Genomic DNA, 144,179 nt, shown 5'->3' on the forward strand with positions numbered 1-144,179 from the left:
GTGTGTGTGTGTGTGTGTGTGTGTGTGTGCGTGCGCGATTCATCTTCCGCTTTCGATGTGCTCCTGGCTCCTCTCCTTCAGTGCTATGGATGTGCACAATATTTCCTATTTACATTGTATAAGGTCTTGGGCTCATTGGGAGTTCCAAATTGTATATGCTAGCTAGAGGGATCAACTTAATCCCATAGTAGAAAGGATTGTGGTATAAGTTTACAAGAAAGCCTGTATACAAAGAGGCTTCATTCTTGAGGATTCATTCTTGAGAGCTCTCTCTTGAGTGTTCACTTTATGGATCGCCTAGCCTTGAGCTTAATGCCCATGCTTAAAAGGCTAGTGCTAATCCATTGTAATGAGAGAAACATTTCTTAATCTAATATCTACTTTCTTCATTAGTCTTAATTCTTCTATATTCCATTATGTTATGAAGTAGTTTCACCTTCTTATTATTCTAGATTTGTGTCTGTGTGATGACTTCTTGCTTATTGACCACTCCTATCCTTCTATGAGCACTCGGTTTGCGACATTTAACATCTCTAATTAGGTTGATTAAGTTGGTTCTTAATCTTGAGATTAGTGTATATGCCCTATTGTTTGCTTGTGTAATGATGGGTTTAATAAAACTCAAGCACCATTCACCTGGTGTATGTAGCTTTTGATGAAGTACCTTGATTGGCATGTGGTGATTGGAGAGGCCAACACCAATGCAATTAGTGTGTGCTTTTTGGGAGTGTGCTTTGAGATTCTAGTCTATGGCAAGTCAGACTTTGGTGGGCTTAATGTGTGTAGGTGATGCTTGATTGATGATTATTGTGTGATTAGAGTTAGTGATTCATGGCTAATCTCAATTGCATTGGAAGAGCGTTCTCTTGAATCCTCTCATTTGATACATCCAATGATGCTCGTGCTTCCTTGCCCTAGCCGGGTTGCCGATCCTAGGATTAATAATGTTGTTGGTTTTGGGTTGATTAGGTTATGCTACGATAGCCCTAACAAGAATGCAAGATGAAATGATGTAGCTACTCCATGCATGCATTAAGGAAGCAATCCGTGTGAACTAATGACTAATAAGTAATCCAATCACTCCTTCCAACTATTCCGTACAACCTAGGGCATCACAAATCAATCAAGAGACACCACACAATGATTAAACACTCTATAGGATTAATCAAATTGATCAGGTACTTCAAATACACATGTAAAAGAAAAAGAGAGTGGAGAAGCATTGGTTCTATTCATGATCTCAACCATCATGCATAAGAGAGCATGTCAGACCAAACTAGAATTCCTTGATTTTTCTTGCTTACAATGGGTTGGAGAGAGTAGAAGACTGAGAATTAGTGAAGATTCCTATGTCAGAGGACACATCGAATGCACTCACTAAAAGTCTCTCCAACCCATTGTAAGCAAGAAAAATCAAGGAAATCTAGTTTGCTCTGACATGCTCTGTTATGCATGATGGTTGAGATCATGAATAGGATCAATGCTTCTCCACTCTCTCTTTTTCTACATGTGTATTTGAAGTACCTAATAAATCTTGATTAATCCTATAGAGTGTGTAATCATTGTGTGGTGTCTCTTGATTGATTTGTGATGCCTTAGGTTGTACGCAATAGTTGGAAGGAGTAATTGGATTACTTATTTAGTTATTAGTTCACACGCATTGCTTCCTTAGTGCAGGCTACATCATTTTATCTTGCATTCTTGTTGGGGGCTATCGTAGCATAACCTAATCAACCCAAGACCAACAAAATTATCAATCCTAGGATCGGCAACCCGGCTAGGACATGGAAGCACGAACATCATTGGATGCATCAAATGAGATAATTTAAGAGAACGCTCTTCCAATGCAATAGAGATTAGCCATGAATCACTAACTCTAATCACACAATAATCATCAATCAAGCGTCACCTACACACATTAAGCCCACCAAAGTCTGACTTGCCATAGACTAGAATCTCAAAGCACACTCTCAACAAGCACACACTAATTGCATTGGTGTTGGCCTCTCCAATCACCACATGCCAATCAAGGTACTTCATCAAAAGCTACACACACAAGGTGAATGGTGCTCGAGTTTCATTAAACCCATCCACACACAAGTAAACAATAGGGCATATACACTAATCACAAGATTAAGAACCAACTTAATCAACCTAATTAGAGATGTTAAATATCGCAAATTGAGTGCTCATAGAAGGATAGGAGTGGTCAATAAGCAAGAAGTCATCACACACACTCAAATCTAGAATAATGAGAAGGTGAAACTACTTCCTGACATAATGGAATATAGAAGAATTAAGAATAATGAAGAAAGTAGATATTAGATTAAGAAATTCTTCTCTAATTACAATGGATAAGCACTAGCCTTCTAAGCATGGGCATTAAGCTCAAGGCTAGGCCATCCATAAAGTGAACACTTAAGAGAGAGCTCTCAAGAATGGATACTTAATAATGAATCCTCAAGAATGAAGCCTCTTTGCATAAAGGCTTTCTTATAAAGGCTTGCACCACAATCCTTTCTACTATGGGATTAAGTTGAACCCTCTGGCTAGCATATACAATTTGGAACTCCCAATGAGCCCAAGACCTTATAAAATGTAAATAGGAAATATTGTGCACATCCATAGCACATCCTCGCTTGATGCATAATTGGTGTCGTATGTGGTGTTAGCCGTTGCTAACAATTTTGAAAGGATTATTGACCATTTGATAGTTTGAGCATTGCTCAAGTATGAGAAGGTAGGCATAGAATTCCAAGCAAGTTGCTCCAAAATTAGGTGCAATTGTGTTTCCAAGGTTGGAAACGTGCATCATTAGAGACCACCAATATACTGCTATGTGTAGATAGTTTCCACGTTCTAAGTTAGGATCAACTTTCAAGTTTCTTGAATTGACAATTTAGTCATTGGTGTGATTCTATACTATCATGGTTACACAACTTTCTTTTGGCATCATTGTTGGGGATGTGAAAGGAGAACAAGGCCTAGGATGATGCATGATTGCTTGCATTGTATGCTTCTTGGGTTGCACCTTCATTCATTAGATTAGGTTAGATGAGAGTTAAGGAATAAGCATGTTATTTGAGTTGTAGGAGGCTCATAAACCCAAAAAACCATTGCTATTGAGATTTTTTCCCATCGATTAGAATTAGGTTAAGTAGGATTTGTAGATAAAGTTTGCACTAGTTCAGTACATAGAAAATAGAGTACAAAAAATTATCCTTTCATCTTTTGGCACAATTTTTTTAAAAATGGCAAAAAACTAACTTTTTCTTGTTTTTGGCACCAACAAATCCAAAAAAAAGATGCTTACTTCCCTTCATCAACATTAGGATCAACCTTAGGGATTTTTTTGGACCTAAAGTGTGCTAGTGTGGTCTTTGGACCCTTGGGGACACATAGGTATGCTCAAAGCCTCATTTGGACAAGTGGTGTACAAAACGATCCGAGCAAAATCTAGGTCAAGTTTTTCCAATGATTTAGTACATTGAGGCCTTCAAGGTGGCCAACCTTGCAATTCCTTGCCAAAATACTTGATCTACACAAAACAATATGAGCTCATATTTTTTTGAGTAATTAGGGTTTTCTAATGAAGTTTTACTATGTAAATCCTTCTAGGATCGCCTCTCAAGGTTGCCACCTCCTGGTGGTGAGAGGATTGTTGGAATTAGGGTTGTAGAGAAACACACACAACTCTGGAGAAGACGAAGGAAGCTCAAGCACACAACTGAGAGTATCTTACTTAGTGTGAAATGGAAAGATAGATAGCCCTAGAGTGATGGGCGTGTATACAATGCACAGGGGATAAAACCTCCTAAAGAGGGAAAAAATGCCCCAGAGGTCCTAGTGTGCTCACACACATCACTACCACATGTATATGGTAATGCCCCCTGGAGTGATGCGATGAATGAGAGCTGGCACATGAGTAAAGGGAAGTGCCATGCCCTGAGGACATGATCATTCCACAAAGGGGAGTAAGCCCAACGCTTTGCGGAAAACAATGTGGAAATCTTTGAACTTCTCACGAGACAATGCCTTTGTGAAAAGATCTACAAGGTTGTCCTGTGTTGGCACATAAGCCAAGTTGATCTCTCTTGCTGAGAGCCTCTCCCTGACATAGTGGTAATGCACCTCAATGTGCTTTGTGCAAGTATGAAAAACTAGGTTCCTCGCAACTATCAATGCGCTCTGACTGTTAGTGTAGATAATGTTGGCAGTGTCCTGTTCAATACCCAAATCAGCCATAAGGCGTCTGAACCATACACACTCAATCATAGCTATGAACACTGCCCTGTACTCAGCCTCACAACTCAAAGTGGCCACAGTAGGTTGCTTCTTGCTCAACCATGATATACATGAACTGCCAAGCATGAAACAAAAACCACTTGTGGACACTCACATGTCAAAACAACCAGCCCAATCTGAGTCTAAAAAAGCATGTAAGTTTGGCGGAAATGATCCCCCCTTGGGATAAAACAAGCCAAGATGTAAAGTGCCACTAAGGTAGCAAAAAATCCTCTTGACAACTTGCCAATGCTTAGACCCTGGGCTATGCATCAATTTGATGACCTGTGTGACTGCAAACTAAATATCCGGCCTCGTGTTGCATACATAAATGAGACATCCAACATTAGTCTGGTAAAGAGTGACATCAGTAGGATCACCAGCGTCATGAAGACTCAATTTCAAACCTGTTTCCATTGGAGTGGCAATAGGTTTGCAATCCACAAGTCCAAACTTACATAGCAATGTCTCTATGTAACTTTTTTGACACAAGGCAATACCACCATCACATTGCTTAAACTGTATACCCAAGTAATGATGCAACAACCCCAAATCTTTCATATTGAAAGTAGCATTCAAATCAGCCTTAATTCAGCAATATGTCTCTAGTGATCAGCAAATCATCTACATAAAGAACCACAGTGAGAAGTACATCACCCTCACACTTTACATACAATGTGCTTTCTGTTGGACTGTTACGAAAGCCTCGTTTGACCAAATGAGTGTCAGCTTTTTCATACCAAGCATGAGGAGATTGTTTCAACCCATACAAAGACTTCTTACATCTACAGACTTTGTCCTCTTGTCCTTTCAAGACAAAACCGCGAGGCTGCGTTACATAAACTTCCTCAAATATGTCATCATTCGACAAAGCAGTAAGAATGTCTTATTGATGTACATCCCAACCAAAATGAGTTGCCAATGTACATAGAAAACGCACAAAATTCATACGACAAGTGGGAGCAAAAATTTCTTCATAATCTATGCCTTTTTGTTGCACATAGCCTTTTGCAACAAGTCGAGCCTTACGGCGATCAACCTCACCATCCGGCTTGCGTTTCAACTTGTAAACCCACTTTGTACCAATGGCCTTTTTGCCTGGAGGCAAATCACATAAAGTCCATATGCCATTTTCTATAAGTGCATCATATTTTGATTACATGGCAGTCATCCAATTTTTTGAATTTTGTGCTTCATCAAAAGAGAGAGGTTCTCAACATCATATAAGCTAGACACAGCCAAAGCATAACAATCTGATGCATAAGATGCATGGCGAGAGCCTGGATGAATACGACTAGACAAAGCTGCATTCAATTTACTGTCATGCAAAGTATGCACCAGCCATTTTGGCATACCTCTAGCCTGCTCATTTTCAGCCCTTTCCTCATCAAGTACATCATGTACATCTGCATCAGTACTAGGCTGATCTGTAACATTTTTGGAAACCCCATAGGCTGTACATTTACCTCATTGGAATTTACATTCGAACTTCCAGCACTAAAAAGAGGCAACAAAGAGTCATAAATGTCATGTGAGCTTACATTATTGTCTCTAGTACATGACAGCAAGGGCTGAACAGAATCTTCCACAAACACTACATACCATGAAACCAGAATACGCTTTGTTTGCGGATGATACAACCTGTAACCTTTTCTTTCAGCACTATAACCAACAAAAATACATTTGACAACCTTATCGTCCAATTTTCTGCGCTTTGTTTGTGGCACCAAAGCATATGCCAAACAACCAAAAACACGTATGTGCTCAATAGAAGGCTTTCTATCATGCCATGCTTCACAAGGAGTAATAGACTACAAAGCATATGCCAAACAACCAAAAACACGTATGTGCTCAATAGAAGGCTTTCTATCATGCCATGCTTCATAAGGAGTAATAAACTACAAAGCTTTCATAGGACACCTGCTTATTACATAAGTGGCACACATGATGGCCTCAAGCCAAAAAGAATGCGGCAAAGCTTGACTTTTGACCATACATCGTGCCATTTTCGTAAGTGACCTGTTTTTCCTCTCAGCAACAGCATTTTGATGAGGCGTATAAGGCACTGTACATTGGTGTTTTATCCCACGACTAGCCAGGAATGCATTGAATTCATGAGACATATACTCTCCCCCTCGATCGGAACAGAGGGTGCCCATAGTACATTTCGAGACATTTTCAGCCATAGCCAGAAATTGTTTGAAGCACATAAAAACTTTGAACTTTGCTTTAAGCGGAAATACCCATGCATGCCTGGAGTAATCATCAATGAAAGTCACAAAGTAAAGGTAATTCCCCAAGGACGGAGTTTGCATGGGCCCACAAACATCACTATACACAAGCTGCAACCTGCATGTGGCCCTAACTAAGCCATCCTTTGGAAACTTCAAATGCTGCATCTTATCCAAAATACAACCTTCACAAACATGTTTGACAGGTGCTTCAAGAGGCGGCAAAGAAGCAACCATATCACATTTTTGCAAACGCAACAAACTGACAAAATTCAGATGCCCAAAACGTGCATGCCACAATTTTGCATCTGAAACAGCCCTTGAATCTGCAACTGCATTTGCAAAATTTTGTCCACGCTTGTCATACAAAGTGAGCTTATACAGCCCACGGCACAAAAGGCCAATGCAACAATTTTATCACCAAAACTGAGATCATGAACTGTACATCTGTCATCCACAAATTTGCCTATAAGTCCAAGTCTAGCAAGTGCAGATACAAACAAAAGATTCTTCTTGATCCCAGGTACATAAAGTGCATCAACAAGTGTGAAAGAACTGTCATTTGCAGCAGTAAGCACAATCTTTCCAACTCCTTGAACAAGATAAGAGGCATTGTTGGCACAAGTGACTGAATTCCCATGAGGGACAGAATCGAGAGAGGTGAACAATTCACGATGTGAGGTAATGTGCTTTGTAGCACCACTATCGAAATACCACATATGTGAATCTGCAGCAACTGTCATGCATGCATCATGGATAGCAGGATTGTAAGTGCACTCTTCACTAAAAACCCATCCTTCATCAACATCAGAATCACAATCTCCTTTCAGAGAAGACAGAACAATGGCTGCATTTCTTAGCCTCTTTGGCCTTCAACTTAGGACACTGCTTGATCAAGTGATTATTAGCTTTACAATAATGGCAACACGTCTTCTTTTTGCCCTTATCACTGAAATTTTCGAACGAATTGCTGCCATCAGAAGCATTAGGAACATAATTTTTCCACTCGCAGCAGCAGAACCATAAGAAGTGGCTACATTGCTGTTACCACCCTTTCTTTGAGAAGCAATAAAAGCATGTTCAACTGCACGCTGCCTAGTCCTGTTTTTTCTGGAAAGTGACTCTTGCAACAGCAATGTGCATAATGCATCAAACTTGACAACTTCAGGATTTCCTTGGGTCATAAGTCTCCAAGTACTAGCAAAAGTCTGGTAAGAATCTGGTAAGACATCAAGAACAGTCTGCACAAGTGAACTGTCTAAAATGACTTCACCTGCAGAAATAAGTTGCTCATTGATATCCTTGACACCAACAAGGAAAGTTTCCATATCATCTTCCTCATGCATAATCTTCGATTCCAGCTCTTTACGTAGCAAAGCAATTTTTGCCTTATTACGGCTTGCATAAATACCAGCAAAAATATCCCAAACCTGTTTAGCAGATTTTGTTGAACGAATGTGAGGAGTAATGATGCGCTTCACAGACAACACAATCAACACATGAGATTGCGCATCCTTTACATCCCAACGAGCTTGTTCTGACGTAGGCAAAACAACTCTAATAGCAGCAATCCTTGCAACAAGACTTGCAACATCCTCAACATCGCCTACATCCTCAGAACCAGGACGCACATCAATGCCCTGCACAATATTCTAGATGCCCTTTGACACAAGAACGTGTTACATCATATAAGCCCACATAGGGTAATTGTCCCCATCCAACCTATCCTCAGCAGAGCAAACATCTTGAACACACCTGTGTTGTTGTCAGCCATGGTAAACGTTGCACCTGATGTGAAAACTGTCCGAAAAGAGGAGAAATGGAGCGGGAACAACACGTGCTATATAGCACAAACCGTAGAAGACTGTAAGGCACCTGTTATGCAAAAAACGGCATTGGAAAAAATTCTACACCAAACTAACGAAATTGCATGTGCAGACTTGTCTGTAGTGGAAACGGAGGCCGAAATGAGCCCGAATAAAAAATCTGAGCAGACTATGCTCTACAAGCTCTCCCGAAATATTTGTTGACCTACAAACGCTCGCCAAAGCTCACTGAAATCGAGAGCAGGCGTGTGCTGGAGCTGCTGGCGACTAAGCCCGGGACGACGCAACCTGCTCTGATATCAATTGTTGGAATTAGGGTTGGAGAGAAACACACACAGCTTGGAGAAGACGAAGGAAGCTCAAGGCACACAACTGAGAGTATATTACTTAGTGTGCAATGGAAAGATGGATAGCCCTAGAGTGATGGGCGTATATACAATGCACGGGGGAAAAAACCTCCTAAAGAGGGAAAAAATGCTTCAGCGGTCCTAGTGTGTTCACACAAATTACTACCGCATGTATATGGTAACAAGTATTGATGTGCACAAAATGATAATGAGATGTTATTGGTATTATTTGATTTGCTATTGGTCCACAAAACAATCTGAGCACCTAGTTGGAGCCCAAAATCATTTAAGGGCTCAACAAGTGCACTGGACCTCAAAGGACACTAACATGCATAATTGAGTACCCAGATTAAATATCTATCCACTTGAATCCTTACAAACTCAAAAACCTTCAAAGAAGATTTATACAAACACTCAAAAGCCTAGAAAGACTCACATAGTTGGGGCCAAGTGCAAGAAACAGGGAACGTGGGGATCCTTAAAGCACTTCACACAGTTAATGCTTTGGCACCACATTGGCTTCCAGATCTATTGTACCATCTCAAGCATCTAATCAAAGTAGTTGGGGTTGGACCTTCCAAGGACCCTCTACAAAGCCTCCCTAAAGAGGAAATTGTGTCTGATTCCAAGAGAACCACTTTGTGTGACACAATTTCAATGGCATCCACCGCCAAGACTCCTGATGCGAATAGGTACATTCGTTATGGACACATTTTTTATTCTCATACCAATGCCTTTGGAGCAAATATCTATACAATGGATGATAGGGCCCAAGCTCTAAGGATGGGGGAACGGATCAATCACTCCCTCCACCCTTGGTGGTAGTGGAAGATAACGGGGACCACCAAATTGAGTAGGGGAAAGGCACCATCTTTTTCAAAACTTGCTTTTCAGAAGCCATGGACTCGTGGGGGAAACTTTCCCACAATGATTGGCCAATTAAAAGTGGACCTCCACCAAGACGCACCAACCATTTTATCAACCCCAATGAGGCCTATGACCTAGACCAACACCATTGGCCCCTACGTGGGAGCCCAAAATGTTTAGCACTCTCATTGGCCAAGTTCCGACCAACGAAGAGCATGCCTAAGGTCACCCCTATGCCACTTCCTCCACCTCCACCTCCTTGACCACTAATTGGAGAAATGTCAGTGAGAAGAGTGTATGGTGAGTACCCCTACTATACTTTATATGAAGACGAGCTGAGTTGGGTCTACAATATGCACAATTGAAAACATGACTACCTACATGAGTGTAAGCTCGTTTTACACTCCACAAGATCATCAACAACACAATTTTTATAAAAAAATGGGGAGCCGAGTGCTTCAAGTTCATCCATCAGAACATTAAGGACCAGACTTGGGGTAGAGTGCAAGTTTCCCCAAAGAAAGTGAGTGGAGGAAGTGTTGAATGGCTTTACATTTGAGGAGCCAACACCCACAACCAAAGCATGAGACCCCCATTCTAGAGCTCAAGCATCAGGACCTTGGATTCTAAGAGGAGGCCTAGGATAGGGGCAAGAGGGCAAAAGAAACACCCACCAACTCGTTTTCTCCTTTTCCCATTTCAAACACATGATGCACAAAAAAAGACTAACCTTAAGCTAGCTCGTTCCTAACCAAATGTGCAGCGCAAATGAAAAACACAATTCACTATACGGCTCATCGCTCAAAGCAAAGAACGCAATGCACCCAAAAATACTAATAAAAATCCCAAACTAAACAAAAAGTACCTCGTAGTTCAAGGATCCGGAAGTGCAAAGATGAGGGCACCAAGTTCACACCACAAAACCCTGCAAGCATAAAGCCACAACGAAAACATTGTTTCACATTGAGCATTTTCAACGAGCGAGGGAGACCGAGAGAAAATGGATCGCCGCTTATCAAGAAAAGACTTCCACAATCATCAAAGGAGGATCACCGCAATCACAAACACTACCAATGGAGGTATGTGCCCTCTTTTACAATGTGTTTGTGAATGATACATCTATGCAAACATGGAAGGGAGATGGGAAGGAGGAGGGTTGGACATGCATTGTAGAGCATGAGAGAGAGAGAGAGAGATTTTACATCCAAGAACCACGCAACTATGGTGTATGTCTGAAGCAGAGCAAGAAGGCACTTTGTTTGAATAAAACCCGTGATTTTGCTCTCGGGATTCTCAAGTAAAGATGGGTAGGAGTAAAATCTATAACCGCGCTTGCAATTGCAAATATAGTTGCTATTGTAGCCAAGCAGTTAGCAATGCATATAGTTGTGCATTAAGCAGTGCATATAGCTACACAAGTAGTAGTGCATATAGCCGCATTCGTAACGTAGTTTTAGTAGTTTCAAATTCTAGAGAGCATCGATTTTGAAGTTTTTACGAATTTTTTGGCTCTAAAAATTGATTCCTAAGTTTTTTTGAATTGTCATGCGGATCCAGTCGAACGCATGGCGGATCCACCACCATGCGTTCGAGTGTCTGATTGGTTGGTGGAGAAGGTTTACTGACGTTATACTAGGTTGAAAGGGCAAATAGTGTGTTTGAGGTGTATTTATATGCAACATACACAAGAGTATGGCCTTTGGGATGGCCGTTCATGCTTGGACACTGATGGGGATGGGAGCAACGATGAGGAGCATGCCAATCATGACGATGTGGGAAACTCATTCTTGCACTACTCTGTGGTAGGGGCATCAAAGGCAGATTGAAATGCTCTGCCAAGAGTGTCATTAATTGCAACATCAAGCCATCGTGAGTGGTAGTGGTGGGGATATCCCTTTGCTTGAGGAGCAATCTATTGTTGACAACAATCCACCATTTCACCACGACAATGTGGAGGGTGGTATCATGGAGGAGTTTTTCAATGGCTTTTTCTTGACGAATCCATCCTTTATACAGGCTCTTGTTATATATGGCCCCAAAAACTATTAGTTCCCCTTGGGGTATGACTCTTATCCTGAAAGAGAAGTGTCTAAAAAAGCCTTTATTTTACTTTTGTTAGATTTACCACCACTAGTCACCATATACTCGGAAAAGTACAATCAGTCTTTTAAGTAAAAAAATTGATTTGATGTGTGAGGACCTAAATTTTATTAGCTCCCCAACAAGGAATATAGTCGAAGCTCCCCTTTTTTTCAAATAATGCAGAAATACTCATTAACAAAATATTCATCGAGTTCCTCTCTTCTCAGAGGCCTCCTTGATCAAAGACTTTTTTATTAAACATGTTATCATGTGTAGCAAACAAAAGTGGAATTTTGTGGAAGTGGCATCATAAATGAATTTCAAAAGTAGACCTCTTTACAACGAATCAGTTTGTTAAATAATGCATTTTCAAAACGATGACGACCATAATGTCACGAAGACCCAACATGTCACAAAAACCAATGCGACCAAGACTCAAGTAACCAAAAAAAATATCACAGAGATTCCAAGAGAATTTCACTCAAAATAGGGAGTCGTGACGAGTCAACCAAAGCTCTAAAGGCTATCCAAATAACTCCATACCATGACACCAAGGACCTCCCTATTGTAAAATTTAGGGGAGTACGAAGGGTTGTTCTCCCTTCTTTCTCTTGATCTTTATCCATGTCCTTCGCTTATCCAACATGTGCCTCCCCTTTCTTGTTGTTGTTGCAAGAACACTTCCCTTGTTACCACTTAGAAAGGAATGTCCCTTTACCACTTAGAAAGGGATGTCCCTTGTTCCCACAATGCATACAAAATCTATTTTTGTGGAGAAATGGCCTAGTTTTTCGGAATTGCAGCACTTCTTGAGTCCTTTATTTGATGGCAGTGTGATCTAGCTACTAATGCTCCTCCCTTGAAGGTTCATCTTTTTTCTTTCTGCAAGGGACTAATGGCATCTTAAACGGTTGGTGTTCTCCTTCTCCTCTCAAATGGTCATAATATGATCATAGCTTTTGGGCAAGGCATTGGCAAGCAATAGGTACTTGGTCATTGGAGTTGATTAGTTGATTGACAAAACTAGCAACATCTCCAGTTTTACATATAGTGAGTTCGTATAATTTTCTTTTTAGACTAGCTTTGAATTTTTTGACTCTAGCAAGTTTTTCTCTAGCCAACCATCATAATGACATACTCACACACCAATGAAATGCATGTGATTATCATGCAGAGAAGTTCTAATAATTCTTAAGGCTTCCCCATCTTTGGAGAAGAATTGAGTGATGACAAAAAAAGACAATGCCCTAGTTTGTGTAGCATCCAACTCTTGTTGTGGGGGTGCCTTTACTAATGACCACAAAGTTTTCTTCATGAGATACGCTGGAGTTTGGTTTACCATGTGTGGACACCAACGTATTTTAATTTTCTCTCGTTTATGCTAATGAAAGGTTCTTAATGATCCTTTTAGTGAGCTCTTTGAAAAATAATGCACGAGTGTCTATCTACACTCTCACGTGTCAATAATCATGTCATCCCTAAAGACTATGATGAATAACATACCTTGCAATCTTATTTTGTTGATTGTACTTCTTTGAGTTTAGTATGGCCGTGTGAAGCATCTGAGAGAATCTTGTTAAGATAAATTTGGACAATCTACACAAGGAGCATGGCTAATAGTCTCATTGTGACTTGTTCAGTGCCAAGTTGTATCCTTTGCCTATACTTGTCACTCATTAGACATCTTACAAATGATACATTTTAAGAGACCATACCTAAGGAAACAATCCAGAGGTACTTTGCCTTATGCATATTGAACATATTTAGAAATGAACAAAATCCAAGATAAAATCTCACAAAGAAAGCATGTCAATGACTTTTTGCATTATACTCTGCATGTGGCATATAGACTTGTTCTATAAGTGTGAGCCCTTTTCAAGTAACAACTTAGCACAAATATCACATGTACTTTTTTTTTTTGCATTATTACACATCCACGTTAAGAAAAGTGACTACATTTGCAATCGAAGAATCATTAATTGTGTCAAGTTGGATTTGTTAATGCAAATAAGGGGAAAAGATTGTCCTTTGAGTTTCTTTTGTTAGTGACCCTTGACTCGAAATGCTCTTTGCTCAACTTATGCTAACATCCCCTTGTTAGAGAGTGCATGGCTCCCCAAGACTTGAGTTGCCCACCTCCTTGATTAAAAATGGCAGGAAGTGCCCTTTTTGTTGACAACCAAGCGTGCATGAACCCTAGATTATGGACTCCACAAGATACACATTGAGGTTTGCTTGTACTTCATATTCGGGTTGTGGCCAAAAGAAATCCCACATTGACGTCCCTACACGTGGACCCAAATCCATTGTAGGATCAATTTAAGTTCGGTGCTATGCTTGCCCAATTATCAATAGTATATCCTTGCCCTCGGCTTCGAAACATGCAACCCAAGCAAACTACCTTTATTGAGATAACCAAGTATTGTAAAGCACAGCTTGGTAGAGTTTCCCACAAGCACACCCAATTTAAGCAAGATGGTTAGACATCTTAACCTTCTCTATTTTCAAGGGTTAATGGCTCTCAATGAAGCTCATGTATAAGTCTATAAACGAATTAGAGCAACCAAATGTACAAAAGGGGTTAGTTGCAAATAAAGAATGCACAAACCTAATGCAAGATGACTCTCATTGCAACTGCATTGATTAATCAAGGAGAAGCAAATTAGTTTAGTCAATAAGATTATTAAAAAAAGGTTTATAATACAAATCAAATGGTGAACTGAGGCCTCATTGCTTTAATGCAAGCCTAAATCTCTCCAAATCAATGTGCAAGGTGATGGCTTACTGGGTTCACCAAGATCTTACCCATAGAGAAGATGAAGAGGTTAGTAGAGGAGAGTGATTTACTAGAATGTTAAGCGAGAGGCTACCACCCATTCATACTCTAATACCACTTGTAAGGATCGAGGCTGATAGAACAAAAAGATATTCATAATAACAAATTCGGTATCGCACAGGAAATGATCATATCATAAACTAGAGTTGCATTATAATATAATGGATCCAAAAGAGGCTCCTTAAACAAGGACTCCTTAAAGACATAGTACATGTACAAAAAACCTCAAACTAGCTCAGGGGCTCAAAACCTGAAGATATGGATCACTGTTGAACTCATTTACATGTAGATAAACTGCCAACTAAGATTTGGCCTAACTGGACCTGGTTCGCGCAGGCTCATATGTAAAGTGAAGCTTACAGCTACAAGACATGGCATTTCCAACAACATTTAATACTAGATAGATAAAGCCATAAAAGAAACTTAAATATACTCGTAAACAGATTCTTTCACTTCTTGGTGGCTTTTGGTGACTCATCCCTAAATCACTGCACCAAGACTTTTTTTTTAATCAAAAATACAATATCCCAAGCTCTAGCTTATGCATTCTTTTCTATTTTACTTGCCCAATGAGGACATGCAAATCCAACTGAACACATTGCACTTCCTTCCAAGCTTGGATCAATTGGAATGTATGCACCTCCACTTGAGACACTCTTTAAGACCTTACCAATAAAGCTATTGCACCCGAGGATAGAATATGTCGTGTTATTCTAGGACTATGACCTGCGCCTTGACTCCAAGGCACTTAAGAGGATCAAAGGTAAACCATCGTGGGTACAACATTGTGTTAAAATAGTAAACAAAAGAGGATGATCTCACTAATGAAAGAAGAGAGACAATAACAAGAATTAATTAACCTTGAATAATCACATAGAACTCAATAAAAACAGAACAAACATGCATATCATAAGGGGCGTACACAGACTTGATTCCTAGTGTTGTGCTTTAGAGTGCACGTGCTGGGGTAACAAAAGAAGGGTTCCCGAGTTAATCTAAGCTGTCAAAACATGCTACTTTCAACAGTTGATGCACTTGAATTGCCTTGTGCCAATTGTTCAATAGCAATAGTGAAGTAGACCAAATCATTTCCCTAATTATTTGAGCGAGGCACAGCCAATCAGCATTGCATGTTTCATGTGGAGCTCGTTTACGTCCTGCGACTAGCAAAATGCTTCGGGCACCACAAGTTGTTGATTATCCTTACGGTGGAATCGATTGAGTAGCAGGCTCAACTTGCACCGCCGTGCATTTTGACAAAATTGCAGCTCTTTGGCACTCTTCAGAACTCTGAGCCACATCCAATTGAAGCAGACAAGAGGGTTTGCCCTTTTGCTATCGAAAAAACCTTCGGTGTTAAATTAGCTTGTTCCTGTAGAAAGTATTAGAACTGCATTTCGCTCAAGGAACTTGGCTTCCAAGGTCTATGACCACATTAAGTAACAAGCATTTTTGCATAGTTGTCACAAGCTTGTGAAACTGAAGATATTGTGACACGAACTCCAGGTCCCATCTAGAAACGATGGCCAGCATTTCAGAGATCTAGCCAGTCTAAAGCATCCGAATAAATGCAGATTTCCCCAAAAGAAAAAAAAAACATAAACAAATTACCGTGGAGCATATTGCAATCGTTAACATGTAACCTTCATACCTTGAGGCTGAAAAAACCAGTAGCACACATACCAAAATCATTGGAATAGAGACCATCAGAGCAAATAGTAGTAAGCCCAAGTACAAGACCGCATACTTACTCTTCTTTAAACCTACAGGTTTGGCAGCAAGAACTGCATGGGCAAAGGCAGCTATATTCTCTTGCAGGGCATTTTCAGTGAAGCTCATCTGCCACAAACAGAAATAGAGCAACTTACTAAAAGATGAAGCCAACTTGACTGCATGGACTGACAGTGCTAGTCATGAAAGCACCCTATACAAGGAGTCTCTTGAGTGAATCACAATTCAGTCTTGTGGTGCTTGTTCTTGAAAACATTCTAGATCGAGAGTTTCTTACATGAATCACAATTTAATCGAACTACAATTAAGAGTTTCTTAATACACAGGGCAAACAAAGCGAGAAATCCATATGAATCACACATGGCAGAAAGCCCATCATTTGATCTAAGCCATAATACGTGGTTTGAAACAGGCTGGCCCTGTTTCTGGCAAACAGAAACAGAAAGAAAATCGAACTTACCTTCCCAACTCCTGCATGTACAATTCCAGTTTTATCAGCTCGGAAGTCCACTCGACCTTGCTTCAGACTTTTCACAGCACTACCAACATTCTTTGTCACCGTACCCACCTATAGAAAGAACACTCACTACTTAGTGAAATAAACGTGGCCTACAAAGTATTTACACTCGCTCTTTTAGTAAAAGTTCATTAATAGCACAGTCGGTATAATAATAGAATAAGTTTAAAATGACCTCTTACTTTTGAGTCTTTAAACTTCTCCTATTATTATAATTCTCTCCATTGATGCATTTATGCTCGGCTTTATCATGGCTGCATTTGCCCTCCATCTCCAGAAAAATCCCAAAAACTCAGTACCACAGTAGCCATGGAGTCTCAAAATGTTTGTAAGATTGAAGGTTTCGAAACTACATTAAAGTCCGAAACGTCACCACAGAGTTTTTATAATAATCAACTACTGACAATATAGGAATAGACAAGTTTAAAGCTTATACAAAGAACTCTGACAAATTGTTATATAAAACAACATGAAGACATCACGTGGGCCATTTAAACGATGGAAGATGTAAATTATTCACATGAGGTTTGTAGGTATCCAAGGTTTAAAAAAACAAAAAAGTAAGAATTTATACACATATCTCCCTTCCCCTAAAAAGCCTGTTTTAGAGGCCAACAAAAAAGGCCACTTGAAGCTTCAACCAAATTATCATATATACAAGACCATGCACCTTGGACAGTTAAGAAGTGCCCATACTGGTAGGTGTATACGTTTGCATGAGTGCATGTGTGCGTGTATCCAGTACACAAATTGATACCCAGTTCTACAGCAATAATGAGGCAAACAGGGTGTCGTATCGATAATGTGCATGATGGAGTTGATGAAACCAGGTAGTAAGGAGCCCTAGAAGCCTGGAGTCATAGAAATAATTGCACCACCAGAGCTGAAAGAGCACTGAACACCAGTGGGAAAGCACAGCTCCCCTCTAGACAGTATTGGCCCCAAAATTGGCGTCTTCTGTGGAATTGTTTATTTACATTAATTGATAACAGCACTTGCATGCAATTACAAGAGCCCAATGACGACTTTCTTTCCCACACCCTGAAAACACTGATGAGAGGTTGATTAAGAAACGTTTGAGCTGCTCACAAGACTCCCCACTTCCTCTTTCTTGGTGTTTTACAAGGGGGGGGGGGGGGGGGGGGGGGGGGGTTGGATTGCTTGCAAAAGATGCTCTACAAAAGAGTTGGCCTAATCTTCATTTCATGTACCCTCGTATGGGCGCTTTAGTTTGATGCAATAACTACCTATTCTTTCTCCGAAATCCAAACAAAGATCTTGAACTGTACTATGGGAAAAAGAAGAAAGTTAAAAACTAGCACTTTAAATTGTAGAGAAGGCTAACCTTAGGATTTGGCATTAAACCTCGAGGACCTAAAATGCGAGCAACCTGCCAAAATGCATCAAAGACTGAGCTAGATCCTCCAATTTACATGGAAAACACAGACTTATTACCAACAAAAAGATCAAGGAAATCACAAAGTCGACCACTAAAAGGAAAGAGCAAGCTACTTAGTTCGGTTTTTGGACTAAAAGCCAGCCTTTTGTGTGACATAAAAGTGTATAACAAAAATCTCTTTATGACATTACAGAACTGGATACCTTACTAAGCTTTGGCATCATGGAAGGAGTAGCCACACACTTGTCAAAATCAAGCTTGCCACCACCTGAAGCATTTCTGTGCAAACGCGCAATCTTCCATCATGACAATTAAGAGAAAATCCTGTGACAGCTTTGGCAAAGGCCCGTCCATCCTGAAGCTCGTGAGTGAAACCACAACAAAGAAAGAAAGGCTTACTTTTCAGGATTATGTTGATGAGCTCTTCAGCTCCTACAACATCAGCCCCTGCAGACTTTGCCTCTTCTGCATCCTCATCTTCAGCAAACACAGCTACTCTCACAGTCTAAAACAACCAATATCAGACTTTTGCAGCATTTCTTATTGAGGGATGACTATCCAAAAAGTACTTTGAACCCACCTTCCCACTGCCATGTGGTAAAGTAGCAGCACCCCTAACCAGCTGCTCACAGAAAACACACCCTAAGGTTTAGAAAATAATATTTTAAACATTAGAAGGTATGATGAGTTCTATGGACTAATCTGGAAACAAAACCTGATCAGATCTCTTCGGATCAACACCCAACCGAATAGCAGCCTCTACAGTTTCGTCAAACTTGGCACTACGTTTTGACTGGATTACAACACAAACTTTATAAATCGTTTGTAGGTATTTTGAAGGACTAGTAAGCAAAGAGATATGAAAAAGTCTCTATAGTGTAGCTTGCAAACCTAGAAAGCACAAGACAACACACCACTCTCCAGTTGTAGACACAAACAAGACGAGTTAGGCCCCAGCCAAAGAAAATAAGGGTATGAGGACACCAAAGATGCCAGCTAATATAACGAATGAAAATTTGACTAGGCCTGCAATTATTTCAACCTCCTCCTAACAGGAAGAGTAATATAAATATCCCTTCAACTCAACAAATCTTTCAAGTCTCTGGTCAAAAGTATTTAAAAGAGAATACGAGAAGTAGGTGACAATAAGCTTTCAAAATTAAGGAGGTTCCAAGAAGCATAAAAGATTGACCAGAACCAATCGGGCCAGACACAGAAGTACTGGCTTTTGAGTGTTCTGGGCCCCCAGGAGCTATAAGTATGCAGTCTAAGTGCCAATTGATTATGCGACTGGGCTCACAAAGCAATTGTACACAAGTAATTGTTCACCTGATACTTAAAATAATTCCAGCGAGGGGCACCTGTGGAGGGACCAGTGCTTCTGAGAGGGGAACTCCATCCCTCTATCTCGTGTAACCTGTACTTTTCAAGATTTTTTCTTCTTGTTTCCGGTTCAGTTGGTGTTTCTCATGTATTCTCTCCCTCATCCGCATCGTCGACTGACATGGTATCAGAGCTTCATGATCTCTGATTGCAAAAGGAGAACCGCGCACGATGAATAAGAGTAGAAGAAGAGGTTTCGGCAGCATTTCTGGCTGCAACTTTTATAAAAAAAAAACTCGGTAGAATTTTCGTGGCGTTATGAGGTGCAGCCGACGATGGGATCACCATCGATACCTAGTCTCATGGGTGTTCTGAGACCAGGTGTCGATGGTGATCCCCCAGGATTGAGTGTTCTGGGCCCCCAGGAGCTATAAGTATGCAGTCTGAGTGCCACTTGATTATGCGACTGGGCTCACAAAGCAATCGTACACAAGTAATTGTTCACCTGATACTTAAAAGAATTCCAGCGAGGGGCACCTGTGGAGGGACCAGTGCTTCTGAGAAGGGAACTCCATCCCTCTTATCTCGAGTATTCAAGATTTTTTCTTCTTGTTTCCGGTTCAGTTGGTGTTTCTCATGTATTCTCTCCCTCATCCGCATCGTCGACTGACATGGTATCAAAGCTTCGTGATCTCTGATTGCAAAAGGAGAACCACGCACGATGAACAAGAGTAAAAGAAGAGGTTTCGGCAGCATTTCTGGCTCCAACTTTAACAAAAAAAACTCTTGGTAGCATTTTCATGGCGTTTTGAGGTGCAGCCGACAATGGGATCACCATCGACACCTAGTCGGCGTTCTGAGAACCGTTGCGGCTGGGTCGAGCAGTCATCCCTACAGCCCCACGACCTCATAAAATGTGGCATAATAAAAAATAAAATACATGCAGCTGAACTGCCCCGAAATGCCATGGAAGCTTGGGTGTACTGCCTTGGACAAGGCAAATGTTGGGTGGTACTGGGTTGTGCAATCAGAGGATATGCAGCTACTCTAAGTGTCTAGACATGCACGGCCTGCGCACAGGCTCACAAAGGTGCCAGAACACTTCCTAGGCTAACCTGAACCCTAAACTTGAGATAGCTTGTCCACAAGCACATACGGTCAGATGTTCACGTGACATCCCTTCCTTTTTAAAGTGAAGTACTGGTACCGAGCTGCATGGCTTCCTTGTAGTTGGCCAACAACCTCTGGATAATCTCTAAAAATTTCTTCATCAACCCACACTGCCTGTCACGAGGACGTGGCAGTTATTAACCATGTCACAGAGATGTGGCAACTGCTAACCTTGGTTGTTGGTTTCTTTCCAATGGGGTTTATTTTATTTGTTTAAGACCCTCTTCTTGAAGTAGCAAACGGTCAGACATTGTATGGCCAATGTGAACGGTAGATTCACCCGCAGACGGGAAGTGGTCGGCACTGGAATTCGTATGGTAAGAGGATGTCTAGGCTCAGAGCAAGATCATATAGGTCCCCCCGTCGCACTTAGCAAGTTGGTGGATACTAGGAAGTGAACTCAATTAAGGCGTAAAGTCAAGGTGGGACTACCAACAAAAAGTATCCGACAGTTGGGCCACATTGCATTTTTGGATGCGGTCCCAATGAGGATAGATGGTCAGAAGACCAGTGGGAGCCCAACGGAAGCATCTCCTAAAATTTAGGGAACTGCTATTTTGGGCCACGAAATGTGTTCGCGTCATTACCTTCGGTATGACTAGGGGAACACTTTACAACTCTGCCGCGAAGTCAACTGACGCACCAGTTGAGATATTTTTAGCAGGGAAAGCCCAAACTCGGAAACTCGGCGACGTGTCAACTTGTGAGCGATTCTGCCACTCTGGGAGGCAAAAACGAGCTGCATATCATCAAAGGGGGCGCCATTTTCAGCCACAGGCGGATTGCAACAGGTACAGAAGCTATGGAATGCTTACCTTGCCCTATATGCACAGTATGGTGACGGGAGTGATGCCCCGCACGCTACATACTGCTCTCTTTCTCCCCTACGTGCAGTTATGTGATGCCCCACAAGAGGGCTACTCATTTGACTGATGTACAGTTGTGTGGGTTCATGCTTTTGTGCTGAGGCAAGAGCCTCCTTGAGCAGGAACAGGGGTAGCTAACTGCTGCTCCAAAGCAGGCACTGGTGAGGGTCATAACCTCACCGTACAGGTGCAAAATCAGCGCTGTGTATGCGCTGTAATTTGACTGTTTTTCAGCCATACGGACGCCAGGATCATTGGGAATCGTGCCCCACTGGCAAAGGACAGTTACGGGACTGTTTGGGGCTGAAAACAGGGCAAAAACCAGTAAATACAGCGTGCTGAATTTACTGTTTTTGGACAGGAATCAGAGGGTATACGACAGTGCAAGCGAGTTCCAGCAGGGGAATTGGTTTCGCGCAAGTTTTGGGGCTGTTATGCTGCCGAAATTTGGCCAAATCAAATGGTATCTAGGTGGATACACGTGAAGGATTCCCAGGACCTTACCTTGTAATTTACCCTCCTAAAGAATAAAGAAATACCGAAAGGGGCGCCAATTTTGGGGCCTACAGGTTGTCGGCGTCTGCTCGGAGCATTCTAGCTTCCGAGCCGTGTGTGAGTTGAAGTGTTAACTCCCGTCGCAGGTTCTCTTTGCAAAGTGCTCTGTGTGTGTGTATAAAGTAAAGAATTTCGGGTGAAAGCCAACGCCTACCGCCCTACGGGCCGGTTACATGGTTCCATTGCCGGGATATCAATCACTTTTTCCTCAAAGAGTGAGCCTGGATTGTTCAGGGTAAAGACACACAGTGCAAGAACACGGGGATTACACTATGGCCGACAAGGGGAAGGGAATTATGGAAGAGGGTTCCTCTCCATAGGACAGGCAGGAGATTCCTATGGTTTTTGAGATTGGCGAGAGCTCACGGCCACGTCAGTCTGTACCTCCTGTCAACGTGAATGTCCCTCCAGTAGTACAGGGCTTTATGACAGGGCAACTTGAGGATGATGCGTTTAAGACTCAGTTAGTTGCCGCGGTGAATGTCTTTTCGCAGCTGGTGCAGAATCCGAGGTTTATGGAATTCTTGCAAGCGCCACCAGTGCAACAGCAAAATAGGCAACCTACGCCGCGTACGGAGCTTGTTGAAGCTCAAGCCCAGGTACTTCATGAGGCGCAGGAGGAAAGGGAACACTCGCATGTTGCGGAGTCGGGGGCTCCAAAGCAGGTTCCTCCCGTGCTTGAACAGGTGGCTAGAACGCCTATTCCACAGGTTATGCCAGTTCAGCCCGCCACCTTTCAGAGCCAGCATGCTGTCTTGAATGGACAGGGAGCTGGATACCAGGCTATGCACTCAATTTTTCCACCACCCACGGTACATCCTGGGTATTTCGGGGGTGGATCAGTGTTCCAAAGTATGGCTGGTTATGTGCCACAGGGTCATTTTGGCATGGCTGGTTTTTCTGGACAGCAACCAGATATCGCACCTCTGACGCAAAATGTGAATGGCCAACACGTGCCGATCATGCCTACTACAGTGCCCATGTTGCAGACCATCCCGTATGACAACGTGGGGGCACTAGAGAAGCCGAAGGCTTACAAAGAAGGTGGTGCAGCGGTAAAGTTCAGTACCTTCAGTGGTTTCGAGGACAAGACCAAGGCACTCACTTTCCTCCAGCAGTTTGATACAGCTTATGCAGGAGGGAATTTTACACAGGCCTCGAAGGTCAGGAAAGCTGCCACTTTCTTAAAGGACAATGCGCTTACATGGTGGACGACATTGTTAATGCAAGGACAGGCACCCGTCACTTGGGTTTACTTCAAGCAAATGTTTGCATCTGCTTGGCTATCAAATGAATTTGAAGCCGATGTCTTGACAGATTGGCACCAGCTTACGGCAGCTTCGTGCAAGAGCTTGCTGGAGTACAATAGGAGGTTTTGTAAAGCATTACTCTCAGTGACCTCCTACAGATTTGTGCCATTGACAGAGCAGATAGAGAAGTATTGTTGTGGGCTACCTAAAGGGCTTCGCGATTACTGTACAAAGAATAGAGTGGCTACCCTTACTCAGCTTATGGAAGTTGCGAACACTGGTCTTGCCCTGTTGAAAGGAGAGGACAGTGGATTTCCGAGCAATGATAAAGGAGGGCAGCAAAAGAAAAATTCAGCGAAGAAGCCCTTTGTGAAAACGGCTCCTGATGCGTCACAGGGGTCAGAACAGGCCACCAAAGACAAGAATTCAGCTGGGACTTCTGGAGCGCAGGCAAAGAAACAGAAAAGGAAGCCTTTTGTGCGCAAGTCGCTCGAGGAAAAGAAGGTCCTAATGGCTGAGAACAAATGCTTTATATGCGAGCAGCCTGGTCACTTTTCTATCAATTGTCCACAAAGGAAAAGGCCAGCTGACTCAGAGGATAAAGAAGACCAGAAAGGCAAGAAGCCTAAACCCACGGCAGGTTTAGTGCCAGACATGGTGGGTGACAGGCCCACCACAGATGCCAGTGAGTTATGCAGGGCATGGGGTAAAGTTAGGGATCAGACGGCACTCATCTTCTTTGATCCAGGTGCCAAAGCCAACTTTATCTCACCAGAGTTAGCTATGAAGCTCGGCATCAAAGCTAAAGAGATGGGGTACACCGCAGAGGCACGGTTGGCATGTCCTGGCCACTCAGAGTGTGTTACTCCCATCATTGGAAAACTGCGTCTGCATATTCAGTCGTATGTGGACACTGAAGAGTTTTACATCATGCCGCTGGAAGGTTGTGACGCCTTGTTGGGGATCCCGTGGATGTTCCGAGTGCATGGAGTCTTGGATGCCTACAACAAAAAGATCACTGTACAGCATAGGGGCAAAACTCACATCTTGGATGTAAAGCTTAAAGGAGAGTCAGTCCCTATTGTATCTGCTTCTGCTATCACTTCTGTAATAAAGAATCATCTTTCTGTGTACTTGATTTTTGCACGTGATGTCTCAGATAGGGATCAGTCAAATTTATCTGTGTTAGATAAAGAAAGGTCAACATTTTTGCAAAAGTTTAGTGATTGTTTTTCTGATTCATTACCGTCGCAATTACCGCCAGAGAGACCTGAGGACCGTCGGATAGATTTGGTGCCAGGGTGTAGCCCACCAAATAGACCTCCCTACAGGGTTAGTGCGGCGCAGCAGAAAGAGATTATGGGCCAGGCTGAGGAGTTATTAGAGAAGGGGCTGATTCAATTTTGCTCCCCAGTGCTCCTAGTGCAGAAGAAGGATGGCTCATGGCGCATGTGTATTGATTACCGTGCGTTGAATAAGAATACCATCAAGAATAGGTTCCCTATTCCTCGCATTGATGATATTCTCGATCGTTTAGAGGGTGCTGCAATTTTCAGCAGGATAGACCTGAAGAGTGGGTACCATCAGATTCGTATAAGCCCAGAGGATGTGCACAAGACTGCGTTTAGAACGACATTTGGTCTTTATGAGTTTCTAATGATGCCGTTTGGGCTAACAAATGCTCCTGCCACGTTCAACAGAATGATGGACCGGATTTTCCGCTCGCATCAACAGTTTGTTGGAACATTCTTCGATGACATGATTGTGTATTCGAAGAATGAAGAGGAGCATAGGCGTCACTTGACCATTGTGTTCGAAGAGCTGCGCAGTCACAGGTTACTTGTCAATCCTAAGAAAAGTGAATTCTTCCTTGAAGAGATCCACTTTCTGGGCCACATAGTCTCAAAGGATGGTGTTAGAATGGATCCCGCAAAGGTCGAAGCTATCAAGACATGGCCAGACTTGAAGACTGTGCACGATGTCAGAAGCTTCTTGGGATTGTGTTCCTACTATAGAAGGTTTATCAGAAATTTTGCAGAGATAGCATCGCCTCTTCACGCATTGCAAAAGATGAGGTCACTTTCAGATGGACCCAAAAAGAGATTTCAGCTTTTAGTCTCTTAAAGGAAAAGTTGACTTCAGATCCAGTTATTGTTTTGCCAGATCTCAGGAAGTCATTTGTGGTCCAATGTGACGCGTGTGGCAGTAGCATCGGAGCAGTGCTAATGCAAGATGGACGGGTAGTAGCCTATGAAAGCCGAATTTTGCAAGGGCCAGAGAGGACTATGCAAGTCTATGAGAAAGAGCTCTTGGCCGTGATTCATGCGCTTTCTAGCTGGAAGCACTACCTCTTAGGTGCTGATTTTGTTGTCCAAACAGATCATCAGACCTTGCGATACTTCTTGACACAGTCAAAGTTATCCGAAAAGCATATGCGATGGGCAAACATTCTTTCCATGTTCCACTTCCAGATTATGCATGTGGAAGGCAAGAAGAATGTTGTGGCTGATGCGTTATCAAGAAAGCCACAAATTTCAGCTGTGTCAATTCCTTATCATCATGAGTTAGATGACATGAAGGAACAGTATATTGCTGATGAAGATTTTGCAAGGATCTTTGAACAGTTACAAGAGGGGCAACATCACGAGCACTACCTCCTCAGAGATGGTTTTATGATGATGCATGGCAGACTTTGTGTCACTAGGCCACTGCGACATAAGGTCATGGAAGAGAGTCATGTCCCACCGTATGCAGGGCATCGTGGCATTGATGCAACAGTTAAAGCGGTAGAGACGTTCTTCTATTGGCCTACCTTGAGGAGAGATGTGGATGCCTTTGTGCGAGCATGCATAGTTTGCCAAAAGGTCAAGTTTGACAGGCAAAAGGCACCAGGGTTGTTACAACCACTGCCGATTCCGGATAAGCCATGGGAAAGCATTGCTATGGACTTTATCTTTGATCTTCCAAGGACACCAACAGGGAATGATGGTATATGGACCATTATCTGCAGGTTCAGCAAGCAGGCCCATTTTATCCCTGTCAGGAAGAAGATAAAATCTGATCAGATGGCACGCTTGTTCATGTACAATGTGTTTAAGTACCATGGTATGCCACAATCGATTATCAGTGATCGTGATCCTCGCATGACCAGTTTGTTCTGGAGAGGATTGTTTGAGAACATGGGTACTACGCTCAAGTTCTCCTCTTCGTTTCATCCACAAACTGATGGACAGTCAGAAGAGGCCAATTCTACTGTCTTAGATCTGCTGAAATGCTATGTGTCAGATAATAAGGGCAAGTGGGAACAATATTTGCCTATGCTTGAGTATGCGTACAATAATACGGTGCATTCGTCTACTGGCAAAGCACCTTTTGAAATTGTTGAAGGCGACAAAAAGGTTCCTCCCATTTTGCACACAAAGGACAAGATCTTTGAGGCAGATCGATATGTTGAGAACATGGATGAGATGTATAAGAAGATTAAAGTTGCCTTGGAGAAGACTCGGGCAAAACAGAAAAAGGCTGCTGATCATCACCGTCGTGAATTGCTACTATCACCTGGTGATTGGGTTCTTTTAAGGTTCCAAAAGGCAAGGTTAAAGAAGATGGGTAAGGAACGGCTGTTTCCTAAGCTCAACATGCGTTACTATGGGCCTTTCAAGTGCTTGACAAGATCAGCGATGTGGCTTACAGGCTGAAATTGCCTGATGCGTGGAAGATTCATAATGCGTTTCACGTGAGTCTTCTAAGACCCTTCGTGGGTGATGTGCCAGAAGATATGCCAGTTGAGGATCAGCCAGAAGTTGAGGAACTTGATGAGATCCTGGTACCTGAGCAAGTTTTGGCACATAAGGACAGAAAAGTTAAAGGACAAGTTGCAAGACGCTATTTGGTGAAGTTCAAGAACTATCCGCCTATGGATGCAAAGTGGATGGAAGAGCATGAACTGTCAGAGTCACCAAATGTATTGCAGCTTTACCTTGAAGCCTTTGGGTTACAGCCTACTTATGCCCCAACCCAACGTGTGCAAAGGAGGGGTAATGATAGAGCTAGTACATCGAATGTACACATGAGTTCAGTGCCATAGATAGAAATGGCAAAAGTATGAAGGCCTCATTAAGTCATTTGTATCTATGTATGTTACGACCTTTCTTGCGGATACATGCGATGATAAAAGAGTGTTGATAGCACAAGATCATCAGTGGCGTGTATTTATGGTATGCAATCGAGGACGTTTGCGATTTCAAGAGGGGGGTATGTCACGAGGACGTGGCAGTTATTAACCATGTCACAGAGATGTGGCAACTGCTAACCTTGGTTGTTGGTTTCTTTCCAATGGGGTTTATTTTATTTGTTTAAGACCCTCTTCTTGAAGTAGCAAACGGTCAGACATTGTATGGCCAATGTGAACGGTAGATTCACCCGCAGACGGGAAGTGGTCGGCACTGGAATTCGTATGGTAAGAGGATGTCTAGGCTCAGAGCAAGATCATATAGGTCCCCCCGTCGCACTTAGCAAGTTGGTGGATACTAGGAAGTGAACTCAATTAAGGCGTAAAGTCAAGGTGGGACTACCAACAAAAAGTATCCGACAGTTGGGCCACATTGCATTTTTGGATGCGGTCCCAATGAGGATAGATGGTCAGAAGACCAGTGGGAGCCCAACGGAAGCATCTCCTAAAATTTAGGGAACTGCTATTTTGGGCCACGAAATGTGTTCGCGTCATTACCTTCGGTATGACTAGGGGAACACTTTACAACTCTGCCGCGAAGTCAACTGACGCACCAGTTGAGATATTTTTAGCAGGGAAAGCCCAAACTCGGAAACTCGGCGACGTGTCAACTTGTGAGCGATTCTGCCACTCTGGGAGGCAAAAACGAGCTGCATATCATCAAAGGGGGCGCCATTTTCAGCCACAGGCGGATTGCAACAGGTACAGAAGCTATGGAATGCTTACCTTGCCCTATATGCACAGTATGGTGACGGGAGTGATGCCCCGCACGCTACATACTGCTCTCTTTCTCCCCTACGTGCAGTTATGTGATGCCCCACAAGAGGGCTACTCATTTGACTGATGTACAGTTGTGTGGGTTCATGCTTTTGTGCTGAGGCAAGAGCCTCCTTGAGCAGGAACAGGGGTAGCTAACTGCTGCTCCAAAGCAGGCACTGGTGAGGGTCATAACCTCACCGTACAGGTGCAAAATCAGCGCTGTGTATGCGCTGTAATTTGACTGTTTTTCAGCCATACGGACGCCAGGATCATTGGGAATCGTGCCCCACTGGCAAAGGACAGTTACGGGACTGTTTGGGGCTGAAAACAAGGCAAAAACCAGTAAATACAGCGTGCTGAATTTACTGTTTTTGGACAGGAATCAGAGGGTATACGACAGTGCAAGCGAGTTCCAGCAGGGGAATTGGTTTCGCGCAAGTTTTGGGGCTGTTATGCTGCCGAAATTTGGCCAAATCAAATGGTATCTAGGTGGATACACGTGAAGGATTCCCAGGACCTTACCTTGTAATTTACCCTCCTAAAGAATAAAGAAATACCGAAAGGGGCGCCAATTTTGGGGCCTACAGGTTGTCGGCGTCTGCTCGGAGCATTCTAGCTTCCGAGCCGTGTGTGAGTTGAAGTGTTAACTCCCGTCGCAGGTTCTCTTTGCAAAGTGCTCTGTGTGTGTGTATAAAGTAAAGAATTTCGGGTGAAAGCCAACGCCTACCGCCCTACGGGCCGGTTACACTGCCTCGTGGGTGCCTTGATCCTTGAATTGTCGCACTTGCTTCTTTGAGCCATGGTGAAACTGATGCAACAAGATCTGCTCCGGTTTCATGACTTCGGCTTCGTCGATGATCTCTGATTTTTCTTCCTCGGGAATGTCCTTAATAGGTGTATCCTAAACACTTTCAACCAAGAAACATGGAAAACGTTGTGCATTGACCATGAGTTAGGCAATTGCAATTTCATACAAACCTCATTGATCTTTTTAATGACAGGAAATAGACCATACTGGTACCGAGTAGCATGAAGCCTTGTAGTTGGCCAACAACTGTGGATAATCTCTGAAAAAATCTTCATCAACCCACACTGCCTCGTGGGTGCCTCGATCCTTGAACTTCAAAAAGTACTGTCGCACTTGCTTCTTTGAGTTATGGCGAAACAGATGCAACAAGATCTGCTTCGGTTCCATGACTTCGGCTTTGGCAATGATCTCTGATTCTTCTTCCTCGGAAATGTTCTTGGAGGTGTATCCTGAAACACTTTCAACCAAGAAACATGGAAAACATGGTGCATTGACCATGAGTTAGGCAATTGCAATTTCATAGATACCTCATGGATCTTTTTAATGACAGACAATAGACCATACATTCTGAAAGACAACTTAGGATACTTCTTTCCGACTTGCTTAAGACGTTGCTTCATGATTCTCAAATAGACCCAATTCCCTTCCTTGATAGTAATATCTTGACGATGCTTGTTAGCTTGTCGTGAGTAAGACTCCTGAGCCTTGCTTAGCCGAAGCTTTACACTCTCAGAAATCTCATCCAACGACTGACTTTCATCATTGGCATCAAGCATTTGACTGACCGAACGAGTCAAAAGTGACTTGAATGGACGGCCAAAAGCTGCCTCATACAGAATTCTACCAATGGCAGAGGAATAAGAGTCATTCAAAATTGCTTGGATCAATGGGAGATAGAGCTTCCAATGAGACTGTTGATCATGCACATATGACTTCAAAATATCAAAAGCCAACTGATTGTAAATTTTTGTTTGATCATCTGACTATGGATGAAAAGCAGATGAAAAATTTAACTTTGAGCCAAAATTTTCCAAGAAAGCGCACCAAAAATTTGACGTGAACTTCACATTCCTATCTGAAATGATTGACTTTGGCAAACCACAGAGGGGGTACCAATGCTTAATGAACAACCATGCTACATCTTGTGCACTGACCGTGGCCTTACAAGGAATCAACATACAAAATTTGCTAAAACGGTCAACAATTGTCAAACATTAAGTGTTCCTTGAATGCAAAATAGGTGAAAGGTTAGTCACAAAATCCATAAGAATGTCCTAAAATGGCCCGTCAGGAATAGGCAATGGTAGCAAGAGGCCTTGTTGCTTACCCCGAGCAGCTTTTACTTTTTGACAAATGGTGCATTGTGTGACATAACACAACACATCTTTTCGCATTTTAGGCCAATAAAAGAATCTTTCTATTTTTTTCAAAGTCGTGATCATTACCCTGTGCCCACCCGTGTGAGAGTCATGAGCATCGTGCAATATGGCTGTCCTGAGAGAGGGCAACACACATAGACAATGCCGAAAATACAACAAATCTTCGCGAATGAGATAGTTGTTGGGCCCTTGGGGAGTAGGAGTTGCAACCATTGCTTACCAAACTCGGAATCTTCATGTTGTCGAAAGAAACATCCTCAATAGAAACTGTGGATCTTGACTCTAGAGCCAGGATCTGTCCTTTGCGACTTAAAGCATCTGCAACAGGGTTAGCTTTACCAGATACATACTCAATCAAACCACCAAATTGCTCAAAAAATTGTGACCATCGTGCTTGGCGATCACTCCAATGTGCACTAGGCATAGACTGGAGCCACTTGAGGGCTTGATGATCTGTGCGAAACGTGAACTCTCTACCATACAGAAAATGCTTCTAATGCTTGAGAGAGTGAATGACAGACAGAAGTTCTTTGTCATAAACTGAATAATTCTTTTTGACACTATTTAACTTCCGATTGAGAATTGCAACTGGACGGCCATGCTGCTGAAGCACAGGACCTATGGCGACATTGCTCGCATCCGTCCATATCTCAAAGGGGTCGTCCCAAAAGGCAAAGATGAGACATGGAGCTTCTGTCACCGCAACCTTGAGAGCTAAAAAAACCTCAATGGCTGCTTCGAGCAAAACCACGTGCTGTCCGTGAGTTTTCACCCCTTTCAAAACATCTATCATGGGAGCGGCAATGCGGACAAAATTCTCTATGTGCGAACTATATGCTTGACATAAACCCAAAAAAGAACGCACATCATATGCAGTTTTGGGAAAATCCCAATAACAAACCTGTTCCATCTTTGTGGGATCAAGCTTAACACCTTCTACAGAAATGATATAACCCAGATAACTAACTTCAGTGAGAAAGAACTCTGATTTCTTAGCTACAATGTACAGTTGACACTCATCCAAACGGGCTAAAACCCTTTCTACATCCTTTTTATGTTGTGTCACGATGCAGAGAAAATGAGAATATCATCAAGAAAGATAAACACACACGTCAATCATATCGCCAAAACGGCCTACCATGAGACGATTGAATGTATCCACGGCACCTGTCAATCCAAAAGGCATAACCACATATTCCCATTGCCCTCGCTCTATGCGAAAGGCGGTCTTGTAGATATCGCCTTTGAATACCGTTACCTGATGGTATCCACTTTTGAGATCAACCTTGTTGAAAACCTTTGCCCCATTGAGCCTATCGAGGATATACTCAATGCGAGGCATCGGAAACTTGTCCTTGACGGTCATCTTGTTCAAAGCCCTGTAATCAACACACGAACGAGACGAACCATCCTTCTTGCGGACAAATAAAATAGGAGCAACAAAAGGACTTACACTAGGGCGTATGAATCCTCTTGCCACCAACTCCGTGAGTTGCCGCTCTAACTCTTCTTCTTGGGTCTTGTTCAAACAGTAGGGAGTCTTACTCACTGGCTGTGTCCCCTCCGTGAGTTTGATGCGATGGTCCTCCGGCCGCTCAGGAGGAAGACGCGGTGGAAGATCATCCTACAAAAAGAGGTGCTCATACTTCGTAAACAAACCTGAATATCTTTTTTGGGGGTTGCCTCTGAGTGACTGGAGAGACATAAATGAATGCCGCTTGTGCTCCTCATCATAATTCACGCTTTGCCTGCACATGAGAAATGAGAGATAATGAATGAAGACCCTCCTCACCACGAATGATCATGGGAGAGTCACTTTTGGCATTTAGAGTGAGCGTATTGTCTGCCCAATCAATGAGAGGATTATGCTCACGAAACCATCTCTGCCCAAAATCATATCACATCCCGAGAGAGGAGACACAACAAATCTTCTACGGAAGAAAGCTTGTTACACAGTGAATAACACATCAAGGCACTCTTGTGTAATGAGAGAGTCCATACCGGGAGCGAAGCCCGACACCTCGAGAGGAGCTGTTGGCTAACCTCCAGGTGGGCTCTCTCTACAAGAGAGTCACCAATCACATCATGCATACTGCTTGAATCAATCAATATGACAAAACGTTGACGCTTCACATGACATAACATTCAAAGAGTGTCACAAACTGCTAACGTGTCAAAGCATAAAGAATGAAACCAACCTACAGATGCCGGTTGAGGAGCCTAAACCCTAAGAAAAACAAGTAGCAGAAGAAGAAGTCCTACCAACTTATGGGGACCTCACCCGATGGCACCCCAAGTGACATAAAGAATTAAAATAAAGCCGTACCCGCACACACGCAAAAAATAAAATAAAATAAAATTAAAAAATGATGACGTGGCAGATTTCCGAAAATTGCGTTGGTGTGATGACGTAGCAAGCTGTACGGATTTTCGCGTTTTGTGCTGGCTGATGACGTGACAGGCTGTACGGATTTCCATAAATTACGCTGGAAGCATTTGGCATTGCTTTTGGACCAGAAGCTTTTGAGTTTTAAAGGCTTTTTACTGTAACTGCTTTTCCGGCCAAGGGCCTTTAAATATGAGGTTAGGGCTCATTCTCGGGCATGCTTCCTGGAGAAGGTGCAGAGTCTGGAGTACCGGCTTGCACAGTGTTGATGCAATATAAAGAAATACCGAAAGGGGCGCCAAGGTGTGGGGCCAATACTCTCTGGGGTGGAATTCCGCCACTCCGTGTCACGTGTGGTCTCTCTCTCTCTCTCAGTTCTGTATTTATTGAAGTGTTAAAAGTTGTTCAATCTGTTCTTTTCTATTGGTACGTGGTGCCCATCTTGCGACAGTGGTATCAGAGCATCGGGTGTGTGCTTTTCTGAAAGCATACCGGTCCTACAAAAGAGCAGACCGAGCTATTGGAATTTTATTTGAGAGATCTTCGCCCCCCCCACCCGGACCTATTAGCCTCTCAACCCGGACCTACTAGCCACTCCCACCCTTACTTCATCGCGCATCGGACACGCTCCTGTCTTAACCGCTATGTCTTACAGGGCATAAGCCATAAAGAACCCAAGACTTGGAATTCATGGGTTCAGCAAAATATTTGCAGTTTTTGCTCAACGAACTCCAGGAGGTTCTTTCGGGGCATCCTCAGCAGCATCTTCCAACGCTGCAAAGTTTTCAACAATTTTTGAACTACGTCTTACCCCCTCTGATGCCCTAGGTGGTACCTCCTCCTCCGGCATCAGAAAGTACGAGAGCTTCCAATGAGCAACCTTCTCAGCCGTCTTTTCCGATCGGGGGAGTTTTCAGGAATATAGTGCAACCATCTGACCCCGATCTAGTGCAACCGCCTTTGCCACCACCATTGCCCCCACCTCCACCACCACCATCGCCACCAGGCTACAATGGTTGGAGCCCATATGGATACCCTTATTATCCATACCCGAGATATGCGCCTAACCAACCCAAAGATTTCAAAGATGGCGGCACAATCAAATTTTTCACTTTTTCCGGGGTGAAAGATCGCAAGAAAGCATTGCAGTTTCTATAGCAATTCGACAACATCTATGCTTTGTGAAACTATACAGAAGAATCGAAGATTTCTCGAGCAGCGGGATTTCTTAAAGATAATGCTATACAATGGTGGAGTTTGATCGCGACACAACCGCATGCTCCAAGGACTTGGCAAGCTTTCAAGACAGTTTTTGCACGTAGTTACATGACTTCTATGTTTGAAGTACGGATTTTGGCAGGTGGGGCAACTTGAAAATGCTTGCCATCGAAATCATGGACGAATATAACCAAAGGTTTCTCGACGTGTACCTTCCGGTGTCTTTCTTTAGATCTGTTCCCTTGGAGGCCCAATGCGAGCGATACACCACTAGACTACCATCACCATTGCAGGAATATTGTCTATCCAAGCAAGTTTCTACCATGCAAGAACTTATGGACCATGCCGCAGTCGACTACAAACTGATGAAGGGAAAGCTAGAGTTTACCACAGAAGAATCTCCGACCACTAACCACAACTCTCGGCAACAACCAACAAATTCTCGAGCCTCGTGAAAGTCAACCACAAAGGCCTCGTTTGACACCTCAACAACGAGACACCTTACTACAAGAAGGCCGATGTTTTGGATGCTTTCAAACAGAACATAACTATTTTGGTTGTCCCCAACGCACTAACAGACCTGCGGAGCCGACTCCCGAGTCTACGGTTGACAGAAACCCAGGACCATCTCCAGCCAAACGAGCTAAACCGGCCATTGGATTAGTACCTGACATCTATGGCATACTCCTTGAGAGTACAAATGAATTGTGTCGAGCATATGGCAAAGTCAACGTTTTGAAAGCCCTAATTTTCTTTGACCCAGGAGCTACAAAGAACTTCATCCATCCACAACTCTTGAAGCAGATGGACTTTGATTATGATGCAGAGGGTGGAGAAATTGAAGTTGAGCTAGCCATAGGGCAAACTCAGAGAGTGGTACCACTCATTGGTGCTCTTCCAGTGACTATCCAAGATTATCATGGAAAAGCCGATTTCCACATTATGAAGTTGGGCAATTGTGACGTTCTATTAGGCATGCCTTGGCATGACAAGAATGATGCGACTCTCCAAGTTCAAAACCGAACCATCACCGTGATGCAAAAGGCAAGCCAGTCGTCCTCAAAGTTCAGTTGTCCGAGCAAAACCCTGAATAAACTCTCTAGTTGTTCTATAGTTAGATACTTTTGAACTTTGTTTGAGAAAGTATTGTTTGAAGCTTTGTTTGAAATTTGTTTGAAATGGATGGTATCTGTTTTGAACCTATCTTGGTGCCGATTTGAAATATTTAACTCTGGTTTTAATATTGATTTCAACAATTGGTGATTATACTCCCGGGTGGAGGGTGAGAAAAGATGTTTGAGAATGCTTGTTCATACTCATGGCCTGGACCCTTGTGGTTATTTGCGGGGAAGTATTGAATGATTGAAGAGTGTTGTTTTTACTCATGGGCCGGACCCTTGTGGTTATTTACCGGGGGAGTATTGTTGTTGTTACTTATGGCCCGGACCTGCATGGTTATTTACGGGTACAGTATTAAGAAGTCTGAGCATTGGCTACTCTCAGCACCTCCAAACGATGCAGGCTGCGGTCTGGGGGGCGTTTGGTTGTAAAAGGCCTCTATATCTCATGGCCCTGACCTTTTTAGGTTATTTGCAAGAGGAGTGATGAGGGAGTCGTTGAACAGCTCATGGCCCAGACCTAGATGGTTATTTGCGGGGGAAATGTTCATCGGCGGCTTTATGTTTCTATGTCTTGTAACATGCATATGTGAGCATTTGTGTTGCATTGTGATGTGCCAACCACTGAATATTCCTAATTGGATGAGATTGCTTGGGTATGTAATTTTAGTGCATCAAGACACCCGTGGAAGATCGGTGCGGTCTGGGTGTGATGGCTAATTTTACTACGCCAGAATATCAAGAGTTCCGATTTGGACGAAAGGAGAAGCTAATTCCTTGATCAAAAGAGCCGAAAGGAGAAGCTAATTCCTTAACAAAAAGAGCAAACTGATTGTCCCTCGGAATGACCCTCAGAAAATTTTTTAAGCTAACTTGAGTTGTTTTGCAGATATGCTGTAATCGCGGACGATCACTCTCTTTCAAGAACGGGAGATGTCACAAACTGCTGACGTGTTAAAGCCTAAAGAATGGAGCCAACTTACAGATGTCGGCCAAGGGGCCTAAACCCTAAGAAGAACAAGTAACAGAAGAAAAAGTCCTACCGACTTATGGAGTGTCATGTGACACATCCAACCCTATGTGTCCATGGACAAGCTACAGCATGAGCACGGTTCAGTCAGTCCAGTCAGTATAGATTAGAAGTGATCTGGCACTTTCGTGAGTCTATTCGTAGACCGTGCATGCCCAGTCACGTAGTGTAGATGCATATCCTCTGGTTGCACACACCATGATCATAAGCATTCCAATCAGAATCCTCCAGGGGAATTTTCCAGATATTTTTGACATTTTTCACTTATTATTTTTAAGTGACTTTTGTTGGAAATTAGGTAGGGCAAATTTTGCTAAGTTTGTATATAAGCAAACTAGAGCTAGCACTATTTGGCAGAAGAGGCAACAGGAGCTAACCTCAGCAGGCAACTTCTCAACAAGAATTTGGCGGTACTTACCTCCAAGCAAGAACCACCCCTAGCGTTTTGCATCAGCCTTGCCATCGCCACAAGACCCCAGTGCATAGCGTTTTTGCATCGACATCCTCGCTGGCAGAACCCAACAAGGCAGCGTTTTTGAAAACCTTCCTTGGCGTTTTTGAAAACACCTCAGCCTAGCGTTTTTGCATGTCCCAACGATTGCAGATTTGCAACATTTACCACCTCAGCCTGCGGCGTTTTTCACCAATGCAGTACTTGCAGATTCAGCCCTAAAGAAGTAGCAGATTCAGCCCGGGAAGCCCATCAGTTTTCAGCCTTAAGAAACCTCAGTTTTCAGGCCTAAACCTGCAGATTTTCAGCTACAAAGACCCACAGAAAACAGCCCCTGAATCAGCGTTTTTGGACTAGTCGCAGATTTCAACCCAAAGCGTTTTTGGACAGCAGTAGAGAGATTGCAGATTTCAGCCCTTAGGTCGACTTCGTCATCACCGTCGTCATCGCCGACATAGCCTAGAATTGCATCACTCACATGCATTCAGTTTGTACCAGTTTGTGCAATCATTAGTAGACCACTCTCGCCGACGAGAGTGGGGCCTTCGGAGGAGGGTTTTACGTCTTCTCTGGTGTCGTATCTCTCTTCTCTCTCTATCTCTCACTCTCATACACTTGCACGCACAGTGTCCATTCACTTTGTTTGTGATCATAGCACTCTCTCATTAAGAACGGAAGGATGTCCCTTCCATAAGAACAAAAGGAACCCTGAGCATAGTTCGGAGCACTCATCTTGAGCAAAGCACAAACATTCATTCCGCTGCACCTAACATCGAGACCCCGTTCGATGGGGCCCCAAGTCACATAAAGGATTAAAATAAAGCAAGACCCGCACAGACGCAAAAAAAAAAAAAAAAAGGATGACGTGGCAGATTTCCGAAAATTGCGTTGACGTGATGATGTGGCAGGCTGTACGGATTTCCCCGTTTTGCACTGGCTGATGAAGTGGCAGGCTGTACGGAATTCCGCAAATTACGCTAACAGCTTTTGGCATTGCTTTTTGAACCAGAAGCTTTTGAGTTTTAAAGGCCTTTTACTGTAACTGCTTTTCAGGCCAAAGGGCCTTTAAATATGAGGTTAGGGCTCATTCTCTAGCATGCTTCCTGGAAAAGGTGCAGAGTCTGGGGTACCGGCTTGTACAGTGTTGATGCAATATAAAGAAACACCGAAAGGGGCGCCAAGGTTTGGGGCCAATACTCTCTGCGGTGGAATTCCGCCACTCCGTGTCGCGTGTCGTCTCTCTCTCTCAGTTCTGTATTTATTGAAGTGTTAAAAGTTGTTCAGTCTGTTCTTTTCTATTGGCACGTGGTGCCCGTCTGGTGACAGAGATATTCATCAGTGTGTGTGTCAGAGACATGTGGAGAATCAGATTGGTTCACTAAAGTGCTTGTGGTAGTTGTCGGTGCTTTGGGTTCTTTAGGTGGTGCTGTCTTAGGACATGCTTTCTTTATATGATCCTTGACGTGACATTGATAACATCGACCTTCCTTTGCATAATGATTTGTTCTTCTGGCGTTATGTATCCTCCTATAATTCCTTGTGCAGCTTTTTCATCTAGGGTTAGCTTAGGTTTAGCAAGGATTTTAGCTTTACCCTTGGATTCATTTTGAGAGTTCTTTTCCAAAGGGTTAGAAGAAGATGGGCTAGAAAAGTTACCATTCTTACCATTCTTTACCTGTAAGGTGCAGCAGAGTGAGTGTACGAACTTTGCTCAAGATGAGTGCTCCGAATTGTGCTCAAGGTTTCTTTTTATTCTTATGGAAGGGAGAGCCTTCCGTTCTTAATGAGACAGTGCAATGGATACGAACAAAGTGAATGGACACTCTGCGTCAAAGTGTATGAGACTGAGAGATAGAGAGAGAAGAGAATACGACACCAGAGACATAAAACCCTCCTTCGAAGGCCCCACTCTCGTTGGCGAGAGTGGTCTACGATTGATTGCACAAAATGGTACAAAGTGGATGCATGTGACTAGTGCAAGTCCAGGCTAGGTCGAGGTCGACGACGGGGATGACGAGATCGACAATAAGGCTAAAAACTGATGCAAACTTACTCCTGTCCAAAAACGCTACTGGTTGAAACCTGATGCAAATCTCCTGCTGCCCCAAAAATACTAGTGGATGAAATGGCTGGAACCAAAAACGCTAATGTGGACTAATGTCTAATGGCTGAAATTCGTAGGTTTTAGGTTGTCAAACTGCTGAAATTTGTTGATGCTTGGCGATGCTGAAAACGCTATGCAAAGGGGGCGATTTGGGGATTCTGAAAACGCCAGGGCTAAGACTATATGGCGATGGGTGCTTGATGAAAAACGCCAAGGCTGGGAGGCTATGGCGGTGGGTACTGCTGAAAACGCTAGAGGATGGGATGTCTTGCTTGAAGGGAAAACGCCACAAAGGGGGGATCTAGCTGAGAAGTTGCCTGTTGACCAAGGTGCTCCTACTGCCTCTTTTGCCAGAAAGTGCTAACTCTGGTTTGCTTATATGTTAACTTACTCAATTTTCCCTACCTACTTTCCAACAAAAGTCACTTAAAATAATAAGTGAAAATTGTCAAAAATAGGAAAAAATAGGTCAAATACACTGGAAAATTCCCCTGAAGGATTCTGATGGATTCTGATGGGAATGCTTATGATCATGCTGTGTGCAACCAGAGGCTATGCATCTACACTAAGTGCCTAGGCATGCACGGTCTGCGAACACACTCACAAAAGAGCCAGAACACTTGCTAATCTGGACTGACTGGACTTACGGAACCCTTGTCGTGCTGTAGCTTGTCCACGGACACATAAGATTGGATGTGTCATGTGACATCCCCTCCTTTTCAAAGTGAGGTATTGGTACCGAACTGTATGGCGTCAAGGGAGATCGCCAATAGCATCCGGAATCCTGGAAGGGACTCTTCGTCGGCCCACTCTGATGTGTGGATCGTGCGGTACTTGAACTTCATAAAGGTCTGCAACGCTTGCTTCTTTGGGCCGCGCCGAAAGCGACTCAAAGTCTTTTGGGGCTCCTTCGATGCTTCAACTTCATTTGGAGTCATGCTTCATTCTCTTTCAAGAATCTCCATGGCCGAAAATTTTTGAAACCATTTCCAACACAAAACCATGAACATACTTATTCAATGTAAAGTGAGTGGAAAAAATCTTGTCTTCCTAAAAGACTGCATGCAATGTAGATGAACAAATACATAGAGTGCCAAACCGTTCACCACACACACGCAAACCATGAGATCGAATCTTTCTTTACGGATCTAAAGCGGCAATTCACAATGGAAATGCCCATGCTTGGTGCTCATACTTTCTTGTGTTCTTTCTACAAATGTGTCATGCCAAGGAAGAGACATGGAATGTGACTTCCTTGAATGTATACTTTTCAGCTTTTCATGGACAATCCGCATACATTCGTGCTCATTCATGAGTGAAACGTGCTATACGTACAATATGTCATGCCTAGGAAAAGGGATCACATAAAGACGCTGACGAAAATACACGAAACGATCACGAATGAAACACTCGAACAATATGTTCGTACTAATCATGCGAACACATAATACTTCCTGTGAGGGTGCTTTGGACCGAGGCTCGAGAGCCAAGATCGGTTCTTCCTGAAGGGGTGCTTTATACCTAGGCTCGAGAGCCAAGATCGGTTCTTCGTGATTGATTGAATCTACAATAAGTTTGCTTCCCTAGAGAAAGTATCAACGAAGACATCATCCTTGTGAACAATCACCTCGTGGTCATACAAATCATCATGCTCCTGAAAAATCACATCTTGATCATCATGCTTATCATTGTCATACAATTCTTCATGCTTGTCAGTGTCATTCAAATCATCATGCAAATCTTGTGTATCATGCTTTGGAGAAGAAGAGACTGAGAGAGTCTCCTTTTCCCGAATCTCTTGCATTTGTGCCTGCACTTGAGAGAAGAGTCGCAACAACTCTTGCATGTGTCACGCTTGCTCATGCTCACGCTCTATGGCTGCCTTTCCTTCTGCTTCTCTTTCTGCGTGTCTGCGATCCATTTCTGCCATTCTTTCTATTGTTCTTGCTTCGCGTTCAAACTTCCTGTCCATAAACATATGCTCCAACCCCTCCATAGAAATTAATGCAATCCTTGGAGTAGATAGGGAAGGGGGAGGATCGGAAAAACCTTCTGGTGGGGAAATTTTTTCTTCGCCTCTCTCATGCTCATTACCTCCAAGAAAAGTATCCAGTCCGCTTCGAGTGATGACCATCCAATGAAGTCTTGGGTTCTTGTGGGTTCTTGTGGACTTGGGTTCTTAAGTTCACGAGGAACTTGGGTTCTTGCAGATCTTGGGTTCTTAAGGTTCTAGAGGGTCTTGAGGTTTTTGAGGGTCTTCTTTCGCTTGCAATCTGTGTTCGAGAAGGATCTTCTCCTCACCCGAGTTCTGCTCTTTTCCGCGGGCGCACCCCTTGGCGGCCTTGCGCTCACACCAAGGTTGCTTTTTCCTACCAATGAGTGAAACCAATGAGTGAAAAGAGGCACAAGGGGAGACTCAACAAGGCCTTCTTTCTTGGGTTTCCTGTCACTCTTAAAAAAAACATGATTAGGAATCGACACGCCCACGTGAACTTGGGTTCGTGCGACCTCAACAAGCAAAAAAAAAATTGTGGTTCTTTTCTTGAGTGATCCAGAAAGCTGCCAAAGCTCTGATACCAATGTAAGGTGCAGCGGAGTGAGTGTATGAACTTTGCTCAAGATGAGTGCTCTGAATAGTGCTCAAGGTTTCTTTTTATTCTTATGGAAGGGAGAACCTTCCGTTCTTAATGAGAGAGTGCATTGGATACGAACAAAGTGAATGGACACTGTGCGTGAAAGTGTATGAGACTGAGAGATAGAGAGAGAAGAGAATACGACACCAGAGACGTTGTAAAACCCTCCTCCGAAGGCCCCACTCTCGTTGGCGAGAGTGGTCTACGATTGATTGCACAAAGTGGTACAAAGTGGATGCATGCGACTGATGCAAGTCTAGGCTAGGTCGAGGTCAACGATGGGGATGACGAGATCGACACTAAGGCTGAAAACTGATGCAAACTTACTGCTGTCCGAAAACGCTACTAGCTGAAATTTGATGCAAATCTCCTGCTGTCTCAAAAACGCTAATGGCTGAAAATGGCTGGAACCAAAAACGCTGATGTGGGCTGATGTCTGATGGCTGAAATTCGCTGGTTTTAGGTTGTCGAACGCTGCAATCTGCTGATGCTTGGCGATGCTGAAAACGCTATGCAAAGGGGGCGATTTGGGGATTCTGGAAAGGCCAGGGCTGAGACAGTATGGTGATGGGTGCTTGATGAAAAACGCCAAGGCTGGGAGGCTATGGCGGTGGGTACTGCTGAAAACGCTAGAGAATGGGATGTCTTGCTTGGAGGGAAAACGCCACCAAGGGGGGATCTTGCTGAGACGTTGCCTATTGAGCAAGGTGCTCCTGCTGCCTCTTTTGCCAATTAGTGCTAGCCTAGGTTTGCTTATATACAAACTTACTCAATTTGCCCTACCTACTTTTCAAGAAAAGTCACTTAAAATAATAAGTGAAAATTGTCAAAAATAGGGAAAATAGGTCAAATACACTGGAAAATTCCCCTGAAGGATTCTGATGGGAATGCTTATGATCATGTTGTGTGCAACCAGGGCATATGCATCTACACTAAGAGCCTGCGCATGCACGGTCTGCAAACAAACTCACAAAAGTGCCACAACACTTACTAATCTAGACTGACTGGACTGACGGAACCCTTGTCGTGCTGTAGCTTGTCCACGGACACATAGGGTTGGATGTGTCACGTGACATCACCATTCTATGGGTTCTGAGGAGTCTGAGAGGTATTGTGAGAAGACTTGTCCTCCTTATGATTTCCTTTGTTGTGCTCCATCTCCTGTGCGAGAGCAATCGCTACAGCCTTATTGAGATCTATTGGAGTCGAGTACTTCGACATCAAACTTGACATACTCGTCTAACCCGAAAAAGAATACCCCTTTGCGATCATCATCCGCTTTGCGTAATTGGGTGCCGAGCTGCAAAACACGGTTAGTAAGCTTTTGAGTTGAGATTTTGAGACTCTGCTTTTTGGGCAACCCTTGTAACAATTAAAAGGTCTTTTGGGCCTCATTACTCAGAGCATCTGGACGTAGAGTCTGAGTGTGAGTTCCCAGGGACTTCCTTGTACTTTGCACACAGATTAATATAAAAAGAAATACTAAAAGGGGCGCCAGTCTTTTGTTGGGTTAAAGGCCCAAATGGCCCCCTTTTGTGTATAGTTTTAAAGGTTATTAACCTTTGGCCAAGTTCACATTGAACTTGGCCACTAACTTTAAATTGGTTCTATACTTTTAATAAAGGGAATGTGAGTCAATTTACTCACTAACTCAATCTCCTCAATATCGTGTAGCGCTACCTCTCTCTCTCTACAACTTCGTTCTCTAGCGCTCCCCCTTTGCAGCACATTGCCTCCGCTCCAAGCCTCAAGGCCTGCACATCTACTCGTGCTCTATCACTTGCACACACTGCCGCTCGCTCATCAACTGGCATCAGAGCCAAATTAGGATTTACTCCCAAACCTGCAAACGCTGATTTTCAGGTAAAGAACTTTCACGCGAGATTTTGCAATTTCATCGCCAAAGGACCCGTCCCCGGACACTAGAGGGCTCCCGGCAAGTCAAATTGACCTAAAACAGGCTGAAATTAGGTCAAAATCAGCAAATTACAGGTTATGGCAGCAAAATACAGGTTTTGCAAATCATGTATTAAGGTGTGGGAACATCTTTGCTAGGTCCCTGCTACCCAAAAACAAAGAAATTGCCGAAAAATAGGTCCCAAAAGAGATGGTTTTAGCAAATTTCAGATTTAACAGGTTTTTGCAAGTGTATTTTTGATGCGTCTACATTGGGGAAAGTGCAAATTGATGCAATCTACGCACATTTGACAAGTTTTGGCTATGTATGACCATTTGTGGCTCATTTTTGTGCAATTTTATGCTACAAATTGTGGCTTTTGCTCATACATGCTTCTAAAGGCTGTGCATTAGCCTTATGTATGTTCTGTGAGGCTAAAAACAACTAAAATCGTTGTTTTTGAGCACAAATTCACTCGCTGAAATTTCTTGCGCATAAATTTCAGAAATTGTTTTTTGTGCCTAAATCGACCCATTTGGCCCCACATTGCTCTTGTGACCATAGGAGCTGTAGTGCACACTTCTGTGAGATTATACTCCGGTTTTTGTGCATTTTGCCCAAAAATTCAGTGTATTAGCCCTCTTATTCGTGCAACTATGGCCTCATCTTCTTCGGATGTGAAGAATCTCTTTCAGATTAGGAGGTTCGATGGAACAGGTTTCAAACTTTGAAAAGACAAGATCCAGGGAATCCTATTTCTTAAGGATTGTGAAGGGGCACTTGAACAAGTAAAGCCACAGAATATGACGGATGAACCATGGGTTAGCCTGAACAAGAGAGCAGTTACATACATTAAAATGGCCATGACCGATGAGAGAGTCATTGATTTGAAAGGTCTCACAAGTGCTTTTGATGTGTGGGAGAAGTTAAAGGGGATGTATGAGAATACAAGGCCTGTCAACCAAGTGCATTTCATGCGAAAACTTGTTGGCATGCAACTAGATGAGTCCAAGAGCGCTGCAGAGCACTTGTCGTTGTTCGCATGTACTTTGTCGCAGTTACAGGATTCAGGTTTGCCTCCTTTTGATGATAAGCTAAAAGCTATCTTCTTGCGGGTGAGGTATGTTCCGAGAGTTGTAGGGGAGGGGTCTGTCTTGGATAATAGGTCCGCAAAGGTAGAGCAACCGCTTAGAAGTGGTTGAAAATTAGCCCGGATGTGAGCGTATTCTGGGCATTCCAATGTCACATGTGCTTCATCTTCGGGAGCTTGCATTGTACATGATATGCATATCCGTTTAGAAGCATCAATTTTCAGCCAGCCCTCTGTTTCTATTTTGAGCATATGTGACCTTGTGCGCATCAAAGAGATGGCTCTTCGTGCCATGTGGGGCATGGGTGTTCGTATGTGGGCCTGGGCTTCCATTGGGTTTGTGCTATAGCCTTCCCAATACTTTGTGTTGACATGCTTGCAATAGTATTCAAATTTCGAGCGGTGTTGCATTGTCTTCCACTTGGTGTGGAGGCTATTTAGTAATGCAATTTCAAAATTCAGCATGTGTTCTCCCTCCTTGCCCTCCTCATATGTCTCTACATTCCATTTAGCGAACCATTTCTTAATGTCCTGAATGAGGCTCGATGACAGAAATTTGCTTTTTTTTGTCTTTTGCGGCGCACATCCTGTTTCCCAAGCAATGCGGGGGATTCGAGTAGTAGGCATCGCTTTGACCTTCATGATATACGTGTACATTTTTTGCAATGCTTTCATTTCTAGTGGTCTCTTGCCTGTCTCCAAAAGTAGCACGGAGTATGGTGTCGTCTTTTTGACCCCCATGTGTCGATATAGAAACTTTTTCTAAATTTTTTCAATTTCATTCCATGTTTGGGCTGAAATGCTTGCTCCCCAGATTTCCACTCCGTAGAGGATGGCTTGCACTACGCATGTCTCAAAAATGGTCGCTTTTATCTCCCATCTTTTTATGCTCCTTTGTGTGCACATGTTTTCAAATTGATAGTACTTGGCATGGCCGATGTCAATTCTATTATGTGCGGATTGTCCCCAAGCATAGTTGCACGGGATGTCAATCCCCAAGTACTTGAAACTGTCGACTTTCTCAATTTGTTTCCCTTGATACATGAGGGGGGCGTGGATATCCATCTTACGAGTCTTTACAATCATGAACTTTGTTTTGTCTACATTGATTGATAGACCCACATTTTCACAAAAAGCATGTAACGCATCGACCAATTTCTGTAGAGTTGTAATGTCATGGGCGAAAAGAGCCACATCGTCTGCATAGATGAGCATGAGAAGTGTAAGCATCCTGATGGTTGGTTCATCCCCTTCTAGTTGAGGGAGGAAGCTTTCTATTTGATCAATGCACAATCCAAAAAGAGTAGGGGAGAGAGGGCATCCTTGTTTGACCCCCATGTTGCTCGAGAAAGCTTTGGACAGCCCTTTGTGCGTTTTTAGTTGACATATGACTCTGTCATAGAGACGTGCTACCGCACTCCTGAGATGCATCGGTACTTTTATGCATTCCATCCTTTTCCATATACCCATTCTCGGGACCGTGTCAAAGGCTTTAGTGAAATCTACAAAGCAACAGTATAATGTTTTTCCCTTTAGCCGACTCTCTTCCATTAATACCCTGAGTGAAACAAGGTGATCAATGGTGCTATGTTTTGGTCGAAAACCTGCTTGTTCTTTTGCTCGTTTTCCATTTGTCTCTGCCCATGTGCTTATGCTTTGTTCTAAGATGCTTCCCAAAAGCTTTGCCATGCAAGATCCTACCATAATGGTACGGTAGTTGGTAAGCTGATTTACATCCCCTTTTCTGTAAAGTGCTTTGATCCAGTTCTTTTGCCAATCCTCGGGTAGCCCTTGAACAATGGCTTGGTTTAGCATTCTATGTATCCACTCTCTGGCTCTCATACCTGACCATTTAAGCATTTCTGAGTTGAAGTGTAGTATGTCCGGAGCTTTCCCATTTGCAAGTTTCTGTATGCCTTTTTTAACCGTTTCGGAATCAAACTGGTCTTGGGCATGGAGATCGGTTTGCATGTGTGGCATTTCTTCCACATTATTATGCACATATAGTTGTTCCACATACATGTACATGTCATCTGAGCTTATGTCCCCCATAATGTCATGTCTCCTTCCTTTTATTTTCAGCCATTCCTTTTTGGGATTTTTCTTGAAGTTGGCTATGGCTTGTGTCTCCGTGCGTAGCTCATAGTTTCTTCTTTTCCGCCTCTTGAGATTTGTGTCGTCTTTTGATAGAGTTTCCCATTCCGTGTTCGTTGCTGACAGTGCCCGCAATTGTTTTTTGACATACTTGCACTCTTCATCAAACCATGGGTTATGCTATGCGGTAGCCCTTTAACATGATTTCCTCGCCGATGCGTTTCTCCCATTGTTTGTTCCACGGCATCACATAGAGCTTGTTTGAAAATTGGCCATGTTTGTTCAATGTGTGATGGCATGGGTACATGAGCAAGTGCATTGTCTAGATGTTCTGCATACATTCTTTTCTTGTCCATTTGCATTTTGTATGTCCATGATCGGGCATGGGGCTGTTTTTGTGCTTTTTGGGTGGGAACTTGTAGCCATACCTGGATTGGGGTGTGGTCCGAATTGGGTGACCTCTTCCCAATTGTAAAATTACTTACAATATGGGATGCCTCATATGCAATCAATACATAATCATAACACTCATGCCTTTGTTGGCCGTGTAGCATGTGCATTCTCCCGATTTTTCAAACTTACTTGTTCCATTGACGGCGATTAGTTGTAAGGATGTCATCATACTGAGCAATGCAATACCTTGCGGGTTTGTAATGAGATCTTTCGAACATCTCTCCCATGTGGGATCTAGTATCTCATTATGTTCAAGCATTGGAGGTGTCATGAGATCCACCATTTGCATTTGCGCATGTGCTATGCGAGCATTCATGTCCCCAATAAGCATAATCATCCCTTCTTGTGCATAGGCATGGATATCGGCATACAGATCCTCGAAAGGGTAATTCTTCTCTACATTGAAGGCACCATAGAATGGTGACTCTCTATGGGGGATGTAGCACCCGGCAATGAACATAGGTTTAGGTTTTGTGTCAAACTTGATCCATATGTACCGGTTATGAGCATTTGTCTTGCAAATTGTGATCATTTTTCTGAGTTCCTCTCCGTATATCACTGCGACGAGTCCTTGTCCCCTCATTTTTGTACATGGCATCCGTAGGGAGTGTGTGACATATCCTTCAATGTGTGGTATTCTACATGCATCGTGTTCCCATGTTTCCAATAAAAAGAGAATATCGGCTTATGGTAGGACTTCCGTTAATCCTTCTCCTTTATGCCACGGGAAGCCTCTGCAATTCCAACTTGTCACATGTAGTTCCGTGAACCCATGGGTCTCGCATTGTCATTTTGTTTCCTCTTTTGCTTCCCCTTTCGTGTCCGCTTGGGCTGTTTTTTTGTTCATGCGAGCTTCGTATGCTTCACGTCTGGTCTTTTGTTGGTTCGGCGTTCGATCTTCACTGATGTATAGTGCGCTATCCTTTAAGTAGATGCGGGCATTTTCGAGGATAATAGCCCTCTTGCGGGCATCTAGAAGTGTGCATACGATTGCCCGATTTGCTTCTGGTTTCTTCTTGCCTACTCGATGTGCACCATATACCACCACATCCTGCATTCCGAAGTTAGCGGAGATCATTTCCGTGATGTCGGTGTTCAAGGTAATGACCTTCTCGTTGTCGGATTCGGGGATGCCTCGTATCACGATGTTCATTTTTCTTTTCTCTTGTTCGGTGTATTCTTTGTCATCCTCATTAGCATACATGTCTTTGTTCATTGAGGAAGTCTGAGGCATTGGTGTGTTTGTCAATGCATCTTTCCAAAAGTCCACATTTTCAGATACATTCATTTGCGCGATCTTTTCATCATGTGTGGCTAGCGTGTCTTGCATTGTAGCTGTGTGCTTATCAAGAGCACCCTCGAGCTCCTGCATCTTCTCCTCTTGGTGACGGACTCGTAGGTCTTGCATTTGGAGCTTGTGTTCCAATTCTTGGTTTTTTAGAGCTAGGTCTTTGATTTCATCGCTCTGCTTCATGATGGTGGTGTGCATGGAGGAGATGAGTCCCCATATGTCTCGTAATGAGCATGGTGGCGTATTCCCTTCCATGATGTCCGGTTTCGAGGGGGTTGTTTGCTGTATTGGTTTGGGTCCCATGGTGCGTGTAGGTGAGGACCTGACAGAGAGGCCGCTTCTGGAAATTCGCAGGTTCACAGTGTCATTCATGTGGCCATGGTGTGCTGACCTGCTTGGACTATACGTCCTCAATCATTGCAGTCCGCCATGTGTTCAAAGATGGGCGCGCTGCTGCACAGAGAGAGGGATTAAAGTCCTGTGGATGGTCCTACTGTGGTGTCGTGAGAACAGAGGGAGGCTGGGCTGCTGCTACAGTCCCGCAAGGGAGGCTGGGCTTGCTGCTAGAGAGAGAGAGAGAGACAGAGAGAGAGAGAGAGAGAGAGAGAGAGAGAGAGAGAGAGAGAGAGAGAGAGAGAGAGAGAAGCAGCGGGGGGGGGGGAGCGATAGGCGATAGAGTGAGGTGGGGGGTGGGGGGGGGGGGGGGGGAGGGAGGCAACTCTACCAACATGGTCAGAGGCAGGACAGAGAAGAAGAATGTCTATACACAAAGGAGTAAGAGTAAGAGTAAGAGTAAGGAAAGGGGAAATGCCAGCAAAGGCAAGGGTGATGTGACTTGCTATCAGTGTGGCAGGAAAGGTCACAAGAAACCCGATTGCAAGTACTACAAAGCCGAGTTAGAACGGAAAAGGAATGGCGGAGACAAAAAGAAAGAAAAGAAGGAAGCCAAGTCAAAAGCACAGGATAGCTCAAAGGACAAAGAGAAGGCCAATGTGGCTTCTAGTGTTGTGATTGAGGAGCTGTCAGATGTAGAGGACATCTTGTGTGCCACTTTGTCAGATGATGATGCTTATGACCTTGATGCCTCTCTTAATGTTCATACACAGGACATGCAGATCACCAAGAGTGATCTTATTCTTGGTGATCTTAGTGATGCTTTGTTGACTGTCAATGATGCATTATCCCAGACTTGGATAGTTGATTCCGGTGCGTCATTTCATGTGACCCCTATCAAGGATAGGGGTGATCTGCATGTCCTGTGCATGTTCATACACAAGACATGCAGATCACCAAGAGTGATCTTATTCTTGGTGATCTTATTGATGCTTTGTTGACTGTCGATGATGCATTATCCCAAACTTGGATAGTTGATTCCGGTGCTTCATTTCATGTGACCCCTATCAAGGAGTGTTTCTCTACTTTTGATGTAGGCAAGCATGGCCATGTATACCTTGGAAACAATCATGCAAGTTCCATTGAGGGTATTGGCACTGTGCATCTTTCCATAGATGGCACAAATGAGTTGTCTTCCATAATGTTAGATATGTGCCGGGAATCAAGAAGAGTCTGCTTTTTGTTGGTCAGATGGATATGCATGGTTACAGCATCTTGTTTGAGAGAGGATCATGGAAAATGATTAAAGGGTCAAGGCTGATTGTAAAGGGCACAAAGAAAGGGACACTTTACTGCATGCATGGAAAGGGCGTGTTGGGCAAGTTTATTGCATTGGCTGAAATTAACTCTCACATGGAGTTGTGGCACAAGAGGCTTGGCCATATGAGCCAAGAGGGCCTTTCTAAGCTTTGTACTTTGAACAAGCTTGATGCTAAAGGCACAAAGCTTGACTTTTGTAATGAATGTCAATATGGCAAGCAAGTAAAGCGTTCTTATTACTCCGGTGTCTCTCGTAAATCTTGTGTGCTTGATCTTCTACATTCTGATGTATGTAGCATGCCTACTAAGTCTATGGGAGGTGCATGCTATTTTGTCTCCTTTGTTGATGATCATTCTAGGATGCTTAAATCTAAGGATGAAGCTTGTAAGAAATTTCATGCATTTGTGACCACCCAAACAGGTAGAAAGCTAAAATGCTTACATACGGACAATGGGGGGGAGTTCACAAGTGCTGAATTTAACAAATTTTGTGAAAATTTGGGTATTAAGAGGAAGCTTACTGTGCCATACAGCCCCTATTCTAATGGTGTGGCTGAAAGATTCAATAGGACACTTTGTGAGAGGGTGAATGCATCTTGTCCACAGCTAATCTCTCTCATGGATTTTCGGGAGAAGCTTTGAAAATTGCAGTGCATATATGCAATCGATCCCCTCACATGTCTTTGAAAGGTGACATTCCTGAAGAGGTTTGGTCTGGCAAGCCTGCTTCATATGATCACATACGCATTTTTGGTTGCAAAGCTTTTGTGCATATTAGACCTGAGTTGAGATGCAAACTAGATGCCAAGTCCATTAAAGGCCACATGTTATGTCACGTGACACATCCCAACCCTATGTGTCCGTGGACAAGCTATACCACAGCAGGGTTCAGTCAATCCAGTCAAGTCTAGATTAGCAGTGATCTCGCACTTTTGTGAGTCTATTCGTAGACCGTTCATGCCCAGTCACTTAGCATAGATGCATATCCTCCGGTTGCACACCGCATAAGCATAAGCATTTCCATCATATTCCATCAGAATCAGTTTGGGGATTTTTTAAGTGACTTATCCCTTTTTCCCCTATTTTTGACATTTTCCACTTATTTATTAAGTGACTTTTGTTGGGTACTCACTATGGCAAATTGGATAAGTTAATATATAAGCAAACCCAAGTTAGCACTTTCTGGCACAAGAGGCAGCAGGAGCTTCCTGCTCAACAGGCAACTTCTCAGTAGTACCCCCCCAGCACCCCTAGCATTTTTGGATCTCCATCTTCGCGGGCATTTTCCAGCACTTGGCGCTTCAGTCATTGCCTTGATCGCCATCACCCTCAGCATCCTAGCCATTGCAGATTCCCAGCATCGCCATCAAGTCCCATTTGCTAGCGTTTTCCAAATCAGCCTTGCATCAGCATTTTGGATTTTCTATCCTAGATCAACACTAGCGTTTTTGCTAGCTTAGCCTTGCATCAGCGTTTTTGAGTTTCAGCCCTAATCTGCAGCAGATACACAACATTTTCAACCTATGGTACAGTAGCAGATCGGCCCCAGAATGGTTGCAAAAGTTCCCTCATTTTCAGCCATAAAAACGCAGTCAAAACAGTCATTTTCAGCAACCGAAACAGTCCCGAATTTCAGCAATTAGAAGATCTCCGATTTCAGCCATCAAGTCGTCGTCACCACCGTCGTCGTCATCGGCGTAGTCCAAGTTGCATCAATCCATTGCATACGCATTGTACACCTTTGTGCAATCAAAAGTAGACCACTCTCGCCGATGAGAGTGGGGCCTTCGGAGGAGGGTTTTACAAACTCTCAGGTGTCGTATCTCTCTCTCTCTCTCTCTCTCTCTCTCTCTCTCTCTCTCTCATACACTTGCACGCACAATATCCACTCACTTTGTTCATGATCATACCACTCTCCTCAAGACGGAAGGCTCTCTCCTTCCCTAAGAACTAAAGGGAACCTTGAGTAAATATAGATCACTAATCTTGAGAAAATACAACATTCATTCCGTTGCACCTTACATTGGTATCAGAGCTTTCGAAGTGTTCTGTACTACTCAAGGGAAGAACCACAAGAACCACAAGAATTTTTTTGCTTGTTGAGGTCACACGAACCCAAGTTCGCTTGGGCGTGTCAATTCCAAATCGTGTTTAGTTGAAGAGTGACAAGAATCCCAAGAAAGAAGGGCTTGTCCAGCCTCCCCTTGTGTCTCTTTTCACTCATTGAGAGCGGACCGTGCACTTAGCGGCCGGCCAATCGACGTGAGGCGGGAAAAAACAACCTTGGTGTGAGCGCAAGGCCGCCAAGGGGTGCGCCCGCAGAAAGGAGTAGAACTCAGGTGAAGAGAAGATCCTTCTCCAACGCGATTTGCAAGCGAAAGAAAACCTCAAGAACCTCAAGAACCCAAGACCCTCAAGAATCAAGAACCTCAAGAACCCAAGACCCTCAAGAATCAAGAACCTCAAGAACTCAAGACCCTCAAGAACCCAAGTTCCTCGCGAACTTAAGAACCCAAGATTATAGTGCATGGTCGTCACCCGAAGCGGAATGGATACTTCGCATAAAGGTGATGAGCATGAGAGAGGTGACGAAGACTCTTCCCCACCCGGAGATGATTCCTTCAACCCTCCCCCTTCGCCATCTACGCCACCAAGTGCACCAAACCCTATGGAGGCAATGGTCAAGCAGATGATGGCCATGATGGATAGACAAGAAGCAAATCGCCTTGCTCAGGAACGTGAGCGCGATGAAAGAAACGCAAGACTTTCCGCAAAACAAGAAGACAATCGCCTTGCTCAGGAACGTGAGCGCGATGAAAGAAACACAAAACTTGCCGCAAAACAAGAAGACAATCGCCTTGCTTTAGAATGCGAGCGCAACGAAGGCAAAGAACGGAAACAACTAAGAAAGGCGGAAGAGCCGGCAAGAAACGCGGCCTTAGAGGCCGATCGTACTGCTCATAGACTGGCTTTAAAGACCGAGCGTGCAGCTCAACGAGAGCTACGCACTCAAGAATTGCTTCGACAAACACTAGCCTCAAAGACCGAACCACCCAAAGATCGTGGGAGTTCATCAAGTGGCGTAAGCCACGATGCGGATTCCAACCATCCAATCACACAGAAAAGTTGACTTTCAGTAAGTATGACGATAAGATGGATGCTACGGTTATTCATTCTTAGTTGCATCAATTTAATGCTTATTTTGTGACAACTAAGAAGACAAGAAATAGCAAAGTTTTGATGGCAGCTATGTACCTTGCCGGTGATGCCATCAATTGGTACCACGCATGGCAAGAGACAGCTAGCCGCGCACCTAGAGGAGGCCGACGAATTCACGTCCCTTTCCTTCAATTGGGCTGATTTCCAAGACAAGCTCAAGGCGCGGTTTATGCCACCTCAGTACCTCGCACGATTGAAGGACGATTGGCGCTCTGTCAAGCAAAATGGTATGCCAGTCATGTCTTTTTCTAATCATGTTTTGCAGCTAGGCACTCAATTACGAAAATCGGATGATGAGCGCAAAGAGGCTTTTCTCTATGGATTGGAGGAGCATATCAAGTACGATGTCGAGGTTCTCGATCCAGTCGATCTCAACAAGGCGGTAGCGATTGCTCGCGCACAGGAGATGAAGCACAACAAGGGAAAGCCTAAGGAGAACAAGACTTCCACAAGTACCTCGCAGACTTCTCAGAACCCTCAGAACGGTAAGAACGGTAAGAACGGTAAGAATGGGAACTCTTCTAACCAATCTTCCAACAGTCTCTCAGAAAAGAATTCTTCCAATGACGGACAGTCCCGATTTGCAAGCGGCAGCACTGAATCATGAAGAGGCATGGCGAAGAGGCAAGCCTATGCAGGAAGGGGCAAGGCTGAGAGAGTGCGGCTGCTCGCGAAGGGACTTCCGCGTACAAAGAGTCATGGCAAAGGGTGTCACCGAAGAGGCAAGTCACCCACGGTTTTGTATGCTTGCTGTTTGTGTTGGACCGGCTGAGATTCACAGCAAAATTCGCAAAGGGGTGCACTTGGTGACTCTGAAGCCTTCACACCCGAGGAGAGACTCCAATACAACTTCACACATAATTGGTACTTATGTAGTTAGTATTAGGATAACAAATACCATGTTACCTGATACCATCGGGGAAGAGATTGAATTCCATCTTTCTTCTGCTTCCATACAACTCCGGGTAGGGGTAGAGTGTAGCGGCGAGGGTGAGAGGCTCACAACCTTCGGGTCCCGAAAAAAAATTGCTCTGATACCACTGTGAGGATTCTAGGTACTAATCCTTTATTAAGTACTTAAACTCATGATTAAGACTTAAGAAACTTAAACTGTACTCGAGACAAGACTTAGAAGACTCTGTGTTTGATTGATTGAATGTGTGATACAAGGACTCCTTATATAGGAGACGAAGAGACATAAATGAAAAGACACGTCTCTTGGTGAAGAGACACGACTTTAGACGTAAAGACACATCCTTTCGGCGAAGAGCTGCAACCATTGGGCGAAGAGTCGCACCCGTAGAGCGAAGGGGTGTGACCAGTCGTTGAAGGAGTGTGGCTTTTGGCGAAGAGACGTCCTTTGGGTGAAGGGGTGTGACCATCCAAGTGCAGGGGTCCTCCTTGGCATGGCACTTCGCGTATCTGCAATTAGGAGTAGATGTATTGCTGTTAACATAGTCACAATCATGACAAAGAGCGTCACACACAAGGCAGATCCTTTCACTGAGTGGGAGATGGCACAAGAGAATTCATCTATGGCCGATACTCTTTTGGAGGAGCTAGAGGAGGACTTCGAGCCTCAATGCGAGCCTCCCGAGCCCTCATATGTCGCTGACGACCTCGACTACGACAACGATATGGAGATTCAGCAGGCGAGTACTTCTTGAGTTTGATGATCATTGATCACTCGACTCTTGAGTCTACGACTCTACCTACTACATAGCCCTTTGTACTTTTTGTTATCCTTGAGGCCTCAGGCTTGTCTTAAGTCCTTTAGGCTTTTTGACTCTTGAGCCCTTGTGGCATGCACTTCTCATTTTGTATCCATCGATCATCGATGTTTTATTAGCACATTTCAGCCTATACGACTCCTGTTCTTTGGTCTATTTAGTGTAAATTTATGGTCAAAGTGATGCTCTATGTGTGTGGCATGTGTGTAGGTCAAAAAATGCCAAAAAAACTCTTTTTTTTTTGCCGTTCCGACCCCCGTCCCCGTTTCCTGACTTTTGTCGTCCCGTCCCGTCCCGTTCCCGACCCTGACCCTCCGTCCCATGTAACTATGCAGGCTACACGACCTCACACCACATCTCCTGTAGGGTGCAGCGAAAGTGAATGTTGATATTGCTCAAGATGAGTGCTCCGAACTGTGCGCAAGGGTTCCTTTGACCTACGGAAGGGAGAGAATGCAATGATCACTAACAAAGTGAATGCTATTGTGAATGTAAGTGCTGAGAGAGAGAGAGAGAGAGAGAGAGAGAGAGAGAGAGATACGACACTAGACGGTTCTCAAACCCTCCTCCAAGGGCCCCCCTCTCTATGGCGAGAGAGGTCTATGCTATAGATTGCACAAATCTGGTACAATGGTCTAGATGCAATGAACTTGCCGATGATGTCGACGACTATGAAGATGACGACGAGGACTGGCTGAAATCTGAAAATGAAAGGACTGATCTGCTGAATTTTGAAACGCTTGTTGAATTCTGCGACGCGGCGAGGAACTACTGTTGAGGTGGAGATCTGCAAGGCTAAAGCCTATCTGCAATTGCAAAGGGCTGAAAACTGAAAACGCTGATCTGGTCTACTGCTGCGGAATGCTGAAAACTGAAAACGCTGGTCTAATTCTGCAAGCTAGGAAACGCTAGGGATGACCTGCTGAATTGCAAAAATGCCTGGGCTGATCTGCTGGTGCAAAAGCGCTAGGTACTGAAGGTTGAAAACGTTGATGGTTTTCTGCCGGTCCTGTTGAGAAGACGCATTGCAAGTTGCCTGAGCTCCTTCTGCTACTTCTTCTGCTTCTACTAAGTGACCATTGTGTTTCTTTTATATTTCCTTAGCAATTTTCCCTACTTGCTTTTCCAACAAAAGGCCACTTATTGATAAATAAGTGAAAAATGAGTATTTTGGGGAAAAGGGTTCTATGCTCTGTAAAATGCTCATGATGGGGTACTGAATGCCATGCCGATGATTATGTTGCATGCAATCAGAGGATATGCAACTAATCTAAGTTTCTGGTCATGCAGGGCTTGCGCCACAGGCTCATAAGGGTGCCAGAACACTTCCTAAGCTGACCTGAACCACCCTAGACCTGAGATAGTTTGTCCACATGCACATAGGGTTAGATGTGCACGCGACATCCCCTCCTTTTTAAAGTGAGGTACTGGTACCGAGCTGTATGGCGTTGAGGGAGTGCGCCAACAACTCCTGGAATCCTGCGAAGAACTCTTCGCCGGCCTACTCTGATGCGTGGGTTGTGCAATACTTGAACTTCATGAAGGTCTGTAATGCTTACTTCTTTGAGCCGCGCCGAAAGCGACAAAAGTGATCTGTGGCGGCTTCAATGCTCCAACTGCGTCTATGGACGTGGGTTCACCTTCTTCAAGAATCTCCGAGGAGGAAAATTCTTGAAACTATTTCCAACATAAAACCATAAACATACCCACTCCATGTTAAGTAACTGGAAAAATACCATTCTTCCTACATGACTGTGCCTGCAATGCAGATGAACAAAGTGACGGAGTGCCAAACCGCTCACCAAATACATGCAAAAAGTGGGATCGAAACTTGACTTTTCAACCTAACGCTTCCGCATCGTCGACTTTGAGACGGTATGAGAGCGTCTTGGTGAAGCTCTGTGCTTGAAGGCCTTGGAGTGGAGGAGATCACCCGCTTGAGAAGAAGAACCCACTGTCGCCAGTCTTCAACCTTCCCATCTCTGCTATAGCGTTTTAAAACGCAGCCTAGAAGGCGACGCTCTACACTTCCCCCTCGCTCTTGGCGTTCTAAAGCGCAGCCAATAGCGGCGCCGTTTTTCCTCTCTATCGCAAGCGTTTTGAGACGCTGCGCCCAACAACGGCCTCCCTCCCCCCCCCCCCCCTCCTGCGCGTTTGGAAACGCTGTTGTGCAGCAGACGCACTTCCCCCTCTCCTGTCGACGGTGCCGTCTCTCTCTTCCTTGCGTTTTGAGACGCTAGGTCGGCAGCACACCAAGAGGTGCCAGTGAAATGAGTGTTTTGGAACGCTGCCGGGCAGCTTTGGCTAGGTTGGTCCCATCTAGCGACGGCATTTTAAAATGCTGTCTGCCGGCAGCCTTTGGAGAAAACTGTGATGCCCCCTTATTCCCCTTGCGTTTTAAAACACCCATTTGGTACCCTCCCCCCCTCAACCCTTTGCTTCATCTCTTAGAGTGCCAACTTGGCACTCTAGTGGTCAACCACTAGAGCGAGAGAAGCCTGAAGAGGCCGTTTTGAGCCACGAGGAGTGCCATTGGAGTCAGAATTGGCAAGGCAAAGTTTTGATCTGTGGAGCCTTGATTTGTTCAAGAGCTCTTACAAGGCAACGTTGAGGCGGATTACAGTGACTACGGAGCGGGTTGGGAAATTTTTATTGGCTTGGATGGAATTCTTAGCCATTGCTATGCACAGTTTATTGTGGAGCTTTGGATTTGTTCAAGGCCTACCACAGGGCAAACGTGTGGAGCGGATATCGTCAAGAGTTTCGGATGTTAGAGAGGGATAGTAGATTGTGCGGAGCCCATTGCGTGTGGAGTTCTCTTTGCGATGAACTTGAAGCGGTTTGGATCTTTTTAGGCGTAGTTTGTACGGCCATTTTTTGGACTGCGGGAAGGTATCTGTTTACCAGATTTTGCAACTTCAATATGTCCCTACCTTGCTCGCGGCGCGACGACATCGACCAAAGACAACCAAAAGCTATGGATAACGGATCGTCAACCATCCTTTTAGCATCCCATGCACCGGCACAGTTTTCAAGAAACTCGGAAATTTGTTTGGCTCGAGTTTGTGAAGTCAAAAGCAAATGGAGTAGTTCGCTAGAGGATAGTGGCAAAGTCAGTTGGACAAGGATGGCAGTACCAGTACTTAGTTAGCTGCCTCGGTAACCGAGAGGTACGATCATAGTCACGAATGTGATTCAACACTTTGTTTGGCTTGAGAGTTTGAAGCCAAAGGCAAAAGCAGGAACTCACAGATAGACAAGGACAAAGGCAAGCTGGACAGAGATTACGTAATAAAGATTTGACAGAGGAGATCGGCATGGCACTTGTGGCGGTGGCCTCAGTGGCCTCGACGTCAGATTTTAGTCAAATAATAGGTGTCATCACTAGCTTCAGCTAGAGAGGCTTGTGAGTGGCACAGAGGGGCAATGTCTGCTCCCTATAATTAATTTGGACCCTTGTGTTGGAGTTCAAGTTATTGGTGTTTGGACCTGTAGGTCGGTGTTAAATGCACATGCGTTTGGTAGGGAACCAATCAGATGTCTAAAACACTATGGATGGGCTAGCCAATTCATTGTTGTTTGTCAGATTTTGGACAGGATGTGTTTCAACAGTTCATTATCTTGGAGTTTTATATTTTGGACGTGATGTGTTCACAGTTACGTATGGGGATTATTGGACGTAGTGTGGTCTACAATTCAAAGTTTCTACAAAGGCAACCGATTCTCAAGATGGCATTACTTTTAGGTACAAAGTTGAGGAGAGCAACTCCACGTGTATCCAGTTGGTGGCCACTTTCTGGGGTGTCCATGGTAGCTTCTTCATCGACTTGGTCTCACTATTGATGTCCACTATGAGCTGCAAGAGGGTGTTAAAGTTTATGCATCTCAAGTGAATTGCCCAATGTGATCCCATTATTTAGTTTGGCTTTTAGGTATTTATTTTAATTATTTGTCAGAGTCTTGGGTAGGGCAATTTACTAAGCTTGCTATACAAGCAACCCCTTGGCTCCATTGTATATACATTCAATTATTCATTGCCAAGGTTGATTGGTTTAAGGGACTCTCTCTCTCTCTCTCTCTCTCTCTCTCTCTCTCTCTCTCTCTCTCTCTCTCTCTCTCTCTCTCTCTCTCTCTCTCTCTCTCTCTCTCTCTCTCTTGGTCTCTACGCTTCCGCATCATCGACTTTGATAGACTGATCGTATCTGCAATGAGGTTATCTTCACTAGAAAAATCATCATTCAAACCATCATCCTTGCGAACAATCACATCTCTATCATGCATGTCGTGCTTTGAAGAAGAAAGGACTGAGAGAGTCTACTCCTTACTTTTCTTTTTATGCTTCGTGTGTACATTAGAAATGAGAGGTAAAGAATGATACCCTCCTCACCACGAATGATAATGGGAGAGTCCCTTTCGGCATTTAGAGTGAGGGTATTGTTTGCCCTATCAATGAGAGGGTTATGTTCACGAAACCATCGAATGCCCAAAATCATATCGCATCATGAGAGAGGTGTTGCTAAATTGACTTTATTTGACAAAAAAATAATTCTAAATGAATTATTGAATTTATAAGTGAGAGGGTTTTCTCGCTTGGAACACAGGAAAAACAATTCTAAATGAATTATTGAAATATTAAGTGAGAGGGTTTTTCTCACTGGAGACACCTGGATTCCGAGTACAGAGTATTCCTAGTGTGTCATTCAGAGTAATGACGAGAGCACTGTGAAAGGGAATATCTGTAAGGCCATCAGGAACGGGTACTCCTGATGCGTCACATCGAATGGGTGACAGGGAGCATCGGGAAGAAGTATCCGACCATCCGAGAACGAACATCTCTGATGCGTCATAGGATGGGTGACATAGAGCATCGGAAAGGAGATTGTACCGTAAGTTCGGTAGGAAAGGACTAGGTGATGGGTATTCCGGATGCGTCACAAGATGGGTGACGGGTGCATCGGACAAAGGGGATATCCATAGTCGAGAGGAAATTCCGAACTGTGTTAGAATTGTGCACAAGGAAAAGCAAACACTAGAATGAAGCTGGGTTCAAAGGAAACTTTTCAGGAAAAACAGATGCTTTCTAAGAAAGCGGGATTGCTTTTCGGGAAAGCAGACGCTTTCTCGCGAGGAAGTCTATGTTTGCATTGCAACTGTGCATGTGATTGCATTCAGGGACGCCTGGGAAGTACTGTGAAAGCATTGTTTTTAACTTATAAGGTTTTATTGAGTTTTTGGGCAGATTTCTCTCCCTTTTTCTGGCAGAACAACGCAAAAAAAAAAAAGAAGAAAAAAAAAACCGAAAAATGGCTGCAATCTCTACGCAAGTAGCCAATGTCTGCTATCTTTGTGATGGCCAAGGAGCTATAAAAGCGTCACATGTCCTCACTCAGAGGCGAAGACCAGTTTTCGCAAGGAGGAGATGTTGCTGCAGATTTCAGCCGCAAAGAAGACGTTGCCGGTGATGCCCATGGCTGCCCCAAGTGTACGAGATGCCGCCAAGACCCAGTGCACGAGTTCCCTCGCGAAGAAGTGCCTACAAAGCGTGTTTCCATTGCGACAAGCTATTGTTTTTCTCTGTTTTCAGCTCATAAACGTCGTAGACAGGGCTGATTTACGAGAAGGAACCCGAGAACACACCTCGAAGAGAGGATTTTCTATGTAGAGATCTCTTCCGGGGAATTGCTTTTCGAGAACCGAGTTGCATTTTGAGCGTCGAGACTTTGAAGGTAACGATTTTGATGTCGTGAACTCTGAGTATTTGTTTGCCGGTGTACTTCCTCTTAGTGAGGGAGTAGGAGCAGAGGAAGGCATGAGCCTCTGCAGGTGAAAGCGCTCTGAGGAACTAGAGCCAGATCAGCCCAAGGGTTTTGTAGCCGTGTTTGGGAAGTAGATCCACAGATCCGAGCGTGGCAACTCTGGAGATGTGATCCAGAAGTGGAAATTCCCAAGGGAAGGACTTCGTGTCCAAGAAAGTAGAGTTATTCTGTAGGAAGAGGACTGTGGAAACCGAGTCGGAAGAGAGTTGCAGGGATGCTATACCCCGAGTCTGGAAGGTGAGATCCAGAGGCGAGAACCTTGGTTCTCGAGGATTTGGAATAAGGAACGGAAGTTCCTTGGAATATGGTTTTGCCCTAGGAATAGGAAGCCGAGGCTTCCGGGAACCATCAAGTCTTATTCTAGAACGAATGTGGTAATACGTTTGGTTCAGGTGCTTGTATAGACTTCTCCTTAGTAATAAAGATACTATTACGAGGGGGGACCAGCCCATCTTCTGGTCCCCAGTACTGTGTCGATCTTCTCACTCTCTCTCTCTCTCTCTATTTCTCTCTATATCCTTTGGCTTTAGTAATAAATGATAAATCCTATTTATCCGAATATATTTTATATTGCTATGCGCTCCCGTTTGTGACAAGAGGAGACATGACAAGAAGGAAGCTTGATGAACATTGAATAACACATCAAGGCACTCTTGCATAATGAGAGAGTCCATACCGGGAGCGAAGCCCGACACCTACGAGGAGTTGTCTGGCTAACCTCTAGGCGGGCTCTCTCTACAAGAGACTCACCAATCACATCATGCATACTGTGTGAATCAAACAATATGACAAAACGTGGACCCTTCACATGACCATAACATTTAAAGAGAGACTCATCAATGTGTGTGTCAGAAACATGTGGAGACTCAAGAGTGGTTTACTAAAGTGCTTGTGGTAGCTGTCGGTGCTTTGGGTTCTTTAGGTGGTGCTGCCTTAGGACAAGCCTTCTTTATATGACCCTTGACGTGACATTGGTAACATCGACCTTCCTTTGCATAAATGACTTGTTCTAACTTCTTCTGGCGTTATGTATCCTCCTATAATTCCTTGTGCAACTTTTATCTAGGGTGAGCTTAGGTTTAGCAGGTGTGTTAGCTTTACCCTTAAATACAGCTTTACCCTTAAATACATTTCGAGAGTTCTTTTCCGAAGGATTAAAGGAAGATGAGCTAGAAGAGTTACCATTCTTATCGTTTGCTATAAGAGTTTACCGTTCTTACCGTTTTGTGGGTTCTGAGGAGTTTGAGAGGTATTGTGAGAAGACTTGTTCTCCTTCGGCTTTCCTTTGTTGTGCTTCATCTTTTGTGTGAGAGCAATCGCTACTGCCTTGTTGAGATCTACGGGGTCGAGGACTTCGACATCGAACTTGATATACTTGTCCAACCCGAAAATAAAAGTCTCTTTACGGTTCGCATCCGATTTGCGTAATTGGGTGCCAAGCTACAAAACATGGTTAGAAAAGGACATAATTGGGGTAACATTTTGCTTGAGATTGTGCCAATCTTCCTTTAACCGTGCCAGGTACTGAGGTGTCTTGGAAGTCGGCCCAAGTGAAAGAAAGGGGCACGCCTTCCTCGGCTTCCTCTAGGTGCGCGGCCAACTGTGCCTCTTGCCACGCATGATACCAATTAATGGCATTGCCGGCAAGATACATGGCTGTCGTTAAAACTTTGCTATTCCCTGTTTTCTTAGTTGTCGCAAAGTAAGCATTAAATTGATGCAACCAAGAATGAATAACATTAGCATTCATCTTACCGTCATACTTACTGAACGTCAACTTCTCAGCGACTGGGTTGTTGAAATCGGCTTCTCGACTTGTGCTACCTGATGAATCACCCACGTCCTTGAGTGGCTCGGAGTTCGAGGTGAATACTTGTAGGACCAACTCTTGCATGCGTTGGTCTCTCTGCGCCTCACATTCTAATTCCATAGCCGCTCGCTTTTCTTCGGCTGCGATGCGTAGAGCTTCACGTGCTTGCTCGACCGCCAAGCGCGCTTCACTCTCGCCGACGAGAGTGGGGCCTTCGGAGGAGGGTTTTACGTCGTCTCTGGTGTCGTATCTCTCTTCTCTCTCTATCGCTCAGTCTCATACACTTGCACGCACAATGTCCATTCACTTTGTTTGTGATCATAGCACTCTCTCATTAAGAACAGAAGGCTCTCCCTTCCATAAGAACGAAAAGGAACCTTGAGCACAGTTCGGAGCACTCATCTTGAGCAAAGCGCAAACATTCATTCCGCTGCAGCTAACTTTGGTATCAGAGCTTTGACAGTGTTTTGTATAACTCAAGGAAAGAACCACGAGAATCACAAGAATTTTTTTTGCTTGTTGCGGTCGCACGAACCCAAGTTCACTTGGGCGTGTCGATTCCTTATCGTGTTTTTGAAGAGTGACAGGAATCCCAAGAAAGAAGGGCTTGTCCAGCCTCCCCTTGTGCCTCTTTTCACTCATTGAGAGCGGACCGTGCACTTAGCGGCCGGCCAATCGATGTGAGGTGGGAAAAAGCAACCTTGGTGTGAGCGCATGTCCGCCAAGGGTTGCGCCCGCGGAAAAGAGTAGAACTTGAGTGAAGAGAAGATCCTTCTCAAATGCGGTTTGCAAGTGAAAGAAAACCTCAAGAACCTCAAGACCCTCAAGAACCCAAGTTCCTCGCGAACTTAAGAACCCAAAACCACAAGAACCCACGACTTCAGAATGATCATCACTCGAAGCGGAATGGATACTTCGCTTCAAAGTGATGAGCATGAGAGAGGCGAAGAAGAATTTTCCCCACCAGGAGGTTTTTCCGACCCTCCCCCTTTCCTATCTACGCCAACGATTGCACTCACTCCTATGGAGGCTTTGGAGCAGATGTTTATTGAAAGGAGGTTAGAACGCGAAGCAAGAAATGCAAAAAGAAAAGTAGAAATGGATCGCAGACATGCAGAAATGGAACGCAGACACGCAGAAAGAAGAGCAGAAAGAGAAGCAGAAAGAGAAGAAGCAAGGAAGGAAGCCAAAGCAATACAAGAACAGAGCAATCGACAAAACAAAGAGTTTTGGCGACTCTATTCTCAAGTTCAGGCACAGATGCAAGAGATTTGGGGAAAGGAGACTCTCTCAGTCTCTTCTTCTCCAAAGCATGACACATAGGATTTGCATGATTATGAGAAGCATGATGAATTGAATGATAATGATGAGCATGATGATTTGATTGACAATGACAAGCATGATGATTTGCATGATCAAGATGTGATTTCTCATAAGCATGATGATTTGCATGATCAAGATGTGATTTCTCACAAGCATAATGAGTTGCATGAAGATGATGTTATTGTTCACAAGGATGATGTGTTAGTGGATGCTTTTTCTAGCGAAGCTAACCTCGTTGTAGATTCGATCAATCACGAAGAACCGATCTTGGCTTTCGAGTCGAGGATCAAAGAACCCCCATAGGACGATTCGATCATTCATGAAGAAGCGATCTTGGCTCTCGAGCCTAGTCCAAAGAACCCTCACAGGAAGTATTATGTGTTCGCATGATTGATACGCATGCATTGTTCGAGTGTTTCATTCGTGATCGTTTCCTGTATTTTAGTCAACGTCTTTATGTGATCCCTTTTATTAGGCATGACATATTGTACGTTGAGCACGTTTCACTCATGGATGAGCACGAATGTATACGGATTTTTCATGAAAATCTGAAAAGTATGTATGTAAGGAAGTCACATTCCATGTCTCTTCCTTGGCATGACACATTTGTAGAACGAGCACATGAAAGTATGAGCACCAAGCGCGGGCATTTCCATTGTGTTTTGCCACAGTTGATTGCTCTAGAACATAAGAGAAAGATTCGATCTCATTGTTTGCATGTGTTTGATGAACAGGTTATCACTCCGTCTCTATGTTAATCTACATTGCATACACAGTCTTTAGAGAAGACAAGATTTTTTCCATTCACTTTACATGGAATGGGTATGTTGATGTTTTTGTGTTGGAAGTGGTTTCAGGAGTTTTCAGTCTCGGAGATTCTTGAAGAACTAAGAAGCATGACTCTCGACAAAGTTGAAGCATTGAAGGAGCCACAAAAGACTTTGTGTCGCTTTCGGCGCGGCCCAAAGAAGCAAGCGTTGCAGACCTTTATGAAGTTCAAGTACCGCACGACCCACACATCAGAGTGGGCCGGCGAAGAGTCCCTTCCAGGATTCCGGATGCTATTGGCGATCTCCCTCGACGCCATACAGTTCGGTACCAATACCTCACTTTGAAAAGGAGGGGATGTCACGTGACACATCCAACCCTATGTGTCCGTGGACAAGCTACAACATAACAGGGTTCAGTCAGTCCAGTGAGTCTAGATTAGAAGTGATCTGGCACTTTTGTGAGTCTATTCATAGACCGTGCATGCCCAGTGACTTAGCATAGATGCATATCCTCTGGTTGCACACAACATGATCATCAGTATTTCCATCAGAATCCATTAGAATCAGTTAGGGAATTTTTCAAGCGCATTTAGCCTATTTTCCCTATTTTTGACATTTTTCACTTATTAATTTAAGTGACTTCCCAACAAAAGTAGGTAGGGCAATTTTGCTAAGTTTGTATATAAGCAAACCTAAGTTAGCACTAAATGGCAGAAGAGGCAGCAGGAGCTCCCCGCTCAACAGGCATCTTCTCAGGAAGAACCATCAAGACCTTCAAGCCTTGGCGATTTCCCTCTCCTTGGCGTTTTTCCTAGCCCTAGCGATTTTTGTTTCCAGCAGATTGCTAGCGCAAGCCGGCCTCACAGTCCCCTTGACCCTGGCGTTTCCAGGTTGCTACCATCGCCTGCTTTTCCCAGATTGCCTAGCGTTTTTGCTAACGATCCCCAAATCTGCCAGCGTTTTCATTTTCAGCCTGAAGTGAAGAAATTGCAGCAGCGTTTTCAGCCTTGGAAACAGCAGCAGATTCAGCCCCAGACATTGCAGAAGATCCCATTTTCAGCCCTCCAAAACGTAGCCAAAACAGCGTTTTTCAGCCATCCCGAAACAGATCCCCGTCGTCGTCGCCGGCATAGTCCCAAGTTGCATCAGTCCATTGCATCGTCATTGTACTAGTTTGTGCAATCATAAGCCACTCTCGCCGACGAGAGTGGGGTCTTCGGAGAAGGGTTTTACAACGGCTCTGGTGTCGTATCTCTCTTCTCTCTCTATCTCTCAATCTCATACACTTGCACGCACAGTGTCCATTGACTTTGTTTGTGATCATAGCACTCTCTCATTAAGAACGGAAGGCTCTCCCTTCCATAAGAACGAAAAGGAACCTTGAGCACGGTTCGGAGCACTCATCTTGAGCAAAGCGTAAACATTCATTCCGCTGCACCTAATAGCAATTGACCCGTCGGGCCTCCTCATCTGACTGACCTTGGCATGCGAATGCCGAGGTCCCACTGCCTCAAAGAAAGCACCAGTCACTCTGTCGCCCACGTGGGTTCATTGAGATGCCTGTCGGTGGAAAGCAAACTCATGTCGCCTCTCTTTTGTGCTAACAAGCTCCTGTCGAGCTTGTTGTAGCTGCTCCTCCAACCAAGGACTATTTGGATGCTGCTCCTGCATCCTCTGTAACGAAGCAATGCCTCGTCTGAGACGCTGCTCCTCTCTCGCTGCAGCCCGGCGAGCCAGAGACTCCTGGAGAAAGAAACAGCTAATCTGAGCTAGGCCTGAGGCCACTCTAGCCTCTACCTGCTCTCTAAGTGCTGAGTCCAACAAGACCCTCTCTGGGATGCGAAGCATCGTGCTCCCACTTCTCTGCCTGTTTGCCACTGTGAGGATCACTGGTGCATGGTCCGAGAAGGAAGTCCCTGCCAGAATGTCCACTGTTTCTCCCAAGTCACTGAAATGGTCACTAGTGTAGAAGCGATCTATTCGCGATCGATTCACTCCTCCCACTCTGCTGTTCGAACGAGAGAAGGCAAGGCTGTCTCGGGGCCTCACAAAACCTGAGTGCTGCCAAACATCCGAGACCCTCAGAGTCATACAAAACCTCTCCCAAGCTGCCAGCCTAACTCCATGCACAGTAGCATGGCTACCACCAATCCTGTCAGAAGGGTCCTCCAACATGTTGAAGTCCCCTCTTATGCACCAGTGTTTTGCCTGCGGCAGAGACTCAACTATCTGCGGTTCGAACGAGAGAAGGCAAGGCTGTCTCGGGGCCTCACAAAACCCGAGTGCTGCCAAACATCCGAGACCCTCAGAGTCATACAAAACCTCTCCCAAGCTGCCAGCCTAACTCCATGCACAGTAGCATGGCTACCACCAATCCTGTCAGAAGGGTCCTCCAACATGTTGAAGTCCCCTCTTATGCACCAGTGTTTTCCCTGCGGCAGAGACTCAACTATCTGTGACGAAAACTCTGATCGAGCACTCGCCACATTGGGCGCATAGATGTCAAGGAAGCCCACTAGGCAACCCTTAATCCACTGAGCCCTGCCTGACACAATAATCCCTCTGTCCACAATGGCTTGCTGCAAAGAGTCTGCAATAGTCATACATACCCCACCCTGGATGCCTCCAGGTCCAAAAGCAATTGACCAAAAAGTATCATATCGTCCACGCAAGAGCTAACCACAATGTCTAATGCGGCTCTCACACAGATGGTGCTCCTGAAGCATAAGGAGATCAATCTCTCCTCCCACAAGGCAGCGCTGAAGCTCCTGACACAGTCGGCCCTGTTGATGCTGAAACTGGGGCCCACCTAGTCCCTGCACGTTCCATGAGACGATCCTCATGGGGAGCGAGAGAGAACAGATGCTGCCGCAACAGCTAGACGGGCTATCTTCGAGGCTGGCTTGGATGGAGAGTAATCCGTATCCGAGCGTCCTCTAGATAGGCGTGACTGCAACGAGTGCGTAGCCCAAGCCCAAGCAGAGTGAGCCGTACGTAAAGCAACCTCCTCTGTCCAGGAGTCCTCATGAATGTATACATAGCATGGCAAGCATTGTGTATCGGCAAAGAAGTAAACCACAATGTGTCTACATCTTGCTGAATCAGGAGGTTTCACCGCAAACTTGGCCAATGGCCACAAAGTCTGAAGCATGTCTGTAACTCCTAGTTCTCCCATGTGGTGAGAGAACTCTAGGACCTACGTGTGCAACCATCCCAACACTGAGTCGAGAGTCCACTCAGTCTGGTCCCTGCCGCAAAGGGGAAAGGAGAAGCCAACTGCTGAGTCCAAGGCCTCTGTCCCCCTAGCTGCAAGGAACAGAACATGGACCCTGAAGCAGGCTGCCTCATGCTCTGTTGAGGGGTCGGCGAGAAAACGAGTGAAGTCGTAGTCGAAGAGGTCCCATCGGCGCCGGATGTCAATGCTCGTCAGACCACGAGGGATAGCTGCAAGGAGAGACGTCTGTACCTGTAGAGGTGGCCGCAAGAAAGGCTGTCCCTCTCTCGCCAAGCGACTCGTGGCAAAGGCGTTGCCAAGAGATCTCCTAGCAGTCGGAGAAGGCCCTGCCTCCCGGGTCGACTGTAAAACTGAAGCAGGAGGGGGGGGGGGGGGGGGGGGGGGGGGGGGGGGGGGGGGGGGGGGGGGGGGGGGGGGGGGGGGGGGGGAGAAGGAGCAGGGGGAGCGGTGGAGAAGAGGGGCGGGGGGAGCGGCAGAGGTAGAGGAGCGGGAGCAAAAGACGGGGGGGGGGGGGAGGATGAGGAAGAGGGGGGGAACTCTGGGGGGGGGGGGGGAGGGAGGGGCTGTCGAGGGTGAAGCTGGGGTGGGGGCTGGAGGAGGGACCTCATCCTGCTCAAGAGGACCAAATTGGTTCCCTGTGGGAACCCATTGCTGTTGAGTAGGCGCCTTAGGACCACTCTGAGTGCCAGGCTGTCGTTGTGGCCCCTGTCGTCGTCGACCACGGACCTGCTGCCATCCCTCCTCCGCTGGAGCCCAAAGCTTAGAGGGTGGCTCTGCATGAGTGTGCTGTGTCTCTGTCCGTGTCTGCTGGCCAGCCCTTGCAGGCTGGGGCTGAGGCTGTGGTGTAGGTCGAGTCCTCCTCCGTGGACAGGCCCTCGCTAGATGGCCTATCTGTCGACAAATGAAGCACTGGTTCGGGAGGCCCGAATACTCCACTCTGTCTAAACCAAACCCCACTCACCCGAGGCAGAAGAATAACCTTCTGGAGCGATGAGTGTCTCTGACCAAAACGCAAACTTAGGGAATGCCAGCCGCCTTGGCAGCTACTGAGGCTGCCGTGCGAGGTGTCTCCAGGACAGTCCCAATGGCTGAGCTGATCCTAGACAAAAGTGGTAAGTACTCCCTCCGCAAACCCGGAGAGCAGACGGAGATGGGGATGTCTGCCTCCTCTACTAGAACATCTGAAGCAGGGTCGAAACCATGTCTCCACTGTCGAAAGTGGGCTCGTGCTGCTCTGATGGTCAATGGACTCATTACGATGACTTTGGACGCCATCTCGGAGGTCTCAAACTCGATCTGATAGTAACCTCGTCCGAGTATCTGTACGTCCAAGATCTTGCCCACCTCTGCGAGAAGGCGGGCTTGGAGAAGGTCATGTAGCTCTCCTCTGCTAGGTCAAGTGCCAAGAATCTTGCAGATGACAGAAGTTGCCTACAAGCGCTCTACCTCTGCGGCTAGGCTCGCTTGCTCTGTCGGTGAAAGAGCAAGTCGAATGGTAGGCTCAATGGGGTCCGGCGAGGGGGCTTCGGACGAGTCCCTCTGTGGCTGAGCTGGAGCCTCCATCTGTGTCTACTGCTGTGGCGAAGAAGCGGACGGTGAAGAGGCTATTCAACCGAGCGCGCCGGGCACTGTCCAAAGAAACAGTGCTGCCAGAGCCAATTGCAGGAGTCTTCGGGAAAGAAGAAGATGGGGGGGGGGGGGGGGGGGGGGGGGGGGGGGAATGGCGGCGGGAGAGGGGGGCAGCGGGCAGGTACGCGCAGCAGATGGGTTGGTCTGCGCTACCGTGCCTAGGCGGGGGCGGGGGGGGGGGGGGGGGGGGGGGGGGGGGGGGGGACAGGGGGGCAGCGATGGCGTAGCGGGGGGGGGGGGCGTTCAGCAGTAGCGAGCAACGCCAGTTTTTTCTCATTGTTGCACAAAGTTTGAGGAAGATAGGTTGATTTGAAAACGATGATGGTTTCGTGCCGGTCTTGCTGAAAAGATGCACTGCAAATTGCCTGAGCTCCTTCTGCTTCTACTGAGTGACCACTGGGTTTCTTTTATATTTCCTTAGCAATTTGCCCTACTTACTTTTTCAACAAAAGTCACTTATCAATAAATAAGTGAAAAATGTGTATTTTGGGAAAAAGGGTTCTATGCTCTGTAAAATGCTCACGATGGGTATTGAATGCCATGCTGATGATTATGCTGTGTGAAATGAGAGGATATGCAACTAATTTAAGTGCGTGGACATGCACGGCCTGCGCATAGGCTCACAAGGGCGCCAGAACACTTCCTAAGTTGACCTGAACCCTAGACTTGAGATAGCTTGTCCACATGCGCATAGGGTTAGATGTGCACGTGACATCTCCAACGTTAGGGAGAAAAACTTAAAAGATGCACATCCTTACTCAGAAGAAATGTGAAGGGATCAACTCCAACGCGTCTCTTGGTGGAGTGATCATACAATGGCTTAATGACTAGGTTCCGAGGGGACTGGACTTGACAAGAGGGGGCATAGAAAATATCTTGACATAGGCAATGCACTAGGTTGCTGTAAAATGCAAATGGCTAAGCGAGGAACGACAAACTCGAGGCTATGCCATAATGTCATGAACATGATGTTTTTTCGACGAACATCCCTCCCGAGAGAAGCCTATACTTTATTCATTATTGCTGCTAATTGTAATCAGCTAATAGAAACAAAAACTACAGACCGAAAGTGATGACATAATGGAGATGTTGAGATGGATGTAATTACCACAAAAAGGCACCTCTACAAGTAACATTGCAGTAACTCACTTTTGGTTTTTTCTCCTTCTTAATTGGGCCTTCCTCTAACTTTGGTGCGAATCAACTTGGAAAGGGAGTTGGTCGTCGTTGAATTATGAGGCTGCTGGACCTCGTTGTGGTGAGCATTGGGCGTTGAGGGCATGGTTTGTATGGCAAAGCAATCTTGAAATCTAGGTTACGTAACATGCTGGCCATTGTGTTGTGAAGAGATTGCTTCGATTCCAATAATAGTAGTGACGTAAGAGGCATGTTGTTGATGGCGGAGAGAGGTGACGTTAGGAGTAGAGAAGCTCCTTGAGGAGGGCACGTGGAGCCGTGCCATGGACCTTGGGGTAGCATTAACATCATGGATAGCTGCAAACACGCTGCTGGCTAAGGATTTGAGCTTCATGCAAGGGCAAGAGTAGTAGGGCTCGTCATCATAGAGGCCACAAATAACCATCACTCAACTAAGGGAGCTTTTGCAAACAACACAGAATGCAAACACCAAACTAAATTGTAAGGGTCAAAGAAGCATAACTAAGTCAGCCGTCCAAGTTGAAGGAAAGAAGCGATGCTGGAAGGTTGGGCAGTATAAGAGCATTGCTATGGAGCTAACGAAAGTCGAAGTAGCAGGCCGATTGGGTGGACTTGCTAGCCGGGATCCAAATAGAGCTTCATGGCTCAATAAAGCAAGAAATGAAGCAAGAAAATCAAGAAATAAAAGAGAGCTTGCCCATCTCTTGACGTATATCTCACAAGAGAGAGAATGAGACTAAACCAAGAATACGTTCCTATCGTCGGGCACCTCCTTATATAACCAACTAGGGGGTACAAGTCCATATGGTGTAAGGTGCAACAGAATGAATGTTTGAACTTTGCTCAAGATGAGTGCTCCGAATTGTGCTCAAGGTTCCTTTTGTTCTTATGGAAGGGAGAGCCTTCCGTTCTTAATGAGAGAGTGCTATGATCACAAACAAAGTGAATGGACACTGTACGTGCAAGTGTACGAGACTGAGAGATAGAGAGAGAAGAATACAACACCAGAGACGTTGTAAAGCCCTCCTCCGAAGGCCCCACTCTCTCTGGCCAGAGCGGTCTACTATTGATTGCACAAATCTCTACAATGCTTGGACTTGCCGATGACGATGAGGACGACGACGAGACGGGGCTGAAATCTGAAATTGCTAAGGGCTGAAATCTACAAATCTTTATCTGCTGAATTCTGACTCTATGTCGATGACGATGACGATGTCAATGGCGATGATGAGACGACGACGCGCTGAAAACGCAGATTTCAGCATCTGCGTCCGGGCTGAAACTGCAAACTTCGATGGATCCCACCATGCGGCGAGGAACTGCTGCGGGAAGGTGAGATCTGCGAGGTTTGGGACTTGTTCTGCGAGTGCTAAAGGCTGAAAACTGAAAACGCTGGTCCTATGGCTGATTTTGTCTTGATGATCTGCAAAAACGCTAGGGTTGTTCTGCAAACCAAAAACGCTAGGGCTGATCTTGGTCCTGCTGTTGCCGGTGGTTCTGCAAATGCAAAACGCTAGGCTGATCTGCTGTGTCGTGTTGACGCCGGGCTGATCTGCTGTGCACAAATCGCCAAGGCTGGTCTTGTAGATGAAAAACGCTAGGGTTGTCCTGCTGATGCAGAAAACGCTAGGCCTCTTGGGTTCTACTGAGAAGTTGCCTGTTGAGCGAGTGCTCTTACTTCCTCTTTTGCCAGAAAGTGCTAGCGCTAGGTTTGCTTATATACAAACTTAGCAAAATTGCCCTACCTACTTTCCAACAAAGGTCACTTAAAAATAATAAGTGAAAAATGTCAAAAATAGGAAAAATAGGCTAAATGCACTGAAAAATTCCCCTGAAGGATTCTGATGGGAATGCTTATGATCATGCTGTCTGCAACCAGAGGATATGCATCTACACTAAGTGACTGGGCATGCATGGTCTACAAATAGACTGACAAAGTGCCAGATCACTTCTAAATCTAGACAGACTGGATTGACTGAACCCTTGTCGTGCTGTAGCTTGTCCACGGACACATAGGGTTGGATGTTATGGCGTCGAGGGAGATGGCCAATAGCATCCGGAATCTTGGAAGGGACCCTTCGCGGGTCCACTCTGATGCGTGGGTCGTGCGGTACTTGAACTTCATAAAGGTCTGCGATGCTTGCTTCTTTGGGCCGCGCCGAAAGCGACACAAAGTCTCCTGTGGCTCCTTCGATGCTTCAACTTCGTCGAGAGTCATGCTTCTTTCTTCTTCAAGAATCTCCATGGCTGAAAATTCCTGAAACCATTTCCAACACAAAACCATGAACATACCTATTCCATGCAAAGTGAGTGGAAAAAATCTTGTCTTCGTCAAAGACTGTGCATGCAATGTAGATGAACAAATAGACGGAATGCCAAACCGTTCACCACACACACGTAAACAATGAGATCGAATCTGTCTCTTCTGATCTAAAGCAATCAACTGTGGCAATTCACAACGGAAATGCCTATGCTTGGTGCTCATACTTTCATGTGCTCTTTCTACAAATGTGTCATGCCAAGGAAGAGACATGGAATGTGACTTCCTTACACACATACTTTTTAGCTTTTCATGAAAAATCCGCATACATTTGTGCTCATTCACGAGTGAAACGTGCTCAACGTACAATATGTCATGCCTAGGAAAGGGATCACATAAAGAACGCTGACTAAAATACAGGAAACGATCACGAATGAAACACTGGAACAATGCGTGCGTACTAATCATGCAAACACATAATACTTCCTGTGAGGGCTCTTTGGACCTAGGCTCGAGAGCCAAGATCGGTTCTTTCTGAGGGGGTTCTTTGGACCTAGGCTCGAGAGCCAAGATCGATCCTTCGTGATTGATCGAATCTGCAACGAGATTAGCTTCGCTAGAAAAAGCATCAACTAACTCATCATCCTTGTGAACAATCACGTCATCTTCATGCAAATCATCATGCTTGTGAGAAATCACATCTTGATCATCATGGAAATCATCATGCTTGTCATTGTCAACCAAATCCGCATGCAAATCATCACGCTCATCATTATCATGCAAATCATGTGTGTCGTGCTTTGGAGAAGAAGAGACTGAGAGAGTCTCCTTTTCTCGAATCTCTTGCATTTGTGCCTCAACTTGAGAATAGAGTCGCAAGAATTCTTTCATGTGTTGGTCGCTCTTTTCTTTGATGGCTTTGTTCTCCAGATCAAATTCTGCTTGTCTTGCTTTGTTCTCGCGATCCCATTTGGCTTGTCTTTCTTTGTCTTCCAAGTCGTACTTACGCTCTATGGCTGCCACGCTTTCTTCATATTCACGATCTATGGCTGGCATTTCTTCTTCGTGGGCCTTTCTTTTTGCTTCTCTTTCTTCGCGTTCTAGCTTTCTTTCCATAAACAACTGCCTCAACTCTTCCATAGGAGTTAGTGCCATCTTTGGCGTAGATGGGGAAAGGGGAGGGTCGGAAAAATCTCTTGGTGGGGAAAATTCTTCTTCGCCTCTCTCATGCTCATCACCTCCAAGCGAAGTATCCATTCCACTTTGAGTGATGACCATCTACTGAAGTCTTGGGTGCTTGTGGGTTCTTGTGGTCTTGGGTTCTTAAGTTCACGAGGAACTTGTGTTCTTGGGGGTCTTGGTTCTTGGGGTTCTTGAGGGTCTTGAGGTTCTTCTTTAGCTTGCAATCTGTGTTAGAGAAGGATCTTCTCTTCACCCGAGTTCTGCTCCACCCCTTGGCGGCCTTGCGCTCACACCAAGGTTGCTTTTTCCCACCTCACGTCGACTGGCCGACCGCTAAGTGCACGGTCTGCTCTTAATGAGTGAAAAGAGGCACCAGGGGAGGCTGGAAAAGCCCTTATTTCTTGGGTTTCTTGTCACTCTTCAAAAACACGATTAGGAATCTGTCACGTGACACATCCAACCCTATGTGTCCGTGGACAAGCTACAGCATGATTAGGGTTCAGTCAGTCTAGTCAGTCTAGATTAGCAGTGATCTGGCAGTTTTGTGCGTCTATTCGTAGACCGTGCATGCCCAGTCACTTAGCATAGATGCATATCCTCTGGTTGCACACAACATGATAATCAGTATTCCCTTCAGAATCCATCAGATTCAGTTAGGGGAATTTTCCAGTGCATTTAGCCTATTTTCCCTATTTTTGGTTATTTTTACTTATTATTTTTAAGTGACTTTCCAACAAAAGTAGGTAGGGCAATTTTGCTAAGTTAATACATAAGCAAACCCAAGTTAGCACTTTCTGGCAGAAGAGGCAGCAGGAGCTTCCCGCTCAACAGGCAACTTCTCAGCAGTACCCCCTCAGCACCCCTAGCGTTTTTGGATCCCCATCTTCGCCGGGCCTTTCCAGATCTCTGGCGTTCCCATCCATTGCAGGATCGCCATCCTCACTAGCATTACCTAGCGACTGCAGATCCCCATCATCGGCATCAAGTTCCAGTTTGCTAGCGTTTTTCCATTTCAGCCTATTAGCGTTTTTGGTCTCCGACAAGCCAGCGTTTTTGGCAAAGGACACATGCAGCCCAGCGTTAGTGTTTTTCAGCCCCTGCCGCATCAGAACCACAGCGTTTTCAGCCCTATGGTATAGTAGCAGATTTAGCCCATTGGTTGCAGAAGCCCCCCCCATTCTCAGCCCATAAAAACGCAGCCAAAACAGTCATTTTCAGCCACCGAAACAGTCCCGAAATTCAGCAGTAAGAAGATCTCAGATTTCAGCCCTAAGTCGACTTCATCATCACCGTCGTCATCGTCGACATAGCCTAGACTTGCATCAGTCTCATGCATACCATTTGTACCAGATTGTGCAATCATAAGTAGACCACTCTCGTCGACAAGAGTGGGGCCTTCGGAGGAGGGTTTTACAACGTCTCTGGTGTCGTATCTCTCTTCTCTCTCTATCTCTCAGTCTCATACACTTGCACGCACAGTGTCCATTCACTTTGTTTGTGATCATAGCACTTTCTCATTAAGAACGGAAGGCTCTACCTTCCATAAGAACAAAAGGAACCTTGAGCACAGTTCGGAGCACTCATCTTGAGCAAAGCGCAAACAATCATTCCACTGCACCTAACAGAATCGACACGCCCAAGAGAACTTGGGTTATGTGCGACCTCAAGAAGCAAAAATAAATTCTGTGGTTCTTGTGGTTCTTTCCTTGTGTGATACAGAACACTGCCAAAGCTTTGATACCAATGTTAGGTGCATCGGAATGAATGTTTGAACTTTGCTCAAGATGAGTGCTCCGAGCTGTGCTCAAGGTTCCTTTTGTTCTTATGGAAGGGAGAGCCTTCCGTTCTTAATGAGAGAGTGCTATGATCACAAACAAAGTGAATGGACACTGTACGTGCAAGTGTATGAGACTGAGAGATAGAGAGAGAAGAATATGACACCAGAAGTGTTGTAAAGCTCTCCTCCGAAGGCCCCACTCTCTATGGCCAGAGCGGTCTACTATTGATTGCACAAATCTCTACAATGGTTGGACTTGCCGACGATGTCGACGACGATGAGGACGACGACGACGACGACGACGAGACGGGGCTGAAATCTGAAACTGCTAAGGGCTGAAATCTGCAAATCTTTATCTGCTGAATTTTGACTTTATGTTGATGACGATGATGATGTCGATGGCGATGATGCGATGACGACGTGCTGAAAACGCAAATGCTGAAATCTGCGTTTTTCGGGCTGAAACCGCAAACTTCGATGGATCCCACCGTGCGGCGAGGAACTGCTGTGGGAAGGTGAGATCTGCGAGGTTCGGGACTTGTTTCGCGAGTGTTAAAGGCTGAAAACTGAAAACGCTGGTCCTATGGCTGATTCTGTCGTGTTGATATGCAAAAACGCTAGGGTTGTTCTGCAAACCAAAAACGCTAGGGCTGATCTTGGTCCTGCTGTCGCCGGTGGTTCTGCAAATGCAAAACGCTAGGCTGATCTGCTGTGTCGTGTTGACGCTGGGCTGATCTGCTGTGCAGAAATCACCAAGGCTGGTCTTGTAGATGGAAAACGCTAGGGTTGTCCTGCGATGCAGAAAACGCTAGGCCTCTTGGGTTCTACTGAGAAGTTGCCTGTTGAGCGAGTGCTCCTGCTACCTCTTCTGCCAGAAAGTGCTAGCTCTATGTTTTCTTATATACAAACTTAGCAAAATTGCCCTACCTACTTTCCAACAAAAGTCTCTTAAAAATAATAAGTGAAAAATGTCAAAAATAGGAAAAATAGGCTAAATGCACTGAAAAATTCCCTCGAAGGATTCTGATGGGAATGCTTATGATCATGCTGTGTGCAACCAGAAGATATGCATAGACAATAAGTGACTGGGCATGGATGGTCTACGAATAGACTCACAAAGTGCCAGATCACTTCTAAATCTAGATTGACTGGACTGACTGAACCCTTGTCGTGCTGTAGCTTGTCCACGGACACATAGGGTTGGATGTGTCACGTGACATATGGCCTCTTGCCAAGAACTATGATGTGTCCTCCCGCACTAAGTGGTTAGACACTACCTACACGACCACACTCTACAATATTTTGAAAAAGAATATGTGATAGTATTTAATCTTCGAGCTATTTGAAACCTCAAGATTCTTTAGTTCTTCGCCTTAAACGATTTAGCCTTGATCCCATGTCCTTGCATCATTAAAAGATATTTTTGGTAAGTTTGTCTATAAGAGGCTTATATTGACAAGACATTGTCGAGTCATTGCGTTCATGGAATGTGAGACTCTAGGTTCAAAATCGTTTCGCTACAAAGTATCGATTGGAGAGGAAGTCTTGTCAAAAAATAGAGGAGAGTTCAAAAAAATGACTAGAACTTGAGGAACTACTAAAGAAAAAGCCACCATGAGGCATGCTTGTCAAACTCTACGATGCAGAAGTGTAGAGACCAAGGGGAGAGAGAGAGAGAGAGAGAGAGAGAGAGAGAGAGAGAGAGAGTCTCTTGAACCAATCAACCTTGAGCCTTGGCAGTGAATAACTGATACAATGTACAAGGGGGCAAAGGGGTCACATATATACCCACCTCAGTAAATTGTTCTACCCAGACTTTGACATATAAGTAAAATTCATACCTAAAAGCCAAAATAAATAATGGGATCACTTTGGGCAGTTTACTTGAGATGCCAAAACTCTTAACACCCTCTTTGCAACTCATAGTGGACATAGTTAGTGAGACCAAGTTGATGAAGAAGCTCCATGGACACCCCAGTAGAGGATCCTCTGCTCTGGATACACCTCAGACTTGCTACCTGAAACCCGCCCGTAGAGCGGTAGACTTTAGCTTTCACCCTATCTTTACTGTAACAAACTTGGACACCCCAAGTCAAGATTTTACCGCGACGCTGTAGAGATTCACTTCAAAACACTTCACAAAATAATAAGCGAGTCGACATGGCCCGGCGTAGTTCCGTGCCAAGAGATATTGGCCTCAAAGGCTGGCGCCGCTTTCGGTATTTCTTTTATATTAATCTTTGAGCAAAGTACAATAGCCCGTGGGTGCTCGCTCTCAGACTCTGTGTCCAGATGCTCTGCAAAGTGAGTCCCCTTGGGTTCCTTTTATTCTTACCAAAGATGCCCCAAAAATAGAGCCCCAAAAGCAGCACTAAAAGATTCTAACTCAAAAGTAACTTCTCCCAAAAGGTGCCAGCCAAAAATAGCCAGTGCTAATTGCGGAAATCTGTACAGTCAGGCCACGTCGGCAGCCAACGCGTTTTGCGGCAGTCCGTACGGTTGTCAGCGCAAATCACGGCCGTCCGCAGCAGCCACGTCAGCAGATTCTTATGCTTTATTTTAAGCCTAGTGTCCCTTTTTGGCCGCTCGACAGTCGTCTATAAGTTGGAACAACTTTATAGTCATGCCACATCATCAGTTTGTGACATTTACACTGTTAAACTTTACGACACGAATATGCCTGTAACTGGAAATTACACTTTACGAATATACCTGTAACTGGAAATTACACTTCAAACAAAACACGGCTTGGCAGCTAGAGTGCTTCTAAGCAGACAGCGATACCCTGTTGGCCCCAAAGATTGGCGCCCCTTTCTGTATTTCTTTATTCTTATTACATTTGAGAAAAACCTGTTAACTTCTACAAGCTGTCCCACTTTTATCAGGCTGAATTTCCCCTACTCTAACCCAATTTCGGCAGCATAACCACATTAGAAGTTTCCACGGAATCGCAAGCAAACTGTGACTTTCCACATACTTCAGAGCATTTTACAAAACTTGGCGAGAAATTACAGCACGCGGAAATCTCTGTTTGTGGCCTCCAATTTGGAACAAGGTCCAAAACACCTTTTCGGTGATTCCTCCCGCTTGTAGGCATCAAAACCCCAAACCTGAAAAAAATTACAGCAAGCTGTAATTCCCTGTTTTGCGCTCTGATTCGCATGTCAAATCACTTTCGTGGGTAGCCCTCGAGCTCCCACACCTCTAGGGTCACTTGCCCTTTGAATTAGACAAGATTCGTTGCGGGAAATCCCTCCAAATTGTCCTGTGTAAGCACCCAAGGCTTTCTGGAGGATCCGCTGGCATTACCTTGCAGTTTAGGTGCGAAACCCTTAACCTACAAAAAAACACAGCGCATCATTTTGAGCGGAGCAAACACGTCTATGCGTGTCTCAGAAGCTCCCGCATGCAATGGGACATTTCCCCTTTGAATTGGACGAGTTTTCACGCTAGAAAACTCTCCGTTTTTGCAGTTCTTTGTGATTGAACTGTGCATACCCGTGGGGGATTAGCAATTCACTAATCCGGTTCCTGTACAGAAGGCTCTTGCCTCGGCAAACGTGCATAAAATCCCCAGAACTGTATATGGTGATCTGAGAAGCCCAATTGGAGGGGCATTACCATATGTGCAAAGGGGGAGAGAGATGCGCGAGAGCAATTCATCGTGTTGCATGAGACAAGGGAGAAGGCAAGCTTTCTATTAAAGCTGTGATCACCTGCACCCACTACTCACACACACTGTGGAGCACAATGATCAAAATCAACCTCCCTCTCAGTTTTTGGGCGGCCTCTTCTTGGGATGAGAGACTCTGGAGTGTGAGTTGATGTAACAAACTTGGACACCCCAAGTAAAGATTCTACCGTGACACAGCAAAGATTCACTTTAAAACAATTCACAAAAGACAACACGGCCCGACGTAGTTCCGTGCCCGGAGGTATTGGCCCCAAAGATTGGCGTCCCTTTCGGTTTTTCTTTTATATTAATTTGTGTGCAAAGTACAAGGAAGTCCCTGGAAACTCACTCTTAGACTTTGCATCCAGATGCTCTGAGTAATGAGGCCCAAAAGACCTTTTTATTGTTACAAGGGTTGCCCAAAAAGCGGAGCCCCAAAATCTCAACTCAAAAGCTTACTTACTCAAAAAGCAATTATCCCCAAAAGCTTTGCTCCAAAATCTACCAAAAATCAGTCAGCGTAAAGTAGCCAACGCAAATTGCGGAGATCGTACGGACTACCACGTCATCAGGCCAGCGCAAATGGCGGAGGTCCATACTGCCTGCCACGTCAGCCTGTCAGCGGGATTCGCGGTGGGATTTCCAGCTACTGCTACCACATCAGCAGGGGTTGTGTATATCCAAGAGCACTGCCACGTCACCAGTTTGTGACATACCCTCCTCTTGAAATAATTGTAATCGCCCTTGATTACACTTGCAAAACAAACAGAGGCCATAAACTGTCTTAGTAGACACTTATTGTTAGTACCGACGCACTGGACACAACACATCTAGCAGTTCTACAATTCGACGACCATATCACCGGATATCACTTCACATCACATGACCAATCGCATACAAATTCATTCCAAATCTCAGACCATGATTAATTGGCAACATGTTTAGTAATCGCATCTAGATCCAGTCGGGCTTGCGGATGTCCGATTAACTAATCCTTATGCAATCATGTCTATAGAGATTTATGAGACCGAAATGCTACAGTCATTTCGTCTTTCAGTTCCTGCACTCAAACAAGTCAAGTACAAATCAATCATTTTTATTTTAAGTTTCTGATACCATTGTAACAAACTTGGACACCCCAAGTCAAGATTCTACCGAGACACAACAGAGATTTTGTCACATGACACATCCAACCCTATGTGTCCGTGGACAAGCTACAACACGACCCGGGTTCAGTTAGTCTAGAATAGGAAGTGATCTGGCACTTTTGTGAGTATATTCGCAAACCGTGCATGACTAGTCACTTAGAGTAGATGCATATCCTTCGGTTGCAGACAACATGCCCATAAGCATTCCCATCAGAATCCATCAGGGGAATTTTCCAGTGCATTAAATCCATTTTCCCTATTTTTGACATTTTTCACTTATTTATTAAGTGACTTTTGTTGGAAAGTAGGTAGGGCAATTTTGCTAAGTTAACATTTAAGCAAACCAGAGTTAGCACTTTTTGGCAGAAGAGGCAGGAGGAGCACCTTGCTCAACAAGTAACTTCTTAGCAGGACACTCCCGAATAGCCTAGCGTTTTTGCTCCACAGCGGACTGGCTAGCGTTTTTGGACAAGGACTCAGATCAGCCTAGCGTTTTGCTTCTGCATCAGGTTGGCGACCTCAGACTCCGCAGATTTCCTAGCGTTTTTGCAGCAGGACAAGAAACAGCCCTAGTGTTTTTGGTTCGCAGAACAACCCTAGCGTTTTTGCAGATCATCGCGACAAAATCAGCCATAGGACCAGCGTTTTCAGTTTTCAGCCCTTAGACACAGCAGAACAACCCCCAAACCTTGCATATCTCACCTTCCCGCAACAGTTCCTCGCCGCACGGTGGGATCCATCGAAGTTTGCAGTTTCAGCCCGGAAAACGCAGATTTCAGCATCTGCGTTTTCAGCGCGTCGTCGTCGCATCGTCACCATCGACATCGTCATCGACATAGAGTCAGAATTCAGCAGATACAAGATTTGCAGATTTCAGCCCTTAGCGTTTTCAGATTTCAGCCTGTCTCGTCGTCGTCCTCATCGTCGTCGACAAGTCCAAGCATTGTAGAGATTTGTGCAATCATAAGTAGACCGCTCTCGCCATAGAGAGTGGGGCCTTCGGAGGAGGGTTTGAGCACAGTTCGGAGCACTCATCTTGAGCGAAGTTTAACATTCATTCCGCTGCACCTTACATTGGTATCAGAGCTTTGACAATGTTCTGTATCACTCAAGGAAAGAACCACAAGAACCACATAATTTTTTTTGCTTGTTGCGGTCGCACGAACCCAAGTTCACTTGGGCGTGTCGATTCCTAATCGCGTTTTTGAAGAGTGACAGGAATCCCAGGAAAGAAGGGCTTGTCCAGCCCCCCTTGTGCCTCTTTTCACTCATTGAGAGCGGACCGTACACTTAGTGGCCGGCCAATTGACATGAGGTGGGAAAAAGCAACCTTGGTGTGAGCACAAGGCCGCGAAGGGGTGCGCCCGTGGAAAAGAGCAGAACTCGGGTGAAGAGAGGATCCTTCTCTAACACAGATTGCAAGCAACAGAAGAACCTCAAGAACCTCAAGACCCTCAAGAACCCAAGAACCGAAGATCCACAAGAACCTAAGTTCCTCGTGAACTTCAGAACCCAATATCGCAATGTATGGTCATCACTCGAAGCGGAATGAATACTTAGCTTAGAGGTGATGAGCATGAGAGAGGTGACAGAGTTTTCCCCACTAGGAGGTTTTTCCGACCCTCCTCCCTCCCCATCTACACCACGAGTTGTACCAAATCCTATGGAGGCGATGGTGAAGTCGATGTTGAAGATGATGGCACAACAACAAGAAACGTATCGCGTTGCGATGGCACAACTAGAAAGAAAAGCAGAACAATAAGAAGCGACTCGCATTGCTTTGGAACGCGAGCGCGATGCACGAAAAGAAAGAAAAGCACAAAGAAAGGAGGAAGCCGAAGAAAGACGAGCGGCCTTGGAGGCCGATTGTGAGGTTCAAAGAGACCTCCGCACGCAAGAATTGGTTCGACAAGTTCTTGCCTCGAAGTCCGAACCAGCCAAAGATGTTGATAGTTTCTCAAGTGGCGCAAGCCGTGATTCGGACTCCAACAACCCAGTCACAGAGAAGATCCAGTTCAGTAAGTATGATGGTAAGATGGATGCTACGGTTATCCATTCTTGGTTGCATCAATTTAATGCTTATTTTGTGACAAATAAGAAGACAGAAAATAGCAAGGTTTGGACGGCAGCTATGTACCTTGTCGGCGATGCTATCAATTGGTACCATGCATGGCAAGAGGCAGAGTTAGCCGCGCACCTAGAGGAAGCCGACGAATTCACGCCCTTTCCTTCAATTGGGATGATTTCCAAGACAAGCTCAAGGCGCGGTTTATGTCACCTCAGGACCTCGCCCGATGAAGGACGATTGACACGCTCTCAAGCAAAATGGTATGCCAGTTATGTCTTTCTCTAATTGTGTTTTGCAGCTTGGCACTCAATTACGCAAGTCGGATGATGAGCGCAAAGAGGCATTCCTTTATGGATTGGACGAGTATATCAAGTATGATGTCAAGGTGCTCGATCCAATCGATCTCAACAAGGCGGTAGCGATTGCTCTCGCCCAGGAGATGGAGCACAAGGGAAAGCCTAAGGAGAACAAGACTTCGACAAGTACCTCTCATACTTCTCAGAACGGTAAGAATGGTAAGAACGGTAACTCTTCTAACCAATCTTCCAATAGTCTCTCAGAAAAGAACTCTCAAAGTGAACCTAAGGGTAAAGCTAACACAATTGCTAAACCTAAGCTCACTCCAGATGAAAAGGTAGCACAAGGAATTTTAGGAGGATACATCATGTCGGAAGAGCAAAGCACTTATTCTAAGGAAGGTCGTTGTTTTCATTGTCACATTAAGGGTCACAGAAAAAGAACATGTCCTAAGCTTGACTCTAATGAATCTAAAGAATCCACAGAACCCATTTCCTCTGTCAATGCAATAAATGAGAACACGAGTGTGTCTCAAGTTTCTCATGACCCTCCCATTGATGAGTGTCTTATTAAGTGTTATGGTCATATGACGGGATAGCGTTTTGTCATATTGTTTGACCCAGGTAGTATGCATGATGTGATCAGTCTCTCTTGTTGAGAGAGCCCGCCTAGAGGTTAGTCAAAAATCTTCTCTCGAGGTCTTTGGCTTCGCTCCTGGTATGGACCCTCATCACAAAAGAGTGCCTTGATGTGTTATTTACAGTTCAACAAGCTGCTTTCCGTAGAAATTTTTTTGTCTCTCCTCTCTCAGGATGTGATATGATTTTGGGCATTCGATGGTTTCCTGAGCATAACCCTCTCATTGATTGGGCGGAAAATACGTTCACTTTCAATGCCAAAAGTGACTCTCCCATTGTCATTCATGGAGAGCAAGTTGTTCATTCTCCATCTCTCATTTCTAATGTGCAGGCGAAGATTGAACGGATTCAAGAGAAGGAGACTCTCTCGATCTCGTCTTCTTCAAAGCATGATACACAGGATTTGCATTATGATAAGCATGATGATTTGAATGATAATGATGAGCATGATGATTTGGATGCCAATGAAAGGCATGATGATTTGCATGATCAAGATGTGATTTCTCACAAGCTTAAAGATTTGTATGATCAAGACGTGATTGTTCACAAGGATGATGGTTTTGTTAATGTTTTTTTAGCGAAGCTAACCTCGTTTCAGATTCGATTAATCACGAAGAATCGATCTTGACTTTTGAGTCGAGGTCCACGGCAAACCCCCAAGCAGATTCGATCAAACACGACGAACAGATCTTGGCTCTCGAGCCTAGGTCCAAAGAACCCTTACATGAAGTACTATGTGTTCGAATGATTCGTCAGCACGCATTGTTCGAGTGTTTCATTCGTGATCGTTTCCTATATTTTCGTTAGCGTCTTTATGTGATCCCTTTTCCTAGGCATGACATATTGTACGTTGAGCACGTTTCACTCATGGATGAGCACAGATGTATGCGGATTGTTCATGAAAAGCTGAAAAGTATGTATGTAAGGAAGTCACATTCCATGTCTCTTCCTTGGCATGACACATTCATAGAACGAGCACAAGAAAGTATGAGCACCAAGCGTGGGCATTTCCATTGTTTTGCCACAGTTGATTGATTTAGATCAGCACGACACGATTCAATCTCATTGTTTGCGTGTGTGTGGTGAATGGGTTAGCTCTGTCTCTTTGTTCATCTACATTGCATGCACAGTCTTTGAGGAAGACAATTTTTTCCAGTCACTTTACATGGAATAGGTATGCTCATGTTTTTTTGTTGGAAGTGGTTTCATGAATTTTCAGCCATGGAGATTCTTGAAGAAGGAAGAAGCATGACTCTAGACGAAGTTAAAGCATCGAAGGAGCCACATAAGACTTTGTGTCGCTTTCGGCGCGGCCGAAAGAAGCAAGCGTTGCAGACCTTTATGAAGTTCAAGTACCGCATGACCCACACATCAGAGTGGGCCGGCGAAGAGTCCATTCTAGGATTCCGGATGCTATTGGCGATCTCCCTCGACTCCATACAGTTCGGTACCAGTACCTCACTTTGAAAAGGAGGGGATGTCACATGACACATCCAACCCTATGTGTCCGTGGACAAGCTACAACACGACCTGGGTTCAGTTAGTCTAGAATAGGAAGTGATCTGGCACTTTTGTGACTCTGTTCGGAGACCGTGCATGACCGATCACTTAGAGTAGATGCATATCCTCCGGTTGCACACAGCATGATCATAAGCATTCCCATCAGAATCCATCAGGGGAATTTTCTAGTGCATTAAACCTATTTTCCCTAGTTTTGACATTTTTCGCTTATTTATTAAGTGACTTTTGTTGGAAAGTAGGTAGGGCAATTTTGCTAAGTTAATATATAAGCAAACCAGAGTTAGCACTTTCTGGCAGCAGAGGCAGCAAGAGCACCTTGCTCAACAGGCAACTTCTCAGTAGGACACTATCACCAGCGTGTGACTACTATCTATCCTTTTTGTTGATTTCTTTCTTATTATCTATATCCTTTCACTTTTTGGAAACACCCCTCGGGAAATCTAATTGCCCTGCATTTTATAGCTAGTGTGGAACTGTCCAGAGGGAGTCCAGGCCTGAGGGCAAGAGAGCACTAAGGTTGGACAAGGACTATGGTTAGCAAAGTGGGGTCATTGACTGGCCAAAGTGGAATCCTTTGCTACAGAGGCTACATTTAAGTTCTGGATGTGGCCGCAGTGTACAAAGAGGGTCGGATGACCTAGAAAGATACAATGGTAGCATCTCCTAAAATTTAGGGAACTGCTATTTTGGGACCTGAAAATGTGTTGACGTCATTACCTCCGGAATGACAAAGGGAACATTTTCTTACTCTGCCGTGAAGGCAACTGGGCAGCCGGTTGGGAGATTTTTAGGCGGCAACCCCGAAACGGGAAAATGCTTATAAATGTGCCAAGTGGCACAATTCTGTGCACTTTCCTCATGCAGAAAATTGGGCACTGATTTTTAAGCTGGGAGAGGCTCATTTTCCATAGTTACATGGGACGGCGGGTCGGGGTCGGGAACGGGGTCGGGACGGCAAAAGTCCGAAAACGGGGACGGAGGTCGGAACGGCAAAAAAAAAAAGAGAGTTTTTTTGGCATTTTTTGACCTACACACATGCCACACACATAGAGCATCACTTTGACCATAAATTTACACTAAATAGACCAAAGAACACGAGTCATATAGGCTGAAATGTGCTAATAAAACATCGATGATCGATGGATACAAAATGAGAAGTGCATGCCACAAGGGCTCAAGAGTCAAAAAGCCTAAAGGACTTAGGAGTCAGGACAAGCCTGAGGCCTCAAGGATAACAAAAAGTACAAAGGGCTATGTAGTAGGTAGAGTCGTAGACTCAAGAGTCTAGACTCGAGAGTCGAGTGATCAATGATCATCAAACTCAAGAAGTGCTCGCCTGCTGAATCTCCACATCGTCGTATAGGAGAGAGAGTAAAGGAGAGCTTCAAAGTGGGTAGAAGAGGGAGAGGAGAGCTTCAAAGTTCAAACTTGAGCCTTGAGCTTGAGGGAAATGGAATGAGCTTGAGCCTTGAGCTTGAGGGAAATGGAATGAGCATTGAGCATTGAGACTATGAGTATTAAGAGGCCCAAGGGAGCCTTTTATAGCCTCCCAAGGGCCAAGGCTTAAAAAATATGGCAGTTGGGGCTGCACAGAGCCGTTGCAAACGGTCAAAAACGGTCACTTTTTTGAATCCGACCCCTGTTGTCCCCGTCCGGTCCGTCCGACCCCGGCCGTCCCCGGTCCGTCCCCCCTGCGACCCGCCAATCCGGCCCGTTTTCCGTCCGTCCCTCGGCGTTCCCAGCCGTTCCCGGCCCGGTTACTGCCGTTCCCCGGCCCTAGGGCCCGTCACAAGTTAAGAGCTATAGAGTGCTTGCTTTCCCTCCTACGTACAGTGCGGTGCCAGGAGTGATGCCCTGCACGCTACGCACTGCCCTCTCTCTCCCCTTTGGCAGTATGTTATGCCCCTCTAGTGGGCTCTTCATTTGACCAATGTACAGTTGTGTGGGTTCATGCGCGATTGCCGAGGCAAGAGTCTCTTGCACAGGTACTGGATTAGCTAGCGGCTAATCCCCCCGCAGGTACAGGTGAATTCGGAGAGGTTTCATGCCAGAAATCTCGTCCGATTCAAAGGACAAGTAGCCCTACAGGTGCAGGAGCTCGAGGACTTGCTACGGATGCGACCGGCACGCGAAACGGAGCCCGAAACAGTGAATTACAGCCTGCTGTGTATTTTTGCAGGTTTAGGGTTTTGGCCCTAAATGGACCCTAATACCCCCAAGAGGTTTGGGGACGCAAGGGGACCGTTGTAGAGGCGATTTGGCGCATTTTCAGGGCTGAAAACAGAAAATTCAGCGTGCTGCAGATTCTCGCCAGGTTTTGCAAAGTGTCCGTATGCGTCGGGAAAGTCAGTCAATGCGTGGGAATACTGACTGTGAAGTGTCCTAGTACAGTTATGCTGCCAAAATCGGGCTGGAACAGTGGAAATTCAGCCGAGTTTGTGCGGGGCAGCTTGTAGGGATTCACAACGTTTATTCCCTCTTTTGAAGAATAAAGAAATACCGAAAGGGGCGCCTAAGTTAGGGGCCAATCTGGTGTCGGTCTACTCATACAGGTGCAATCTAGCAGCCCGTATCCCTTTCCCCCGTGTTGTGTCTTGAAAGTACAGGTAAAATAGACGACTAATAATGGGTGAAAGCTAAATCAAGGTTTGAAGTAAAGTCTACCGCCCTTTTTGGATTGAAAAGACCGGTTTCATGGTTCCATCGACGGGATTAAATCACTTTTTCCCATAGAAGTGAGCCTTGGTCAGATTGGGCTTGAAGACACAGGGGATCATAGACCAGACACAGGGAATTGCAATTATGGCTGACAGACCAGATGATGTGACTGAAGAGGTTTCCTCTTCACAGGGTCAACAGACACATGAAGTGGGTGAGTCCTCAAGACCACCACAGACGGATGATGATATATTCAGGACCCAATTGGCTAGTGCTGTGGCTATGTTCACACAAGTAATGCAGAATCCGAGGTTTTTAGCCTTTCTGCAACCTCCTGTTCCGTCTCAGCAAGTTGGGTCACTGGATCATATTCAAAAGCCTGTTAAGGCTCGAGCACAGGTGATTCATACCGCACAGTCAATGGAAACACCTGTACACTTGACGGAGAACATGCAGTCTCCACAACCTGTGCCTAAGGTGCAAGAACAGGTGGCTGAGATGCCAGTCTCTCAAGCTGTACCAGTTCAGCCCGCCACCTTTCAGCAGCCTATAGCTGGTTCTAATGGGCAGGGAAGTAACCTACAGGCTATGCAACAGGTCTTCCCACCACCTTCAGTACACCGTGGCTATTTTGGAGGTGGATCGGTATTCCAGAGCATGGCTGGTCATGCACCTGGAAATCAGTTTTACACTCCAGGAAGAGTGTTTGGGAGTGCTCAAACGATGATGCCTAACCCCATGTATAGTGTCATGGGCATGCTACCAGGGTTTCAGAGCACTCAGGGCCAATTTGGGATGCCACAGGCAAATTTTGGTATGGCTGGAATTACAAATCAGCAGCCAAATATGGCATTTCCAAGTCAAGTTAATAGCGGCCAAGGAACACAGATGAACCCTAATAGTGTTCCCATGTTTCAGTCACTTCCATATGACAGTTTAACGCCGCTGGAGAGGCCAACTCCGTACAAAGAAGGTGGCAAAGGTGTGTCTTTCACGACCTTTACAGGGTTTGATGACAGGAAGAAGGCTCTCTCATTCCTCCAGCAGTTTGACAAGGCCTATGCAGGGGGAAACTTTACAGAGGCTTCAAAGGTCTGCAAGGCAGCCACTTTCTTGACAGGGAATGCGGGACAATGGTGGACAACTTTATTGCTTCAAGGGCAAGCTCCGTCCACATGGATTTATTTTAAGCAGATATTTGCAGCAGCATGGTTATCTGATGATTTCGAAGCAGATGTCATGACAGATTTGCACCAGCTTAATGCTGCTACTTGCAAGAATCTGGATGATTACAATCGGAAGTTTTGGAAAGCTCTACCTCCAGTAACTTCCTATAGGTTTGTGCCATTGACAGAGCAGATTGAAAAATACTGTTGTGGCCTACCTAAAGGATTGAGAAAGTACTGTATGAAGACCAAAGTCACTACTTTGACGCAGCTCATCGAGGTAGCAAACACTGGCAATGGTTTGCTCAAGGGAGAAGATTGTGAATTTAATACTGGCGTCAAGGAAGGATCAGCCAAGAAAAATTCAGTGAAGAAGTATGTTTCCAAGGAGGTTCCTAAAGTGACTCAGGAGCCAGCCAACGCAGGGAAAGGCAAAGCTTCGGCTGAATCAGAAAAGGGACCAGCGAAGAAATGGAGAAGAAGTTTTCCTCGCAAGTCTGAAGAGCAAAAGAAGGTCCTGAGGACAGAGAACAAATGCTTTATTTGTGAGCAGCCTCGCCACATTGCTTACAACTGTCCTACAAAGAAAAGGCCAGCTGATTCTGATGACAAGGAAGACAGGAAAGGAAAGAAGCCCAGGGCTGGTCTAGTGCCAGATATAGTGGGCGACAAGCCAAATTCAGATGCAAGTGAGCTTTGCAGAGCATGGGGAAAGGTCAGGGATCAAATAGTGCTTATCTTCTTTGATCCAGGTACCAAAGCCAACTTCATTTCCCCAGAATTGGCTTCAAAGTTGGGAATCAGACCTGAAGAGATGGGGTATACAGCAGAGGCAGGTTTGGCATGTCCTGGCCATACAGAGGCTGTGACACCCATCATTGGAAAGTTGCGTCTACACATCCAGTCCTATGTAGATGCTGAAGAATTTTACATCATGCCACTGGACGGATGTGATGTGTTGTTAGGTATTCCTTGGTTTTTTCGTGTACAGGGAATCCTGGATGCCTACAACAAAAAGATTACTATACAGAGCAGGGGAAAGACTCACATTCTGGATGTAAAGCTTAAAGGGGAGTCTATTCCCACTGTATCAACTTTTGCTATTACTTCTGTAATGAAAAAGCATCTTTTTGCGTACTTGGTTTTTGCACGTGAAGTGTCAGATTGTGATGAATCAAATTTATATGTGCTAGATAAAGAAAGGTCAATGTTTTTACAACAGTATAGTGACTGTTTTTCCGATTCATTACCGTCTCAATTACCGCCAGAGAGACCCGAGGACCATGCAATAGATTTGGTGCCAGGCAGTAGCCCACCAAATAAGCCTCCGTACAGGGTTAGTGCGGCTCAACAGAAAGAGATGATGGGCCAAGTACAAGAGCTGTTAGAAAAGGGGCTGATTCAGCCCAGTTTATCTCCATTCTGTTCTCCAGTGTTGTTGGTGCAAAAAAAGGATGGCTCATGGCGTATGTGCATCGACTACCGTGCACTGAACAAGAATACCATCAAGAATAGGTTCGAATTGATGATATTATGGACAAATTAGAAGGAGCAGCTATGTTTAGCAGGATAGATCTAAAGAGTGGGTACCATCAGATCCGCATTAGATCAGAGGATGTGCACAAGACTGCTTTTAGAACGACGTTTGGCCTTTACGAATTTTTAGTGATGCCCTTTGGTCTCACAAATGCTCCTGCTACGTTCAATAGGATGATGGACAGAATTTTCCGTCCACACCAGCAGTTTGTTGGTACATTCTTTGATGACATGATAGTCTACTCAAAGAATGAAGAGGAGCATAGGCATCACTTGGCCATTGTGTTCAAAGAGCTACGCAGTCATAGGTTGCTCATCAATGCAAAGAAAAGTATGGCCAGAATGGTGTCAGAATGGATCCTGCAAAAGTTGAAGCGATCAAGTCATGGACAGATTTGAAGACGGTGGATGATGTCCGAAGCTTCTTGGGACTATGCTCCTATTACAGAAGGTTTATCCGAAATTTCACTGAGATTGCTTCACCTTTACATGCTCTTCAAAAGAAGGCAGTCACCTTTAGATGGACACAGAAAGAGATTTGAGCTTTTAATCTCTTAAAGGAAAAGATGACTTCAGATCCACTCATTGTGTTGCCAGATCTTAGGAAGTCATTTGTGGTCCAGTGTGACGCCTGTGGTAGTAGCATTGGTGCAGTGCTAATGCAAGATGGCAGGGTAGTAGCCTATGAGAGCAGAATTTTGCAAGGGCCAGAGATGACCATGCAGGTCTATGAGAAAGAGTTACTGGCTGTGATTCATGCGCTCTTAAGTTGGAAACACTACCTGCTAGGTGCAGATTTCGTTGTCCAAACGGACCATCAGACCTTGCGATACTTCTTGACACAGACAAAGTTATCTGAGAAGCATATGCGATGGGCAAATATCTTGTCCATGTTTCATTTTCATATTGTGCATGTGGAAGGCAAGAAGAACGTTGTGGCTAATGCCCTTGCCAAGGAAGCCACAAATTTCAGCTGTGTCGATTCCTTATCATCATGAACTTGATGATATGAGAGAACAGTATGCAAATGATGAAGATTTTGCAAGGGTCTTCGAGCAACTAATGGATGGACAACGTCATGAACACTATCTTCTTAAAGATGGGTTCATGATGATGCATGGTAGATTGTGTCACAAAGCCATTGCGACGCAAAGTTATGGAAGAGAGTCATGTCCCACCGTATGCAGGGCATCGTGGTATCGATGCTACAGTTAAAGCGGTTGAGACATTCTTCTATTGGCCTACATTGAGAAGGGATGTGGATGCCTTTGTGCGAGAATGCCTAATATGCCAAAAGGTCAAGTTTGACAGGCAGAAGGCACCAGGGTTATTGCAACCACTACCTATTCCAGATAAACCATGGGAAAGTATTGCTATGGATTTTATCTTTGATCTTCCGAGAACGCAGATAGGAAACGATGGTATTTGGACCATTATTTGCAGATTCAGCAAACAGGCTCATTTTATTCCTGTTAGGAAGAAGATAAAGCCAGATCAGATGGTACGCTTGTTTATGAGCAATATTTTCAAGTATCATGGCATGCCACAGTCGATTGTTAGCGACCGTGATCCACGCATGACAAGTTTGTTCTGGAGAGGCTTGTTTGAGAATATGGGCACAACGCTTAAATTCTCTTCGTCATTTCATCCTCAAACAGATGGGCAGTCAGAAGAGGCAAATTCTACTGTCCTAGATCTGCTGAAGTGTTATGTGTCAGAGCATAAAGGAAAGTGGGAGCAGTATTTGCCATTGGTGGAGTATGCATACAATAATACAGTGCATTCATCAACTGGCAAGGCACCCTTTGAGATAGTTGAAGGTCGTAAGAAAGTTCCTCCCATACTGCATACAAAGGACAAGATATTTGAAGCAGATAAGTATGTTCAGGACATGGATAAAATGTACAAGAAGGTCAAAGTGGCCTTGGAAAAGACTCAGGCAAAGCAAAAGAAAGCAGCTGATCGTCACCGTCGTGAAGTGGTATATTCACTTGGTGATTGGGTGCTTTTACGCTTTGAAAAGGCAAGGTTAAAGAAGATGAAGGGCAAGGAAAGACCGTTTCCAAAGCTCAACATGCGTTACTATGGGCCTTTTCAAGTGTGCGACATAATCAATGATGTTGCATATAGGCTGAAATTGCTTGACGGTTGGAAGATTCACAATGCGTTTCATGTGAGTCTTCTCAGACCCTATGTGGGTGATGTGCCAGAAGATATGCCAGATGAAGATCAGCCGGAAGTCGAGGAACTTGACGAGATCTTGGTCCCTGAACAGATTGTGGCACACAAAGAAAGGAAAGTGAAAGGCAAGGTTGCTAGGCGTTACTTCGTAAAGTTCAGAAACTATCCACCAATGGATGCTAAGTGGATGGAAGAAGGCGAACTTGCAGAGTCACCAACTGTGTTATCACTTTATCTTGAAGCCTTCGATTTGCAACCTACCTTGACCCCATGAGTTTCAGAGCTACATGGATTGTCAGTGTGACAATGGCTTCTGAAACAAATGATGTACATGGTATTTAAAGTGAGCTCAAATGAAATACCTGTTACATGAATGTTACAGCTGTACAGATTGTCAGTTTGGCAATTGCTCTTATGGAATGTCCAAAAGTTTGGTTGGTGCTATAGAAGTGAGTATTTCTTGTCAGTTTGTCAAGGATACAGTAATTGCTTCTATTGAAGAGTACATGTGTAACTGCATTCTTAAATTGTCGGTTTGGGTATGCTCGAAAGTGTTACGGGATCCAACTTGTACTATAAGACAGTGGCAAAATGTGCAGCTACCATTTTGTCATTGGAAAGTTACTGACTCAAAGCAATGGCAGAGTGCGCAGCTACCACTATGTCATTGGGACAGGGTTCACACGCAGGCAATACATGAGTCGACGAGGTGTTGAATACACGAGGGTTGACAATGAGCATGTATGTGTCGTACATGTGTCGACAGGTGTTGAATACATCAGTGTTGACTAGGAGCATGAACGACATAGATGAAAACGAGGACGTTTGAGATTTCAAGAGGGGGGTATGTCACCAGTGTGTGACTACTATCTATCCTTTTTGTTGATTTCTTTCTTATTATCTATTTACTTTCACTTTTCGGAAACACCCCTCGGGAAATCTAACTGCCCTGCATTGCATAGCTAGTGTGGAATTGTCCAGAGGGAGTCCACGCCTGAGGGCAAGAGAGCACTAAGGTTGGACAAGGACTATGGTTAGCAAAGTGGGGTCATTGACTATCGAAAGTGGAATCCTTTGCTACAGAGGCTACATTTCAGTTCTGGATGTGGCCGCAGTGTACAGAGGGTCGGATGACCTAGAAAGATACAATGGCAGCATCTCCTAAAATTTAGGGAACTGCTATTTTGGGACCTGAAAATGTGTTGACGTCATTACCTCCGGAATGACAAAGGGAACATTTTCTTACTCTGCCGTGAAGGCAACTGGGCAGCCGGTTGGGAGATTTTTAGGCGGCAACCCCGAAACGGGAAAATGCTTATAAATGTGCCAAGTCGCACAATTCTGTGCACTTTCCTCATGCAGAAAATTGGGCGCTGATTTTTAAGCTGGGAGAGGCTCATTTTCAGTTTTTGTCACAGGTTAAGAGCTATGGAGTGCTTGCTTTCCCTCCTATGTACAGTGCGGTGCCAGGAGTGATGCCCTGCACACTACGCACTGCCCTCTCTCTCCCCTTTGGCAGTATGTTATGCCCCTCTAGTGGGCTCTTCATTTGACCAATGTACAGTTGTGTGGGTTCATGCGCGATTGCCGAGGCAAGAGTCTCTTGCACAGGTACTGGATTAGCTAGCGGCTAATCCCCCCCGTAGGTACAGGTGAATTCGGAGAGGTTTCACGCGAGAAATCTCGTCCGATTCAAAGAGCAAGTAGCCCTACAGGTGCGGGAGCTCGAGGACTTGCTACGGATGCGACCGACACGCGAAACGGAGCCCGAAACAGTGAATTACAGCCTGCTGTGTATTTTTGAAGGTTTAGGGTTTTGGCCCTAAACGGACCCTAATACCCCCAGGAGGTTCGTGGATGCAATGGGACCGCTATACAGGCGATTTGGCGCATTGTCAGGGCTGAAAACAGAGAATTCAGCATGCTGCAGATTCTCGCCAGGTTTTGCAAAGTGCCCGTATGCGTCGGGAAAGTCAGTCAATGCGTGGGAATACTGACTGTGAAGTGTCCTAGTACAGTTATGCTGTCGAAATCGGGCTGGAACAGTGGAAATTCAGCCGAGTTTGTGCGGGGCAGCTTGTAGGGATTCACAACGTTTATTCCCTCTTTTGAAGAATAAAGAAATACCGAAAGGGGCGCCTAAGTTAGGGGCCAATCTGGTGTCGGTCTACTCATACAGGTGCAATCTAGCAGCCTGTATCCCTTTCCCCCGTGTTGTGTCTTGAAAGTACAGGTAAAATAGACGACTAATAATGGGTGAAAGCAAAATCAAGGTTTGAAGTAAAGTCTACCGCCCTTTTTGGATTGAACAGGCCGGTTTCAGACACCCCCGAATAGCCTAGCGTTTTTGCTCCACAGCGGACTGGCTAGCGTTTTTGGACAAGGACTCCGATCAGCCTAGCGTTTTGCTTCTGCATCAGCTTGGCGATCTCAGACTTTGCAGATTCCCTAGCGTTTTTGCAGCAGGATAGGAAACAGCCCTAGCGTTTTTGGTTTGCAGAACAACCCTAGCGTTTTTGCAGATCATCGCGACAAAATCAGACATATGACCAGCGTTTTCAGTTTTCAGCCCTTAGACACAGCAGAACAACCCCCAAACCTCGCAGATCTCACGTTCCCGTAGCAGTTCCTCGCCGCACGGTGGGATCCATCGAAGTTTGCAGTCTCAGCCCGGAAAACGCAGATTTCAGCATCTGCGTTTTCAGCGCGTCGTCGTCTCATCGTCACCATCGACATCGTCATCGACATAGAGTCAGAATTCAGCAGATACAAGATTTGCAGATTTTAGCCCTTGGCGTTTTCAGATTTCAGCCCATCTCGTTGTCGTCCTCATCGTCGTCGACATCATTGACAAGTCCAAGCATTGTAGAGATTTGTGCAATCATAAGTAGACCTCTCTCGCCATAGAGAGTGGGACCTTCGGAGGAGGGTTTTACAACGTCTTTGGTGTGGTATTCTCTTCTCTATCTCTCAGTCTCATGCACTTCATTCACAGTGTTCATCCACTATGTTTGTGTTCAAAAGGAACCTTGAGCACAGTTCGGAGCACTCATCTTGAGCAAAGTTCAACATTCATTCCGTTGCACCTTATAGATTCTCTTTTAAATAGTTCACAAAAGAGGAACGGCCCGTTGTAGTTTTGTGCCCAGAGGTATTGGCCCCAAAGATGATGAGGGAGCGGCGGTGTGTGCAAGTGATAGAGCACGAGGAGATGTGCAGGCCTTGAGGCTTGGAGCGGAGGCAATGTGCTGCAGAGGGGGAGCGCTAGAGAACAAAGTTGCAGAGAGAGAGAGGTAGCGCTACATGATATTGAGGGGAATGAGTTAGTGAGTAAATTGACTCACATTCCCTTTATTAAAAGTATAGGACCGATTTAAAGTTATTGGCCAAGTTCAATGTGAACTTGGCCAAAGGTTAATAACCTTTAAAACTATACACAAAAGGGGGCCATTTGGGCCTTTAATCCAACAACCTCGCACTTAAAGGCATAAATGGCGCCTATAAGGTACGTTACTCCTATCATCTGTATGCATAGATGATGTTGTGCTTGTGATAAGCACTTAGGGAGAGGATCTCCTGGATTTTGTGATGTATGGACCTTAACCAATGTAATGAGGCTATCCTCAAGCACTTCTCGAATGAAGTGATACCGCACATCAATATGCTTTGTGCGTGCATGAAACATGGCATTCTTTGCCAGACATATGGCACATGGCACTCTGGCTATCACAACGAACATAGGTGCCTTGTCAGGCAAACCAAACTCACTGCATAGACGTGCTAACCAAATGGCTTCTTTGGAAGCCTCAGTGGCTGAAATATATTCAGCCTCTGTCGTAGACAATGCAACGATCTTTTGCAATCTAGAACACCATGAAACAGCACCTCCTGCAAGAGTAAACACATAGCCACTTGTGGATTTCCGTGTATCCACATCACCAGCCATGTCAGAGTCAAAATCTCTTCAACTCCAATGGTCCTTTACCATAGCAGAGGCATTTGTTTTTAGTCTCTTTCAAGTACCTCATAATGGACTTCACTGCATCCCAATGCAACCTGCCTGGTTTAGCCATAAACCGGCTCAGAACTCCCAGTGCATGGGCTATGTCAGGCCTAGTAGCAACCATAGCATACATAAGTGAACCACAAGTTGAAGCGTAAGGCACACTTTGCATGCCATTGGCTTCTTCCTTTGACTTAGGACAATCATGCTTGGAGATTTTGACATATGGCTGTAATGGCATGCCAAGAGGCTTTGCTTCAGCCATGTTAAATCTGTCCAGCACCTTTTCAATGTACTTTTCTTGCGACAAATACAATATGCGCTGGTGAAAATGCAGTGTTCAACTGCCCTTTAAGAGTATCAACAATCCTTCTTTTCTTTGCAGCTATCATAGAGCACAAGAATGATAGGGCTTCCATCCTCATCACGTTTGGTATACAAACAATGGTCTGCATGCCTTCTTTTGTAACCATGTTTGAGCATGAAGCGGTCAAACTTCTTGTACCATTGTCTACATGATTGTTTCAGCCCATACAAGCTTCTATTGAGCATACATACCAAATGTTCCTTGCCAAGAATAACGAAACCCTCAGGTTGCTTCATGTAAAGCTCTTCCTCCACATCACCATGCAAGAAAGCGGTATGTACATCCATTTGGTCCATTTCCAAATCAAGAGCAGCCACTATGGCAAACAATACACGCAAAGTGGTCATCTTCACTACAGGAGAGAACACTTCTTGAAAGTCTATGCCCTTGGTTTGAACATATCCCTTTGCAACTAGCCTTGCCTTATACTTGGGTTTTGCATCAACTATCTTGATTTTATACACCCATTTGTTAGGAATAGCCTTCCTTCCTTTGGGCAATTCCACCAAATCCCAAGTATGATTAGCATTGTCACGATTGTGACTAATGTTGCAGTATTACTTCTCTTCCTAGTTGCAGATACGCGAAGTGCCATGCCAAGCAGGACCCCTGCGCTTGGATGGTCACACCCCTTCGCCCAAAGGACGTGTCACTTCGCCAAAAGCCACACTCCTTCGACAACTGGTCACACCCCTTCGCTCTACGGGTGCGACTCTTCGCCCAATGGTTGCAGCTCTTCGTCGAAAGGATGTGTCTTTACGTCTAAAGTCATGTCTCTTCACTAGGAGACGTGCCTTTTCATTTATGTCTCTTCGTCTCCTATATAAGGAGCCCTTGTATCACACATTCAATCAATCAAACACAGAGTCTTCTAAGTCTTGTTCCAAGTTCAGTTTCAGTTTCTTAAGTCTTAATCATGAGTTTAAGTACTTAATTAAGGATTAGCGACTAGAATCCTTACAGTGGTATCAGAGCAAATTTTTTTCCGGGACCCGAAGGTTGTGACCCTCTCACCCTCGCCGCTACCCTCTCCCCCCCTTCTGACAGTTGCATGGAAGCAAAAGAAAGGTGGTGTACACACACACCCCCGAGCATGAGGTAACATGAATTTTTCTGTTCCAATTACATAAATAACAGACAGACACGCAGATGTGTGTGTGCGGCGTGCCACGTACCCGGTGATTTTTTGGAAAAATTTCGTGTTGGTGACTCTTTGCGTACCCCATCTCTCGGGCGGAAACACTTCGAACCCACCCTCTCACCCCTTCCCGCGAACAGGCACATCAACGGGCAACACCTCCTTACCTTGCTGGCACCCTTTCGTATATAGGTGTGCCTCTTCGCCTTTGTACCCCTCTGCTGAATTCCAGCACATGCTGGGCTGAGAATTCTACAACGTTGGGCTAAATTTTTGCAACATTGCTGGCTGCACCCAATCGTTGGCTGCCCCTTCGTATGAAAAGCCACCACCCCGTCAGCTGATGCTCGCACCTCTTCGCCGGAGAGCTTTCACTATGCGCACTTCACTGGGCTGAAGCGTTGCGCTGGTCTTTTTTCTTTTTTACGATGCCAAGTACACCCACGTTGGAATTTTGTGTTGCGCTGGACAGAACATTGCGCTACAGCATTTTTAATCTACATGGCCTTTATTACTCCAAAAAGAATTAAATTCAAATAACCTAGTGTGAAAGGACAACAACTTTTCATGTGACTTTTAAAAAAAAAACCACAGAAGATCCCACAATTAAGAAATACCAGCAGCCGGAATAGACATTTGCAACATATCAGCTCCCTTCTCTTCCTACAGAGCTGGCGTCTTGTCTCCCTCTTGCGCGTGGTATTATTCGATAGTGTGCGTTCCTTATCACCTGCACTTGGACGAGATTCCCAACAAAATTTTGTTGGAGAGTTCTCCTACACACGAGGTGGTCATCATTCCCAATTCTCCCAACTCCAGAATCTGTTCCCAAACCAGAACCTGTTTCTGTAGCATCACCTACTCCCGCACAGGTTCCAGTTCTCGAGCCTCGGAGTGAGCTTATTCCAAGTTATCAACTACTCCCGCTAAGCAGTTGGCATGGCCGAATCACAAGATGGCGACGACAATATATTACCCGAGGACCCGATAGCAGTTTTCAAAAAGCAGATGGCAGCAATTTCATCAAGCCTCGCATTGATTCACACTCGCCTGGATCAGATGCAAATGCAAACCCCTTCTCGGAGACAACCACAGCTTCTCGGACAATACATGCATCTTCTTCCGACGCTTCAGTGGTCGACCAGGAAGAATCACTCAAACAAAAGCCTTCGGAACTCAAATTTTCTCACCCAAAGCATGGTTTCTCAGAGACAACTAGACGCAAAGTACCTTCGTGCGAGCAGCAAACAGTCTCAGCATGAATATTCTTGGAAATTTTACAGTACTAAGCAACCAACTTCTTATTCGAATCATCAACAACAAAAGCAGCAATATGAAGCTTCCAAAGGATCACCAACGATATCAAGATGGGCTTACTTAGTGGCACAGATATCCGACCCTAGTCGAGTACTCGGTCATGAATGCTGCGACGTTGGACAAGTTCCCCCTCGCGAGCCATGCCCTACATTTAAGTCTTTCTTATTTGATGGTGGTAAAGTTGAAGATTTATTGATCCTTTCCTTGTGCAAGAGGATCCTTCAGAGGTCTAAGAGGCGACAACTCCCTCAACCTCCCCCTTTTCAATTGGAAGCCTTAAAACCCGCTGAGAAAGGTCAAGATTCAGAAGATTCCAGTACTTACGTGACAACCAACGAACACATAACCCCTTCTTTGGCCGTGATCCAGGCGAAGTCACTGCCCTTGCAGAATAAAGTCTTTGTCTCTAAACAGATACCAGATGCTATGGTGAATGATAATTCTTCAAACTTGAAGACTGCAATCCTTACCTTCAGCGGTGCAAAGGATAAAGCACATACAGACTCTTGCAGCACGACTTTAGTCGCTGCAAATGAATCCTTGGACACGAATTGTTCTAGTGATAAACCTTTACAGATGGAAATACCTCCAAAAACTACTCTGTCTCAGTCTACAACATCCCTTCAAAAGGAGTTTATTGTTCCAGACAAACCAATGGAATACTGTACAGATTTCTAACTAGTGGTCATCACTCAAAAGAAAACTCAAGTCAGTTTACCAATAATTTCACTCGAAGCAGATACAGATTCAATCTTTTATTGGACAAAGCTCGAAGTTATAAATGACTTTGACAAAGGCAATAATCAAGTTGCAGATGTGATACTCATACTTTTGACAAAGATGAGACAAGTTGCAGATATGATTAGATTTCAGTTTGGCAAAATAGTCATGGTCAGTAACACTGCCATGACATGGGACTTAACAGAAAGAGCTTTGGATGCAGAAGCACTACAACAATACATTTCCGTCTCCCAGAGTTTTCTTCAACTACCGTGGGTTTCATTTAAAGAGGGAGGGAATGTCACGATTGTGACTAATGTTGCAGTATTACTTCTCTTCCTAGTTGCAGATACGCGAAGTGTCATGCCAAGCAGGACCCCTGCGCTTGGATGGTCACACCCCTTCGCCCAAAGGACGTGTCACTTCGCCAAAAGCCACACTCCTTCGACGACTGATCACACCCCTTCTCTCTACGGGTGCGACTCTTCGCCCAATGGTTGCAGCTCTTTGCCGAAAGGATGTGTCTTTACGTCTAAAGTCATGTCTCTTCACCAGGAGACGTGCCTTTTCATTTATGTCTCTTCGTCTCCTATATCAGGAGCCCTTGTATCACACATTCAATCAATCAAACACAGAGTCTTCTAAGTCTTGTTCTAAGTTCAGTTTCAGTTTCTTAGGTCTTAATCATGAGTTTAAGTACTTAATTAAGGATTAGCGACTAGAATCCTTACAAGCATGCAAATCTTTAATCTCCTCCTGCATAGCAAGCTCCCACTTGTCGCTGTGCTCACATATCCTTGCCTCTTTATATGTAAGAGGCTCTCCCTCATCTGTCAACATAATGTAATGCAAAGAGGGATCATATCTACTCACAGTCCGTCTTGGACGAGTAGACCGCCTCACCGAATGATCCACATTATCTGGCAATGGGTTTACATTAGGTGGCATGATAAAATCATCAACTCTGGGCTGTTGTACATCATTTTCAGCACCATTTTCAGCATTGTTTCGTGGCTGCAAATGCCCTTCAAGAGCCTCAACTTGCTGCCCAACATCTTCTGGCTCAAACACCACTAGATCATCTACATTTTCAGCCATATGTGGTGCATCTTGAGGGTCAAGAAGAGGCCTAACATGTAAGGTGCAGCGGAATGAATGTTGTATTTTCTCAAGATTAGTGATCTATATTTGCTCAAGGTTCCTTTTAGTTCTTAGGGAAGGAGAGAGCCTTCCGTCTTGAGGAGAGTGGTATGATCATGAACAAAGTGAGTTGATATTGTGCGTGCAAGTGTATGAGACTGAGAGAGAGAAAGAGAGAAGAGAGATACAACACCCGAGAGTTTGTAAAACCCTCCTCTGAAGGCCCCACTCTCATCGGCGAGAGTGGTCTACTTTTGATTGCACAAAGGTGTACAATGCGTATGCAATGGACTGATGCAACTTGGACTATGCCGATGACGACGATGGTGGTGACGACGACGACTTGATGGCTGAAATCGGAGATCTTCTAATCGCTGAAATTCGGGACTGTTTCGGTTGCTGAAAATGACTGTTTTGACTGCGTTTTTATGGCTGAAAATGAGGGAACTTCTGCAACCATTCTGGGGCTGATCTGCTACTGTACCATAGGTTGAAAATGTTGTGTATCTGTTGCAGATTAGGGCTGAAACTCAAAAACGCTGATGCAAGGCTGAGCTAGCAAAAACGCTAGTGCTGATCTAGGACAGAAAATCCAAAACGCTGATGCAAGGCTGATTTGGAAAACGCTAGCAAATGGGACTTGATGGCGATGCTGGGAATTTGCAATGGCTAGGATGCTGAGGGTGATGGCGATCAAGGCAATGATTGAAGCGCCAAGTGCTGGAAAATGCCCGCGAAGATGGAGATCCAAAAATGCTAGGGGTGCTTGGGGGGGGGGGGGGGGACTGCTGAGAAGTTGCCTGTGGGGGGGGTACTGCTGAGAAGTTGCCTGTTGAGCGGGAAGCTCCTGCTGCCTCTTCTGCCAGAAAGTGCTAACTTGGGTTTGCTTATATATTAACTTACCCAATTTGCCCTAGTGAGTACCCAACAAAAGTCACTTAATAAATAAGTGAAAAATGTCAAAAATAGGGAAAAAAGGGATAAGTCACTTGAAAAATCCCCAAACTGATTCTGATGGAATCTGATGGAAATGCTTATGCTTATGCGGTGTGCAACCAGAGGATATGCATCTATGCTAAGTGACTGGGCATGGACGGTCTACGAATAGACTCACAAAAATGCCAGATCACTGCTAATCTAGACTTGACTGGATTGACTGAACCCTGCTGTGGTATAGCTTGTCCACGGACACATAGAGTTGGGATGTGTCACGTTTTATCCCCTCCTTTTCAAAGTGAGGTACTGATACCGAACTGTATGGCGTCGAGGGAGATCGCTAATAGCATCCGGAATCCTGGAAGGGACTCTTCGCTGGCCCACTCTGATGTGTGGATCGTGCGGTACTTGAACTTCATAAAGGTCTGCAACGCTTGCTTCTATGGGCCGTGCCGAAAGTGACACAAAGTCTTCAGTGGCTCCTTCGATGCTTCAACTTCGACTAGAGACCTGCTTCTTTCGTCTTCAAGAATCTCCATGGCTGAAAATTCCTGAAACCATTTCGAACACAAAACCATGAATATATCCATTCCATGTAGTGAAGGAAAAAAATCTTGTCTTCTCTAAAGACTGTGTATGCAATGTAGATGAACATAGAAACGGAGTGACAACCCGTTCATCAAACACATGCAAACAATGCGATCGAATCTTTTCTGTTTGATCGAAATCAATCAACTGTGGCAAATCCCAATGGAAATGCCCATGCTTGGTGCTCATACTATCATGTGCTCGTTCGGAAACTGTGTCATGCCAAGGAAGAGACATAGAATGTGACTTCCTGACATACAAACTTTTCAACTTTTCATGAGAATTCCGCATACATTTGTGCTCATCCATGAGAGAAATGTGTTCAACATACAATATGTCATGCCTAGGAAAAGGGATCACATAACGATGTTGACTAAAATATAGGAAACCGTCACGAATGAAACACTCGAACAATGCGTGCGTATCAATCATGCGAACACATAATACTTCCTGTAATGGTTTTCTGGACCTAGGCTCGAGAGCCAAGACCGACCCTTCGTGATTGATCGAATCTGCAACAAGGTTAGCTTCGCCAAAAAAAGCATTCACTAACACCTCATCCTGGCGAACAATCACATCTTCTTCATGCATCCCATCATGCTTGTGAGAAATCACATCTTGATCATGCAAATCATCATGCTTGTCACTGTCATCCAAATCGTTATCATTCAAATCATCATGCTTCGCATAATCATGCAAATCCTTTGTGTCATGCTGTGGAGAAAAAGAGACTGAGAGAGTCTCCTCCTCCTGAATCCTTTCAATCTTGTCGTGCATATTAGCAATGAGAGATTGAGAAGGAGCAATGTCCTCTCCATGAAAGATAGTAGGAGAATCACTTTTGGCATTGAGAGTTAAAGTGTTAACCTCAAAATCAATGAGAGCGTTAGTCTCACGAAACCATCGAATGCCCAAAATCATATCACATCTTGAGAGAGGAGAAACAACAAATCTTCTAGTGAAGGCAGTCTGTTGAATTGCAAACAACACATCAAGGCACTCCTCCGTGATGAGAGCGTCCATACCGGGACGAAAGCCAGAGACCTCGATAGGAGATCTCGAAGTAACTTCGAGGCGGGCTCTCTCAACAAGAGAGGAACTGATCACATCATGGATACTACCTGGGTCAAACAATATGACAAAACGGTGCCCCGACGTACGACCATAACATTTAATGAGAGAATCATCAATGGAAGGGTCCTGAGAAACTTTGGGCACAATCGTGTTATCATTCATTGCATTGACAGATGTAGTGGGTGCTGTGGGTTCTTTAGATTCATTCGATTCAAGCTTAGGACATGTTCTTTTTATGTGACCCTTAATGTGACAATGAAAACAACGACCTTTAGAATAAGTGCTTTGTTCTTCCGAAGTGATGTATCCTCCTACAATACCTTGTGCTACCTTTTCATCCGGAGTAAGCTTAGGTTTAGCAATTGTGTTAGCCACAATTGGGCTGAAAGTTCACACGATGGCTGCTGGTTTGCCCCTTCACTAGCGCACCCTTTCCCCACATAGTGTCAAGCTGAAATCTGAAACGCTGCTTCTAATTTGCAAACACTGGGCTGAAACGCTGCCTTCTAAACCTCTGCGTTGGCTGATTATTGCGTTGTTGAAAGGCATCGCTGGCTGGGCCTTTCTGTTTTTACGCTGGGCAGTTTATTCAATTTTCAGATTATTCAAGTGACCTTAAGTCACTTGATTTAAGTTGGCCGCCCAAAGACCCAATTTTTTTAAAAAACCAATGTGAACTCACTCACTTGATTAAAAAAAAAAACCCCAAAAAAACTAACTTAAAAAAAGCAAAGAGAAAACCCACCCGCGTTGGCCTTGTGCACACTCTACACGCAGTACCTTTCGCCGATGAGAGCAATTGGATAACCTGTCAAACAAAATTCCCCGATGGAATCTTGCCTAAGAATTCCACTACACATGAAGTGTTCGTGATTCCGGATTCTTCTGCTCAGAGCCGGAAGTGATAATTATTCCCGATCCCCCCACTCCAGAGCGCGAACTTATTCCAGAGAGATTTTCCACTCACGGAGCACCCATCCCAGAACCTGTTCCCGAACCAGAATCTACATTTGTCCAAGAGTTCCTTTTGAGGCGTAACCATGCCAAATTCTCAGGACAGAGGTGGTCAATCTGACGATGCCCATACGCTTATCAAGGAGCATATGGCCACACTTTCCATAAGCCTCGCATCACTTCACACTCGCTTGAATGAGATGCACATAGAAACACTTCTCGAAGTCGACCTGCTGTTTCTCGAACTACTAATGCAACATCTTCAACACATTCTTCCGAAGCTTCAGTGGACGAACCAAACAAACCAGATCCAATTGAAGAGGTAGACAATCACGAACTTCAATTACTTTACAAAACTTTTAATGCTGCACAGAAGAAGAAGCTTGATGTTAAACTGCCGGAACCGTACAATGGCCGCCGCGACAAGCGCGTGCTGGACCAATGGCTTTTCAAAATGGAGATTTACTTATCAAACACAAACTTGGTCGAGAGTAAAAAAGTTGCACTTGCTAGTTCTCTGCTCAAGGACACGGCATTTCTTTGGTGGCAACGACGGGTTGCTGATGGTAAACACACACCTTCTTGGGATAAATTCCGACGTACTATTCGCAAGGCGTTCGAACCTGTCAATGCGGATTTTCATGCCCGGTCCTCTCTTCGCCGCTTGAGCCAGACAGGTTCCTTGGCCGCGTACACCACAGAGTTCCAAAGGCTAACTCTGGAGATAGAGACCCTTAGTCCCTCTGATAAACTTCACAGTTTTATCGATGGACTCAAACCCAACCCGAAGGACAATGTACAACCCTACCACCTTGGATGCTACAATTACCTATGTGGAGCATCTTGGCGATAATCGACGCCCTACACGGAATTTTCTCCCTGGTGACAGATCTTAAAATAGCGCTCGCTTTTCACTGCGCGATCGCAGAGACAACTATAGCCAAAGTCAACAACATCAGTCTCCGTTCAGACAGCAAGCAACGCAACCTTATTCAACTTCAAGGTTCTATTCTCAAGATCGACAATCTGAAAGCAGATCTTCTTCACATGTTCCTCCACTTGATCGTGGTAAAGGACGTGATTTTTCTCAAGATCGGCATTCCAATACTCAACAAGGCTCTTCGTCAAATGAATCTTCGACTTCAAAGAAGGAAGGATTATGTACAATTTGCAGTGGTGACCATAGATGGTATCAATGTCCAAAGAGACCAAATCCGTCTAATTCGAAAAGAAATTCCAACGCAGAAACATCATCGAATTTTGAACAACCAGAATCTGTTAAGGATAAAGGAAAATCTGTGGTCAATACGCTTCGTGTCTCAGAGGATACGAGTATTCTTATGAAGCATGCTCAGTGCAATTCTTCAGTTTTGGAGCCTCTCTCATAGCAAGTTTTGAGCCTTCTTGGACTACTCAATGGTCGCTCCATTAATATTTTGGTGGACAACGGATGCTCGAATAATTTCGTCAGTACTCAGATAGTTCAACAGCTTAGCTTACCAACTCAGAAGACATCTCACTTATATGATGTGGAATTAGCAGATGGATCGATTTTAACTTGTGATCAGACAGTTCGACAGTTGCAGTTTGAGATTCAAACTTATGCAGATCAATTGGATTTCGAAGTCATGCCTTTATCTTATTACGACACGATTCTTGGTCAGCATTGGTTATTCCAATATGATCCAGCAATTAGCTTTCGAGGACATACTATCAATTTGTTCAAAGATGGACGTGAATTGACTTTACACGGGCTTTCTCATGCGGAAAGAGTGATTCAAGCCTCACATGTATTAGTCAAGCGACATGATACAGTGGATTATGAAGAGAATATGATTTCCGATACAAATGCAGATATTATTATTGATGAATTTTTTAATTCATTAACTTCTCCTGAATCAATTGATGAAGACAAAGATAAAGATATAGTTGCAGATTCCGAATCTGAAGACGACCATGCTTTCTTTGATTCTTTACTGGAAGATGATATGCCAATTACAAGTCATGAAGTTATAGTTCCAGAAGATGATTCTAAAGAATTTTGGGATTCATTATTGGAAGATGATTACAGTCTCAAGCCAAAATCCTCTCCAGAGATTACCAAAGTTGAAGTCACCCCATTTGAAGAGTACCTTGAGAAGATTTCCTCTTCCCCAAATATTTCGCAGTTACTAGAAGATTTTGAACCAGAAATCTTACATCGCATGAAGAATTTTGAAGATCAATCTCTTGTTGCAGTCAACCTCATTATGCCAGATTCCTCTAAAAAGTCTTTAAATAATGCAATGATATGGGACTTAGCAATCAAGGCAAAAAGGTTTCGCAAGAAGCAAAGGTTCAAGACAAAGACTTCAAATAACTCAAAGACTTGAAGATTTTCAAAGATTCAATGCTTTTCCAGAGTTCTATCAACATCAGAAGTCATTTCTTTGACACGAGCTCTCATTTTAAATGGGAGGGAATGTCACGATTGTGACTATGTTAACAGCAATACATCTACTCCTAGTTGCAGATACGCGAAGTGCCATGCCAAGGAGGACCCCTGCACTTGGATGGTCACATTCCTTCACCCAAAGGACGTGTCTCTTCGCCAAAATCCACACTCCTTCGACGACTGGTCACACCCCTTCCTCTACGGGTGCGACTCTTCACCCAATGGTTGCAGCTCTTCGCCGAAAGGATATGTCTTTACGTCTAAAGTTGTGTCTCTTCACCAAGAGACGTGTCTTTTCATTTATGTCTCTTCATCTCCTATATAAGGAGACCTTGTATCACACGTTCAATCAATCAAACACAGAGTCTTCTAAGTCTTGTCTCGAGTACAGTTTAAGTTTCTTAAGTCTTAATCACGATTTTAAGTAATTAATAAAGGATTACTACCTAGAATCCTCACACTCTTGGCAAGCATGCGCAAGTTAGCGCTCACAAACACCAAAACATTGGCCCTCTAAACCCCAAGGCGATTCCTCTTCTTAGAGGCAATGTGGCTGTGCACACTCCATAGTTGCTCCAAGCAACTAGTGGTACATGCTTGGCTAAGGACACGAACAGCCAAGCGCTGCAAATGTGGGTATCTCCTCCATAGTCCTCCCACTAGAAAACCGAGCCAATCTTGTTGCGATCAAGTTGTGCATCTACACATCCATAGGAGCCCTTCTTTTGCCTGTAGTTGAGTAGCTCGTCTCTAATCTTGCGCCTAATGTCACTACTAGGCTCAAGGCGCTCCAATGCAAGCCGCCATCCTTTGCTCACCTCCTTGTCGGTCTCTTGACGCCTTCCCTGAAACTCAGGGTCAAGTACATAAGCTGCGGCATGAAGTGGAGAGTAGTATCCATTCCACCTCGACTCACACAAGCCATGAATCTCCGCATACTGAACAGGGTCAGGCACAAGCTTCTCAAGTGCCTCTATCATCCGATCCATGGCTTTGTAGACTTTGCCAATGCATGGCTGCAAGCCATCCACCACTCGAAGTAGGTGTAGAATAGGCTTGACCATGGCGTCAAGAGTCTTCACCTCCTCCCACCAAGCGGCGTCATCGGCCCATTCTCGGCATTTCAATCCTACTGCTGACGTAGACTCCGGCATGGCTTAGAACTCATCACTGAGAAAGAGGCCCCTTAAGGCTCCGCCACATGTAGACAAGTGGCCTAGCATAAGCCAATTGAATGCAAATCTTGTCTCTGAATATTTGAGCAAGGACAAGTGGCTCCTCTTTGAGAATTCATGGCGCACTTTTTGATGGTTGAGCACAAAGGAGACAATTCGAGAGGCGTCACCAATGGTGGGTGAAATCCATGACAAGCTCCCTATGTCTTTGAGAAGGTTATTGAGGCAATGCGCCATGCAAAATGTGACATGGATGCTGGGATACATGCCCTCAATGATAGCTCCGGCTGCCCTATTTGACGCCTCTCCATCTACAACCATACAAAGGACATTCTCCGGGCCGGTGATCTCTATGGTGCTTGTCCACTCCGCAGCAAGCATCTCGGCGGCCTTGCCACTATCGGATGCATCATGTGACTCCACAAAGTACATCCCCCCCCCCGAGAGTAGGCCACCACCCCGTGGATGGACCGCTTGTGGGTGTCGCTCCATCCATCTACAAGGAGAGAGACGCAATTGGTCTCCCACAAATCCTTTGTTGCTTGGGCCGCTTGCTCCACGGCAAGCTTCTCTTTGTCAAGGAGGGTGGTGCGAAGCCTCTCCGATGAAGGTGGCACATAAGAGGAGCCATATTCCCCTATTTTCGTAACCATGGTTCGAAAGTAAAGAGACCTATCCACACAAAATAGAGCATGTTGTGTTAGTATGGAGAGTCGAGAGTCGAGAAGTTATAACCCATTATGAATACAAAATGGAAAATTGCAATGTGCATATGCCAAGGGAAACTCACCGCAAAGCATGGAAGGCAATGTGGTCGTGGAAGAAGAATCGGGCAACCGACCTATCCACCTCTTCCTTCAATTTAGGATTCCAATTTTCGTTGAGAGTGCTTTGGTGATGCGGAACGGAAGAGGACGGTGTAGATGCATGGCTCTTGAAGCTTCGAGAGATGTCGTCAAGGTTGGCTTCCCTTTTCTCTCGCAGTGTCGCCGTGGCGGAGGGATCAACGGCAACAAAACGGCCCTTCTTGGCCGCTTCCGCAACCTCATACACCGTGAGCTTCTCAAGAAGATCCAACCTCTTCTCGGGAGCTACATGAGGGCAAAACCGGGTTCATGAAGAAGATGGGCTCGCACTTTGTTTGAACCCCATTCTCTTGTATGGACATAGCTTGCATGTCCATGGTCTTACACCGCCACCTCTGCCACGCGTGCTAAAGTCGACTTCATCCCACCACGACCACGTTTGTACGGCGGGCCTCCTTCGAGAAGAACCGGCTTGAGAAGTGGAGTTGGCTTGAGATGACATGATGGTGGAGAGACTCGAGAGAGTAGAGCTTAGAAGTTAGGAGTTAGAGGAGAGCTTGTGTGGAGAGAGAGTAGAGGAGAGCTTCAAAGTGGGTAGAAGAGGGAGAGACTTGGGAGTGGAGACTCAACTTTCAAGGGTAGGTACTAGAGTGTAGAGTAGTCAATGGTCATGCTTGAGCCTTGAGCAATGACTCAATGAGGCTATGAGGCTTGAGCATTGAGTAGAGAGGAAAGCTTAAGCTTGAGCTTGAGAGAAATTGGAATGAGTATTAAGAGGCCCAAGGGAGCCTTTTATAGCCTCCCAAGGGCCAAGGCCCCCCAAAATGTGGCAGTTGGGCTGCAAACAGCCGTTTAAAACGGTCATAAATGGCTACTTTAACCCCGCCTGATAGCTGCCTTTCCCGACCGACCCCGTCCGATCCGGCCATCCCTAGTCCGTCCCCCTGCGACCCGCCTGTCCGGCCATAGATCCGACCGTCCGAAGGCGTCCCCCTTCTCTCCCCGGCCCGGTTACGGCCGTCCCCCGGCCCTAGGGCCCGTCCCCCCCGTCCCCTCTAACTATGCGTGTAGGTAGTGTCCAACCACCTCGTGTGGGAGGACACATGGTAGTTCTTGGCAAAAGGCCATCTGGACATGTACTCCCTAGTTGGTACTATAAGGAGGTGCCCGACGAGAGGAAGGTACGCTCGGTTTAGTCTCATTCTCTCTTGTGACATGCACGTCACAATATTATCAACAGCATTAGTCATCCATTTGATGGAGCTCTCATTTCAAATATGAGGGAATCTCATATTTGTACCTATACTATCATTGTTATGCACACTAATACTATTAAGAAAAGCAACTAACCAAGGAACATGTCCTCTCAAGGAGGTGTAAATCTACACTACCAAGACAGAAACCTTGATCAAATGGTTGCACCTTTACACCAAAGGGTTGAACCTTTCATCAAAGCCAGGACTATTGGTTTAGAGATGTGTCACTACATGATGGGATATCAATATTACCATGCATCTTCTCATCTCCCTTATAACTTAGTATGAACCCAGCTCAAACGCACAACCACACACAATCCATTTTGCCAATCAAGTAATAAGTTTATTTGAAGTCTCTTAGTCTCAAGTTCTGACTTTTTAACTTAAGTGGTGTTAATAAAATAGAGATTCATCCTTGATCCTCAAACACTCAAAAGGTCTTGGTCTCCTATGAAAATTAAACATCGATTGCTACTTTGCCAAGCCACGCCTAACAACAATCAACTTGGACAATAGCCCTTCATGTAGAACTCTGAGGTGTCTAAGTGTATGTTTCATAGTAAAGGACCACATGAGTTTAAATTGCATGGCAACAAGATCAAAGCCAAAAGCCTTTTTAACTTCATAATGAGACAGCTTGGTTCATATGGTGAGGCATAAATGTGAGTCCAAAGAGATACTTGCAAACATGGTTAGAATATTGAAGTAAGAATGTGTTGCGGTCTCACAAGTGCTCCACGGGGATGGCAAGATAATCCAAATCTTTCCAAAATAGTTTTGGATGCCTTGCTATACTTGGCTTACATATATAAGCTAATACACATTCTTCCTCCTTTGCAGTGTGGTGAGGGACAGTTGCAACTAAATGTGAAACAAAACAATCCTACTGATTACAAACACCAGAGCAAAAGGAACAGTTCCATCAGGCAATGTGGCTTAGATTAAGGCAAAATCCACGACATTACAGTGCAAAAACTAACCTTGACTTTGCGAATGGCATCCATAAGGGGGATGGGATTAGGGCGAGGCTGAGTCTCAACCTTCACACGAACAGGCAAGGGAACATTAAGTAGATCCTCTGGAACAAACTGTCGGATGGAAGGTAGACGCTGCTGGCTTGGTTCCCCCTCAAGGGATGGCTCCTCAGGAGCAGCATGATATTCAGGCAGCGGAGCAACTTTGGGCTTAACCTCGTATGCAGCAGGAAGTCTTGTAGATGAAGAGAAACTTGGAGATAGCTGCATATCCGCAGCAATGTCGTCCGCAGAGATAACCACATCTTGCCTGCGATCGCGCCTAGGCGTAGGAGGAGGAGAAGGCTCTTCTTCTGTTGACTTCGGTGCATATGAGACTATGGGAATGGGAGAATCTTCCCCTTTATCTGCGTCGGCATTGTTTGTGCAGAAGAAAAGAGGCCGCGGCGATAGACTCCGCTGCGTGGAGAGTACTCGACGAGCAAGACGTTGCAGCATGGTCACCAATAGAAAACGAAATTCGATGTTACAACCTGTCTGCCATAGCCGGTCTGACCGTCACTCCCACCATGAGGTTTTGCGAGGGCTTTGCTGAATGACTCTTTTTCTGCTACCCTAGTGAGCTAGCAATGTCAATTACACAACTTTCTCTCTAAGGTAGCTGGGCTTGGTGAGTGAGCAACTAAAATGTCTCGTTAGCTCAATTTTTGGATAGGGTAGCTCATTCTACCATGCCTAAGCGCGAATCTCGACAAAAATTGAAGTCGAATCCATCTCGGTTGCAATTTAGTCCCAGAGGCAACTATAAGCTCAACCAGCTTCAATTGTTAATGAGCTCAAACACTTACCTCAACCAATGATTCACTTCACTTGTGCACAAATACAAACACTTGGATGGAGGACATGTGGAGGGGGTTTCCGAAAAGATTGTCTTGAGACTATGTTGCTTAACGATATAAGGCTACCTTGTTGTAGATAGATCCCACTTATGGGTATTTTATTATCTTTATCATACGAATGTAAATTTAGGTCAATGCACCTGTTTTAGGATCTTTATCATACAAATGTGACTTTACATATGCAGAAGGGTATACATAGATGATGGTTATCTAATTAACTATTTTCATGACGACTTACTAATTTGACATACTTATATTACCATATATTTGAGTTGATTTCAAGATAATTCGTTCTATCGTTTGTTTCATGAGTTGAGCCTAGGATAATGCACTCTATGTTTGATGACTTTACTAGTTTGTATCGCATGTGGGTATTCTTTTTTATGTGTGTGCTAACATCTTTGTTGGTGAATATTGATGTGTGTGGACATACATATGGAATATGTATACATACAATTTAAGTCGATGTGCTGATTTTTTATTACCTTGACATGCATACACACATATGTATGTATCTATGCATGTCTATGTTCTTGATTGTATGTGCATCAATATGTGTTTGTCCCAAGAGGAGGATGGAGAAGGAGAACGAGAGAGAGGGGACGGGCATGTAAATAGTGGTGAACACAAGGACTGTGGCATGGAGGGAGGAATGACATGTGAAGGGAGCAAAAGAAAGAGGGAGAGACAAGAAGAAAGAAAAGTGAAACCATTGAAAAGAGTTAACTTAAAGATGGACATAGAGGAAGGGAGGGAAGGAGAAACATACACTACACTAGCATGCTCAAATTAACACACTCTTTCATTCGAGAGTGAAAACGCTCTTTAAATAAGCAAGAACACATCTTATAGCTGCTCAATCACTCAATATACCTCTGCTATAGTGATATGCCACGTATCCCTTCTCTTTGGCTACTCTCGTCTCTGTTCAATCTTTGGATGGAAGAACATTGTGATTTGTCTCTCGATGTGTCTCCCGGTCTATGAGCCTCTCTCTCTCTCTCGGTAACCCTACTCGATGTCGTTGAATCTATTGTAGATAGAGTCCAAGACATCTATAATCCCAGGCTTCATTATGGATGAATCTGCCTTGCATCTCTAGAGTATATCAGAAACTCAGTATGTAGATCTTTGTATTGATGTATGCTCATGTGTGTGTGGGTGTATGGGAGCATATATTAGTACTCTGTTCGACATCAACTATTGGGCATTGACAACGTTAGTGGGGATGTAGACACATCCACTTGACGTGGTTCAATCACAATGGTGAGATGCCACCCATTCACCCCTCAAGTTGGCAATGAAGCAAAAAGGAAAGCCGAGTGCAAAAAATTAGAAATTGTATTCGCAAGAAGAGTTTAACAAAGATCTTGATAAGAAGGTCAGTTAGTTGATGAAAAGTACGAAGCACTCTCAAAAGAAAAGCAAATTAGCGGATTACCCTGGTTATTTGGGTCGAAAATCGACTTTCAAGGTGGCTAGCAAATCCAAGAAGCATGTGTGTTTCGAGGATAACCCCGATGTTTCTTCGTCTTCACAAAATTTTGACAATTCCTCTAAAGATGAGAAAAAAGTGGAAGAAGCGGAGAAAGACCAAGAAAAACAAGAGAAGTAGATCCAAGAAGAAGTCTAGAAAGCAATGTAGCACTTCAGAGGAGGAGACCTTGTCCACTTCTTATAGTTCAAACATCGAGAAAAATAGTAAGAAGACCAAAGGTGTTCAAGTATGGGGCTCAAGCAGTTAAATTTGACAAGTTTTCAGGCTTCAAGAATACACATTGAGCCCTTCCATTTATACAGTAGTTTGACAAGGTCTTTTTGGAACGTTGTTTCCTAGAAGCCTCCAGGGAATGAAGGGCATCATCTTTTTTGAAAGATAACGCTCAAACATGGTGGTCTACCTTGTTGTTGCACAAAGAAGCACCTAAAAAGTGGAACAAATTTAAAAGAATCTTCACCTCATCATGATTAACAGAAGAATACGAAGAAGATGTCATCACGGCTTGGCATCATCTGAGGATAAAAAAGGAAGACACTTTGGTTACCTATTGCCAGAGGTTTTGGGCAACCTTTTTGCCAATGTCCTCTTTTTGGAGGATCACTTTTAAGGAGCAAGTTGAGCAGTTTTGTTGCAGCTCCCAAAAGAGATTTGTTAGTATTGCCTGAAACAAAAATCAAGATTCGATAGTATTACATGTAGGTCCCAGAACACAAAGGTAAGATAGGTCCATCGACAATTTGGTCGAGAGCAAGCTTTTCCATCTCTCAATGCAAAGTGCATGGGGGAGGAGAACTCGTAGATTTTGCGTGAAGCAAAAGTCAAAATCCATTCAAAGGCTCAAGGGACATACCAAAGGAAGTTTTGGGGGGAATATTTTTTGGCGACGAGCGCTTTTTTGGAATCCAATGAGTAAATTCCAAAAGAGTTCTTTCCTCTCTTCTCAACTTTATTCTCTCTCTTAAATCTCCGTCGGTCTCTTCCCCCCCCCCCTCTCTCTCTCTCTCTCTAGATTTTTTCCTTGGCAAACACACCTCGATCCCACATCCTCGTCACCATCGCTTTTGCTCCTTTTTTCTCTTTTTTGACCCCCTCTCTCTCTCTCTCTCTCTTCCCCCCTACCCCGTTCACTTGTTTTAGCTCTCTCTCTCTCTCTCTCTCTCTCTCTCTCTCTCTCTCTCTCTCTCTCTCTCATGTGCACACACACACACACACACACACACACACACAAGGAGAAGTATACACCTAAATCAATTTACATCAAGATTAGTGCTAACAAAAAGAGAGATTAAAAGATTTATAAACCAAGATAATCCAAAACATATTTGCCAAAGGTCCAGTTCCTATCCAATCTAGATCAGCTTATTGGGCTAATTGACCTATCCTATGGACAAGCCAATGTTCACTTTGATGAGGCAAGAGTCTTCCAAGGAAAAATGGAATCGGACAAAGAAATCCACAGGACCCGAATTGACAGAAGAGCGGCGTGCTGAGTACTATAAAGAGGGCAATTGTTATGGTTGTGATAAACATGGGCATGTCTTTGTGAAGTGTCCAAAGAAAGAACCAGGGGAACCATCCAATACTTCATCAGAGAGTCCCGACAATTCAAAATGATGTGTCGGTGGACAGGGGGCAGAGCTGCAACGTCCAGGTCCCAGGGCACAAGAAAAAGAAGAGAAGGGTAAGCCAGGTCAAGTTGGTCCACCGATAATTTGGTTAAGAGCACGCTTTTTTGGCTCTTGATGCAAAGTGGATGGGGGAGGAGAACTTCACAAATTCTCTTCAATTTGAGTTGTACCTTTAGGCTTGTGGATTTTTAGTGATGTCTTTTCCACAAAGTGCATGTCAAATGAGCGGGTTGAATGTGGTGTATCACATGCTAGAGAGAATACATGTTTAGAGAGAGAAATCATCAAATTCTAGAGAGAGAAAATCAAAATTCTGGTTTAAAGAAAAAATTTAAAAAATTATAGAGAGAAAATTTCTAGATTTTAGAGAGAAAGACAAAATTCAGATTTAGTAGAGAGAAAATCAAAATTTAAGTTAAGAGAGACAAAATCAACAGATTATAGAGAGAAGAACAAATTCTAGGGAGAGAATTAGTAGGTTCTAGAGAGAAAATTTACACAGTGAGATTTTTAAAATTCGGGTTTAGAGAGAGAAAATCACTAGATTTTAAAAAGAGAAAATAAAAATCCATTTTTAGAGAGAGAAATCAAGAGATTCTAGAGAGAGAAAATCAATGCATAGCATGGAAGATGCTAGCTTTGACAAAGAGATTGGCATGGACGACCTTTTTAGAGGGAGAGAGAGTCTGTGAACTGGCCAAATGAATGCAGTGATAAGTTGCGCTTATGATCTCGATGCAAAAACCCTAACCCTAAAACTTCTCACACCTATACTCCGCCTCGGTGGATGATAAGGCAATTGTCTAGCTATTACTTCCTGTTCCATGAAACTACTCCCGAGCCAAAATAAAAGGTGCAACTTGTAGTCGATCGTCATCCATCTGGATCTCCATCCCAATTTGAATCACTCCATTCTCGAAGAATGATCTTGGAGTCTGTACATCCAACCACCACATAGAGAATGCCAAATGACTTTGCACTCATTCATACCAAATGCTTCCAATTACTCTCGGACATATCACTACTGAGAGAGAAAGGTAACCCCCTCTATTTGCCATATCTTCAATCCAAGAAAGTAGTGAAGCATGCTGAGATCTACCATCTCAAACTACTTAGCCAAGGTCTCCATAGTACTGCGAATGTGCTCAACATGGCTGCTTGTAATCCCAAGATAATTGTTCTCTTCACTTGAAGATCATTTGATTACTTACAATGCTAATCACAATTTTTGCTAATCGCATTAGAGAGATGGGGAGGGTAATGAGAGTCACCAATCCTCCTCACACTATAAATATACAATTCTGGATCTACAAAAGAACAAGTAAAGGAGTGTTGTAGGAAGAAAGAGTGTATCCTCAGGCCATATAGAGCCTTCCACAACCTGCAAACCATGTCACTAAAATCTGGATCCAAGAACCAGAGTTTAACAAAGCTCTTGATAAGAAGATCAGTCAGTTGATGAAAACCACGAGGCACTCTTAGAAGAAAAGAAAATCAGTGAAGTATATCGGTTATTTGGGCCAAAATTTGACTTTCCAAGTGGCTAGTAGATCCAAGAAGTGTGTGTTTTGAGGATGACCCCGATTTTTTGTCTTCAAATAGTTCTGACAACTCCTCTTTGTCTAGTTCTAGTGAGGATGAGAAAAAGTATAAGAAGCCAAAAAAAGCAAGAAAAGTAGACCCAACAAGAAGTCTAGAAAGCAATCTAGTAGCACCCAAGAGGAGACCTCGTCCTCTTCTGACAATTCAGAAAATGAGAAAAAGACTAAGAAGACCAAGGAGTTCAAGGATGGGGATCAAGTAGTTAAGTTCAACGCATTTCCATGCTTCAAGGATACCCATCGAGCCCTTACATTCATAGAGCAATTTTACATTGTCTTTTCAGAGGTCGTTTCTTAGAGGCCTCCAAGGTACAAAGGGTGGCATATTTTGAAAGGTAACACCCAGACATGGTGGTTCTAGACATCTGTGAGGTCTGGATGTTATGGTAAATAAGTCAAGAATGTGGTTCTAATGCATCAAGATTTCTATCTAGATGAGGTGTATGGATATTGTTGCTAGTGCTTCAAGAGTTCCAAAATGATGAGATGGCTACATGAACCAATAAAAAGAAGAAATGCATGCTATGTGAATGTATTGTCTTGTTTGGGATTTTCATTGGCATGTCTATTTGAAATGTGAAAATGGATATGAATCGATCTGATAGTGACAAGATTGAGTAGATCAAGACATCCATGAAAAGATCATCACAATTTGGATGTGATTGCCAAATATGTTACAATGATTGCACCACTATCAAGAATCCAATCATGACAACCTTTGATGTCTAGGTCTTCAAATCTGCCCACTACAACCAAAATCAGCCCCAAAAGAGTGAAAAATAGCAAAGTGTCTATTTTTGTCGCAAATTTTCTACATCAAAACTTACACGTATAGATCACCAATCTGATCTGAGATCATGTCGTGGCTCTCATATCGTGTCAAAGGTGTAGCAAAAAAGGGTAAGACGAGTGACAATCTTGTCTCAATTTAGATAATGGTTTTCTTAATCATGAGGAATTGGAGGCTACCATACGAAGGCTATAGGAGATGTAGAGGCCTATACGCAAACGAGGTCTCTTCTCGAGACTCTCACGTAGGATGAGCACGTAGATTTAGTTTCATTTTACGTAAACTATGTATGTATGTGTATATGTTGTGCATATAATTTTACCATTTCATCACCAAAATCATAACTTGTGATAGTAGCAAGGGCCCCCTTCTAGAGCCAGCTTTCACCTAAGGCTTCCACTACTTAGGTGACAACAGATGTCATGGCGACCTCACATAGCAGGACCGTGCTACAAGGCATTAGTTCGATCTATAGTTATAAAGTGTAATGTTCCCATAAGTTGTTTTATTTAATTACTTTTTTGTTAGTTCATGCACATGGTGAGCCTTCCTAGGAAGCTCGATGCCGTACCTCTACGGCCTCAAATGTCAATCCTAAGGTAGGTTTGGGTAGTAGGCAAAGGGCCGAGACGCTCATGCGGTTCAAGGGGCTATATTTGGTAGGCCAATGTCCTATATATAGCATGGTTGGGTGGAGAGTTGCATGCGTCATTTCCCTCTGTCCTCATATTGGTATTAGAGCTTGGGAAGAAGAGTAGCATGGAGGAGGGGAAGAAGCATGGTATTTTGATCTCTCTCTTTCTCTGAAGCATGGTCCCTCGATCTCTCTCTTCCTCTCTGTGAATCATGGAGGCATGGCCTCCCTCTCTAGGTGGTCAAGGAAGAAGGTGAGCAGAGTAGGTCGTGGGAAGCATGGCTTCTCCACACACCAAGGAAGGTCTTGCGGTCGAGGGCCGCAGGAACAACCCCTTGCATGCAAGGCGAGGCCGAAAGAGGGACGTGGGAGCGATCTCTTGCACCCAAGAAGAGGTAACATTGAAGGACAATGAATCGATCATGATTGGCTCCAAAAAGGAGCACTTTGTCGAGCTGAGCAAACTTTGCTTCTTAGGCAACTCCGAAAGAGCGACGCCTTGGCCGTGGTGAGCGCGTTTTCACTACAGCACGAGGCCGTCATCGCCATGCGCAGAGGAGGTTTTTGTTTCAATTCTTTTTTTTTAGTGGGCGCCCTAAGGGTCATAAGGCCACCCTAAGGGGCCTCTCCCACAACAACAACAACCAACCAAACAAGAGGAAGGAGGGTCCTCTCAGGACCGCCCGCAACAAGGGCTGAGGCAAAAGCACGCAGTGCGCATGCAAAGTACAGAAAAACTAAAAGCATCCGGTTTGTAGCAAGCGAACAGCTTGGGCAAGGCCGCCTCGACATGACTCACAATTGACAAAGTTCATAAATTCAAAAATTGCAAGCAAGCGTGTAGGTGTCGAGGATCGAGGGAAGGCAGCTTTGCATTGGCCATGCATGGCATGCAAGGAACTTGATGTCGTACATCAAGGGTGCAACAAGAGCTCCACAAGACCAAAGCCATGCAATGCAAACAACTCAAAATTCCATCGTCTCTCAAGGAGGGACTTGGCCATCACACAATCCCCAAACCCATGTTGATACAAGGCATTGTAATGGTGGAAAATCATGAGGCATATTGGGGCTAGCAAGGGCAAAGATGGAATTTTAACATGGACACACAAGCCTGATAATTGGCAAGGCAAGTTGGCACAAGTATGTCATGAGATGCATGTCTTGATTTTGCAAAGCTCTGACGACAAATAAAGGACATTCAACACAAGGCAAAAGAGATGACCGCAAGGAGGGTACTGAGCGGTTCATCTTCCTAGAGTCAGTGATGTGCCAAAAGCCAAAGACAAAGTGTCAAGATTCCTAGTTGATGCATGTATGCAAGATTGCCTAGTAGTAAATGCAAGTTGGAACGAGTACTTTATGAGGTACACATTTGGTGTTTATTTTTGTTGAGAATGTGATCGATAGCTATGACATGCAATAGATGTGTGTGCTGCTATGGAAGTTTTTCTATAATTATGCAATTGATGCACTTAAGGCACAAGCAAGGCTTGTGACAATTACCATACGCACCACATTTTTGCCAAATGCTTTAGTCAAGTAGAGTTTGGTAGTAAGATATAATTTGATAGCTAAGTTTCATGAGCTATCTATCTCTAGATTGGCAATCTAAGGATTCTTAATAAGATGTATGCATCGACAAGGCCGATTCTCCATGAAATCTCGACAAGGTTGAGTCTCTTCTGCTTTGATACTTGGGTGCTAGCAGCAGCCACCTATTTGCTATGAGCACTCAAGCTCCGTTTTGTCTCATCTTCGTTCTGTCTCATATTTACGATGGACTTCAATGAAGAAAGGCTTCACTTTTTGGGCATCTTCCATAAAAAGTTTTTAAATTATGGAATATGCTATTAGCATACAAACTTGGGGATTATCACAGCCAAGGGCTTATCACACTTTTTTTTTATATGCATGCATGGCATGCCAGTATGGTGGACTCATTCCACTAAAGCATACTTTACGCCTCCGCTATAGCATCAGCTATTTTGTTCACGAAGGATTGACACTGGTAGATTGGCTTGTGACCATTGTATATGTCTATAGTGGCGGTCACTATACATCATTGGTTCTATGCACATGGTGCAACCAATGTAGATGATACTTTTTTCTATGGATAACAAGTAGGCATGACCTCACTATCAAGCAAATCATCATGGGATGACATGAATGCACTAAGTGAGACTCACAACAGGTGATCTCTTGTTTGAACACCCAAGAAACTTTATTATGACTACCTTCTTTGGGGTGTTGGGAATCTTTCTCTTCTGTTCATGGCAAGATACGATTCTTTCAAGCTCTAGTTGTAAATACGGTTCCAACTTGGGAAGATTTGTTGTATAATATATAGCATTGATTGTGGCTATTTGAGTGGTATTTCTAGGGGTATGACCTAGCTATGCCAAAGCCCTCCATGTGTTTTGATGGTCATTGATTGATCTCTTCATAGCTGTACATTCAACAAAAGAAGTTCAAAATCTACCAAGGGGTAGGTGATATGTTCAACTTTACAAGCCGATTACAATCCTATTGGACATGGTAGACTGAGTTGGTCACCGTTTCAACAATCTACATTCAGAAACCAAGTGGCAGCTTTCTCATACCAAGCACGAGGAGATTGCTTCAACCCATACAAAGCTTTCTTACATTTGCACACTTTATATGTCATACAACAAGTGGGAGAAAAGGTCTCTTCATAATCTATGCCTTTTTGGTGTGCATAATCTTTTGCAACAAGTCGAGCCTTTTAGCAATCAATCTCACCATTAGGCTTACATTTCAACTTGTGAATCCACTTTCTACCGACGGCCTTTTTTCTAGGAGGCAAATCACATAAAAATCCATGTGTCATTTTCTATGAGTGCATCATATTCTGATTGCATGACAACCATTCAATTTTTTGAATTTTATTCTTCATCAAAATACAGAGGTTCTTCCACATCACAAAGACCAGAAACAACCAAAGCATAACAATCTGATGCATAAGATGCATGACAAGAACCTGAACGAGTACAACTAGACATAGGTGCATCCACGAAAAGTATGCACTAGCCATTTTGGGAGTCTTACAAGATAGCGAGCGAGTTTTTTCGAGCAAATAAAAACCCAAGCGATTCCATCAATAAAGCTCTTGACTTCTTGTGTCATCCCAAGGCCTTGAGAAATCTATCCAAACGAGGAGCATGAAAAATAAGTGCAGCATATAATTTCGTGAAAGAATCTATTGTATCGGTGCCACCTAGAGTAGGAGATTAATATGGGAAACTTATACCTCTACATGCCATCACCCTCTAGCCATAGCTTCCAATATAGTCAAAGAGAGCTGCAATCTAAGACCCAAACCACTCCTTCTATAGTCGGTGTCCTCTCTCTTCCCTCCTACAGCCACATAAGTAGAGATGAGAAAATTATCTAAAGCACCATAAATTTTCAATCAACCTTGCTACACAATCAACCCTAGTGACAACAATTGAACAATATGTAGATCCATAGGGGCTCCACGAGGACTGTCAATTAATTGGAAATGTCGACATATTAAAGAGACCAAGATAAGTGCAAGATTTATGGGCCCAAATGAGTAGAATGGAAGGCACGCACACACACACACACACACACACACACACACACACACACAGAGGAGGCACATTAAAAGGCATCTCAATCCTATAGGCCTTCACAAATCCTACACTATTCTAGACTCTAGCGGGATCATCCAGAGAGAGAAGAGAAACCCTTTCAGGACTCTCCCTTAAGCTAGGGACAATTTAAAAAGCTTGGATTGTGGATTGAGAAAGGTTTCAAGATGTTTGCAATCAAATAAGGGATTGCATTGTGGATTGAAATTTGAACCGGCTTCTACAATTGCAGTCATACCAAAGATAACTTTAACATTGCCCTTATTCCTAGTGATTCTTGCTCTCCCACTCAAACAACATTGTCCCACATTCTCATCCCCAAAGGTTCTTTACCTATACTCTGTGTGTGTGTGTGTGTGTGTGTGTGTTCCCCAAGATGAGAGGAGTATCTCCTCATTTCTCCAGATAACTTTAATGTAGGATCTCCCACTCAAGCAACATTGCCCCACCTTGTCATCCCCCAATTTTCTTTACCAAATCTCTCTCTCTCTCTCTCTCTCTCTCTCTCTCTCTCTCTCTCTCTCTCTCTCTCTCTCTCTCTCTCTCTCTCTCTCTCTCTCTCTCTCTCTCTCTCTCTCTCTCTCTCTCTCTCCCCTCAAGATCATGTATCCCCACATTTCCCCATATAACTTTAATGCAATAATGAAATCATGCTTTTCCCAAAAAAATGATAATCATTGGAAGGAACACTTTATGTATCAACCAATGAAAAAATTTGTAGAGAAAAGAACAAGCAAAATTATTTTTACTACATTTAGCCGAAAAATGAGAGCACAACTCTAAAGTATTTTGCTTTGGGAAATCCAAAAAAAAACTCTCAAGCATATTGAGGAAGCCGGATGGCGATCGAAACAGGACAATGGTGCCTCGAACCCATTCTGACAGCTATTCAGCTTCTCATAAAAATTTGATCCAATTCAACCAAGACGCGGATTTTATTGAACAAAAAAAAATTCTACCGCATCATTGCATGGATCAACCATCGTTGATAGTGTCGCATGCTCGATGTCGGAACCAATCTGCACCGGTGCGGACTGGTTTAATCTAGTTTTCAAAAAAACTTTTAATTAACAAACCTACGTATGAAAAATAATTCAGGTAAATTGGCTAAATTTGAATGTTTTGGCACGGGATTTCTCTAAATTTTCTAGGTTTCCTCACCTTCAAATTTAAATTTGAGAAATTATGTGAAAACCATGTTTTTTCGGAGCACTTTTGGCTAAATTTGATTGTTTTGGCACGAGATTTCTCTAAATTTTCTAAGTTTCCTCACCTTCAAATTTAAATTTGACAGGTTTTGTGAAAACCATGTTCTTTTGGAGCACAACTGATTTTATAAAAAAACAAAACCAAAAGCTTTTGTCGAAACCTGCTGGAACCAGTCCGCGGACCAGGCCTGAAATTGGCAAGGCTGCCTTGCCTATCCTAGGGAAGGGAAATTTTGAAGAGTGCCCGTCCTGTAGGAAGGGCTATCGTATAGGTCGACCTTCACCGTGAAGGGGAAACATTTTTCGACCCTTCCAAGAATCATAGTGAAAAGTAAGACAGTGTGTTCTAATAATCAAAACATTTCAACCTTGGTTTGGATTGGCTTTTGTTCATTCAAAATCCACCCAATCTAGGGACGTGTATCCTGAAGTGAATCATCATATGCTTGATCAAACCAAACTCTTAAAAGCGAGCAGCTAAAATGGAAATCAATTGTTAGCTATGTAAAAAGTTGTCTATTATAGTGTTCTTTAAGACCTTGATAAAGTGCTCTAATCACTCCAACAACTTACAACCACAAGCCATGTGTATGCAAGCAGTGAGTTAATGGGGAACCTAAGCATCATAGACATAACCAGAAAGACTAGTTTAAAAACAATATTCACAAACTGACACTCACGTTTTCTGCATATTTGTCAATCTGCCACGGTAGATAGCATTGTCTAGCACCAGGGCTTCTGTCTTGTTAGTGTTGTCAAGGTTGTATACTCGTATATACATCTCCTGCCCAAGATACCAATTCGGCAGCAGTTGTGACTGCAAGTTCCACATTCCTACGTTGTCGAGTGAAACATAGATGCATAGATGCAATGTAGCGGTAACACTGCATGTTTCTGCTGGACATGCTAATCACCAATTGAAAGGACGGGAATATCAGCAGTGGTTAATGAGAACATACTTACTTGAAGAAGTTGGGATAGTGGTAATGGCTTTCATGAAGACGATGATGATCTTTGAGCTCTGAATCTGAACCTGTCAGGTCCAAGTAGAATGCCACCAAACCATCGGGAAACAACCACTACCTGGGTGCATCATGAATTGCAGCATTAGACCCTATCTCCAATCAGAGCATCTGCGCAACTAATAGACACCAACTAACAGAAATTACCACATCAGTTGCATCTACTATCTGCAAAAGATGAAGAAGCCGCCCACCAGCCCACAATGACCAGTCTCTCCATCATCATCATAGTCCTGCAAAACCTGAGGCTGCTTGTTAGCCCCATGTAGCAAACCATTGAATTTATCACCACATGCTTCTTAACCACACACAGTAGCACAACAAAAGAGGGTTGGGAGCCGGATATTAAATGTGCCCTTTTCAGGAATGCTAATACGGTAAGCCATGATATTGTGCGTTGCCCCAGCTATCTTCCGATTGTGTCTGTGCCACATTTATCTGCCCATAATGATAAAACCCTGAGGATTGGGTCACACTGCACCTGCCGTTAAGTTCCACCTACACATCTTTCTCAAGCAGTAAGAGCACTATTGAAATGCAGGACACTGTATGAAAACCGAGCCTATGGTCTAACGTGATTGAACATGCTTGATTCACATACCAGTTGGATCATACTGATCAGATGGTGGGGGAGGCAGTGGACCCAATGCACTCCCTTTTGAATTGGCATAGTGAAGAATGGCTACTCCAGTAACTCAAGACCATATCATCGCATAACACGTTCACAAATCTTGCACTTGCAACAACATAGTAATCAGAGCTGGCTTTTTGATCCATGGTGACCAAAAAGAAATAACGTTCCCAACATGTATATCCACGGCAGAAGCATAATCTGCTTAGACACATAAGATACTACTACAAGTTACAAAATTGCAAGCCAGAATCTCTATGTGAAGGCATCACCCTGTCTTATAAATCCATGGCAAGGCCATACTCACAGTAGAAATGGTAAATACTGAAGTCCCAAGCTGATACAGCATGTGTATATCCACTCAACTTTAATGGCTCAGTTCCCCTTGTTAGGGGCAACTACCATAGCCATGTAAATGATCAAATTGACCACTCGGTTACTGTTGAACAATAGGAGCAGAGCCGTCAGCCTTGAGATTACTAAAGAGCATGCATGATTTTATCCTCAAATCATCCGATGGACAAAGAGCACCTAAGTGGCACTCTACATTAACATTTCTTAAAACACCATAAATAGTGTATGCAATTGATAATAGTTACAACTCAAACAAAGCGCCTATAATGCTTCAGACAAGTAAAGACACCAGGAAAACTTGACAGAGTACCACGTTGAATATCATCATGCTGACACAACCAATCATAAACTCTACATGTTACACATAAATGTCGAGGCCATATATTGATAATTGTCAATGTTATAATGATAAGGCAGCGCATGGCTGAACTTTGAAGTGACTTTTGACTGCTAGAGTAATAGAAAAGATACAAAATACCAAAAACCCTGCGAAAAGTTCCACTGATACATAGATTTTTAAATATAGCAAACTCAAAACGATCTGGGACAACCGTCTATGCAGTGAGATTTACAGATCTTTTCTTCTTCCTCCTCCATAAGGAGAAAACATCATCCCAAGGCACGTCCGAAGTTGCTGCTGGCCCATTCAACCCAATGAACATGTAATTTTCAAGTGTTGATGTACTCATGCTCGTCCTATGGGCTGATTTGATGTTGTTTTGAAGAGAGAAACCGCGTTCTGCAGGAGCTGTATGCACAGGAACTATTGAGAGAATCTGCCAAAGCTTCATTAAGTTCCTGTATGCACAGGAACTATTGAGAGAATCTGCCAAAGCTTCATTAAGTTCAGAAATGAGTTGTGCATAGTGGCATCATCTATGCATGCGTCCCATGATTCACGAAAGCTTTTGTGTTTGAAGTTGGAAGACAAAACCGTTGTAAATGAGTCCAACTCTCCCAAGCAATGCTCTACATCAGCAACCAGACATCCATATTGTTTGAATATCTCCAGCAACCACTTCTTGGTACATGCCTCTTGCACCAGCTCTTCACTTGGATAATGCTTTGGACTGAAAAGCTTGCAAGCCTCTAATATCGGCATGTCTTCTTGCATTCGGCTAGACAAATTCTCCACAACTTTTGACCAGCTCTTTACCCAAAAGCATGCAGTCTTCAAAGAAACCGCCTCTGTTGGATCCCTCGATCCTGTCAAATCTTAAGCTGTAAACATGCTTTTCTCCACCTGCATCAGCAAAAGTGATTTTGCCATCTCCTGTACCCTGAACAAACTGCTTCAAATATTTTGTTCCGCAACTAGTAGAGTCTCTCAAAAACTTCTTCCTCAAATTTTGTAACACCGCATCAGCAAACCCTGATATGTTAGAAACATCCACAAGATCTGATTGAAATTGGCAACTCAAAACATTTAGTTCTGAACATATATCTGCTAGCAAGTGTATCTAAACTGATTTGCATAAATAACAAGTTCATCATATATGCTTGGCTTCTCTTTCCCAAACTCCAAAAGCAATGCAGGCATAACTTTCACCATGCGTTCCATCACCTGTCCACGAGACAACCACCTCATTGAATGTATGCGCAACATGGCCAGCTCCGGCAAGTCTAATGCACCCTCAATAAGCTTCAAATCATCCATGCGCTTCCCCGATGCATGAAGCCAGGTATAAATACTTCTACATAGCTTATCTAGATGCGTAAGTTCTGGAAAAGAGTCTACAGCTTGACTTGCTGCAAGATTCTCACGATCGGCAAGACAGTGCACAAGAAGAAGATGGGGAACATCTGCTCTCATTCTAGTGATGAGTCCACCTCTATGGCCCACCATAACAGAGCATCCATCAGTAGCAAGAGATACAAGTTTGTGCAAACACAAACCCATCTCCTTTATCAACTCTAGAAGATCATGATACTTTGCTTCTGCTCCACCATCATCCGTCTTGATAAGCTTAACAAAAGTAACACGATTCTTTCCCTTACCCCCATCTGTCAAATAGATAACATAGACAATGAGATGACCCTCTTTCCCCTATTTGTACTGTCATCAACCATTAGGGAATACCAAGGGCTTGCTTGTATTTCTTTACATAAAGCAACCCATAGAACATCCCGGATTGCTTGTGTAAATTCAATACTAGCAGCTCTATTAAGGTAAGTTCCATAATCAGCATGACGTGGTATATTTGGTAACCCCTGCTCGATCTGATGAAGACACAACTTCTCAAACAACTCCATAGGTCCAGCAGACTTCACAACAAAATACACTTGCCACATCACAGTAATCACATGTACTTTCTCCTTGTCTTCCAAGGTTGCAACATAATCGGGGAGAGGGATGCAAACCCTCTTCTCCTTGTTGGCCCACTTGAAGGTAGCAATTTGATGCTCATTTGATTCGCTATGCTCAATCAAAGCCGGAAGTTGGAGTGTAGAAGACCCATTATTTGCATACGGATTCTTTTGTTTTGAATAAACACACCACTCACATTTGACCCTCACCTTTCCCTCAAATATCACTGGGTAAGCCCATTTGTGTTGGAGCTTCCAACCTGGTATCCATCTTCTTTGCTTCTTAGCTTTAGAAGATGGTTCCAAGCTCGTAGGAAGCTGCACTTCTTGGGTTTCCTCGTCATCATCTTGTCCTAACTCTGGCCCATCTCCAAAGAGCTCTTCCATCACATGGTCTTGCTCTTTTTGTAGCTCTCTCTCTCTGGTTTTAGTTCTATCTTCAATAGCTTTATAGAAGTTTGAAAGATCTACTTGCTTTCTTTTCTTGTCAACCTTTTTCATTTTCAAACTAATAATAATCTGCATTCATTATATCAAATTTTCAATGCATTCATACAAAATTCAAAGTGACATAAAATAAGTTGCATATTAAAAGACAAACATAATCTGCATACTCGAAAAAAAAATTGCTTACCAGCAAAGAGACATAAGACAATAGCTTCAGACAACAAACTATTGATTGCACTTCTTAGAAATCTGCACTAATGGAAGGTTGAAGTTGGGCGAGACACTTTGATATGTGAAGAGTGACTCCCGAATCCTGCTACCTGTAGGCATCTAGGCTGTATGCAACATCCAAGATGGAAAGCTGGAACCAAGAAATAATGACTCTTTCTATTTGCATACAACATGCATGATGAAGGTTAATACTAGTTTTAGGAGCTTTGAAATAGTGCATGCAAGGTAACAAGTTGCATTGTGCAAGCAATACAATTTACCAGTACAAGGCGCAGGTTCGAGCTGCTTGCAAGTCACGACTCATGACAAGAAATACACATGCACTTGAGGGCCAGGCATCCATAGGCATTGGCGAGTCGTGGTCGTGGAGTCTGGACTCGAGTGTGGATTGATGAACTACCTTACAGCTTGCAAGTTGTCAGAAATTCATGGGTTGGAGCTTGGGATTTACCTGGTATTACTATGGAGCCCAAAAACACTCGGGAGTCAGGCTCTCGCACTACAATCCATTGCCTGAATTCTCTACTACGTGCATATGTGATATAGAGGGCCTACAGCTTCTGCTTTATTGCCTTCTTTGGAAAGTCGCCTGCGTTCAAGCATAAATCGCTGTGCAGACTCACGGTGCAACGAGTCAAGGATCAAGATGTCATCTACGTGCAAAATTCGAATTTCGAATGTCGAATAGGGGCCAGCTTGCGTGCTTATTTTCCTCTCTGGAATTTGGCTCCTGAGTCCCAGCCTCGCTTGGTTAATTTTTACCCTCATTAAAATTTTCGAGAGGTCTTGAGTTCAATACTCTCGAGTCTCTCCAGCTTCAAATATGTCCAGCGGCCAGCCTCAAAGACTCTCCTGATTCCAACTTCAAATATGTCCAGTTTTGAATATGTCCAGCTTCAAATATGTCCGGCCTTGGCCCTCAAATACCTTTGGAAGGCAAAATTACTCTATGAAGGGCACTTCAGAGAGTTGCCCTTCCTTAGGAAGGCTTTGAGGAGGGCCACCCTTCCCTTGGGAAGGGCTCCCTAGCCCACTTGACGTTCCATGGGAAGGCCTCCAATTGAATTGCCATGCGCAGGCAGGGCTACAGCCAAAGGATGGGCTGGTAGGGTTGCAAATTTCAGCGCTGCCACGGACTGGTTTCGACAGGGAATTGCTTGCTCGAAGATGGGCCTATTTCCTTCCGTAGACACAGACCAGTGGACTTGTTGCCTTGGAGATTATGGAATTTGTCTTTTTCCCATTTCCACACGTTCGTACTTTATCACTCATGTCCGCAACTTGCAACCAGATCAAGCGCTCATAGCCTCACACTCTGACGTCAACTTGGTGTCGCTTGCAGCGTTGTATGCGAGCAGCTAGACCGCCTTATCGATCTTTTTCAACATGCTTGATCGTCACTGCTTGTGGAGGGACTCGGAGGGGGGGGGGGGAGACAGAGAGAGAGAGAGAGAGAGAGAGAGAGAGAGAGAGAGAGAGAGAGAGAAATGGTAGCGTACTCTCGAGTCTACAGTTTTATGTGAAGACTGCAAGCAAGGCAAAGGTGATGGCGTCCGTCAGATTTCCTGCATGGCTTATTGTGATGATCCTGCTGGTAATGGAATCCTGCGTGAGAGCTGCGGCGACTGAGGTCAAAGGTGCAGGAACGGTGGTGGAGGAGGCCAAGTTCTATGGGCGATGCGTGGAAGGCGAGCGCGTGGACTTTTGTACTTGGAAGGGTCATGCATGAGCATGTTGAGAGTTGTGCGTGCTGGATAGCAGCTTCCCAGTCGCCTGTAGCTGGTATATAAATGCGTTGGAGTGGAGGACGGGGAGATCATCCCAAGGCATTCTAGGGACCCTAAAAAAAGTATCTGGTATCTTTGTAATCTACTTCTGTTTCCAAGCTTTCTGGTCTTTAAAAAGAGAGAGGGAGAGGGAGAGAGAGAAAAGAAGAAGAAGAAGAGAGTTTTAACATTGTAGGAAACTATCCCAAGAGACCTTAAAGATCTAGCGGACGAGGAGTTGAACTCAAGACCTATCATGAGAGAGAGAGAGAGAGAGAGAGAGAGAGGGAGAGAAGAAGAAGAAGAAGAGAAGAAGAAGAAGAGAGCTTTAACGTCGTAGGAAACTATTCCAAGAGACCTTAAAGATATAGGCGACGAGGAGTTGAGAGAGAGAGAGAGAGAGAGAGAGAGAGAGAGAGAGTCAGAGAGAGAGAGCCTCGTGTATATGTGTGCATTCGCATGCACGTAGGACACTGCTTGGGGACTCGGGGACTCGGGACTCAGTCGGGAGTCATATTAAAGAGTTAATACAACATCCACGAGACATATGTGGACTCTTGGCATCTTAATACCATGCCATTCCAATGCTCCTCATTTATCACCAAGGTCCAAAGAAAATTACTTCTCCATTTTTTTGAGCTTGTGAAGGCGGCCCCTCCATGCCTTGCGAAGGGCAGAATGGTTTCGTCCTTCTTATTCTCGGTTGCGCTTGGGATGTTGGGCCAGAGGTGGAGGGATATAGTGGTGGTAGCGCTCTTTGCTTTGGTGCCAATCTTAGGTTCTCAATTGTACAAGTTTGTTCTATCTACTTCATGTTCTTTCAAATCCTTGGTTTGGACTTTGTTACCCATGAGTTTGTGCAACAAGGTTGGAGTTGCTTCCAGCCTTGGTAGGTACCCGAGTGGCCTCATAAACGTAGGCTATAAGTTTGTTAGGTCTGACCTTTCTTGGTGTTCTTGATGCATCCATAATCAACCACTTTATATATATTTCTATGACTTGGGATTTTGTTAGGGCCTCAACAGCATGTTTGAGATTTTGAAGCCTCTGCTTCTATATGCAAATTTTAGACATACGACACTTTTGCATTGAGGCGTGGGTTGGTGACTTGATTATTTTCTTCAATATATCTTGCACGCACATCAATTTGTCAAGGGTGTTGCTCATATTTGCTCGAAATTTGGCTTTGCTCGATTTTCTTTGCTAGCTAATTGGAAATCCCCCCATTGAGGCATGCCTCTAGCTTGCCCATTCTCAGTCCTTTCCACATAAAGTACATCATGTGCATTTGCATTAGTAATAGGCCAAACCATAGCATTTTCAAAAGCCCCCATAGGCTATACATTTGACTCATTTGGAATTTACATTCAAGTTTCCACCATTAAAAAGAGGCAACAAACTATCATAAATGTTGTGTGAGCTTACATTACTATCTCTAGTACATGAAAACAAAGGTTGAACATAATCTTCCACAAACACAACATCTTGTAAAACCAAGATACGTTTTGTTTGTGGATGGTATAACTTGCAACCTTTGATTTCAGTACTATAACCAACAAAAACGCATTTAACAGCCTTATCATCCAATTTTTTGTGATGCGGTTATGGCACCAAAGCATAAGCTAGATAACAAAAAATGCACATGTGATCAACAAATGCCTTTTTATCATGACATGATTCATAAGGAGTCATAGAACGTAAAGCTTTTGTAGGACACCTGTTAAGTACATAAGTAGCACACATGATGGCCTCAAGCCGAATGAATGTGGAAAATCTTGACTCTTGACCCTACATCATGCCATCTTCGTAAGCAACCTATTTTTCCTTTCAGCAACACCATGTTGTTGAGGTGTATACAACACTCTCCATTGGTGTTTTATCTCACTGTTAGCCATAAATACATTGAACTCATGAGACATATACTCCCCCCCTTATCTGAATAAAGGGTGCCCATAGTACATTCAAAGACATTTTCAGCCATAGCTAGAAATTGCTTGAAGCACATGAACATTTCAGACTTAGCTTTAAGAGGATATACCCATGCATGCCTAGAGTAATCATCAATGAAAGTCACACAGTATAGGTAATTGCCTAGGGATGGAGTTTGCATAGGCCCACAAACATCACTATGTACAAGTTGCAACCTGCATGTAGCCCTAACTAAACCATCCTCTGAAAAATTTGAATGCTGCATCTTACCCAGAATATGGCCTTCACAAACATACGTCACAAGTGCTTCAAGATTCGGCAAAGAAGCAACCATATCAGATTTTTACAAACGCAGCAAATTGGAAAAATTCAGATGCCCAAATTGTGCATGCCAAAGATTCTGAAATAGCCTTTGAATCCACAAGTGCATTTGCAAAATTCTACCCACACTTGTCATACAAAGTGAGCTTCTAAATTAGCATCAACAAACACTCCCCCCTACTAGATGATTGTCTCCCTGGACATCATTTCATTGAGGTTGTGGTATTGAGTGGTATCAAGTGCTTGAAAAGCATGCCCATTGTCAAAAAGTTTGTAGTGCATTGGAAAGGCACTAGACCTTTGATTGTGTGTGTTCGTAGCAAAATCAAGCGGTTGATGACCGTCCACCTTCTATGGATGTAGGCTTTGTGGAGGATGTTGTAGGCTTTGGTGGTAGGACTATTGCTGTTAGAGTTGTTTTGCTTATGGCGAGCAGTCTCGCTGGGATGTTAGAGATGTGAACGCTCATGAATCAATTGTGTTAGCTGTGAAGTTCACTATCACTCCTCACATTTGTTCAACTAAATCAACAAAATAGGCTTGGGATATTTTGGTTGGTCTTTATGCAAGTCACAATGAGCCTAAAATTGCATTGTTGCGTAAAGAGATGGAGTCAATGATTATGCACGAGGAAGATGACATGAACACTTTTCTTGCTGGTATCAAGGATATTAATGAGAAACTCATTTTTGCAGGCGAAGTCATTTTTTGTAGTTCACTTGTACAGACTATTCTCGATGCATTACCAGATTCTTATTAGACTTTTTCTAGTACTTGGAGACTTATGACCCAAGAAATCTTGATGTTGTCAAGTTTGATGCATTATGCTAATTGTTGTTACAAGAGTCACTTTCAAGAAAGAACAAGGCTAAACACCATGCAATTGAACAAGCTTTTATTGTTGATCAAAGAAAAGGTGGTAGTAGCAATGTAGCCACTTATCATGGTTATTCAACGAGTGGCAAATCACTTGTTGTTAGCAGCACCTCGTCTAAGAATTTTGGTGAAAAGGACAATAAGAAGATGTGTTGCCATTATTGCAAAGCTAATGATCACTTAATCAAGAAGTGTCGTAAATTGAAGGCAAAAGAGGCCAAGAAGAAACAGAAAGGTTTTACCACAAGTGCAACTATTGTAGAATCTTTTGTGAAAGGAGATCGTGATGATAATGTAGATGCAGAGTGGGAAATTAGTGCAGAGTGTACTTATGATCCTTCTGCCCATGATGCATGTATGTCAGATGTTGTAGATTCACATGTGTGGTACGTACTTTGATAGTGGTGCTACAAAGCACATTACCTCACATCGTGACTTGTTTACCTCTCTTGAGGCTATCCCTTATGGGAATATGGTCACTTGTGCCAACAATGCCTCTTATATGATCAAGAGAGTTTAAAAGATTGTGCTAACTGCTCCAAATGGCGATTCTATTTCACTTATTGATGCACTTTATGTACCTGGGATAAAAAAGAATCTTTTGTATGTACCTCCACTTGCTATACTTGATCTTGTTTTGAAATTTGTGGATGACAGATATGCAATTCATGATCTCAGTTTTGGTGATGAAATTATTGCATCTAGGATTTTGTGACGTGGGTTGTATATACCCCTCCTATACCAAATCTCTTTGTAAAAGCCACATTTGTATTAATAATTTACAAACGCACATCCCTAGAATTGTAACTTTTTGGATACCTCTCAATATTGTAAAGATGTATTCCATGGAATTGGGCTTAAGGCCAATTTTTTAGAAGCACTATGTATAAAGATCAACTTTAAAGTGAGAGATCCCAATTTTTTGGATAAGCGTTGTATGAGTCAAGCTACTACCACATAGGACAATTTTGTAATCATCATAACTTCCCTTCTAGTAATCCAAAACAAGTTTCAACTGTTGTGTTGTGTTTTTCTTATCTTGCTCTTTCATTTGAGCATATACATTGTCAATTTGCATGAAGTTTGCCACTACACTATGTGAGCATAAATCCCATGTTTTGATGGTGTTTTCAAGTGTTAATGCTTATTTTTTGATAGGATACTGTTTCTAGGCCTTAAGTGATGTTTTTAGACCACTTTTGTTTTTTTTTAATCGACCCACAAAACAATAGATTGTGATTCATGTACTTCTCAAAAACGGGATGTTAGGGTCCAAATAGGTTCTATTAGCCCTTGCCTATAGTCTCCCAAGTTCTTTAGGCATTTCAAGCTCATTTGGCTGAGGAATCATCAAGTAGTTAGTAGGAGTGAGGATTGAGAAAACATTAGTTATAGATCAATAGCGATGATTCAATGATTGCTAAAGAGTGCATCTCTTTTCATAGTAACTTCGTTGAGTTTGACGAACCCAATGCATCTCTATGCCCCATCGTGATCGTTTCCCTAAATATTGACATTAGAGTATATTACTGCCAGATATGCTATAGATGATTCAATGATTGCTCAAGGGTGCATCTCTTTTCACGATAACTTCATTGAGTCTGACAAACCCAATGCATCTGCATCCATCGTAGTAGCAATTTGCTATCAAACTATTCAGAGCACTAATTAGTGTCAATTTGAACTTTTCAAAAGCTATATTGCACTCTGAATTCCACTCAAAGGAGACTAGAAGATACTAAAAAGGTTGAGCAACGTCTGTGTACATAAACGAGACATAAAACCTCCAATAATTAGCCACAATGACTTATGAAGACTTGAACATGCCGTGGGCTAATCAAATTTGCAAGGATCACAAATATAAAGATCTTATCAAGTTAAGTAATGATTCCATTTTTTGATACTATATGGCCAAAACTTTGCCATGTATGACCATGAGTTTGGACTCCTTTGGATTTAGGTAGGTTTTTGTATGTGTAGCAATAGATAAACACCAGGATAAAGTGGTGGATGCGACTATTTTGATTGTGGAATGCACATAGAGATCACCCATAATACTTCTAGGATATCTCAGAGATAGGTTTTGAATGCACGGTGGATGAGCATCTAGAAAGTGGCTAGGGAATTGGTTAGTCCAAAGGGCATCACTCAATAAATGAAAATTCCCCGTGGGCCTTGAGGTGCTATCCTCACATGATTGTAGCTAAAGAAACCATGAAGAAAAGTATAGCCCTCTTTTCCTACTACACATTCTAGTACATGGTCCATCATGGGTAGAGGGTAATTATCTCAAATTGTGGTAACATTCACTTTCTTGAAGTTAATGCAAAGGCTAGGCTTTCAATTTTCTTTGGAACTACCACAATCAAAGAATCCCACTATATGTGTTCGATTTCATAGACAAAGTCAGCATGTAACAACTTGTCTATCTCTTCCCCGATTTACTTCACAAACATCTTATTGTAGGTATAGGAAAGTTTTTTGTGTGGTTGGGCATGAGAGGATGGTATGCTGATAAATTGAGGGACCAATACCCTTCAAATTCTTGTAGGACAATGCAAATATATATTTGTATATTCCTTGAGGGTGGAGACTAGTAAAACCTCCTCTTCCTTGCTTAGGTTTGTGGCTATCTAGATCATCTTAGTTGGATCATCTGGTCCTTCTAAATTTATTTGATTATCATTTTCAAGACCATTGTAGGATTCACCCACCACACCAATTGGTTCATGGTTTGGTTTTTTAAGTACAATCTTCCTACCTTGAATAGTGTAGTGTTTGAAATGAGAGGCTAGATCTAAATTTGGTTCACCTTGACTAGCACTCCTCTCCACTAGTTCCTCCCAAGCCTCCTTTAGGATCCGTATCCTATCCTTGATCTACTCCCTATGCTCGACTTTGGGAGGTTTCAAAAATTGGTCAGTTCATATTGTCACCCTTCACTTTGGGTTTCTTCTTGTCTTTGGCTTTTCACATAGGGTCAGTTTGTTTTAAGATCTGTAATCTTTTACAGGCCATTATGTGCTTCCATTGAAAATACTTTTTAAGGTAATTGTATGCTTCCACATGAAGCAGATATTCCATTTTCCCCCAAATATTTTTGTTCATTTAACTCCCCTAGAACTTATTTGTTTTTCTCCACGTGTTTGACACTCTTTGAGGCATTTATATTATTGGGTAACGGGCAAGAATCCAATCATAAAGAGCTGGTCAATTTTAGAGATTTCATTGTCCGTATTCAACTCCTCAATTGAGTTGTCACAACCAAAAGATTTTTCAAATGTAATATAGGATGCCATTCTCTTTTCTAGCTTGGGTAATTGAGCACAATTTTGAAAGTTTCTTCCATTTCTAGCTCTGCAAGATCCTCAATGAAAGACACCATTTTTATGGGGACTACATCATAGTCTATACTTGTCACAAAAATTTGGTTTGTATGTATAGGCACAAATATCTATTGTGGCTAGAATGTGCATCCACTCTTGGTTGGCTGACTCAAAATCAAGAAAATCTTGATAGACATAGTCATCATTTGTGAAATTCATAGCATCAATTTTCACCACTTGGATAGTCAAGAGATCTTTGTTTTCTTCTTGAAAGAGGAATAGGTTGTCCTTCCCATCATAGTCATCACTCTTCTTGCTCTTGGACAATGTAGTTTTTGACTCAAATTTTGCCATTAATATATGTGCAATGTTCCTATAGTCATGGGTGGGTGAGGTTTATCTTGCTTGTAACTCCTTTTTCTCTATAGTAAATTTGCCATAGCCCTACTCTTGTACCACCATGAGCTACCGCATGAATGGACACCCTAAGATGACATGGTAATTGGACATTCTCCCAAAATCCATTATTACAAAGGTGTGCATGTATTCCACCCTGTAGATGAAGACTTTCATATTATCTAGCAGTCCATGGGTCTTTCTAGTCTTCCATCCATTAGTTGGAGGACCATTCAAGTTTTCCTAAGAGGTATCTCCCCCATTTTCCCATGTTTCTTTTGTTGCTATGCCCACTCCTGCTCCAATGTCTGCAATAGAAAAAAAATGGTATTTGTACTTGATCGATAGGGTGGCATTCCCCTTCATAGCATTGTTGTTTTGATGATAAATTTTGTGGACCAACATGGGTTTTTTTCTCCTAGGGGTGGAATTCTTGATCCAAGCCATGCTTCATGCATTATTCCTTCACTGGACTTGCTTGATGAGTACGCGTGTGCGTGTACGGTGTGTGTGCAAGAGAAGGGAAGAAGAGAATGGGGAAGGGGGAGATGCACAGACAACCATTGTGTAGGTTAGTGGAGAAGAAAGAGAGGGCAGCCCTTTCTCTTTCTCTCCCTATATTGAATAGGGAAAATCAAGTGTACAAGGGTGGTTTCCCACGGCCACCTGGCCTACACCCCAACAACCTCCCACTTGAAGGTCATGGTGGCCAATAGTGGCATTAGTATAGTTAGTCTATACAAAATTGATGAAGCATTGCCGAGGCTTCATCCTACACCCATAAGTTCTATACAATGTGTAAATCGCTCCGAGGCTAGGCTCTTTGTGAGAGCATCTACGGGGTTGTCATCAGTGTGAACCTTGACAAGCTCGATACGCTTGCCAGCCAATGCATCTCGTATGACATGGTATGTGACCTCTATGTGTTTAGACTTTGAGTGAAACACTGGATTCTTTGCCACAGCAATGGCACTCTGACTATCACAATGTAGTACTGGAACCTCGTGAATGCCCAAATCTCCCACTAGACGAGCCAACCATATGGCTTCCTTGCTGGCGTCAGACGCAACAACATATTCTGCCTCAGTGGTAGATGAAGACGTACAATCTTGGAGACACGATCTCCAAGAGATAGCTGCTCCAGCAAACATGAACACATAGCCAGATGTGGATCTTCTACGATCCACGCATCCCGCGTAATCCGCATCCGTGTAACCTACAATAGATGCATCACTGTTTCCGAAGCGTAAACACTTGCTAGCTGTACCTTTCAAATATCTAAGGATTTTCTTCACTGCCTCCCAATGCTTCTTGACAGGGTTTGCCATGTACCTACTAACAACTCCCACTGCATGTGCAATGTCTGGTCTTGTGGCTACCATAGCGTACATCAAACTGCCAACTGCTGAAGAATATGGTACCTTCACCATTTCCTCTTTCTCAGCCACTGTCTTGGGAGAGTGTTCCTTGCTAAGTTTGGAGTATGCTTGCATTGGGGTACTCAATGACTTCCCCCCCTGCATACTAAAACGTTGCAAGACTTTGTGAATGTACTTTTCTTGAGATAATTCAAGAATTCCACGTTGCCTGTCTCTCTTGATGTGCATACCAAGAAAGTGATTGGCATCTCCCAAATCCTTCATGGAAAACTGAGTGTTTAGCATCTTTTTCAACTGATTGATTTCATCAATTGATTTGCCTGCAATAAGCATATCATCTACATACAAGATCATGATGATTAAAGAACCATCGTTCAACCTTTTTGTGTATAAGCAGTGATCCTCTTAACTTCTAATGTAACCCTGAGACTGCATGAATTTGTCGAATTTTTGATACCATTGCCTGGAACCTTGCTTGAGGCCATATAGTGCCTTTTTAAGTCTACAAACCAATTCTGTCCTCGTTGGTTTTTGGGTTTCACATACGAATCCCTCTGGTTGTTTCATGTAGACATCTTCATCTAGATCCCCATGAAGAAATGCTGTGTTCACATCCATTTGGACAAGTTCCATGTCCTGGATAGCAACCAAGCCAAGCACGGTGCGAAGTGTAGTCATCTTGACTACTGGAGAGAAAATCTCATCAAAATCCACACCTTTTTGCTACTTGAAACCCTTGGCAACTAGACGAGCCTTGTATCTAGGCTCGGGATCTTCCGCTGTATACTTCTTCTTGTATACCCACTTGCAAGGTAAAGCGTTTTTGCCTTTTTGTAATTCAACCAAATCCCATGTCTCATTAGCCATAATCGAATTGTATTCTGATTGCATAGCCTGCTCCCACTTAGCGCTATCCTCCATTTGTATAGCTTCTTTGTAGTAGGTTAGCTCTCCACTGTCAGTGACCAAAATGTGGTGTATACCCGGCTCAAACCGCTCGGGCGCACGTGATACTCTCTCAGAGCGTCTCAGTGCCTGACTGCTGGACTCCGCTCTCTCCGGAGCAATAGTAGTGTCTTGCACTTGAGGAGTAGGTGCAACACTACTGAACTGAGATGGTTCGGAGGCTACATCCTCAAAACGAACACGTCTGTACTCAACATCTTTGATGGGCTTCTTGTGCATTTTTGATTCATTGAAAATCACATGTGAGCTACGAATGACTTTGTTTGATTCTGGGTGCCAGAGACGATATCCCATCTCTCCGTTTGCACCATAGCCAATAAAGATGCATTTGTGTGATCTGGGATCTAACTTCCGATGAAGTTCTTTGGGCACATGTGCATATGCCTCGCATCCAAATACACGTAAATGCTCATAGCTTGGCCTTTTGCCAGTCCATAATTCCTATGGAATTTTGAAATTCAAAGGAGAACTAGGTGACCTGTTGATGATGTGCATTGCTGTCAGAGCAGCTTCCCCCCAAAATTCGGGAGTAAGCTTCGCCATAGACATCATAGAGACAACTCGCTCTTGAATCGTACGATTCATTCTTTCAGCTATCCCATTTTGTGCAGGTGTGTATGGAGCAGTAAATTGCCGCCGAATGCCTCTTCTATTGCAAAAATCCTTGAACTCTGTGGAGACGTATTCTCCATCATTGTCCGTGCGAAAAGCTTTGAGCTTTGTTCCTGATTGGTTCTCAACCATGGCGAGGAATTTTTGGAATGTTGAAAAAACTTCTTCCTTACGCTTAAGGAGATACACCCACACCTTTCTGGTAGAATCATCTATGAACGTGAGAAAGTAGTTTGCCCCCCCTAGAGTTTTATGTGGCATTGGTCCACACAAATCACTGTGCACCAAGTCTCGAGGTTCGCCTAGTTTCTTATTTAATGGCGAAGATGTCAATCTAGTCTGTTTGCCATACAGACAATGCTCACACAATGGAAATTCCGTGTAATCTAACACAGGTAAGTAGCCAAAACGCTGAAGTGTTTTCATTCCCTTTTGGCTAATATGCCCTAGCCGGCTATGCCACAACTCAGGAGACGGCAGCTCGACAACATAGATAGAGTGTTCGTCGACACCGAAACAAACAAAGAGTACAGGGATCCGTTTTTATTGCCTTTCATCATGATAAGGTTGTTCTTGCGGATCATCCAAAAACGATTACCAAAAACTGTAGTGTAGCCAAGATCATCCAATTGCCCTATAGAAAACAAGCTTTTCGTAAGCTTGGGTACATGTCTGACATTCTGCAGCACAAAAGTAGTGCCATTATGCATCTGAAGTTTCACATCACCAATGCCAATAATGTCAAGCTCATAGGAATCACCAAGCTTGACTATTCCATGCATGGATGCATAAGAGGAAAACCACTCTCTATGCGGTGTGACATGAAAACTTGCACCAGAATCAAGGATCCAATTCTGTGCATAACCCTCATCCTGTGCAACCAAAGCATCTGGGGTGAGATCTGAAGTGAAAATGAGGACATTTGAGGCATCTGTTGTCACCTCGGCATGAATCTCTGTGGGCATAATGAGCATCACTGGAGGAGGAGCATCCTCTACTGCAGTGGTAGGCATGGGAGACTCGACAATATTGAGCTCTTCAATCTTTACTGTACTTTTGCCTTTGCCAGAATTATCCTTTTGCATGTTTTTCTGATCTCTTAGGAAACTGTGACAATCCTTTTTGTAATGACCCTTCTTGTGGCAATAGTAACACTCGACATTTCTGGTATTGCGGTCTCTACTTTGGTTCCTGTGTCTGCTAGGACTACGAGGATTCCGCTCTCTACTTTTGCTTTTGTATTTGTTCCTGTCACGGCCTCTTGCCTTTTTTGAACTGCCAGCCATATATGCATCTCCATGACTAGCATTATCGAGAGATTTATGATGAATCTCTTCAGTGAGCAACGCATCTGTGACAGCATTGAATTCTAACTTGCCATTCGGAGCCGAATTGCTAATGGCTGTGCAAAAGATATCCCATGAACTGGGTAGAGAGCATAATAAGAAGATAGACTTGAGTTCATCGTCAAACTCCTTAAAGCCCTGAGATGTCAGCTGACTGAACAAGGCGTTGAACTCATTTAAATGACTGGAAACTGTGCTACCTTCTTTCATGTTGAGCTTCATAAGCTTTTTCATGAGAAACACTTTGTTGGATGCACTTTTGCTCTCCCATGCGGAACATAAGCTATCCCAAAGTTCCTTGGTTGTTTTCTTCCCTATGATAGTGAAGAAGACTGACTCGGCTAGATGTAGAAGTATCGTAGCCATGGCTTTTGCATCCAAAAGCTCCCATTGAGCTTGTGTATAATCATCATCCTCTGCGTGCTCTTTCAACGGTTCTGAGAGGCCTTTGTTTATCAAAACATCTTTCATGCGCTCTTCCCACATGGTGAAGTTGCTACCATCGAACTTCGGAATGAAATACTCCTCCTTTTCTGAAGAAGAAGCCATCGCTGATAAGAGGGTTTGAGAGGTGCCAAACTATGGCGAGACGCTGTAGAAATTTGGACAGAGTAACCTTTGTATCGGGAGTAAAATCTCAAATGAAATAGACTCGAAAGTTCCAACAATGGAAGTCACAACTCGCAGGAAGTAAATCCGACAGAGTTTCCTTTGTATGAGGAGTCAAAACTCAACTCAAAATGCATATAAATGTGCCAACTGCACTAACTGGGTATCTGCTGCACAAAACAACTGCTATGTGAGTGCCAACTCGGCGTCAAAAGCATAAATAACCGTCCAGATACATATGCTATGGCGAGGGTACCGTAAAGGGGAACTCCAGCTACCTGTATCACCGAAAGTGTCTCAACATTCGAGCACACCCTAGCTCAAAGAAAACCTCATGCTATCGACCCTCCAAAGGTTAATGCAGACACAAATGGACAAGCCACAGTCTCAGAAAGGGCTCTTCCGTTCCGAGTCTCAGAAACGGCCGGGAAAAACTGCCAAAATAGCCAAAAATGGCTCCACACGTAGTAAAGTGGGCAGTGTCCGCAACTCAACGTACATGAGTAAAACCACGCTCAAACAGACACTAAGAACTGCTGCATGTAGTGAAAGTGATCCCTGCGGCGATATCTGCTCTCAAAAGAGCTCAGTAGCACTAGGTGTGCTCACAACAAAATGCATCTGTCAACGCATGTGTCCGCAGAGAATGTGCTGTCAAAATGACTACCAAAATGCCTGTGAAAGCGCTGTGTCTGGTAACCTGGAGAATCTGTGAGTGAATGGACTGAAAAACCCCCCTGTAGCCTATAACCTGCGTGTCGGTGTCGCTATGTGCCGATTTCTGCCGTTGGGCAGAAATATGCTAGTCGAATAGCCGCCAAAGGTGTGGTATCCGTAAACTGTGTAGTACAGGGCGATCGGTGCGCTTGGTGCCGATGCCGGGTTTCACTCCTCTATGATAGAGGTACCTCACCCGCGCATGTCGCAAGCACGGTCGCCAATCGCGGGAACGCGCTCGTGTGGGGAAGCGCTTGGTGTGGGTCGGATATCGAAAATCCACCGCAATGAGGAGTGTCGAGCCGGTGCGCATGAGCGGTGTTGATGTTGATGTCGCCTTCCGCCGTCGGGCGGAAGTGGCTAGTGGAATAGCCGTAAAACGCCAATGCTCGAGCGGTCAATACCGAGTCGGATCGGTATCGATCGTAGATCTCGCTTGATCCGTTAAGATCGCTCTCAAGCTTGTCGGACTCGGTGTGCGGACGTCGAAGTCGGGTGACGATGTTGAAGAAGTTGATGTCAAAATCGGAGAATCGCTGATGTCGATGATGAGACCCTGGTCTTTGTCTCTCACTCACTCACTCAGCTCTGTGTGTTGCTTGGGCTCGCTCGCAAGCTCCGTGTCAAGTTCGCCTTTTTGGGTTTTTTTTTTCTTCGAGAAAGTATCTTCCAATCTCTTAATCAAGCTGTCTCTCTCTCTCTCTTACAACTGCAAATTTCTGAGAAACTTTGTTTTTCAATAGCTCAAGGAGAGGAGTCGGGGGATTCGGTCGCAGGCTCGATGGGAATGAGCCCTTGCACACACACTATTGTGGGAGTGTGAAATTAAAAAAAAAATCGATGCTCTCTGTCGAAAGCTGCCTACAGTCGTTTGCTCGCGCTGGTTCCTGTTTAGTGTTGCAGCTCGTTTATGGCCAAGCATACACACAGTGAGTGTGTGTGTGTTCTATACACAACACCAAGCAAGTGCCAATGTCCTGCTCGAATCGTTTGCTCGATTGCCCGCTGCAGCACCCCGAATGTGCTCGATGCCAGTAGCGCTGCTTGATTTTGGTGCTTACACACACAGTGTGTGTGTGTGTGTGTGTGTGAGTGTGTGTGTGAGTGCACACACAACCTTGGACTCCTGCTCTCGGTTCTCTCTAGCAGCCCCAATTTTCTGCGCTCCTACTCGAGAGCTCCTAGCCCAAACTCTCACAGTTCACTAATTGCATTACTCATGCAATCAATGTTAAGCTTTAATTTTCGCCCCTCGGTTTAATCGACTGCCCCTTGCTACTCTCATGACCTGCTGCCAAAATTCCTTGCAATGTAAAGCTGCTGCCCAACTTTTGTTACATCCTGAGTGTGCCTCCTTCAATGGCAATGCTCTGCCCAAATTGCCTCAATGGAGTAGCGTTGCCCGATCTGCTCCCATATCTCCAAGCTTCAAACCAATGTTGCCCCTTGGTTCATTTGCCTGAATCTGTGGCTGTGCAATTTCTCAAGTTTG

At 44.2% G+C, this 144,179-nt stretch overlaps 1 protein-coding gene across 1 annotated transcript; it reads right to left on the bottom strand.

The window, feature by feature from the left end:
• Positions 1–15,357: 15,357 nt before the first annotated feature.
• Positions 15,358–112,182, bottom strand: LOC147428979 (Ribosomal protein L1p/L10e family). Its single transcript, XM_086495435.1, has 10 exons — positions 111,563–112,182; positions 18,836–18,913; positions 18,701–18,742; positions 18,520–18,625; positions 18,324–18,388; positions 18,067–18,111; positions 16,665–16,772; positions 16,225–16,312; positions 16,085–16,131; positions 15,358–15,986 (listed from the first exon to the last, which is right to left on the bottom strand). Exons 1-10 carry the CDS (start codon positions 112,052–112,054, stop codon positions 15,909–15,911), a joined length of 1,149 nt encoding a protein of 382 aa, XP_086351561.1. The 5' UTR covers positions 112,055–112,182; the 3' UTR covers positions 15,358–15,908.
• Between the last annotated feature and the right edge of the window lie 31,997 nt (positions 112,183–144,179).

The sequence above is a fragment of the Adiantum capillus-veneris genome, chromosome 22 (assembly GCF_014529385.1).
Source record: "Adiantum capillus-veneris isolate H3 chromosome 22, ASM1452938v2, whole genome shotgun sequence".
In the NCBI taxonomy this organism is placed as follows: domain Eukaryota; kingdom Viridiplantae; phylum Streptophyta; class Polypodiopsida; order Polypodiales; family Pteridaceae; genus Adiantum; species Adiantum capillus-veneris.

Bases quoted from the DNA above. Each gene is read 5' to 3' on its own strand.
- LOC147428979 (XM_086495435.1), bottom strand. From the start codon at position 112,054: ATGCTGCAACGTCTTGCTCGTCGAGTACTCTCCACGCAGCGGAGTCTA. The intron at 18,743-18,835 runs GTTTTGTTTCCA...TTCTGTGAGCAG, and splicing joins ATCCGAAGAGATCTGATCAG to CTGGTTAGGGGTGCTGCTAC. The intron at 15,987-16,084 runs GTAATTTGTTTA...CATCGTTTCTAG, and splicing joins CGATTGCAATATGCTCCACG to ATGGGACCTGGAGTTCGTGT.